At 39.9% G+C, this 130871-nt stretch overlaps 2 protein-coding genes across 7 annotated transcripts; one reads left to right on the plus strand and one right to left on the minus strand.

The window, feature by feature from the left end:
- Positions 1 to 18260: 18260 nt before the first annotated feature.
- Positions 18261 to 111255, minus strand: LRRC8C (leucine rich repeat containing 8 VRAC subunit C). Of its 6 annotated transcripts, none has more exons than XM_055585235.1 (3): positions 111241 to 111255; positions 51999 to 52140; positions 18261 to 20721 (listed from the first exon to the last, which is right to left on the minus strand). In XM_055585235.1, exons 2-3 carry the CDS (start codon positions 52134 to 52136, stop codon positions 18448 to 18450), a joined length of 2412 nt encoding a protein of 803 aa, XP_055441210.1. In that variant the 5' UTR covers positions 52137 to 52140; positions 111241 to 111255; the 3' UTR covers positions 18261 to 18447. The 6 variants fall into 6 exon arrangements, with proteins under 6 accessions (XP_055441210.1, XP_055441205.1, XP_055441207.1 ...); XM_055585230.1 differs by lacking the exon at positions 111241 to 111255 and adding an exon at positions 110563 to 110579; XM_055585232.1 differs by lacking the exon at positions 111241 to 111255 and adding an exon at positions 108766 to 108996.
- Positions 108531 to 117109, plus strand: LOC129656437 (basic proline-rich protein-like). The gene is made up of 5 exons (XM_055587102.1): positions 108531 to 108539; positions 108687 to 108933; positions 108986 to 109408; positions 112007 to 112099; positions 114284 to 117109. The coding sequence occupies exons 1-5, from the start codon at positions 108531 to 108533 to the stop codon at positions 114439 to 114441; spliced, it is 930 nt and encodes a 309-aa protein (XP_055443077.1). The 3' UTR covers positions 114442 to 117109.
- Positions 117110 to 130871: the final 13762 nt, after the last annotated feature.

A 130871-nucleotide genomic window follows, 5' to 3' on the forward strand; every position in this document is an offset into this window, starting at 1 on the left:
AACTCGCCTGACAATGAAGGAGATGCAAGAAATGCGGGATCGATTCCTGGGTCAGGAAGGTCCCCTGGAGGAGGGCATGGCAACCCACTCTAGTATTCTTGCTTGGAGAATCCCCATGGACAGAGGAGCCTGGTGGGCTGTAGTCTATGGGGTTGGCAAAGAGTTGGACACGACTGAGTGCGCGTCTTTGCTGCACTCCTCTTCTCTCTGGGTGTGTATCTCTGCCTCGCTCCTCTCTTAACTAAACAACTACACCTCTATGTGCTCTCCCACTTGTTGTTGTGCTATGTCTCTAATAATAAACTTTGTAGCTGCATTTCCAGTTTCTGCCTCCATGATAAACACATTTTTCACTTGGGGCTGAGATCCAGGGAAACAATAGCTTTTAGCCTCTAGCCCTTGCTGGTCTAGTGGCTAGGATTCCTGGCTCTCATCTAGGCTACCCAGGTTTATTTCCTGGGCAGGGAATTAACATCTTGCCTCATGCCACTGTTGGCTGCTGCCTCACCAGCTGAGATCTGATTAGGGGCTCCCCTGGTTTAGTCAGGGTGAACATGGGTTACGAGATGCTCCCACTGTGGCTGGGTCATGGGGACCTGCCAGAAACCGAGCCTCACCCTGAGGGAGGCAGGACGTGCAAAGAAACTAAGAAATGGAACCAGCAGAGAAGAGGGATAACCTCTGGCTTTTAACGTGTAGTCTTCCCAGTAGGCCCATCAAAGCCCTTGGTTTTGAGAAAAAGGGGATTCTGCAGAGTGCTGTCCATGTGAAATACCAAACCCCATTCTCCCCAAGAGGTGGGACAGGAGTACAGCATTGTAAGGAATGGGGAAATGGAAATTAAGTTCCGTGGGCAGGAAAGCACCACCTTTCCTCTGGGGACAGAAAAAGAGCAGAGGTCAGACAGGGACATTTGGCTGAGTCTAACCACGTCTTCCTCCGCATCTCCTGGTCTGGGCCATCCAGCCCAAGTGACTCAAGCAGGCAGCCTGGGCTCAGCCGGGAGCTGGCTTCAGAGAGGGCGGGCAGGTACAGCTGTACATCCTGTTGTGCCCCGAGACCAATGGCACCTCCAAATGAGCATCCCAAAACTGCAAGGGGTAGAGGCAGAGGGAGAAGTTTTGCCCTGAGAATACTACTCAGAGTTCAGTTTAATTGAGTGGTTTCCGTTATGACTTTCCAGACTCTGAACAGGGAAAGTTTCCTGCAATCAGCTGGTCTATTAAAAAAAAAAAAAAATGGCAGCAAAGCAAAGGAAGAAACTAGGGTGTGAAAGGAGAGGAAGAGGCAGGGACAAAGGAGATTGAGTCTGCTGGGTGGTTTCCCTGAGGTCTCCCAGTGCCAAGGACAAGTTAAAGCAACACATTACTGCTTATGAGTCTCATTATGCTCGGCCAAATTTGCTCTGGGCATTGTCAGTCTGCCCACGCTTGGCTTCTCCTTGCAGTCTTTGGTTTTCCTCAAGACCAGATGGTAGTTTTTTTTCTTTTCACAAGGATTTGAAAACAGAGAGGAAGATCTCAGACAGCCTCTGTAAGATTGTCCAGGCTTGGAATATAACTGAGGGTAGGATTAAATTCCTTCCTGTTTCCCAACACCTGAAGGATAAATCAAAGAGCTCTCTGGTGTTGGTGGCATATCCAGGGCATCCTCAAGCTAATCTATCCATCCTTACTTCCCATCACTTCAAAGGTTCTTGATCCTTCCCTGCTCCTAAGCCCTCCAATGACGTCATGCATCTCTCTGACCTCCATGCTCACTCGGAAATCTCTTTCCCCGCAGTGCTCTCACTTCTGCCTGGGCATCACCTGCTTCTGGACCCAGTTCAGATTCACCTCCTGAAACCCTTCCTATCATCAGGTGAATCTGACTGCATCTTCTCTGTGCTCACATGTAGTGTGAATGGACATCTAGGTGAGATCTCAGTACACACTGTACCTATTGGGAACAATCCAGTCATTTCCTACTGGATTATGAACTGTTTAAACACAGGAATCATATTCATTTATGATCCTTCAGCACCGAAAATAATGTCTGGTCCCTGTGATGTACTCAGAAAATGCTCGTTGTTAGACAAAGTGCCTGTGTTTTCAGAGTAGTGCAGTTGGTTCTGTAGATACAGAGGGCAGATTATTCTACATTATTTTATATAAGGGACTTGAGCAGCCACAGATTTTTGTATCTGCAAGGGGTCCTGGTGCTGTGAAAGGAAAATCAATATGACACCAGTGTTGCTAAGAGAGCTCTCTAAATGAAGCTGTGGAGCCATTGAGGGTGGCTTGTACTCATCTCTCCTAGATAGAATCAGACCTTTTGACTACTACTGTCTTAATGCAAGAAACCAGAACAAATGCCAGAAACTCAAGATGCTTACTCGACACTTACCTTAAAACAACTGGTGTCAGCCATTAAGGACAAATATTTCTTTTCTTATGTCAGAATACAGCTTCATGGCTTTTGCCTTTATAAGCCCCTGACTCTTTCATTTCCTTGTAACACTCTTTTGGCTTTAGCTGAATCTATGTCTCCTGAAATACAATTTTTCAGACCCCCAAATAAACTCTTTTCCTATTTGCAGTTTTCTGGGCTTTTACGGTCCACAGAACCAATCCCCTGAAGATAAAAAGGGGTGACTTGCTGCATTTACATGCCTGCTGCACTGCTCAGCATGTTGCCCAATGGTAATCACTTATCTGTGGTTCTCTGGGATGCTCCAGGTCCTTGAGGGCAAAGGACAATGCCTAGAACATTCTAGATGCAAAATGAGTGTTGACTTTAGGAAAGTGCAGTATTGTAGAGTACTTTTTACATTATCCAGAGCTCAGTCCATAGTCATTGTAACATTAGCAGATTTCTTGAGTACGAGCACTGAGCTAAGCGTGTCTTACACATCACACATTAATCATCACAACAGCCCTTAAGATGTGTACCCCTCCCCCTACCACTCACCCATTTTATGATGAGGAGACTATGACTCAAGGAGCTGAGGGATTTGCCCCAATATACACATCTAGACAGTGGCCGAGATGAGATATAAACTCTGGTTTGAATTCACATGCTATGAGGCAGCCAGCCTTTGTGCTCTAGCCCTTCCTCCCCATATCTCCAGTTACCTTTCAGCATCTGAACTTTCAAGAAAAGCAAACAAGCTTTCCTTCCTCACAGTCCCTGCTAACTGCTCCACCATATAGCTAACCAGTCATTTGGTTGACTGCAATATTACTACATTGTCATTTCATTTCACTTTCTGGCTATCAAACTTTAAGTTGTATCATAGAGACCTTGAAAATAGCTATGATTTGTGGCTGCGGGTGCAAGTAGAATTTCAAATGTGCAAGTAGGATTTCAAGAGTACAGATTGTCTTTATCTTGATTGGAACCAGGTTCAGTGAGAACCTATGAAAAGATATTTACTGGATAAAGAAGACGTGGTATGAATATACAAAGGAATACTTTGTTGTGGTGGTTTTTCAGTCACTAAGTTGTGTCCGACTCTGTGACCCCAGGGACTGCAGCATGCCAGACTTCCCTGTCCTCCACTACCTCTTGGAGTTTGCTCAAATTCATGTCCATTGAGTTGGTGATGCTATCTAATCATTTCATCCTCTGTCGTCCCCTTCTCCTCCTGCCTTCAATCTTTCCCAGCATCCGGGTGTTTTCCAATGAGTCAGCACTTCCCATCAGGTGGCCCAAGTATTGGAGCTTCAGCTTTAGCATCAGTCCTTCCAATGAATATTTAGGGTTGATTTCTTTTAGGATTGACTAGTTTGATCTCCTTGCAGTCCAAGGGACTTTCAAGAGAGTCTTCTCTAGCACTACAATTAGAAAGCATCAATTCCTCAGTGCTTAGCCTTCTTTATGGTCCAAGTTTCACTCATGACTACTGGAAAAACCATAGCTTTGATGATATGGATCTTTGTTGGCAAAATGACGTCTCTGCTTTTTAATATGCTGTCTAGGTTTTTCATAGCTTTTCTTCCAAGGAGCAAGCATCTTTTAATTTCATGACTGCAGTCACCATGTGCAGTGATTTTGGAGCCCAAGAAAAATAAAATCTGTCACTGCTTCCATTTTTTCCCCTTCTATTTGCTATGAAATGATGGGACCAGATGCCATGATCTTGGTTTTTTGAAAGTTGAATTTCAAGCCAGCTTTATCACTCTCCTCTTTCACCCTCATCAAGAGGCTCTTTAGTTCCTCTCACTTTCTGCCATTACAGTGGTATCATCTGCATATCTCAGGTTGTTGATGTTTCTCCCAACAATCTTGAGTCCAGCTTGTGAGTCATCCACCCAGGCATTTCACATGATGTACTCTGCATATAAGTTAAATAAGCAGGGTGACAATATACAGCCTTGTTGTACTCCTTTCACAATTTTGAACCAGTCTGTTGTTCCATGTCCAGTTCTGTTACTTCTTGGCCTGCATACAGGTTTATAAGGAGACAGGTAAGGTTGTCTGGTATTCCCATCTCTTGAAGAATTTTCCACAGTTTGTTGTGATCCACATAGTCAAAGGCTTTAGCGTCGTCAGTAAAACAGAAGTAGATGTTTTTCTGGAATTCCTTTGCTTTCTCTGTGATCCAATGAATGTTGGCAATTTGATCTTTAGTTTCCCTGCCTTTTCTAAACCCAGCTTGTACATCTGGAAGTTCTTGGTTCATATACTGCTGAAGCCTACTCAGCCATAAACAATGAAATATGCCATTTGCAGCAACATGGATAGAACTACAGATTATCTTACTAAGTGAAGTAAATCAGAAAGAGAAAGACAAATATCATATGATATCACTCATATTTAAATCTAAAATAGGACACAAATGAAATTGTGAAACAGAAACAGACTCAAAGACATGGAGAACAGATTCATGGTTGCCAAGTAGGACAGGGAGTTGGAGAGGAATGGATTGGGAGTTTGGGATGAGCAGATGTAAGCAATCATATATAGAATAGATAAGCAAGCTCTACTGTATAGAATAGGGAACTACATTCAATATCCTGTGATAAAACTGTAATAGAAAATAATAGAAAATTATATAAAATAATAGAAAATACAAAAAAGAATGTGTGTATATATATATATATATGAAATATATACACATATGAATCACTTTTCTGTACAGCAGAAATTAACATTATAAATCAACTATATGTCAATAAAATACATTTTAAGAAAAGAAATTTACAACTTAGTAAGGACAGAATTGGTACCAGCATTGTTATGTAATATCTTAGAGCTTCTTGGGAAAGACCAAAATATGGACATCTTTAACATAAACAGACATCAGAGAGTTCACATTCACCTTCCCAAAGTCATACAGCAGGTATACAGAGAGTGACAATTTGAGTTTGCATTGGATAACAGGGCCTGTGTTGGAAATGCAGGTCAGGCCCAGATTGTGTTAGATCATGAAAGGAATTCTAAGACTGTATTAAGAAGACAGTGAGAAGATTTTTGAACAGAGGGGCAATATAATCAGAACTACACTTTGGAAAACTAGCAATGTAGAAGAGAAAGTGAGGATGGAGGGATGAGAGGTTTGTGGGGAGACCATGAAAGAGGCTGTTGCCCTGACCAGTTTTGCTTCGATGAGATTTGCTCTAGATACATTTAAGACATCTCTTCGGTTAACAGGACAAGCAGAAATGCCCAGAAGGCAGGTGGAAGTGAGAGGCAGAAGAGAAGGGGTAACTAGAGGCAGAGATCTGTGAGTGGCTCTAGAACACCTGCAAAGCCCCAGAAGTAAATGAGATCGCTGTGGCTGAGGTAAGAAGGAAGAGGGATGAGGAGAGAGGATTCAACTTGGAGATTTGGGACCTTCAGAGGGAAGGAGAAAGGCAGGAAATTTTGAAGACAGGAGGAATAGTTAAAGAAGTGAAGCTCAAAGCAATGATTCCCAACCCAGGGATTGAAGCCAGGTCTCCTGCATTGCAGGCAGATTCTTTACTGTCTGAGCCACAAGGGAAGCCTACCAATGCAGGAGATGCAAGAGACATGGGTTCAATCTCTGGGTTGGGAAGATCTTCTGGAGGAGGGCGTGGCACCCCACTCCGGTATTCTTGCCTGGAAAATTCCATGGGCAGAGGAGCCTGACGGGCTATAGTCCAGGGGGTCGCAAAGACTTGGACATGACTGAGCACATACATACACAGGGAGAACACAGATCTTAAGGCAGCAACACATAGTTCACCTCAACTGCTGCAGGGCAGGCTGCCCAGCTGCAAATCATTAGCTTAAATTGTCTGCTGGAAAACATCTCTGAGACTTTTCTGGTTCCTTTGTTCATGAGTAATTAATTCCTAGAAAACTTTTTGAGCCCCCAAATGTTCCTCCTGAGCTAGAAGGGTGGGACCTAACAGAGACTGCTGCTGCAAGGAAGAGGTCAGAGGCTTAATAGACCTGTTCTTGCTGCCTGTCCTGCAGTCACTGTGAGGGTTTGTCAGGCAGGGAGCTGGGGTGGGAGGAAGGCTTCTGTGTTTGGAAAGGAACATTAACTGAGAAGCTTGACAGGGAGCACGGTGCTTTCCCCCACAGAGTGACAGGACTTATCCTCTGAAGAGTTTGTGTCACAGACCAGGGGTGTGTGCATGTATAGTGTACACACACATCTCTGAGGAATGGAGGAACTTTTGGCTAACATTGGGAGAAACATGTGATATCAAATAAAATTTCTGAATGGTCCTTGCTTATACTCAGTCAAAAAGCTGATGATCTTTAATAGATTTCAATAAAATGAAATGATGGCTTTCTTCCAGTTATTTCATACTAGAAATTCTGCCAGGCTCTCCCAGCTTTCCCAAAGAAATTAGAAACAAAGAAGTGAAGAAAATGCTAGCTTTCTCAATTCTCTAGTTTTTTACAATAATCACTGGACATACTGACAGGTTGTGGGAAGTTTGTGAATGTGCTTGGCCTCTATGGATCCCGCATTTCTTAGCTACAAGCGCCAGTGAACATCAGCAGTAGAGACGTGCTGCCCAATAGTTGAAGAGGATGGTGTGGGTAGTGTGTCAGATTATATTTTTCTCAGATTTGTCTCAACAGTATCTCCTGTTCCACGTATGTGGATGGACATAGACATTCCTTCCATAGAAAAGTGGGTTTCTGTGTCCCCACTCCTCTGCCCCTGACATGGACAAGATTTACAACTATTTCAACCAAGAGAAAAGACTCTGATGCTGGGAAAGGTTGAGGGCAAAAGGAGAAGTGGGCCACAGAGGATAAGATGGCTGGCATCACTGACTCAATGTACATGAGTTTGAGCAAGCTTGGGTAGCTAGTGAAGGACAGAAGCCCGGCGTGCTGCAGTCCATGGGGTTGCAAAGAGTTGGACATGACTTAGCGACTGAACAACAACCACCACCAATAGAATATAGCAGAAGTGAGGTCATAAAAGGTGATGCTGTATACTTTCTCCTGTTGAAATAGCAACCTTGGAACCCTCAGTTATCATCTAAGATCTCTGACTACCCTGAAGCTTCCCATGCTGTGTGGAGAGGCCCAAGGAGTTTCCAGCCAACAGCCATAATCAAACGCCACACGTGGGAGTAGAGACATCTCCAGATGCTTTTAGCATCCATCTACCGAGTCTTCCCAACCGGAGTCTCAGATACCATGGGGCAGAGATAAGCTGCCTTTGCTGTGCTCTTTCCAAATTCCTTATCCACAGAATCTGGGAGTGTAATAAATAATTGCTTCACCCTATTACATTTTTTGGAGAAGGCAATGGCACCCCACTCCAATACTCTTGCCTGGAAAATCCCATGGTTGGAGGAGCCTGGAAGGCTGCAGTCCATGGGGTTGCTGAGGGTCGGACACAACTGAGCAACTTCACTTTCACTTTTCACTTTCATGCATTGGAGAAGGAAATGGCAACCCACTCCAATGTTCTTGCCTGGAGAATCCCAGGGACGGGGGAGCCTGGTGGGCTGCTGTCTCTGGGGTCGCACAGAGTTGGACACGACTGAAGCGACTTAGTAGCAGCAGTATTATGTTTTTGGTTTTGTTTTTTACAAGGCAATAGTAAGTAGTACAGATATGAAACCAGGAGACCTATCTGGTCTCTGAGTCCTTCTGAGATACATTTTCGGAGAGTTAGAGCTTCTTGGAACACTATTTGAAAACCTTTGGATCAACCAAGGCCTCCAAATCCCATGTTTCTAAGAAACCTAGAATTTAATAGCTTTATCAAGAAAGAATTATCTTGCTTAGTGTCATGAATTGTATCCCGTCTCCCAAAGAAGTCCTAACCCCTACCTGTGAATGTGAATTTATTTGGAAATAAGGTCTCTGCAGATTATCAGGTTAAGATGATGCCATCAGTATGGGCTCAGATCCAATATTACTGTGTACTTAAAACAAGAGACACACAGGGATAATGCCTGTGATAACACCTCCTAATGATGATGGAGGTAGAGATCAGGTGATGCATCCATCAGCTGAGGATTACCAAAGATTGCCTGCAAACCACAGACTTATGAAACAGTTTCTCCCTCATGACCATCAGGAGAAACCAACTCTGATGACACCTTGACCTAGAACTATGAACAATAACTGTTTGTTTAACCCACCCAGTGTGTGGTAGTTTGTTACAACTACATTCAAGAACCAGTTTGAACAGGGACGATGGCCCTTCATAGCTCCAAGGCTCTCCGTTAATGGAATGGTTTTTCAGGATTCATTTCATAGAAGTCAGAATGAGAAGCACTTAGAAAAATACAAAAATAAATTAGGTCTTGGTTTCCGCAATCATTGGAACTACAACTCTGGAAGAAGAGACATGGTAAGTCTTAAAATAATCATAGTACAACTGGTAAGTGTGGTGGATAATGAGGCATGTAGAAAGTCTTGAGAGAAATTCTTAACGTCTTAAAATTCTTTTAAAACATCTCTGGGATCTTAGTATAAGTAGAGCCAAAATTAGATTTGGATGGATAGGACTGAAGATAGAAGGGGCATTTTTATGAATATTTAACAACCTGTGAATCCCTGTCTAATCAATTGCTGTTGTTCAATTGCTCAGTTGTGTCCAACTTTTTGAGACCCCATGGACTGCAGCATGCCAAGCTTCCCTATCCTTCACCAGCTCCCAGTGCTTGCTCAAACTCATATCCATTGAGTCAGCGATGCCATCTAACCATCTTATCCTCTCTCATCCCCTTCTCCTTCTGCCTTCAATATTTCCCAGCATCAGGGTCTTTTCTAATGAATCGGCTATTCACATCAGGTGGCCAAAGTATTGGAGCTTCACCTTCAGCATCAGTCCTTCTAATGAATATTCAGGATTGATTTCCTTTAGGATTGGCTGGTTGGATCTCCTTGCAGTCCAAGGGAATCTCAAGAGTCTTCTCCAACACCACAGTTCAAAAGCATCAATTCTTCAGTGCTCAGCCTTCTCTACGGTCCAACTCTCACACGCATACATGACTAATGGAAAAGCCATAGCTTTGACTAGACAGACCTTTGTCAGCAAAGTAATGTCTCTGCTTTTTAATACACTGTCAAGTTTTGTCATTGCTTTTCTTCCAAGGAACAAACGTCTTTTAATTTCGTGGCTGTAGTCACCATCTGCAGTGATTTTGGAGCCCAAGAAAACAAAGTCTGTCACTGTTTCCATTGTTTCCCCATCTATTTGCCATGAAGTGATGGGACCGCATGTCACCATCTTTGTTTTTTGAATGTGGGGTTTTAAGCCAGCTTTTTCACTCTCCTCTTTCACCATGAAGAAGCTCTTTAGTTCCTCTTCACTTTCTGCCATAAGGGTGGTGTCAGCTGCATATCTGAGGCTATTGATAACTCCTTTATTGTCATGTCTATTTAAAGCATTTAGAGTCCTAGACACATTTTTGTTTAATGTTTGTTTCCTCCTTGTACACATAAGAAAAAAATGTCTATGAGTCTAAATATTTTAAAACAACCTAGAATGCAACTTCTGTCTTACAAGCATTTTCTACAAGGTTTTGCAGTAAACTTTCAGGCATTTTTGATGTGAGTTCTTGATCAGATTTATAGTTAAAGCTTTCAATAGTTTCTGACTTAGGAGAAGTTTTCTGAAAATAATGATCTAGCTAATTTTCCATAATTGAGATTTTATGGTTTTAACATTGTTGATAGAACTGAAGGGCAATGAATCAGCCTGAAGTTTAGAAAGTGCACTGAGCATCCTTCATCAGGAGGCTCCCGGTTAAGTCAATCACACCTCTATCCCCCGTGCCCTCATAACAAACAAAAGCCTTATGTAAATAAACCAGGTATTTAATCCCTCTGACATTTTTCATATTTCCCATTAGATACCAGTTCAGTTTCTCTGAGAGGTTATCTGGGCTTACAAAATATTTATATAGCTAAATGCTTAGAGTGAATAGTTTTGATTGAAGCTGAATCTTTAGTTTCCAATTTTACAAGCACGAACTCATTTAAAATGCTTCCTCACTTCTTGTAATAACCTATAATGGAAAATAATCTGGAAAGGAGTATATATACACGCATATACATATATATATATATATATATATATATATATATATAACCCAATCAATTTTCTGTACACCTGAAGCGACAACATTGTTAATGAAATGTACTTCAATTTGAAAAAACAACCAAAGTGGGGAAAACAATTCCTCACCAAAGTAAGGGGAGTTAGCATCCTATCTTTGTTTCTGGATGCAAAAAACAACTAAACCTCTGAATATGCTGATACTGTCAAGGTTCAGAATGTGACTTCCAAGAAAGTCTATAAGTCACATTACCAGAGGCTAGAACCTGGGAGAATTAAGAAACAACCCTGAATAAATAATAAGTTCTAAATAAAGTCTTTCTTACCATTCTAACAAGTATCAAGATTAATTTTAACACCACTTTAGTGGTCATTAACGTACATGGCCTCAGGTTTTTGTTGAGACTGGCTACATCATAAAGTATTTTTCATGAAGCAATTTAAATCATTAAGAACTATAATTTATACATATAACTCAATAGAATAAATGGAACACACCTACTACTTCATAAATTTGTGGACATTTATTTCTCAAGTTTACAATGGTGTAGCTTCATGTTCTTGTATTGATTTTATTTATTCTTGGACTAAATCAGCCTGACAATTTGAAAGCTGTTCAAATGTTAGAGTATGATTTTAACAAAATTATTCCAGATAGTCTATGTGAAATTACAATGGAATCCCAAGAACTTTGTAATTCAGATAAAAATGTTGTTTATCCCTATACCAAAATCACTGCTGAGGAGTTGATATTTTTCTTAGAAGAATTATGGAAGAGATATAAAATGCAAAACTTATATGTGGCCTTTTTGTGTCACTTTTCCCAAGATCTGTATTACCTGATCAGGTAATTATCATATTATATTAATAAGAATGGAACTAAATACTTTTTAATAGTGATGTCTAGATGTAACCTGAGTTGAAATAAAATTAATTCCACAGGGACCTAATGTGTAGCACAGGGGACTATAGTCAATATCTTTTAATAACCTATAATGGAAAAAATCTGAAAAAGAATATATATTTTTTTATATCCATATATCTGGGGCTTCCCAGGTGGCTCAGTGGTAAAGAATCCACCTGCCAAGCAAGACAGGTAGGTTCAGTCCCTGAGTTGGGAAGATCCCTGGAGAAAGAAAATGGCAACCTACTCCAGTATTCTTGCCTGGGAAATCCCATGGACAGAGGAGCCTGACAGGCCACAGTTCATGGGGTTGGAAAAGAGTCAGACAAGACTTAGCAACTAAATAGCAGCAGCAATATCTTTATATCTGAATCACTTTGCTGTGTAATAACTATAGCAATATTGTGAATCAACTATTCTTCAGTTCAAAAAATTAATTAAAGGACTAAAAAAAAAATAAAGAGAAAGTCCATCTTCTAATTGTTTCCAAACTTTACAACAGAGGAACCCCTGAATCACAATAATCAGAATGGCCAGTTTGGTTAAGATGTTTGGTGATAAAATCTTTGCCTGATGTTTTGTTCTAAAAAATATTTGTTTTATTATTATTATTTATTTGGCTGAGTCAGGTCTCAGTGGTAGCATACAGATTCTTCACTGCATCATGTGGAATCTTTCTCTGTGGTGTACAGACTCTAGCTGTGGCACCTGGGCTCAGTAGTTGCAGTTCATGGGCTTAGTTACTCTGCGGCATGTGGGATTTTAGTTCCCCAACCAGGGATTGAACCCATGTCCCCTGCATTGCAAGGCAGATTCTCATCCACAGGACCACCAGGGAAGTCCCCTAGTGCTGTGATTTTTATGCAAAATATCCAGACTCTGAAAATTTCATCACTGTGATATGCCTGATCACATAAATGTTTACTCACACCTTGATTGTTCACAAATGCTTAAATATGAAACCTAAATTATAACCTGTATTCAAAGGTTTATACATAAAAATAATGCAGCTTATGAAGAGCTTTTCACTTTTTCCTGCTTGGATATTTAGAATGACATTCAAATATACATTCAGAAACACACAGGCCTGGTGTTATGGCTGTTTAAGTACCCTGCTTATTTTAGTGACTTTCATATATCTCTCCATCTAAATCAAAGTGTTTATCCTGTACCTTGCTAACTGAAACAACTGAGTTAATTTTAGTGTTTATCTCAATGTTCTGTATAAATGAAAGGACTGGAAGATGGGGTGATGGGAGGTGGCAGTAGACAGAGCCTTTTTATTTGTGCAACTTGCACTGGAATCACGAGATGTTTCTGATCTGCTGCCCATCTCAGCTCGTCTCCAAAGTTTCTCCAGCACTCTCCCATAATTCCTTCTAAGTTTCTGTACACATATTCGCAAGGCCTCTCTCATCACACTCACAATCTCTCCTCATCTCGACAGTTCTTTCCCAAAGGACTATCAGTTGATTATCAGTGAAATAACTGAGTCATAAATAACTACAGAAAAATTTGTAAAATGATAATTTAGCTTCAAAGTTACCATCCACAATTTTCTTATGCATAAGTGGTTCATAAAGTTATTTTATTAAGCACTTCCCTATGCTTGGAGTGTATGTGTTTAACTAGGGAAGTCTTTCTAGTTGTACAGAACCATTCTGATTTAAGTAGACCCAATTATCACCATAAAAGTATTTACTGAGAGCTGGGCTGGACAGCCATTGTACAGTCTGATCTGGTAAATACACAGAAACTGCACTCCAGATTACACAGCAAGGCACTAATGACCCAAATGAAACTCCAGGGGCACCTTAGGTAAATGCAGTACAGAGAATTAAGGAAGGAAATCATTAGTCACAATTGCAGAAACTAGCCAAATACAAAGTGAAAAAAATGCATGCAGCCTATTTCCTGCAGAGTATGGGGAGCCTTGGTAACAGAATATGCAAAAACACAAGAGAAATGCAAAAGAGAAACATGATTTCTACAAATAAATAAGAAAGGGTCTGATCTCAATTTTAAATTACAAAAACGATTTTATTTAATTTATTTTCTGTTCCTATGTACTACATAGCCAAATAACATTAAGACATTGTATCATGAATTTACACTATGACAGATCAACTTTCAAGCATTTTCTTGACAGTCTTGGAGGTTTTGCCAGCACTGACAAAATCTGAACATATACAGTAAGAGGAAACGAGCAGCAAAAGGAAATCTAAGTGACCACATAAGGCATTGAGTTTCAACCCCACAAAAAATATTCATTAAATAGGCAGAATCATATGCGAGAGTGAACAATGTTCAGCAGAAAGCAAATTTATACCATATCCAAAACCATGTATAGGAACTATTATTTAACAGGACCAAAAAACTGTTTGAAGTTATATACCCCTTTTTGAGGTCTGAGCCCCGAAGAATTGATGCTTTTGAACTGTGGTGTTGGAGAAGACTCTTGAGAGTCCCTTGGACAGCAAGGAGATCCAACCAGTCCATTCTGAAGGAGATCAGCCCTGGGTGTTCTTTGGAGGGAATGATGCTAATGCTGAAACTCCAGTACTTTGGCCACCTCATGCGAAGGGTTGACTCATTGGAAAAGACTCTGATGCTGGGAGGGGTTGGGGGCAGGAGGAAAAGGGTTGACAGAGGATGAGATGGCTGGATGGCATCACCGACTCAATGCACGTGAGTCTGAGTGAACTCCGGGAGTTGGTGATGGACAGGGAGGCCTGGCATACTGCAATTCATGGGGTCACAAAGAGTCAGACACGACTGAGTGACTGAACTGAACTGAACTGAAGAAAAAGAAAAAATTCCTTGGCGTGGGAGGAGAGCTTCTCTCCTCCCCGTCTCCTCAAAATGAATTTAAGCATGTTACTTTTACCAGTGAAAGTCTCTGAGAAGATGGAGTAAGAGTGGATAGCTAGTTTGAAAGACTGGTATGAAATTGTATTAGAAGCATGTCACTGAGGCCTAAATCTGCAAAATCAATGGCAGGTCTGAGACTGTCCAAGTTTTCTTACAATGTGTCTGAATAGACAGGAAAAAAAAAAAAAGAGAAAATCTTAACAGACCCTTGAGGCATTCCCCTCACTAATAACTGTGCTATTTTGCTATGGAACCCTACCTACCCTGAGTTATTGAGATCCTACCAAAAGTGTGAACTGCTTGAATAGCATTATCACATTCAAGATTCATAGGAGAACACAAACTGAATCAATTTAGTTTCTAAACACAAATTTAAGTTGTCTCGAAGCTTATCTTATCTCTTTTCTACTAAATACTGCAGTTTGCATAAAGGTGGATCACTGTTTAAGTATAATAAATATATCACTACTACTGATCAGGTATTTGCTATGAAATCCCACGGACAGAGGAGCCTGGTGGGCTACAATCCATGGGGTGGCAAAGAATCAGACACGGCCGAGTGACTATCACTACATTAGAGAGTAAAACACTACTTAAAAAGATGAACTTTTCTTGGAATTAGGAACATAAACCACAGCAAAACTCTTGGGGGGAATGGTAACAACAGATGTAAATATTTTTTTCTTCCCTTTCTTATAACAGAAATCATAAGAGAGCATGTTGCAGAAATGTGAACTTTGTTCATCCCCAGTAACTCACGGAATACTTCAGGTTGCTAAGCCCCTCTCTGTAAAGATGGTTTCAGAGGCAGAGAAGGAGGCACCTATAAATGAACAGAATACTCACAGCAGGCTTATTTTCCAAGCCTTTCTGAAAAAGCAGTGCCTGCACATGGGATGCTGTGGAAATTGTTAGAACTCATTGCACTAACTACATGGGAAACCTAAGGCAGGGGAAAGGTGGGTGAACAATCAGAAAATTCACCAGTGTAAATAATAGGTTTCACTGAATCAAGAACACATACGTTAAAAACCATTGTACTAAAAACAAAACAGAGTGAGTGAAAACCCAACAAATAACTAGCTTTCTGAGGTGTGGTCTTTTTAGGTGAGTTCCACTAGGATATACTTAGATGCTGTGTTTCAACTGGACCATCCACCAACAACTGATTTATACTTAACCATTAAAACTGACCAAAAAGCATACTCACCAAGGGTGTCCAGTAGCCATAGGACTTGAGTATGTATGATGCTTTTATATTTACATAAGCAGTTTCTCATGAATCTTATAGAAGTTGGAGAAATAGAACTAGTTGTTCCTTTTTAGCAAGAGCACTTGTAAAAATACGAAAAGGATTAGGTAAATACTCCTTTTAACACTGAGTTGATTCATTAAAGAACTTTAGAAAAGTCAGCAGTTCATTTACCTGAGTTTCCCATTTAACGGCTAAAGAGTAAATGCTTTTTACCTAAGAATGTGAACAAAAATATACAATATTTAAAAGGGTCAAGTTGGAAGATTTAGACTCAAGATGAAGTTCAAACATTTTGAATTTTTATAAAATCTAACGAACATCTAGGAATTTTCCTTCCTAGTTAAACCATAAACTCAGAACTATACTGATTTACTGGATGTTATTTAGAACTTAGGTTAGGGTCAACCTGTGAAATCATTAAGGAAGTAAATAAAATTATTTTGACATTTTGAGCAAGTTGTCACAAAGACTAATTACTAGTGACTTACTTCAGTTATGAACCCATGGGAGATTATAAGTTAACACCAGATAAAGATTTCAGCATAAATATGATGTTTAACCTGAATAGATCCCTTTTTAAGGGTGATATATAAAACAAGTATAAATTTTATCCAGAAGAATAATGCACCCAGTGTCTTAACAGTAGTTATCAAAGCTCACCTTTCAACGGGGGTATTCTTGTCATGCTCAGTGATGGACAATCTTCCAGGTTTGTTTGTTTAAAACAGGTAGTGCTATGTCTCTAAATACAACTCATGGTTCATAATCAAGATCCTAAAAACATACTAGAATTGAATATTTTATCAAAGAAGTAAAACCATGTTGCTATTTTAAACATATTGTTTCAATTCCAGGTCAAAATAAACCAGCTATACAAAATCACCATTCTAACACTTAAACATGGAGCAGAAACAGCAAAGCACTTTGGTCTACATGATTAAATTATTCAATAAATGAAAAGCATCTCTTCCCCAAATCCTTTACCCCATGATGAATCATAACGTTTAAAACACAATGGAGGCACATGTATCAGCTGAGTAGTTTGTAGAGCTGTGTCCCGTGTATGACTCAAAGTGTCATTAAGCAAATTTACCAGGATCAAGGAGTAAATTTTAAAACCAGCATTTTGAAACCCAAACCATCTTCCTACTTTTTTTTTTGGTTAAGTCACATAACCGTCTTAGATCAGACTAGGGTTCTGAAAACAGTGAGTGTGAAGTTGGAACATGAAACAAAATTCCCATGATAGATAGCACTGGTCCTGGATTGAGGGCACAAATAGTGTTTCCATTTTCCTGTTCTACACAGTTTAATCATCAGTGAAAACTTTTGCCCAAGACCCATACATTTTGGGCTTCCCTGGGGGCTCAGATGGTAAAGAATCCGCCTGCAATGTGGGAGACCTGGGTTTGATCACAGGTTGGGACGATCCCCTGGGAAAGGGAATGGCTACCCACTCCAGTATTCTGGCCTGGAGAATCCCATGGACTGTATAGTCCATGGGGTCAAAAGACTCAGACATGACTGAGCTACTTTCACTTTCACACTATGTTGGATTTTTTAGTATAGAGATAAAATAAAAGCTCTGCTGACCACCAGGCAAAAATTATTTCTAAGTGATATCCACTCAGCTATTTTTTCACACTTAAAAAAATAAAGGAATAGAATTATTTTAGATGAGATAAACTTTTTTAAGCCAAAGAGAACAGACAGAGTTTCTGTGCTTGCATCACTAGCATTCATAGCAAGGGCAGACTTGAGGGAGATTGATTAATATATATATATGTGTGTGTGTGTATACATTGATTAGTTTGTGTAACAGGCAGAATTTGAATAGAGATCACCACTGCCACACTGCCCAGAGGAACCAGTGCGCCTAACTGGAGTGCACCAGCTCTTTCGCAGGGTGCTTTAGTAGCACTGTCTTTTTTTTTCCATCGGATGTATTCACATATCAAGATATCAAAGATGATTAAATTACTAAAAAGCAGGCTTCTGATTCTGATTTTTAAATTTAATTAGCTATTTTAATTAAAATAAATTAGCTTTTCTAAGGTTGTTCACCAGAACTACATAACAACATTGATATTAAAGGGGAGGAGTTTCTGCATTTCCTTTTTCACTGAAGGAAATATTTTCAACATTTTAAAAATGTTGGTAATAATGTAAATCAGTTAAATTATAAATGACCAATCCAAGCAAGCTGACCATGGAAGATTATCGTCCTTATTCACTTCCAAAATCCTTGCCTAATGATAAATAGCTGTCAGGTATGTGAAAGAATACAATTTAGAGTTCTGCTGGAGGCAAGGGGAAATTTTGAAAATAATAGTTTATGACAATGCACTTATGTGAGCTTATACTCCAGAGAAGAGTTTTCTATACAACGAAATACTTGACCAATGCAGAAGGCAGCTGGTATTAAAATAACTAGCAGAGTTGGTACACACTGGTACACATACAATGAAAATAAAAATAAAGACCCTGTACAGATGTAAACAAGCTAAAAAATGACCTTGGCAAAGTATCTTCATCGATTTAAAAAATACCAAAAGCATGCAACCTAAAATTCCCTTCCTTTCACAAGAATTTACCAAAAAACCAAAACAAACAAGCAAGCAAGCAAGCAAACAAACAAAAAACCAAACAAAAACAGGTGGAACCATCTGTCTCTGTCAGTAGAAAACAATAATAGATACATTAGGTTCCAGGACAAATAAATCTTTAAAATACTAATATTGAAAAAATACAATTAAATTTTTATTAAAAAATACATACTCCTTACTTATTCTTTGTGTACATTTTGTTTTGTGCGAAAAAGAAGAAAAATAATAATAAAGTAGGAAAGGCATTAAGACTACCTAATTATTTATACTGTATTTGGTAGAAGCATGTTTCAGTCAAACTTGAAACAAAAATAAGTTATTCAGTTTTCATTTGCTCCCGGACATCAGAAGGCAGGGTTTCAAACAGAGCATCTTCTACAACTAAACCAGCTCGCTTCAAAGCCCGACAGTCACCCAGTTCAGGAGGGAGGATTTCAAAGTGATTGCCTTTAACATCTAAATAGGAAAGAAATAACAAATTTCCAATTTTGGGGGAAAGTACTGATAGGCTGTTTTTCCCAATCTTCAGAGTTTTGAGTTTCTTACAGAAGTAGAGTTCATCTGGAAGGCTCTCCACTTTGTTACAAGTGATGGAAAAATACTGTAAACTTTGTAGAACTCCAATCTCAGGTGGGATAAATCGAATGTCATTGTAGGACAAGTCCAGGTAACGGATTTTGTTGCATAGGAAGAGGTGGGAAGGCAGCACCTCGATTTTATTGTGACTGAAGGACAGACGCTCCAGGCTGGTGAGTTTCTTGATATGCTCTGGGATGTAGGTGATGCTGTTATGCCACAGTTTCAACACTGTCAGCTTTCTCAAGTGCTGGAAGCTAACGATCTCTTCTATGGATTTCAGATTATTTTCCTTGAGGTCCAATTCCTGGAGGCTGAGCAGGCTGAATACGGCATGAGGGATGCGCTCCAGGTCACAGTGGACCAGCTCCAGCTCTGTCAGGTTGGTCATCTTCTTCAGGTTGTTGAGCATCACCAGCTTGGTGCCATCGTTGTGTATGCACATCTTCTGGAGATGGCTGGAAACATCAACCACTGCCTGTGGGATTTTGGAAACGTTGCTTTTGATCGAGAGAATTTTAAGGCTTTTGAGATCCCGCAGAGACTCAAGGGTAACATTTCTGGAAATATCGTGACTTAGAGAGCCAACCAGGTAGAGCTCCTCCAGGTTCCGGAGGCCATACATCCAGGGGGGCAGCTCCCTCATGTCATCAAACTTGACGCTCAAGACCTTGAGATTCTCCTTTAGGAAAGACAATGCTGCGCTGTGGATTTTGACCGAGCACTGGTGTAGAGAAAGCTCCTGGAGATTGTCCAGCTGCGCGATTGTGGCTGGTATCATGACGTTCTTAATGATTTCAAGTTTTAGGGACTGCAACTCTGTGATTTCAAAAACAGTGTCTGGAAGGCCAGAGAGCATGATGAGAGGCAGTTCCAAGCGGTTATGGGCATTTGTCTGCAGCTTCTGCCTCAGTTTATCTGGAGTCCACTCATTATTTAAGTTCAGCTGCTTTAATTTGTTTTCACTCACTTCAGATAGGAACACCGCGAATCTCTTGGAATACAGAGGGTCATACTGATCTATCATATGAAGCATAAAAGCAAAGTCATTTTTCACGTCTGGAATATCATCAATTCCAGTCTCCTGCCTGACATACTCAAAAGAGTACTCCTTCAGAGAACGGTAGAACAGCCAGTACAACGTATAAAGGCACGTCAATCCGTAGATACTTACAAAGCACAGGTAGCAAAAGGAGAGTTTTGAAAACAAGTGTGCCATGGTATGATTGCAAGAAAAGTTTTTATATCCAGTCATGTCCTGAATGTCAACATTACAGTCCACTGTAAATTGGACTTTGGAAACCAGGGCACTATTATATGCAATGATGATTAGGAATTTTATAACCTTCAGTACAGTCTGACGAACATACATGGCATATAGTATATCACCTTCTTCTACGTGCAGCCGGAACTTCTTCACTTTCTCAAATAAAGCTTTTGCCTGCTCACCCTCCTTCTTATCCAGAGCCCCTGCAGTGGATTTGTCAACCACAAACTTCTCAGGAATTGACTTTAAAGACTGAGAATTGACCAGACTGCCTTCTGGACCAGACTGGGTGGTGTTGGACCTGCTCATGTTGTTCTTCCTGTTGTCCTTCTCTTCTGAGTCCTCCCCAGACACTTCAGATAAGGCTCGTGTGGTCCAGGGAGAGTCAAAACACTTCCCCAGGATTGAGATGAAATGTTCTATTTTGGAGCTGGAGCCAGGGAACTTGAACCAAAAGTTGCTGCAGAGCATGAAGACCAGGGTATGAATGAGGACTAGGTATGGGAAATACTTGGCGTACCAGTGGAGGGCTCGCTCATAGCACATCTGGTTAATAAAGCTGTACTGCTGAAGGTCCAAATCTGTCTTCAGCCCTTTCATTTCCACAGTGACTGGGTTAGAAGGAGATGGTTTGGGTGGAGGCAGTGGGGTGGTACTGGCCACTGGTTGAGAGACATTTGAAACGGAAGAGTGGTTCTGAGAAGGCTGTACTCTTTTCGGAAGGCAGATTATCTTGTCTTGCATGACCTGAAACACAGAAATAATATTTCCAAATTATATTACTCAAAGAGCTTTCATAATGTCATTAGTGAGAAGGAAAGCAGCAATAACATCCAATAAACGTCCATTTCCTTTGCCTGCAGAATACAATGTTCAATTCCAGCACCGAGATTTTTATTCTTAGCCCACAGGTTGGGAAAATGAAATGCTTATCTTTGTTTGCCGCATCTAACTCATGACACAAAATGGAGCAGTTTTGTCAGCACACAGAACAGTGCATGACAAATATTTGAAGAACATTTCACGTATTTTAAAAAAGTTTGCATTTCTTCTTTCACTGAAGCCTTTGGGGAATCAGTCATTGGTCTGGGAAGTACATCCTCTTATCAGATTCAGTCTTGAATTGGATGGCTCCCAACATTATATTAGTTTCTGTACGAGAAATAAAAGGATTAAAAGGAGGAAATATGGGAGAAATTCCTGTCTTTATCATTTCCTCTTTTCTTTCTACCCATATCCTAGTCATGCACAGATGAATATGTCTAGTTTTAATAAAATGGGAATTTACTATGCTTTTTTAAAAGCTATTTATTCAGAGAGAGATGAAAGACTATATAAATGTTTGATAGTAAAATAGTTATGTCTAAACTTGCTGCTTTTCACACAAAATATCACATTAACTCTATTCCCCTACTAATGCTTCAGTTTGTTGAAAATCATATTAAGCCCTACTAAGTCCTGCAGTCTCATAAGATTGCCATTTCAGTAAGAGAGAACACTTTCTTCCCAAAGATGAGATAGGATGAGGCAAACTACACTTTGAATCAACTTGGAGGAATCATCTTCAGGAAGAAGTACACGTAAGTGTACACTGAGTCTATTACAAAGTGGACTGTTATGGCATGAGGAATATGACCACAAGCTGGTGACGTGGGAGATACATGCCCCTAGAGAGAAGTGTTGTACGGGGTTTGACAATGCAGTGGAGTGTCCAGCCCTTAGTTGAGTATCTGATATAGGAGACCGCCAGTATATATTTGCTGAGAAAGTGGATGAGTCTAGAACTGCCACGGATGCTAGTCCTTCCAACTCAGAGTTGCATAGTTCTGGGCAGGATCTCTCCTAGGGATAAAGTTAAGGACCGTGATTACACTGATGACAGCAACAAACTTTCTGTTGTGTTTAATATGCAATTCTATTCCATGTCAGAGATATTACTTCTTTCAATTGTCACCTTAACCTGATGAGGCAGATTACTCTTTCTACCCCAGTTTCACAGATGAGGAGATGAAAGCACAGGAAGGGTAGGTAACTTGCTTAATGTCATCTAGCTCAGGCCACCTGGACCCAGAACCCACATTCTTATTTTATTTTACTGAGTTTCTAGGATTAAATCAAAAAGATCTCAATTTTACTTCATCCTAAGTAACAAATTACCTTTTAAAGTTATACATGTTTTAGGGGAAAAGCTTATCTCTTCCCATATCCTATGTGGATACAATGAAAGAATGAGGTTAGGGGGAAGAGAGGAAGTTTTGTTTATAAAGATATATAAGTGCTCTGTAGACTAGAAGAGGGCTACCATACACCAGGGGCTACCATTTACTATGGAAATCAGAAGAACACAGGGAAGAAAAACAAATGTGACTGCATTCAGAGGGTTCCATGACTACAGTGGTGTGAGAATGTTTGAGAATGTCTTCAAACAAACATTTTAATCACTTACCTGTATCAGAGAAAAAGAGTGTTAAACACGTCCATATTTGTGTGCATACATATGTCTATGGGCTTCTCTGGTGGCTTGGCTGGTAAAGAATCTGCCCGCAGTGAGGGAGACCTGGGTTCGATCCCTGGGTTGGGAACATCCCCTGGAGAAGGGAAAGGCTACCCACTCCAGTATTCTGGCCTGGAGAATTCCATGGACTGTATAGTCCATGGGGTTACAAAGAATTGGACACAACTGAATGGCTTTCACTCACTCACATATGTCTATTTATAATTATAACCATAAAGTATTGCCAATCCATCAGCCAAATATTAGAAAGCTTATTTTTCCTTTAGGTTTAAAATAAACATAAAGTTTTCATTTTCATCTCATATTTCAATAGGGCATCCTTTATATTTCTTGGGGTCAAGCACTCTACCATGGAAACCCCTGGAACAGAAAATAGTAGGAGAAAGCCTAGACAGATGTTAGAGTCTACCCTGCAGAAATATCAAACAGAAAAAGAAATTCAATGGCTGGGGTCATGTTCTAGCTGTTTTCCCAACTGTAGTCTCATTTAATGCTCCAATTATCTGTGAAGCTTCAATTATTTAGAGAAGGAAATGGCAACCCACTCCAGTATTCTTGCCTGGAAAATCCCATGTCTGTACATGTCTGTAGCCTGGCGGGCTACAGTTGATGAAGTTGCAAAGAGTTGGACACAACTGAGCAACTGAACACATCTGTGAAGCAGGCAGAAGGTGGGGGCTAGAGACCAGTATGGACAGAAATGCTTCCCCAGCACCTTCTCCAAGAGTGACACCTTTAAGCTAGGATGTTAATGCCATGCTGTGCTCAGTCATGTCTGATTTTTTGCGACCCCATGGACCACAGCCCACCAGTCTCCTCTGTGTATGGAATTTTCCCGGTAAGTATACTGGAGTGGGTTGCCATTTCTTTCTCCAAGTATGTTAATATGACATTGTTAATGATGTGATGAAAACATAGACGCATTGGTGTAAAGCAAGATCAGCCAGAAGGTAAAAAGGCAGGGAGGTACCTTTTGGAGGTTCTAAGTCCCTGCCAAGCACCCAGATGGTCCCAGTACTGCCTCCTGCCCTGCCCTTCTCCAGACTCGCTCCTCATAGGGGCAGATGATTAACCTCCAGAGCCTGGCTGCTGGAGAGGGTTTCAGGTTATGCCGGGCACCAGGGTGTCCAGCTGAGGGGCAAGTGTGGCCTGAAATCCTGCTTGTGTCTCCCTGGCTCAGTTGTGTGCCCTCCTGGGATACCTCTTTATATTCAGGACAAACGCACTTGATTGGCTAGCATCTGCCATGCTACAGAAGTAGGTCATTTTCTCCGCATTCTACAGAAGAACCCAACTAAGCTTCAGTGAACTTCAACAGCTTGCCAACCTTCATACAGCAATGAAACAGCACCACTTCAGACAGTCTCCTCATTTCTCCAAACTTCTGCTACGATGGCTTTAAGAGAACAGCCCAACGTAGGAAGGTAATATATAGATGAACTCTGGAAGTTCCTCTCAGCTTTCCGATGTCATATTTCTTTCAATCTTTCAAGATGTCATTTTAAAATGTGCTTATTTAAATCCCAGGAAGGTAAAGACAGTGATATCCTTTCCAGAAGCTGTTAACTAGTCAGAAATGAGCAGAGAGTGTAGAAAAAGATGCTAGAATTTAGTCGTTAAGCAAAATAGCTGCTCATACTGCCAAGAGGACACATCACAAGAAGACTCCAGCAGGGATGCAGCTTGGAGTTGAATTCCCAAAGATGTGATGGCAGGTTGTCTATCTGGCACTATGAGAAGGAAGAGGGCAGGCTGCAGAGCCCAAGAGAAAAGACTGTGGGGATTTAAACAGTGCAGTAGCCATAGAAGGGAGAAGGCAATGGCACCCCACTCCAGTACTCTTGCCTGGAAAATCCCATGGACGGAGGAGTCTGGTAGGCTGCAGTCCATGGGGTTGCTAGAGTCGGACATGAGTGAGCGACTTCACTTTCACTTTTCACTTTCATGCATTGGAGAAGGAAATGGCAACCCACGCCAGTGTTCTTGCCTGGAGAATCCCAGGGACGGGGGAGCCTGGTGAGCTGCCATCTATGGGGTCGCACAGAGTCAGACACGACTGAAGCGACTTAGCAGCAGCAGCCATAGAAGAGAGGAAGGAAGTTACTTTCTATGATTACTGTAAACACTCCAACACTGAGAAGAACTGTGAAAAGCATCAATGTTTTCAAAGGTACAGTAAAAGAAAGAGAAAGAAGACAGAAAGGCTTCCTTTAAAAAAGACAAGGGTAAGGGTTGTTTTGTGGGATATTTGTAAAACAGCAGCTTGTAAGAACTTAAAAGATTTTGTTTCAACTTTTCTGCTCTTTTGAGAAGCTTGCCCAATTAAACCTATACCTTACTTCTCCTTACCTAATCCAGAAATTTAAAGATTAGAGTACAAAATAAGCCTTAAAGAATAGCTGCAATTTTTTTTTTCAAAGAATAATGGTAGGGTTCCTGCAGTGCAGGACTAAGGAAGAGTGCTTAGGGTAAGAGCAGGAAGAAAGCCCCACCACCATATCCTGTTCTGCAGAACATCAAGGCTCAGACCATCACCACCAGCTTGTACCATACATGTGTCACACAGATGAGAAATGCAATGCTTTTCTTCTAGGGACAACTCTCAGACTGCCTTTGGAGGAAAAAAGCATCGAGACTAGAGCTACACCTACACAGTGTGTTTATGTAGGGGAAGGGTGAGAAAGAGGGGAAAGAAATGGGGTCAAGGGGTAGAGAAAACATTTAAAAAGCAAGATGAACAGGAGAATCTGATCCACGATATATCAAGGTAAGAAAGTTACTACTCTAAGAACAGATTTGAGAATAATAATAATTATTATTTTTTGGCTGTGCAGCACAGCATCTTAGTTCTCCAGCCAGGACCCAAACCCATTTGCTCTGCAGTGGGAAGCCCTGAGTCTTAACCACTGGACCACCAGGGAAATTCTGAGAATAAGTCTTGAATGAAATCATCTAAGTTAAAGCAAATACCTAAGTTAGTTTCATAATAAGGAAAAGCTGTATATAGAAGGGCATTGAGTCACTGAGGGCAAAAGTGAGCTGAAACCAGCAACAAAGACGGCTAAACCACCCATGCTATAGTGGGATGAATGGGGTTGGAGGGAGGGGGAGGTGAATCAGTAGAGGAGGGGTAGAATCGAAGGAAACAGGACAAGCAGTGTGGTAGGAGGCTGCAGTGTATACTCATTATTTCCATTTGGAGATGTAAATACCTTTCACTCTTCCCTAAACCTTTGGTAAAATCTGCTAAACACACACACACACACACTCCTCTGTGTTATGAATGAACTGTAGAAATCACAGGCAAAAGACTAAATAATTTAATGCTGAATGTTTAAAACTGAACAGACAAGGAGATTTTGCCTGGGATGCTAAAAATCTATAATCTAAATTGTTTCCATGGAAGCAGGAACTGGGACTATGAGAACCTAATTCTTCCAGGAGTCTGTGAGAATACAGAGAGCTCATGGACTGGAATTTGATACAATATCCTCTATATCCTATGGAGCAGCTGACATCCAGGTAACAAAGTATATAAAATGCTCTTCAAGACTTTACAACTAAAGTTCCTAGAGGAATAAAAAATATACATGTAAAATTGTTCCATGACTGTTCTAATACCTGGATAATATTTCTGGAAAAGAAACACAAAGGTTGCAGTGGTTGGAGAAATGGGCTCACTAAGAGCCAAATACATGAATTCCCATTTGCAAATTATTTTCAGATAACACAACAGCTGTTTTCGGAAAAAAACTGTAGGGTCAATGAAATAAACTGCATTTCCTGATTTTGCTTTCTACATGGTGTGTTTTTAAGAGAAACAAAGTAAAAGTCAAACTTCCTTAAAAAATGAAGCAACCTCTCTAAACTATATCCTGGAATGCTGCTCTGAGCTAGAAAAAGAAATCGAATATTTAAAATCATAATTGCCAAATTTATACCAGCAAAGAGATACATTTTTACATGGAATATGTACACACTTGATGGCAACCCACTTCAGTACTCTTGCCTGGAAAATCTCATGGATGGAGGAGCCTGGTAGGCTGCAGTCCATGGGGTCGCTAAGAGTTGGACACGACTGAGCAACTTCACTTTCACTTTTCACTTTCATGCATTGGAGAAGGAAATGGCAACCCACTCCAGTGTTCTTGCCTGGAGAATCCCAGGGATGGAGGAGCCTGGTGGGCTGCCATCTATGGGGTCGCACAGAATCAGACACGACTGAAGCGATTTAGCAGCAGCAGCAGCTGATCACATATTGAAATATCTTGCATGGGCAATGTAAATTAGGACCTTTTAATAGTAACTTTCACAATTTTAAATTATTAATATTCACCCACTTCTTTGATTGTATTTTTGATGATGGTTATTTGATTCTCAGTCCCTTTGCTAGAATCATAAACTCCATCATTACAATGTAAAAAAGTAGTATCTGCTTAACTGAGGCAGTTTCCAGAAAAGCAGCGCAGTGAGAAGCAGCAGGGACCAGTGGTAGCCTACTGAAGCAGTTCAACATGTGCATGAATGAGACACCAAAGGGCTGAGATTCAAACCCAATCAAACAAAGCCACTCAGCTTCAGAGAAACCGCTTGATATAACAAAGACAGGGAAACATACATAAGGGCCAGCTTATCTTTTACAAGCAGGAGACATAAAAGACATTGATGGGGGAGGTGTGGGACGTGTAGAACACAAGTGCTAACTAGTTTTAGTGTGCCTCAGGAAAAGTCACTCCTAGTGAAGGACCTGCTGTACGTCAGCCATCATGTCAGAGATACCAAGAGCAATGCACCCTTCAAGGTCCTGAACAGGAGATAGGTGACTAAATCAGTAATGAGTGTTGTAAGTGCTCAAATTCATGCTTGTCTTTCACAATGAACTTTATAATCAACTTTATAGTCTAGATCCAAAAAAAAAAAAAAAAAAACCAAAAAAAAACAAACCACCTTGGTGGTATTTTTATTGGGATTATATTACATTTATAAACTAAGCACTGACATCTTTATGGTGTTGATTCTTCCTCTCCATGTGTGTGTTTCCACTTGGCTTAATCTAATTTTGTATCTCCCAGGAGTGTTTCATATCTTTCCTCAAATAGATTTTGGGCATTTATTAAGTTATGCCTAAATATTTTATTTTTTGCTATTATAAATCTTCTTTTAAAAGTGCATATTTAGCATAGAGGGGAGTGTACTCCCTTCACCTTTCCCACTCCCCTGACATTCCTTAGGAAGCCTGATAAGTTTGGTGGGTATTCTATATCTGTGTATTGACATAGACATGACGTCTCAGGTGGTGCTAGTGGTAAAGAATCTTCCTCCCAATGCAGGAGATGTTAAGAGACATGGCTTCGAACCCTCAGTCAAGATCTCCTGGAGAAGGAAATGGCAACCCCCTCTTGTATTCTTGCCTGGAGAATCCTATGGACAGAGGAGCCCGGCAAGCTACAGTTCATGGGGTTGCAGAGTCAGACATGAGTGAAGCGACTTTGCACACACGACATATAAACATGTGGGATCTTACTACATGCATTGTTCTTGCCCCTTAAAATTTTCACTTTCATAGTATTTCTTACCGGAGAAGGCAATGGCACCCCACTCCAGTACTCTTGCCTGGAAAATCCCATGGACGGAGGAGCCTGGTAGGCTGCAGTCCACGGGGTCGCTAAGAGTTGGACACGACTGAGCGACTTCCCTTTCACTTTTCACTTTCATTCATTGGAGAAGGAAATGGCAGCCCACTCCAGTGTTCTTGCCTGGAGAATCCCAGGGATGGGGGAGCCTGGTGGGCTGCCGTCTGTGGGGTCGCACAGAGTCGGACACGACTGAAGTGACTTAGCAGCAGCAGCAGCAGTATGTCTTACAGACCCTAACACACCCACATATAGAGATCTACTTCATTCTAAGGCCTATATTACTATATGATATAGATGTGCTATAATTTATTAAAAATATTCCAGTGATGATTGCATTCAGGCAAGTTTTAATTTAAAAACAGTGCCAGTCTCAAAAACTACATACTGCCTGATTTTACATGACATTCTGTAAACCAGGTCAGAGAACAGATCAGTGGTTGCCAGAGGTTCACTGCAAAGGTTCAGGACTCGGGAATTCCTCGGGGTGTTGAGATTCTTTTGTATCCTGTGTGGTGTTACAAGAATTTATGCGTGCTCTAAAATTTAAAAATACACCTTGTTTTGATAAAGAGTGCATTTTGAAAATGGAAGGTCTAAATACTATCTAATATTATCAGAGCTTCATCAGCTTTTTCCTGTTTTTTAATATCCTTCTTTAATCTCTATTTAGAAACTTTGTGTTTTGTTATTTCCTTAGGTGTCTGTTTTATGGACTTTTAAAAAAAACTAATACAATTATATAAAGTTTAAAAATAAAATAAAATTAAAAAAATAAAAAAATAAAAAAGTACTATTTCACCACACACACACACAAAAAAGTCCAAACGAATCACCTCTTTCTTCTTACAAATGAATTTAATCCATTACAATTTTGTGGCTCACCTCACTCATATTTGGATATTTAGTGATATTTGGATTCATGTCCATGTTTTTATTTTTATATATACCACTTCTTCCTCCTTCCTGCTTTCTGTTGCCCTGATAAAATTGTACACATCTCCTATTTCCATTCTGCCTCAGCTGGTTGGGAATGTGTAGACTAAATTTCTGTAGTTAAGGTTACATATAATTTCTTAGAATGTATACACTTAAAAAAAAAAAACACAACTCCAGTACTTTGGCCACCTCATGCGAAGAGTTGTTGACTCATTGGAAAAGACTCTGATGCTGGGAGGGATTGGGGGCAGGAGGAGAAGGGGATGACAGAGGATGAGATGGCTGGATGGCATCACCGACTCGATGGACGACTCGATGGACGTGAGTCTGAGCGAACTCCGGGAGTTGGTGATGGACAGGGAGGCCTGGCGTGCTGCGATTCATGGGATTGCAGAGTCAGATACGACTGAGCGACTGAACTGAACTGAACTGAACTGATACACTTAAAGCTTTTCAGAATCCTTACCTCCTCTTCCAAGCATGTTTTAACTACCCACCGAACTATCCTGTTGTGTTGTTCCCAGAGTCTGTTTTAGCTCTCCTTTGAAAAAAATAATCTATAGTTCATTGTGATTATCTACATATTTATTAAATCATGTGCTCACCCACTGTCTCAGATCCTTTATCTTCCCCCTGAGTTCCTTTGCTATGGGTTGAAGTGTATCCCTTAATAGTTCTTTTAATAAGGGCCTGTAGATAGAAAATTCATATGCCTCATACATCTGAACATGTCTATATTGCTTTCACTCTTGAATAATAATTTGTAAATTATAAAAATCTGCGTTGACAGTAATTTCCTTTCAGCACTTAAATATATTATTCCATTTTATTCTGGCCTCTTTTGCTGATGAGAAGTCTGCTGTCAGCTTGCGTTTGTTCTCTGAGGAGCAATCTCTCTTTCTCTAGGGTAGCTTTGAAGATTTTAATAAAAGATCTTTTACATTTTCACCTTAATTTTAAATGTATGTAGATGAACACTGCTCAATATTTGTAGCCAAGGACTTAAATTTCTTCAATTTTGGAAAACTTCAGGAAAATCTCTTTAAATAATTGCTTCAAAAATTGCTTCACCATTTCTTCCATTTTTCCCTGCAATTCCTATTAGATATATGTTAGAGTCTCTCAGTTCCACGAGTGTGTGTGTGCTTTTTAATTCTCATCTCTCTCTGTGCTGGGCTCTGGGTAACTCAGAAATCTAATTCATTACTTCTTCTTGCAACTGAATACAGTGTTATTATTCTGCCTGTTGATATTTTAAATTTCAGTGGTTTTTTATTTCTGATCTTATGACATATCTACTGACTTTTTTATGTTTTGTCTTTATCTTCTTGACCACTCTAAATCTATTTTTTCTGCTTTTTATTTAATTTTTTTATACTTTAGTAAATATATTTTAACTTCATTATTGTTGCGAAGCTTAGTTTCCTCTAGAGTGGAGTGAATCAATACTCCGACTGTCAATTTTGCTGAGAGACTTTCTTAGCATAGCTGTCTTCACGCGTTCTGGGCGGTAGGCTCATTCTGAGGAGACCGTTTTTCTCTCGTGAGCTCTTCTGTGGTTTCCTGCACCCAGCCTCCCAGTCCACCATTAGGACCTGTCATGATGTTTCGCTGCTCCGCTGTGATGTCAGGATCTCACAATTCCAGGCGGGCTGACTCAGTTCCTGGTTGGGAGGCACCCCAGATGCATGGTTTCCTCTGAAGCACCAGCTCTAGCAGTCAGTTCATCGCCATTCTTTTTAGCTTCCTTTTGGAAATGAGGGCCTTTGGCTACAGTGACCGGACTCCAGTCTCTTATCTTGCTTGGTGCATTTTTAGTTCCTTTACTGGCAGGAGCTGAACTCCTGGCTGCTACTGCCTACATTTGGATGGGAGCCTGGCTATGGCCTCAGCCCCACTCAGTATTCTATTTGTGCTCCACAGAACCATTTATCTTGCTTTTAAGTCCATGTATGTGTTTTTAGTATCTCTTTTTATCATGGCTTTATCATGGCTATGCACATTGAACAGAGAGCGTTTTCAAGAATAACTCTTGCTTTACTATCTTTTCAGAAGAGAGAGGCAGTGTGTTGAAATAAAAAAAAGTCTTATGACTATTATGAGCTTCCCTAATGGCTCAGTGGGTAAAGAATCCACCTGCAATGCAGGAAACAGAGGAGATGGGTTCAATTCCTGGGTCAGGAAGATTCCCCGGGGAAGGAAATGGCAACCCACGCCAGTATTCTTGCCTGGGAAATCCCATAGACAGAGGAGCTGTGTGGGTTACAGTCCAAAGGGTTGCAAAGAGTTGGAAATGACTGATGAGCAAGCTACCATCATGAATAAACAATATTGCTTGGGTAGCGCCACACAAGGTAAACTTACAATGTCAAATGCTTCTCCCACCAAGAAAAGTCTGGATTTCTTTATATACATCTCCCCTTAACAGCATACGAGAGGTCTTATTTTCCTACAATTTTGACAATTAAGTCCAGTACTCTTTTTCTATGAATTATAACTCCTAAATCATTTTTCTGGTGTAGACTTTAAATCATAGCTATGACTGTATTATCACTGAAAGAAGTGAGAAAACTTGCTGCATATGATAAATCAGCAGTCATCATTCCAGTATGCTAATGTGTCACTCAGGTATATTCTTTAGATAGTGGCCTGTTCTTTTAAAAGATGATGCTTTAACTTGGTTATGGCAAGTTGGACATGGACAGGTAGACTGGAGTCACGAAGTGACAGGTGGGCCAACAGGAAGATGATTAACTTTATCCCTTACTTTCCCTCCACTCTCCAGATACAACTGGTTCCAGAGGGTTGGACTCTGAAGACCAACCAAATTTGTCCCCAGTCTGATAGAACAAGTTATCTCTGCTGATCTAAGAATGATCTAGTAAGAAACAGATCCCAAAGATCTATTCCCCGGGGCTTATTCAGAGATAGTAAGGACAGGCTATCCTTTATTAACTAAAACTTACTGAAGATCTACTTTATGCTAACCATCATAGGAAAATCAAGGAGGCATAACCAACATTCCCTGTTGTAAAAGCACTTACATTCTTGTTGGAGAAACATAAACAGCCACATGAAAAGTCAAACAAGGGTGCACACAATGTTGTATATACATCAAGTGAATGATGTGGTAAGTGCAACAAGCTAAGGCTTGCAGTGAGCGGAGAAGGATTCATGGAGTAGGAGCAACTTCATTGGAGCCTCAAAACTGCTGGACCTGGATAGATTTGCGGGGGAGGATAAGGTCAGAACCCTGTGGGATCCAGAGATAGGAGGCAAAGGGCTGCATTTGCAAAGAATAAGGGATAAGGTTAAAAAGATGAAACTTCCCTGGCAGTCCAGTGGTTAGGACTCTGTGCTTCTACTGCAGGGGGCAGGGGTTCAATCCCTGGCTGGGGAACTAGGATCTCACATGCCTGTGTAACATGGCCAAAAATAAATAAATAAATAAATTAAGATTTTTTAAAAAAAGATGAAAAAGACAGACTGTCGCCATCCTTTCTGAGGTAGACCCATTTCTCCTGGGAAAAAATGATGGCGATACAAGGGAAGGGAATTAACTTTCATGTCACTAAGTTATCAGTTAATGTACAAACGGCATTAATTACGTTCTCTCGGAAACACGCTAGAAGACAAAAGCATCTATCCTCAAGAGACATAAGATTTACCCTCATCAGTGACAGGATTAACTCAGAATGCCAGAATTTGTTTCAAGGCTCACTACTGAGAATATATTAAGTACCAAAAATCTTACTGAGAAACAAAAGGGACTGAAAAAGGCATGGGAGATGGTTCTAAAAGGGTGAAGATTTAAATGCTTTAATTCTCAGCAAATGTCTTATTCATAAAGCTTGCTAGTCTCCAAGCCCCATACATGTGTACCTGGGGGCAATCACCATGGGGAACAAAAACAGACATGCATGAGCCACCACACACACTGCATCACTCTCACCAACACAAACAAGTCCTTGTCTCCAGGGGAAATGGAAAAGCAAAACTGCAAGGGTGTGGCATCATTTCCTGCCTGCTATGCACATGGTATCTTCCTTATTTAATGATGATGTTTAAAACTTATGTGATGGTCAGGAAATAACACCCTGTGTATGGAGGAAGTTTAGACCCAGAGTGTAAAGAGAGAGAGAAAGAATAGTATAAAGAAAATTGCCAAATTTTAAGATGTCTATTAATAAACATTAGGACTGAGTAAAAAGTCTGTTTTTAATTGGTTGCTTATTTCCTCAAGAGCAACAGGAAAAGGAGAGAAAAAAAAATCATACCCTGGCACCTCTGAGGCATGAAATCAATGTCCTTGGAAAAAAAATTTTAAGGGATTGGAGGGATGAAGTGATTAACACTTAGATTTTTGAATTAATGAATTGTCTTGGTGGTAAGGTACAGCAATAATACGCATGCTGTAGGATTCATCTGTACATGATTAAAAACCGGACGTCAAGCAGATCTTCTCTAGTGAAGTGTCATCAAAAATTTCTCTGAGGAACATCAAATGCCACTAGTCTGGTGTAAGAATCAAACACTGAAAAGGTTAAAGCATAATTACCTGGGTCATTACTGTGTAGAACAAAAGTATACAGTTAATGGGAGCAGGTTTTAAGTCTGGATTTTCCCTCTATTGTAGCACCTATGGAAACATAGTCTGATTTTCTATTATCAGTTTACCTTCTAGACCAGTAAAGACACAGATAAGCTCCATCCTTATTGACATTGCTTGGTTCAAAGTAAGTGCGCAATAAATATGAGGTGAATAAATCAACACTGTGCCCCCTCCCCAAAGGAAAACAAACTGCAACAGTGGCAAGTACACACATGTATAAAGTCAGATGCCAGTGAACATGGGGAAAACTGGCCTTCTAGCTCTCTTCCTCTGAGATGAAACAGCTCATTTCACACAACCTCCAAACTGCCGTGATGTCAGCCTAGTGATGCCTAAAGCCGGAGCAAAGTGCTGACTCATTGAAGATACACAAAGAGAGTGCCAGATTTGAGAGGCACTACCCATTCATTTAAATCCCAAGTAAAAGGAGAAACCAATACACCTACATTACAATCCTATCTGAGTTCTGATATCTCGCTTTAATAAAAGCAATTCTCCTACCACTATGAATATACATACACTGACTTCTCGAGGTAAGGATTACTATACATACTGTGAATGTTAATTTTTTTTTAACCCTGGTTAGCCTGAGACTTTCTAGTCATCAAGAATGTTTTCATTTCCTACATCTTGAATTTTAGTGTATCTACATTGTTTTCATCCCTTTTCTTTTGAGGAAAGCTTCTTTAGGACACACAAAAAAAGAAAAGAAAAATGAGGAAGTGGATAAAATTAAACACTTTTCTTTTTGCTTCATGGCATTTTCAGATAAGCCAAGTGAGTCAGCCAGTTCAGTTGCTCAGTCGTGTCTGACTCTTTGCGACCCCATGAACCGCTGCACGCCAAGGCCTCCCTGTCCATCATCAACTCCCAGAGTCCACCCAAACCCATGTCCATTGAGTCAGTGATGCCATCCAACTATCTCATCCTCTGTCGTCCACTTCTCCTCCTGCCCTCAATCTTTCCCAGCATCAGGGTCTTTTCCAATGAGTCAGCTCTTTGCATCAGGTGGCCAAAGTATTGGAGTTTCAGCTTCAACATCAGTCCTACCAATGAACACCCAGGACTGATCTCCTTTAGGATGGACTGGTTGGATCTCCTCGCAGTCCAAGGGACTCTCAAGAGTCTTCTCCAACACCACAGTTCAAAAGCATCAATTCTTCAGCGCTCAGCTTTCTTTATAGTCCAAATCTCACATCCATACATGACCACTGTAAAAACCATAGCCTTGACTAGATGGACCTTTGTTGACAGAGTAATGTCTCTGCTTTTTAATGTGCTGTCTAGGTTGGTCATAACTTTCCTTCCAAGGAGTAAGTGTCTTTTAATTTTATGGCTGCAATCACCATCTGCAGTGATTTTGGAGCCCAGAAAAATAAAGTCAGCCACTGTTTCCACTGTTTCTCCCACCTATTTGCCATGAAGTGATGGGACCGGATGCCATGATCTTAGTTTTCTGAATGTTGAGCTTCAAGTTAACCGTTTCACTCTCCTCTTTCACTTTCATCAAGAGTACAAATGTACAAAACTGTACAAAAAAGATCATGACCCAGATAATCACAACGGTGTGATCACTCACCTAGAGTCAGACATCCTGGAATGTGAAGTCAAATGGGCCTTAGGAAGCATCACTACGAACAAAGCCAGTGGAGGTGATGGAATTCCAGTTGAGCTGTTTCAAATCCTGAAAGATGATGCTGTGAAAGTGCTACACTCAATATGCCAGCAAATTTGGAAAACTCAGCAGTGGCTACAGGACTGGAAAAGGGCAGTATTCATTCCAATCCCAAAGAAAGGCAATGTGAAAGAATGCTCAAACTACCTCACAATTGCACTCATCTCACATGCTAGTAAAGTAATACTTAAAATTCTCCAAGTCAGGCTTCAGCAATATGTGAACCATGAACTTCCAGATGTTCAAGCTGGTTTTAGAAAAGGCAGAGGAACCAGAGACCAAATTGCCAACATCCTCTGATCATTGAAAAACCAAGGGAATTCCAGAAAAATATCTGTTTCTGCTTTATTAACTATGCCAAAGCCTTTGACTGTGTGGATCACAATAAACTGTGGAAAATTCTGAAAGAGATGGGAATACCAGACCACCTGACCTGCCTCTTGAGAAACCTGTATGCAGGTCAGGAAGCAACATTTAGAACTGGACATGGAACAACAGACTAGTTCCAAATAGGAAAAGGAGTACGTCAAGGCTGTATATTGTCACCCTGCTTATTTAACTTATATGCAGAGTACATCATGAGAAATGCCGGGCTGGAGGAAGCACAAGCTGGAATCAAGATTCCTGGGAGAAATATCAATAACCTCAGATAAGCCAAGTAGGCTAATGAATTATTTCATCCATCACGATTTAAGTGGAAAGTGTCCACTTTAAGGTCAAAACCATATGAGAAAATTCAGTGCATATACAAAAACTATGGATAAACAATAGGAACATATTGTTAGTGATTCATAACCAAGACAATTTGTTTCTGTTGCTTAGAATTTTGAAATATTTATAATTATGCTCTTGAAATAATGAAGAAAAAGCTCTTTCTGAAGCAACACTCAGGGACTGAAATCTTAGTTCTGTGTTCAACTGACTTATCTCTGGACACCCTGTAGTTCACTGACAAATTTGTGAGCAGGAGTTAAGATAGAAACTGGAAGAGTCCCAGAGAAACATAAATCTTCTGGACTATTCACACCAATGTACAAACAGCACAGAGATACAGAATTCTACCACTGGCACCAACCAAATAAAGAAGTACTAAAAGAATCTTTTAAAAAATGATAATTTATTTCAGAAATTTTCTATAGTAATCAAAGAATAATTTGTTCTACTACTCAGCAAATGAATGATGTCAATTGCCAGGCTGTGGTTCAATCTATGTAAAAGAAAAGATGGTATTATTTACAGGAGAGAACAGCTGTTATCTTGCTATGACATCACTAGGGCTTCCCTTGTGGCTCAGATGGCAAAGATTCTGCTTGCAATGCGGGAGACCCAGGTTCAATCCCTGGGTTGGGAAGATCCCCTGGAGAAGGGAATGGCAACCCACTCCAGTATTTTTGCCTGGAGAATTTCATGGACAGAAGAGCTGGGAGACAACAGTTCATGGGGTCTCAAAGAGCTGGACATGCTTGAGCAACAAACACTTTAACTTACATGATATTACAGAAGGCTTGCAGGTAAGGCAAGAGTCATGCCAATCCTTAGTCATTTAGGTGTGATGGATGGTTGGAGAATTTTTTTTTATGTTTTTTTGAAAGTTAAGCTATCTGGACTCCAGAAATACCATTAATTTGGTTCCACACATTCAAGGCGAATAGATCTTTTACCATATAAGGTGAATTTCAGCTGTGGATTTTTTTTTTCTTTTTTCCTAACTCATCTGATGGTTGATCTTTGGGCAGAACTCAAGACTCTACTTTATTCCTCCTTTTTTTCTTTCTAGGAGAAAGAGGGCTGGTAGAGATGGTAACATTAAAGGAAAAGGCATTGAACCTTGGTGCTTAAGGGGTTAGGGGGTTAAGGCTTTGAGTTTGAGCAGGGGCTCTCTTGGAATTAGTTTGTTTGGAGTCTCTCTTTAGAGCTTCTCATAGGAGTCATCACTCTGAAGTCTCTCTTATTCTGTGAAGTTGATGTGATAGGTGGGTCTGGAGCTGCCCCCCTCTTAGAAGTGGATTATACCCTGGGAGGGCCTGGGGAGGATTGCTCAGATGAGCTCCTCCTCACCCAGTCTCTTCTTTGCCCAGCTTCCCCTTTTCTTGCTCCAGGGAGGCAGAGATTAAAGTACAGGGAAAGAGGATAAAGGAGGCTTCCTGTGCTCTCCCACCTGCTTCCGGTTCAGCCTTCAGTGTTTAGCCAAAGGAAGTCCTTGTGACTTATCTGAGTTCTGGCCCAGCTCACTGGGAGAGTGACAGTGAGGTCTGGGGCCACAACTTAGTTTTCATCAAATGTTCTTTTGCCTGTCTGTCCTTTGCCTATATAGCTCCTGCAGATCCTTTGGAAGAGGGAAGCAGACAGCTGTGAGAGGGAAGATCTGGGCATTTGGACCTTGATCTTAGACATCTTTCAATCTCTTTGCCAGAGACTCAACTAATCACACCTAAGACATCTAGAAATGTCAGATGAAGAGAAGGCTTTTGAAGTCTGGAGTTAGAGACTAAACATAACACATTTCTATTTTACCATTATGTTTCTCCCATCATCTGTGAAATGAAAATGATGCCAACGCTGCTCATTTAATGAAACTGGCTCAGAAAGGACATGTGTTTTACCCAACATCATATGGCAGAGTCCCCATTTTTTTTTGCTTGAAGCTCTGGGGAAAGATTCAACTTTTCTCTTTAATTTTACTTGACCTAGCTGAAATTATAAAAATTAACCCAGATTTAAGATTTCCAGGGAGCATATGAGGTTTCTTACAAGGTAAACTGATGACGCAGTTGATGGTCTGTTTATTAGACAAAAGATTTGTGGCTGATACTACAGAATTTCTAAAAGTTTAAAATTAAGCAGCTGACAAATACAAATGATGCACAAGAGTGATTCAGAAGAGGATCTCTACAACATTGTCTCCTCATGCATTAGGCATTTCGTGAGTCCAGCTCTAACATTTTAAAAGCTTACATTAACATCCCCAAACATAAGCTAACATATTTGAATTTAAGATTACACAGCCTTAGTTTTAGGTATTGGTCCAAAGAATCTCGTCAGCTCTTAAGACTAATGTACCTTGAGTAGGGAGATACCAACTCAAATCTAAAGGAGCTAATTCTAATACTGCCAGTTAGAATAGTTTATGTCTTAGGAAGCCTAAAGATTTTAACTTGCTATTACATAATGAGCAGTGATGTGTACATTTCAAAGCCTCTATTTCTTTATTCTTAGAAATAAAATACTGTTAACATCTAAAAAGTTGAAAGTCTTTGCTTGCTAGACACTTCCACATGACATTTATTAAATTTTATTTTGCCTTACAAATCTTATTCTTTATAACATACCACAACACTTTTTTTTCTTTCAGGAATATAACTTAAACCATCCTACACAGAATATCAAGAAACTTGATTTCCCCAGGTAGACTTAACTATTCTTCCTCTTTGGCAGCTATTGCAATCTATGGTCATTACAATATGAACATGCACGCATGCACGCGCCCCGCCCCCCCCCCCCAACACACACCCCAGCAACTATATTGTGTGTTAGAAGGATGTATTTGAGCGTCTATCTTTGCAACAGTTTAAATATCTTCAGGGCCAAGAGCAAGTTTTGTGTTATCAGAACTTAGCACAGTGCCTATAACACCATATACTGAATAAACTGGTACAATAAATGAATGTGTTACTTTGCTTTCCAACTATTCCTTAAGCTTCTTAAGAGATGGGGCCTTAAATTATTTTTACTCCCAATAATATCTAACAGTGCTGGGAACCTAGTCAACATTCAGTAAATATGTACTGATTTACTTGCAGTTTCATAGCAAAAATGTGATTAAACAGCACACTTCTCCCTATTACTAAATTTGCTCAAATAGAAACCAGATATTAATTTGTCAAGGATGCTGTAAAAGAGATTTCTATATTGGATGAGAACTTGTACTAAATCATCTCTAAATTCTTTTCCAATTCTGAAATTCTATTACTTTTATTTCTTTAAAAGAATTTTAACTAGTGCAGGACCTTCTTAGATCAGAATGACCTTTTTAGATTAGAATAAACCAATATCATGAAAATATCATCATTACTCAGAAACCACTAAATTTTAAATAATCTTTTTTTAATGTCTGAAAGACTAAAGCATACTAAATAGTTAATGACCATAAGCAAGCCTTCAAAAGTTTGTTGGAAATCTGGTTGTTTAAAAAGAAGAAACCATTTTCCCACAACACAACATGGAGGTTTTTAGACTCTCAAGGCAGCTTGTAACATCTATTTCATGGGTACATGGTCAAGTACTAATACCATTACAGAACTCAGTCAACACTCACAATGAGGTTTAGTTTGGGATGCCCTAAAAATATTTATCCACCCAACATCCGTATGAATGGACAGTCATCTGTACAAGAAAAACCTGATTTTCACCATGGCATTCAACTTTATTATAAAACAACCACAAATGGCCAAAACATAACAAATTCTTGGTTCTGTAAAAATATACTTCATTGGCTTCACTGCAGTGGTTCTGTAACTTGCTCTTCCAAGCTGCCTCAATGTCTACAGCTTCTTAAGCCTTTGCCATAAAAGCATGATTTTTTTTTTTTTTACACAATTTTGATTGTAGTTTTCTAACACGTGAAGGCACGTAACATACAACTCAGGAGTTGTTGATCTATTTTTAGCACATTTTTGCAGTACATCCTCAAAGGATTTTTTCTTTCAAGTTTATTGCTCAAGCTTAAGGGCCTGTCTCTTTTCTCCAGCACTGGGTTTATGATAATTGTTCTAGAGAGGATGCTCCTCGCATTCCCATCCAGTTCTGCAGAGAGCTGTGCTTAATGTCTGATACTCCTAAAGAAAGATCACTTGCTACTGGCTGCTTTTTCTACTTTTTTTCAGGGGAGATCTGATTTTTATCACCTCTCATTAATTATACCACACAAAGCTTTCCTCCATCAGTTTATGATCCAGTTTTAAATTAAGAGTTTGTACAATTGTTTTTACTAAGACAGTTAATAAATTCTTAGAGCTGCTGAAGCAAATTGATGCATTCACTCAACACACATTTCTTGTGTGTTAGGTCTAAGACATAAAAGTGGTACAAAGATATACCAGACACAGATCCTGCCTTTGAGCAACTTGAAGTCTTGAATGGGCAATGAGATATGTTAGTATTTTCTTCTACACACTGTGATTAGTTGTCAACAAAGAGGTAATACTAATTGCTTTGGTAGATTATAAGGTCCCAGATTTTACATACTACAGGATTAAATTCTTTGTGTTAACTCTGACAACGCTGAAGCTTAAATCTCAGGTGCCTGACATTTGTGGTAATGCTCCACTTAGGTCAAGACTGATGTCAAGCCTCACACGGTGGATCCTAGCAAGAAAACAGTGGAAGCACCACACTCGCCTGTCCCGTCTCTGTACCTGGCACACTGGCCTCTTGCGTTTCCTTTGCCTGGAATGTTCTTCTTCTGGATACCCCCATGCCTCCCCATATCAGCTCCTTTGGTATTGCTCCAATGTTTATTTTTCAGAGAGGACCTCCTTGACCACCTTACTTAAAGTAGGGCCCCCCTCCCTCTCTCCTTACACTGCTTTTTCACAAAGCACTTAAAATACACCTGACATTGTATTTTAAATGTATCAGTTGATATTTTTTTGGTAGGGCCTTGTCATTTTTATCACTGCCTGAACTCACTGCCTAGAACTTAATCGTATGTAGCGGACAAATGCCCACAGTTCTCGACACGTGGGTTGTCCTTGTAGGCTCCCTTTCACCAGGTCATTCACCCTCTGCATGTGCATCTCCAGTAACGGGAAACTCACAACTGAACATGGTATTTTCAGAAAGAGCTTAACTTTTTGAAAGTTGGGTTTGTACTGAGCCAAAATCTTCCTTCTAAAACTTCTGTTGTTGGTTCTGTTTGGTGTCCTAGGACACATGAAATCAGTTTAGACCATTTACACTTTCCACATGGCAGCCCGTTGAGTACCTGCTATCTTTTCTCATGATCTCATCAATTTTCTCAGCTTTAGGCTATGTGTACCTCCAACTAGGTCCCGTACAAGTTTTTGGTCTCTTTTTTCTACTGGTTACAGTCTCTTAAGTTATGGTGTAAAATACCCAGAAATAAGCACAGTATCTCAGTAATTCAAAGGTGTCAGTCCCTTTTCAAGGCTGTTAAGGTGGCACCATGGGTAAAGAACCTGCCTGCCAATGCAGAAGACATAACAGACACGGGTTCGATCGCTGCATTAGGAAGATCCCCTGGAGAATGAAATGGCAATCCACTCCAGTATTCTTGCCTGGAGAATCCATGGACAGAGCAGTCTGGCAGGCTATGGTCTATGGGGTCACAAAGAGTCGGACACGACTGAAGCGACTTAGCACACAAATGCTCACTGTACATTAGCACATGGCAAAAATATCTCGTGAATTCCTCCTCACTCATCCTGTCATTCCACAGAATGAACTCTGGTGAGTACTTGCTTATCCAGGACCACTACTGTCTTTCCTTCAGGGGACACATGAATGAACCTTACAGGTGAGGCCTGGTCTTACAAGGTTTCTATTCCCAATAATTAGAGGTCGTTCTTTCAGCTAGAGTTTTGCTCTTGAAAAATGGGGATGCTACATCTTAAGAGTTAATGACGTACCCACTTGTGAAATTTACAGTTAGGAAATTTCCTGCTTGTAAATAGAATATTTGCACAGAGATTTAGAAATTTACAATTGGGAAAGGAATGAGAATTAGATAGAGCTTCTGACCCATATTCTATAAAGGAAATCTGAAGAAATTAGTTTATATAGTCAAGGTGTTTTGTCATGTGTGTGGTGGCCAAGGGAACCCTCAGGGGCAAAGGGCTGAAATTTCCATATTCCTCCAAGCACAGTATTTTATCAGTTCCAGCAAAGTCCCTCCCTCCCCACCTCCTCTTCTTTCTCTCTTTTCTTTCCTTCTATCAGCTTACATCATTCTATTCCCCTTCACCACCACAAGTGAGCACTCTTCATATAAATTTGATATATGTTCACCAAGTTTCTCAAAAATAAACTAACTAGAATATTCTTAATATTGCTTTGAATTTACAAACTAATTTTTGAGGACTGAACATCTTTGTAATGTCAAGTTTGTGCCATCCAAAGGCACAATGTCTTTCCATTTATTCAAATTGCCTTATAAGTCATTTATAAGGCATTTAAAAGCTATTAGTGAAGTCTGCAAGGAGATCCAACCAGTCCATTCTGAAGGAGATCAGCCCTGGGATTTCTTCAGAAGGAATGATGCTAAAGCTGAAACTCCAGTACTTTGGCCACCTCATGCGAAGAGTTGACTCACTGGAAAAGACTCTGATGCTGGGAGGGATTGGGGGCAGGAGGAGAAGGGGACAACAGAGGATGAGATGGCTGGATGGCATCACTGACTCAATGGACGTGAGTCTGGGTGAACTCTGGGAGTTGGTGATGGACAGGGAGGCCTGGCGTGCTGCGATCCATGGGGTCGCAAAGAGTCAGACACGACTGAGCGACTGAACTGAACTGAAGTTCTTGTGTATTCTTGATTAGCTTAATTTCCAGATACTTAATAGCTTTCATTGCCACTGTGAGTGGGATCTTATATTTTGTTAAATCTTTCAGTTGATATGTATCTTTCTAGTTGGGAGTGTTTTATTTCATAGTTTATATTAAAGTAAATACAAAACAATAATACTAGATTTTAAAAAAACTATAGGAAGGCTAGATGTTCCAAAACAATAGGAACTGTAAAATAAAAATAACAAAAATGCAGGATTTTACAAAGAAAAACAGTAGCATAGGGACAAAAGAACAGCACACATTATGTATGTTAAATATAAGATTCCAGATATAATGAAGGAAATTACATGCCTTGCAATTAAAATGTAGTGCCAAGTGTTAGCCTAATCCTTAGCACAGAGACCCTGCGTAGGCCGAGAAGACCTAGACACACTCAAGTGTTCTCAGTGAAATGGGAAAGAGGGGTCTTGGGGAGGAACCAAGTGAGGGAAGAGGAGGAGGAGTGAATCTGCTTGCCTGACATATGAGAGGATGGAGGAGGGTCTCCAAATCAAAGGCCCCGATTAGAAATACAAGGTTACCTGTCTCCATCTCATGATAAACCTGCTTAACAGAGATTTTTAAACACAGATTTTGGTGATTTACAACATAGGATCCACAAGAGACTAGGATCGAACCTGGGTCTCCTGCATTGCAGGCAGATTCTTTACCAAATGAGTCACTGCTGCTGCTGCTGCTAAGGCGCTTCAGTCGTGTCCGACTCTGTGCCACCCCATAGACGGCAGCCCACCAGGCTCCCCGTCCCTGGGATTCTCCAGGCAAGAACACTGGAGTGGGCTGCCATTTCCTTCTCCAATGCGTGAGAGTGAAGTCGCTCAGTCGTGTCTGACTCTTGGTGACCCGATGGACTGCAGCCCACCAGGCTCCTCTGTCCATGGGATTTTCCAGGCAAAAGAACTGGAGTGGGTTGCCATTGCCTTCTCCGAACAAGAGACTAAATATAAGTAAATCTCAGTTGCTTCACAGATGAAAAAATTCAATACTCTTGTCAGTGTTTTGCTGAGGGAAAGATGTATTATTAAAAAATCAATAGGCAACAAAGTCACAGCAATCCATAATAGTGAAATAAAAGGAAACGCTCCCCATTCACTGAGGGGCATTGGGCGGCATCAGTTGGTCTAAGAAAAGCATTTAGATTCATGTCCTGTGTTAAACCTAAGAGAAGGAGGTGAAAGGCACTCATATATTATTCTTGTGGTCAGGAATTCACTGCACATTAAGTTGTCAAGGTGATAGATGACAAGAAATAAAGTTCTAGGAAAGAAAAAGTATCAGTTTGAATAAACCATCATACCAAGTAAATCCTAACTAAGGCATATTTTTGTTACCAGATATAACAGGGATTTTGAAACAGTGCTTCTCTCACAGCATCCACCACCATGATGAGATGAGAAAGGTTGCTTTTTAAAATTATTTTCACCATCAAATGATTTTTGCTTTATATTCCCCAAAAAGTGAAGTAGAATGGTGACATGTACACAGAAGCTTTATAAAACATATCTTAGATGAGGTCTTCATTTTAAGCCTCCCCATTGGTACTATCTGCTGTTATATTAGGATTCTGAATTTCACCTTAAACAATAGGCTAATCTAAGTAAGAATTTCTGAGTCTTCATCTGTAAATTCAGATTTGGCAAAGGAGAAATCTACTAGAGATCCTGGGTAGTATGGGACAAAGGGTTAGGGGAGAGAGGCAGAAGCAAGGATTCAGGGCGTGTAATCGAACTATTTTGGGGACTTCCCTGGTGGTCCAGTGGTTAAGATTCCAAGCTCCCAATGCAGGGGGCCTGGGTTCAATCCCAGTTTGCATACAAAAGATCTGCAACAAACTGCAACAAAAGATCTCACACATAGTAACTAAGATCCTACATGCTGCAACTAAGCCCCGGCACAGCCAAATACATTTTTTTTTAAAATGAACTACTCCAAAATCACTAATTTTTACCACCTGTGCTTTCCAGTGAACTGCCTATGAGTATTTTCAGTTGAAGGCCATTTGCCATGGAGTTGATGCTGATGGTTCTAAATCAGAGAAGCAGTTGAGTATGAAGCAAAACTAAAAGTAAGGATTAACTCCAACCAGCAAGCTCCGATGTCCCAAACTCTTCTCAGTGTGACTCTGCCGGACAGTTTGCTCCTGACCATTGGCTTAGTCTATAAGGATTTTTTTTGTAGGTGATTTCAAGTTATTGAAGTCATTCTCTTGGCTTTTTCCCCTCTAATTCAGAAAGCAGGAAATGTCTTTCCTGTGTAGCAGTCACAGAGCAGTCCCCTAGGGTTTCCAGGGGGCTTATCTTCCAGTTCCTGTTGCTGGTTTCTAACTGTTAACTCTATATTTGGTAACAGCTTGACCATGGGCTGTTTTGGATTTGGTCATAATAAGATAACCTGGAGTCATGAGCAGAGATCTAAAGCAATCTTATTTTTCCAGGAAGCAGCGTGTTGACCTTTCAGGATTTCGTCTATTTTATTGAATGTGAGTATTTGAATAGTATTGTTTATAGCACAAGGTTGGGTGTTTATGCTATTGGCCCTAGAGGGTGTGTGACTATACAAAAATAGGATACATACACTCTTCTGGTTTACAATGAGTTTATATTTGTTTGTTATGTGAACTGATACAATCTAAGGAATGCTCTTTATGCGTGCTCTTAGTCCATGGCAGCCTTGAAAAGAGTCACTTGCTCAGAAATGAATAAATATTTGTCAGATGAGTAAGACAAATGTTGATTTTGATCCCTTCACATTGCGAGGCAAGAATCAACACACCCTTGACAAGACAGTATCTTCCTCCTTTCCCCAGTATTTTCAAAGCTGCATAGTGTTAAAGCTATATGCATACCATCTCTTTTGGAATAAAGAGATAATTATATACATTACTATGTGTAAGATAGATAGCTAGTGGGAAGCTGCTATATAACACAGGGAGCCCAGCCTGATGCTCTGAGATGACCTAGAAGGGTGGGATGGGGGTGGGGTGGGAGGGAGGCTCAAAAGGGAGAGGATATATATGTGTGTGTATATATATATATATATATAAAGACTGATTCACATTTTTGCATGGCAGTCATCAACACAACACTGTAAAGCAATTATCCTCCAATTTAAAGAATAATTTTAAAAATAAAGTAAAAGGGTAACTATAATGATTAAAAAAAAGAGATAATGAACTATTGTTCGCTATTGGAAGAGACCATTTATAAAATAGTAAAAAAGCTGCTGGAATCCTATTTTACCACCAATGAGTACTCTTCTAACCCTACTGAGATTTTGCTTTGCTGTGTTTTCAAATCCCAAGAGTTATCTTGTTTTATAAACATGATCAGAATGAATGACTGCACAAAGGGAAAATCAAGGCATAAAAACATATTGTGATTACTGTAAGATCCCCTTAGAAATGGGAAAGGATTTTGAGCTTCAAAGAGAACCTTTCATTTATGAATTTATCAGTCATTAAACAGGATTATCACAGCAGAGCTAAAATAAAGAGCTTAAATTCTACCCCTCGGGAACATTAGTTTCATTTGCAATACGAATACTGGGTGGTTTTACTTTCTTTAGTAATTTATATTGTATTTCTTGTCTCTTTAATGTTCACTACAGGTTAGAAGTTATTATTTGTTAATAGCAGGTGTACAGTGAATAATCTTTTAGAGAACCTAAGCTGTAATTCAGAAAAAACCAATCTTGTTATAACTTTCTATTTTCTCTTTCAGTCATCTTGCACTTATTTTTATACTTAAAATTCTGTTTTACAAGCCAAAATTTGGCCATTACAATTTGCAACTGTAATGATTTCATAATATCCCACCATAGCAGGGTAAACAGAAGTGAAAGTTACATGGTGGAGAACTGACCTGAGATCTGAACCCTGGCTGCATCTCTCTTGGCTTTGGGACATCACCTAACCTTTCAGATGAGAATGCTCATCTGAAAAATGGGACTGATCTACCTCCCAAGGGTCCTTATAGGAGCTAAACAAAATGCATACCCATTCTATCACAGGCTCCTTACCACTGTCACTCAATGGAGTGCTATTAGCATCCTGAATTCTGTGGGAATGCCCCACCCAGAGCAGGATGCCCCTGAAAAGGCTATGAGGACCGATCAATAAGGGCTTCCAAAATGATCACATTAAATCTACTGCTTATACTGATTTTTTCCTTTAATTCCTCTTTTCAAAAAATGTATATTTTGGTTTTATATGCTTATTGAGAATTCGCTCAAATTCACCTCCTCAAGTCCCTAACTTCCAGTAGCTAAGATGATATGTTTAATGCTCTTGAAGTCTACCACCATCAAGGTACTCACACACTGAATGGCATTGCTTCTGTATTCCTATGGTCTGTAGAGTGTTAGCAATCCGAGGGCAGGGGCTGTACTGTATTCTCTTTCAGTGTCTCTAGCACACCACACAACACCTGATATACTGAGGGTGCTTAGGGATGTTTGTTGAACCACGGTCTACCCCATATGAATTCTGAGTTCTGTAGCCTTCACGTTCTGATGCAAGGAAATGGCAACCCACTCCAGTGTTCTTGCCTGGAGAATCCCAGGGACGGGGGAGCCTGGTGGGCTGCTGTCTATGGGGTCACACAGAGTCGGACACAACTGAAGCGACTCAGCAGCAGCAGGGATGTTCGTTGAACCATGGTTTACCTCATATGAATTCTGAGCTCTGTAGGCTTCACATTCTGATGCAATCTTCCTTTGGAGTATTTCAGATGTTTTAGAACCTTGACATCTAATATTGTACTTCTGGTATCCAGTCAAACTGCCATCCATATTCTTAAAGGTGGTAAGGATGAAACAGGCCTGTGTGTGAAGGCTCCAGGTTGGGTCACCCATCTGAGGAGCGGGTACTTGAAGTGCTGGGCAGGGTGCTAAGTGGGAAGCTTCTGTGTAGCAGAGAGACATGATGGGGACTGTGCTCCGGGAAGATGGTTCTGACCAGGGCTCCAGAAGAGATGCTTAAGTTGTGCTTGAACTCCCAGCAGCCATATCCCTAAATGATGTTCATCATGGCATATTCATAGGTACACACTCCCATTTTCATTTATTTTGTTCCAAGTTAGCTACTAGTTCTTATAGATGCTCTGTGGTTTCCCTTTTCTATGACAGAATAAAAGTAAGAAAAACTCCTGTGCTTGTTAATAAGCAAGGCCCTGCAGCAGTTCTGCTGTCAGCAATAAAGATGCAGAGTCTTCCTGCAGACCTACGTTACCTTCCTCCTGCTATTTCCCCAACTTGCCATTCCAAAATCCGCCCTTCTCCTCGAGGACCCCAAGCCATACCCACCTGGTTGCTGCATCTTGCTGCCTCCCTTCCCCCACAATCTCTCAGCAGACGGGTCACTTTCTACTTCATGGAAGCTCTAAGGCATACACTCCCATCTTACTGTGTCTTTCCTCTCCCTGCAAAAAATGTCTCTGTAGCCATCATTCTTGTTCTTGTAGAAGGTGCTCCCTCTACCCAAATCAATGATAATTTCCCGCCTGGATCCTGGATCCAACACCTCTTTCCTCCTGAAGATGATCATTCTTTTCCTACCATCAACTCCTTGGTCTTCTATTTAACTGTTTACTTATCCACTTGGACATTTAACATATTTCAAACTTAACATGCTCAAAAACAAACTTTTTCCAGTGGCTCAGGCCTAAAAACCTTATAGTCATTCTTGATTTCTTTTTCTCTCATTCATCTCATTCAATCCAATCTTCTAGCAACTCTCATTTTTTTTTCATTCAAAATATATCCAGAACCACAGCTTCACTCCTAGTCCAAGCCATCTGATTTGTGTCATGCCTGGATTATTGCACTAGCCTTCTCAGTACTCTCCGTTTCCATCCTTGCCCCCCATACTGTATTCTCAGCACCTAGAGTAGTCTTGTCAAAACCTAACTCAGATAATGACAACCCTCCAAACACAGAGCATCTCACTCAGAGCAAAGACAGAATCTTTACAGTTGCCTCCAGGCCCTCCAAGATTTGGCAGCTGTTGCCTCTCAGGCCTCAATCTTCTATTACTCTACTCCTCACTCTGCTCTAGCCCACTGGCCTCCTGGCTTTTCCCTCAGTGTGTGAGGAACACCCCTGCTTCAGGCCTGTAACATCACCTCAACATTCAAACTTATAGTGTTATAACAGATCTCACTTGGTTCCAGAATCACTTGGAAACAGGACTGGAGTCAGAGCTTGCCAGCCAGGCAGCATCAGGCTCTTTCCCTTTGGGGGTGAATCTTCACAACTATCTGTGTGGTGGTCCACCCTGCTGCCCAAGAGCTAGTCTCTCCCCGGGCTTTTCCTCCCCAATCATCTCAGGTGCAAGGAAGAGAGATCCACAGTATGCAGGTTCTGCATTTACTCTGACTTTGATGCTTTATGTTCCCAAGGAGCCAACAACTCTTATAACTTAGTAGATAGATATTTCATGTGTCAAGGGACATGCTCAGTTACAGGTGTCACCAGAATCACAGAAATCCCATCTATGTCTTCCTACCAGGCATTTTTATCATTCCCTGACCCCAGATGTAGTCGACCCATCAGCAGCCATTGATGCCATAAGCAATGTTGCCTAGTAACACAGTTAACATTCTACTGTATCAGGCACCAGGGAAACTGAGATAGAAAGCTGAGAAAGCCAAATGTCAATTTCTTCTGTAGAAGGGGAAGGGTACTGTGACTGCTTTGTTCACTGTGTCTTTTGCTCCATCTGTTCCCTCTGATAGGATGGCTCCTCCCCGGATATCTGGATAGGCTGCTCTCACACTGACTTCAATTCCTTCTTCACAAGTCACCTCCCTGGTGAGGGCACCCTGTTTGAGAACCTCCTCAAGTGCTAATCTCAGCTGCTGGGATTTCCTACCATTCTTGTATGCTTTATTTTCTTTTCCATTGTTCTTATTACCTTCTAACATGTATGCTGATGCTGCTGTTCAGTCACTCAGTTGTGTCTGACTCTTTGCGACCCCATGAACTGCAGCACCCCAGGCTTCCCTGTCCTTCACCATCTCCTGGAGTTTGCTCAAACTCATGTCCATTAAGTCAGTGATGCCATTCAACCATCTCATCCTATGTCGCTCCTTTCTCCTCTCACTGTCAATCTTTTCCAGCATCAGGGTCTTTTCCAGTGAATCAGCGTATAACTGACTGATTTTGCTTATTTTTTTCCCCATAGAACTTAACTTTTATAAGGCTAGGAGATTTGTCTTTTATTTTTATCTCCTACATTGACAATGCCTGGCCTGTACAACAGTGCCTGTCATACAGTAGGTTCTTCAACAACTATCTGTTTTATTTATGAATGAATTTATGCCCTTTCTTTCAAACTCTAGTTTTTCACTGGCATCATTTTATTGGTGTGGGGAGGAGGGCGAAATATTTTCAGCCCACAAATAAAATGCAGCCTGGTGTTAGGGATTAGGATAGGGAATTGGGGCCAAACTGTTTGGATTTCAACAAGGGTTTCGTCAGTCACCTTGGAAGTTTTCCTAATCTCTTGGTGCCTTAGTTTTGCATCTATAAATGGGGATAATAACAGAACATCCTAGGGTTGGTATGAGGATGAAATGATTTAAAACATGTAAAGTCTTCAGAAGAGTGTCTGACACGTAGGAAGCACTGTGCTTAGACATTTAGTCATGTTTGACTCTTTGTGACCCTATGGGCTGTAGCCCACCAGGCTCCTTTGTCCATGGGATTTCCCAGATGAGAATACTTCAGTGGGTTGCCATTGCCTTCTCCGGGATCTTCCTGACCCAGGGACTAAACCTGCGTCTCCTGCATTGCAGGTGGATTCTTTATCACCGCATCTACCTGGGAAGCCCTAGGAAGCACTAGATGTTAACTATTATTAAAAACAACAACAAAAAGGTCTTTATTTCTACTCTGCACCACTTCTAGCTACTTCCCTCTTTCCTGACTTTTCCTCTCAGATCTACCAATACATGAAAGTTCCATCTACCCACAGCCTTTAACTCCCATTCAGTTTTCCAACCACTTGCACTAAGGTTTCTAAAGGCCTAGTTGCTGTTTTTCTCTCCTCAGCCTGTGAGTTAGTTGAACCACCTGCCTTCACTGACCACACCTGAGCCTCTCCTCTCTCCTGGTTTGCACCTGTCCTTAGGGCTGCCCCTCGTCAGCCTTTTCCAGAGGCGCCTCAGTTTCCATCACTCACTTTCTACTGCCATTCCTGACATTACCTCACGAAGCGCATCCTCCTGGTCTGACTCCATTCCCAGGCGCTGCTTCAACTCTCACGCTGAAGACACCCAGAGGCTGCTGGTCCTACACACTGTCTCTCAGAGGAGTCATGTCCTTTTCTCACATCCATGACTAAGAGCTTTCTTTCCTCTTCCTAGCACTTTCTTTATTGCCAGCTCCCTCTTCCTGACTGGTTCTCAAGTTTTAATATTGCAACCATTTTTCTGGTTCCCCTCCTTTGCACTCAGAGCTCTTCAGAAGCCTCTATCACAAGCTGTTCTGACTGCTTGTTTAGTTTCCCCCTAGAAATGAACTGCTTATGGCCACAAAGGATAGTGCCTGACACATAGATATGCAAAAAAAAAAAATCTAGATTCAACATATGAATGTACAGTATCTATATAGAATAAATTATGATTCAGTTACATTTTAATTCAGAACTAAAGCACTGGGTGTGAAAACATCTCATCAAAATGTCAGTTCTTTCAGAAAATCTTAGGAGTAAAAATAAGAGAGAAAGAAAAAAGCTTGATATTAACAATGTAAAGGGCACTGTGGGTATCTATGCTATATTTTACCATAAAGCCAACTTTGGAAGATAAAGGACTCCCTTTGATATTCATGACATCAAATATTACTTGACTATACTCAACTGCTGTTTGAACTCAGCTAAATCTTACAAATACCCTATTTACCTTATTAGGAAAGTTCAGGAAATTAGGCTTCAGGCTCCCTGCCATGATTATAAACACTACACGCAAACAGAGAAAGAGCAACGAATGTATACATGGTTAAAAATCAAACACTTTTTAAAGAGGTTTCGACGGCTAAATGTCTTGTTCTGCCTCTTTTCTGACCTACCTGCAAAGTGCATCCGAACACACCGATCATCAGCATGGCCACGGACAGGTAATCGGTAAACACATCCCACCATGGCTTCAGCACCCGGAAGGCAGGCTGCTGCTCAGAGAACTGCCGGAACTCTGTCACCGGAATCATGTTTCTGAGAAAAGAGAGGTGACTGGTGAATTCATTTATCTTTACACACAACATACCGCACTGTTCACAGCATTTGAAAATTCTGCTCCAACCTGTCGTATTCAGTGGTCTGAATTAGTCCATGAACTGTCACTGTACTTTAGGGTTTTAACAAGTTATTGAGAAATCCACCCCTTAAGGAAATAAGGAGCCCCACATGGAAAACAGCAAGCACCTTTACTAACTCCTGTCCAATCAGCGGTGCCCTTTAGCTCCAATGGGCCAAAGCTAAAGGCCCAGAGAGACAGCATGACCAAAGCTGCCTGTTATTTCCTGGTCTCTCCCTTTCCCCTAATGTCAGAAAGATATGCCAGAAAGAGCCAGAAGATGCCAGAAAGAGCACAGCCCATCCTTTAAAACTTTTTTCCTATTTGTCTTGTCATCTTGGGGTTTTTTGCTTTGAATTATTTTTAAAGTGTAAACCTCAGCATTCGTTTGTATTAATTATTTACTAAGTCCTGAAAGGCAAACGACTTTGCCACTAATCTTCTTCTGATAAATGGGGTCATCTCATGTGAGGAGGAGGTGTTGGGGAGAACGTTTTTTTTGCCCTATTTTTTTGTTTTGGTCCCAGTGATTTTTGACTTGATTTTTTCCCCCCTGTATTTCCTAAATACTTTATATTTCACTGTGAACCTCAAACTAATCCTCTGAGAAGTCAATTTTCCCTGGAAACATCTGTTGTTTGTTGTTGTTTAGTCGCTAAGTCACGTCTGACTCTTTTGCAGCCCCATGGACTGTAGCCCTGCCAGGCTCTTCTGTCCATGGGATTTCCCAGGTAAGAATGCTGGAGTGGGTTGCCATTTCCTCCTCCAGGGGATCTTCCTGACCCAGGTATTGAGTCTCCTGCATTGCAGATGGATTTTTTTTTTTTTTTTTAAACCACTGAGTCCCCAGGGAAGCCCCAGCCTCTCTGAATGACAGAAGATGAGGCTCTGGGAAAAGAGACACATCCTTTTCTTCACCTGCACTGTTCTATCTTTTGGCTTAATCCCATTGCCTGTATTATGATTTAAGACTTCAAGTTAATCATCCAGCTACTGGGAGAAGAAATATTTTTTCCTTATCTCATGGCAAGGAAAAAGGGTGGCCAGTGAGGGCCAAAAAAAAAGTTTCTCTTTTGCCATCTTTGGATTCAATAATCTCACTCTTTACAGCTGCCCTTGTTATGTAGTCTGATTACAGAGCAGGGAAAGGCTACTTTTGGTGCTTGTTTTCCTAAGCCTTTTTGTTTCCTGGATCTTCTCTTCCGTAATACTGAATTAAAGGCTGTACGATAAAATTCTTCAAGAGATGGGAATACCAGACCACCTGACCTCCCTCTTGAGAAACCTGTATGCAGGTCAGGAAGCAACAGTTAGAACTGGACATGGAACAACAGACTGATTCCAAATAGGAAAAGGAGTACGTCAAGGCTGTAAATTGTCACCCTGCTTATTTAACTTCTATGCAGAGTACATCATGAGAAACACTGGGCTGGAAGAAGCACAAGCTGGAATCAAGATTGCCAGGAGAAATATCAATCACCTCAGATATGCAGATGACACCACCCTTATGGCAGAAAGTGACGAGGAACTAAAGAGCCTCTTGATGAAAGTGAAAGAGGAGAGTGAAAAAGTTGGCTTAAAGCTCAACATTCAGAAAACGAAGATCATGGCATCCAGTCCCATCACTTCATGGGAAATAGATGGGGAAACAGTGGAAACAGTGTCAGACTTTAGTTTTTTGGGCTCCAAAATCACTGCAGATGGTGATTACAGCCATGAAATTAAAAGACGCTTACTCCTTGGAAGGAAAGTTATGACCAACCTAGATAGCATATTGAAAAGCAGAGACATTACTTTGCCAACAAAGGTCCATCTAGTCAAGGCTATGGTTTTTCCAGTGGTCATGTATGGATGTGAGAGTTGGACTGTGAAGAAAGCTAAGCACCGAAGAATTGATGCTTTTGAACTGTGGTGTTGGAGAGACTCTTGAGAGTCCCTTGGACTGCAAGGAGATCCAACCAGTCCATTCTAAAGGAGATCAGCCCTGGGATTTCTTTGGAAGGAATGATGCTAAAACTGAAACTCCAGTACTTTGGCCACCTCATGCGGAGAGTTGACTCATTGGAAAAGACTCTGATGCTGGGAGGGATTGGGGGCAGGAGGAGAAGGGGACGACAGAGGATGAGATGGCTGGATGGCATCACTGACTCGATGGACGTGAGTCTGAGTGAACTCCGGGAGTTGGTGATGGACAGGGAGGCCTGGCGTGCTGCGATTCGTGGGGTTGCAAAGAATCGGAGGTGACTGAGTGACTGAACTGACTGAACTGACTGTTACGTAGTCTGATTACAGAGCAGGGAAAGGCTACATTTGGTGCTTGTTTTCCCAAGCCTTTTTGTTTCCTGGATCTTCTCTTCCCTAATACTGAATTAAAGGCTGTACGATAAACAGCCTAAAGAAAATGAAAGCCTCTTATTTGGGTTCACTAGTGTTTATCTTTGGAAATTATTATTATAATATGTTCCATTCCATCTCACTGCTTTACCTGACTTTTTCTTAAGCAGTAATTTGTCTTAACACAACATGGAAAATCCAACCGCTTGGCATTCCTTTTACCTATGATCTACCTACTTGACATCTGTGCAGCATTTGATAAAATTTCCTCATTTTACTGAAACACAACTTTCTTAACTCCACTTTGTTCACCCACTGGGTTGCAAGCGTCTTGAAGGGAGAACCTATATGTTATCATATGTGTGTTTTCAAAACATATGTTTCAGGCAAGCCACCCAAGCTAAATAACTTCGCCTACTCCTAGTGCTAGTAACATTTCAGACTAGTCCAAATTTTGATTTTCCTGACACTTTAGGACCGTTTTCTTCTCAATGGATCATTATAATCTCATGGCCCCAAATGTTTTCTAGTCACAGCTGTCCAGTGGCAGTCACAGACAGGCACTAAACCTCATCTTAACTTCCACTTTCTGCCTAGAAGCTACTGTTTTGTTCTATTTTGCACCCGCATCACTTACCACAGTGCCTGGAAAACAAGAGGCCCTGAGCAACTGTCTGTTAAATGGATGACTCGATTCAGATGCTTGTTCATAGAGCAGTGCTCACCTAATCAAATTAGGAGTGACCCGAGCCAGCTGTAGCAACAGCACTAACAAGTACGGTGCTTGTGCTACAGTTTACAGCTTTTGATAGATTTGGTTATTGTCTCCTTCGTGATACGTTTCCTGTATACCTTGGAGGGAACTGGGCTTGTTCTCTGACGCAAGGAACAATTTCAGGAATAAAATACACCAATGAAGAGCTGTGGTTCTCAAGATTTTTGATCTTGGGAATCCCTTCATGTCCTAAAATGTAGGAGAAGGACCTCAAAGAGCACGTTTTAGGTGGGTGATACCTATCAATACTTACTACATTAGAAATTAAAATGAAATTTAAAAAATATATATATTAACTCATTTAAAAATAATAAACTCATTCCAAGTTAACATAAATTATGTTATTATAAAGATAACTATATTCTCCAAAACAAAAACAATTAATGAGAATAATGGCATTTTTTCACATTTTTGCAAATCTCTTTACCAGTGGACTTAATAGAAAATAGCTGGATTCTCATATCTGCTTCTTCATTCAGTCTGCTCTGATACGTTGCTTTGATTGAAATTTATGAATCGAATATATGCAGTTAAAGAAGGGAAGACTATCTTAAAAGGCTTTTCGTATAATTGTGGATAACTATAATTTGATAATATAGCAAATTAACTTGGTAAGTTGCAGTATAGAGCCTGAAAACTGTATTAATGAACTTTTCAAACTCCTTGCTGTTAAAACTCACTCATCAGTCTTGAACTTTGAATGGACCTTTTATCCATATATGATTTGGTAATGACATTAGTCATTTGGAAAATATGGAAAATACTGAATCACTTAGTCATGCAGATTTTCCAAATGCTGACAAATTATACTTAGAAATCACATTCATTGAAATCACTAATGCTTTCATCAGAAAAGTTTTTAAGTAACTGGAGCCTGTCAAGCTCATGGTGGTGTATAAATTTTCCAAAATTCTAATCATCACTTGAAAGTTTGAATTTTGTTTGTGGCAGCAAATATTATGTTCTTCTCTTTGAAATGTCAAGCTCGCTTTATTCATTTTGAGAAATTATCTTCCACATGCTCAAGTCTGAATATCAGTTGTTTTATTCAATTAAAAATTGTACATTATGATAAAGTGGCTAATTCAACTTTCAATTCAAATAAAGATTTCCCTTGAGATACGTACCTACTGTACTTGGAATTCAGCAGACGTGGTTTATGTATTCTTCCCTTTCATCACTTCATGTATTATTACAATATGTAGTCAAGGGTCAAGAGCTATTAAAATAATAATTTTTATGGATTCAACCAGGACATTAAATAAAACTGGCATTTTTTTAAGTTGTAAATGTGTGCCAATGAGGAATACAGTAGAATTTGCTGCCTCCACCTTGATTCACACTAAGATGACTTACCCACCAGTGATTTTGTACCATCAGTGAAAAATGCAAGAAATATCTTGGCATTAAAAACTAGTTTTGATCTTGTCAGTTCAGTTCAATTCAGTCACTCAGTCGTGTCCGACTCTTTGTGAACCCAGTGACTGCAGCACGCCAGGCTTCCCTGTCCATCACCAACTCCTGGAGCTTGCTCAAATTCATGTCCATCAAGTCAGTGATGCCATCCAACCATCTCATCTTCTGTTGCCCACTTCTGCTCCTGTGTTCAATCTTTCCCAGCATCAGGATCTTTTCAAATGAGTCAGTTCTTTGCATCAGGTGGCCAAAGTATTGGGTTTCAGCTTCAGCATCAGTCCTTCCAAAGAATATTCAGGACTGATTTCCTTTAGGATTGACTGGTTTGATCTTTGATCTTGTGGACCCTCTAAAAATGTGTAGGTGACTGGTGTTCCACAACCCACACTTTGAGAACCACTGAGGTAGAGGTTCACCGTTCCTTCATCTGTGGCTGGCCTTGAAAAAGCAAAGGACTAGGGCACTCATAACGGCGAGGCTCTGTCAGTCTTCGGTGGTTCATTGGCATCATTCTCTTAATGTGGAAGATAAAGACAAACTAAGCAATCTAGGAAACTTAAGTATTGTCTACTGCTTCCTAATACTGGTACAGCCTAGTTAAGAGGGATTGTGAGAGGAAACAGTCAAGGTGAAACAGACTTTTAGAGTTATAACTCTACTCTTAATGTACTTAACCTCTTTAGGGTAAGTGTGTGTAAGTGCATGTGGCATGCACATGCCATTCCTTATATGTATGTACACACATACTACATATAAATGTATGTGGACACATGTATAATACGCACATATAGACTTTATTGTTTTAACATAACACAAGGCTTAAAGCCAATATCCAGTACAGATTTAATCCTTGGAATTATTTTTGATGCAAATAAAAAAAAAAGAGCGGAGGGAAGAGAGGAAATATTAGGAATTGACTTAAAACCTCTTGACTTAAAACTAAAGAGAGGGTGAAGGAATCTTGCACTTGCTTAACTGAAAAAAAAATTTTGTGTTCTTTCACCAATTTCAGTGCTTTCCCCCATTTTTTATTTCAATATTTTAAAAACTTTTTACAGTGTTGTGTTGGTTTCTGCCATACAACAGCGCAAATCAGCCATAATTGTATATACGTTGCCCTCTCTCCCTAACCTTCCTCCCCTCTTTGTGCATTACAGTGACAACACAATTTCTCTCTCATTATCATTGTACTTTCCAAATGATTTGTGACATTTTGAGAGTTATCATATCAAGTTGAAGAAGCCACTTCTGAAGAAACTGCTAAGTTTACATAGTTTTTTCCCCTAAAGATCAATCAGGATAATTCTATTTATATTTTTTTCCTATTTTAGAAATATAAATGATTATATTAATATTGCTTCCAACTCTAATTTCTAACTTACTATGTAAGATTTTTGCTTATCTGGTAATGCCTTTAGAAACATGGCATTTCAAATTAAATCAAAAGATTCTTATATCTAATCAAAAATATATAAACTTTTACATTGTTATATATTTGCCTCTATATCCTTTTGCAGAAATCCATTTGCACTACTTTTATTAAAAATACTTCTTACTAAAACTAGCCAGTCCAGGTTTGATGCATGAGACAGGGTCTTCAGGGCTGGTGCACTGGGATGACCCTGAGGGATGGGATGGGGAGGGAGGGGGGAAGGGGTTTAAGGATGGGGAACACATGTACACCCATGGCTGATTCATGTCAATGTATGGCAAAAAACACTACAATATTGCAAAGTAATTAGCCTCCAATTAAAATAAGTAAATTAAAAGATACTTATTACTAAAACTCATTTTAAAGGCTTCATTATTCATAAAATGTTACCTCTCAAAAATATACAGATCTATAATCCTTTTTGTAAAGAATATTGGTAAAGTTAGTTGCAAACCCAGAGTTTCTTTCTTTCATTTATTTGGTTCTCCCTGAAACAATGTCTTCTTCTCCATCTCAGGAGAGTTTTAATATCTTCTTCTCAATAATTAATTATACAGAACAAATTCTACTCTATCTATTACCCAGGACTTTAAGAATATCAAATATATTCTACTCTGATTCAAATCTGATCGCTAACACTGTTTTCCAATGGCTATTAGGTGGGTATATACTACCAGTGCTTTGTCCCACATTTTTCTGGCTGTTGGAAGATAGCATTAGACATTAGACAGTACAGTACTGCTCAAGAAAACAAGAGACAATTCCAAGTGATCCTAGTAATCACATCAAAAGCACAGTGAGTGGCCCCTTACAAAAATGAGTTTTAAAAATTCAATAATTCCTGAGCACAACAAATGTGACTTCTACAGGAAAGAAACCCACATATATAATTCATCTGTGTGGCTAACTAAAGCTAATGGTCAGTTCTCAGCCCTCACCTTACCTGCTCTATCTGAGGCATCTGGTATAAAATGACATTCTCTTCTTGGCTTTCAGGATGCTATAGCCTTTAGGTTTTCCTCCTGTTTTCCATGCTGTTCCTTCTTTAACTCCTTGACCTCTGGCCTTGATGTGCCCAGTGTTTAGTCTTTGGTCCACTTCTCTTCCCTACCTCATTTACTCCCTTGTGAGCACATGAAGTCATCATGCTTTAAATGGTGGACCCAGCTGCCAACTTGATATCACCATCTGGACACCCAGTAGACACATTAAACTCAGGATGTCTGGAACCAACTCCAGTTCCATTTCCTTATCCCTACCTCTCCTATCCCTGGCAAAGCCCTGTTCCTCTTGCAACTTTCCTCCCTTGATGGCAACTATGTCTATCCAGTTGCTTAGACCAAAATTTTTGGAGTTATCCTGAGTCTTCTTCATCTCTTACATCCCACATCCCATCTGTCAAAAATTATACATTCCTTTATGTATTGTCTGTCTCCCCTAAAAGAATCTAAGTTTCATGATGACAGGAATTTTCTTTTCAATTTTACTTTGTATATTGATGTGTCCCAGCACCTAGAAAGTAATGCTTGACATATGGTAGGCACTCAATATTTGCTGAATAAATTACTGAGTAACTAGTAATTCTGATAAAGATAGGAGGGGTGATTGCCTTTTGGTTTGGAAATAATGATTATAAAAGCAAAGCGGGTGTCTAAGTACTGTCACGGGAGGAAGATCCCAAGGTGCAGGGCCTTGACATTGGCACAGCCAAGGCCAGTGCAGAGAAGTGCAAGACAGAAAGAGCATAGGAATACCATGATTTATTTATGGGTTCTTTTCAGCAGTACCAATCAAAATAAAGTCATCAGAATATGCTCAAAACATCAATTATAAAACAAATTACTTTTCCTTTAGCAATGCAAAGAGGAAATAAAAAAGAGGACACAAAGCCAGATTTCCTAATTATATAAAAGTGATTTATTTCTCTCTTAGGGGAGCATGACTCTGGATTGTATTTTACTCTGCAATTGCAGTATACATGACAATTTTTTTTTAAAGAAAAATCCACTGAAGGAGACCACGATTATATGGTTCTACAGAAATCTATTTAATTTAAAGAAACTCAGAGGTGGGTTATAACTGTTCAGAGAATCTGAAAGGCTCTTTCAGAAGTCATCCACTCCATAACTCCCATTTTATGAGTAAAAACTTGAGCCAAGAGAGATTAGGTGACTTGCCCAAGAAACACAGCTAGTGGTGTCTTGACTTCTAATCAAACCTTACCTCTTACTCTACAGCTCTTAGTCAATAATACATCACGCTGATCTGAATGCAAAGAATCTAAAATATATACTAAGAAACAAATGGCTTAAATAGACTTTCTTGTTTCATGTCTCTCTTTGAAAACATAAAATGAAAAATAAACTATTATTAATATATTTAAAGGATTCTTAAGCTCTAGTGCTCTTACAGTCCCATAAATGAGAACTTTAGACTCAGAAGGCAAGTTGATCTGACAACGCAATGGATACTTTGGTACTATCATCTCCTTGAATATTTCCATGATGTCATGTGTTAAATTAATGGCCCAATCACATTATTTGGGAAGCGTTTAAAATGAGCTTAACCTGGTTTTCTAAGAGTGGTAAGAAACAAAAATTACTCCTTGGGGACTTCCCTGAGGGTCCAGTGGCTAACACTCCAAGCTCCCAACGCAGGGACCCGGGTTCTATCCGTGGGCGGATCCCAAATGCTGCAACTAACAGTTCTCACACAGCAGCTGAGAGATCGCAACTATTAATGCTGCAACTATTAATAAAAGATCCCCCATACTGCAACAAAGACCCAGTGCAGCCAAAGAAACAAAATTATTTTAAACATTTTAGTTGCCAATTTTAGTTCTTTGTAAATTAAGATATAACGTTTTTCTCATTATATCCTTCCCATATTTAAGAAAAACCCTTTAATCACTGCTTCAGACCATATATCACAAGGCTATTGCTTTACACACCAGTATCCACAGTTATCTTTAGCATAGTCATAAGTTAATTTACTAAAATTTTGTTATGTACTATTATCAGTAGCTTATTTTTCTCTCACAAGCATATTTCATTTACTTGTGTACTTGCTATAAATAATTATAGCATTATAAGAAATCTATATTAAAATGTACACTAAAAATAAAGTAAAGCTTAAATAAAGTTTAAGATATGTCAAGCACTGTGTTAGGTGCTGGGGGAATAAAACAGACAAAGTGCCTGCCTCACCCCTGTGTACGCTTCTAGGAGAACGTGCATTAAACAGATTCCCGTGACAGCATGAATTGTAATTGATCTTTGATTACTGTTTCCAGTGCCAATGGTGCATTTAAAGAGGTTGCTGTTTTTATTTCACTGAGGACAGGATTTATATCTTGTTGATCTTTGTATCTTCTAGAAAATAGCGCAATGTCTTAGAACAGACCCTCAACACATTTTTGTTAAATTCAAAGAGGCCTAAACATGCAAACATAGTCATAAACAGACACACACACCCAAATGAGCATTTTGTAGTAAAGACAATTCTTCTACTGTTATCCTCTCTTATAGCTTGATACTGCAATAAGACTGTGACTATTACCACATAGCTTCACAATCATTGAATAATGATTATTCAAAGTACATCCACTACTGAAGAAACTGTTTGAGAAGAGAATGAGAGTCAGGAATAATTTATAATTTCAAAGTTAAGGGTCATTGACAATTTAATGTACGATGTCTGTCGCTAGTTACAAAGAGGATATATCGATCGATGATGACTTCTTGAGCACCAGCCAGTATCCAATGGCCATGTTTTGTGATTCCTTTATCAGAACATTAGTCTATTAAGAAACAAGTGACAGGAACAGATCCAAACATAAAAGCCTTATTTACAATATAACAGTTTAGAATACAGCATTTATAAATCTTGGTGAGATTTTTACTTCTTTGGAATTTTTGTCAAAGAACTTCAGTTACATCTAAATGACACTAGTAATTATTTAATGCTTATTTTATACATTTGAAGTAAACTCAGAAATTTTTTCCAAAAATGAGGCTAAAGAGTGATCTAATAGTTTCTTAAAACCTGACCATAAAAGATTATCATCAAATGTTATTCATTCTCTCCCTCATCTCTGTTCTAAATATACCTAAAGTCTCTCTGAGAATTAAGGCTTCAGCTCTCTGCACCTCACTGCTCTTCTCAGTCACCTCTTCATTCCACAATGTTTTCGCCTTCCTTAAACCAGAAATAGTCTTCCAGGATGTTAGTGTATACTTAACCCCCACCCCTATTCCATAGGATTCTAAACCCCTGAAAAGACTGTGTTTTCCCTTAAATGGTTGATATTATTCAAATGTAATTTAGACAAGATTTCAGTTCTCATCAGTCTCCACATCCAAAAACCAAGTCTAGATTTCAACTGAGTATATATCTGTAGTGATTGTTTTGAAGATGACGTCTCTCTTCCTTCAAAGGGCAAAAAGAGACTGAGGTTTATCTCCAGTTCACTTTTCCCCCTTGAATAAAGAAAGCACAACAGTTCTAAGCAGCTGAAACACCATGAATATATAGCGCAGGCCAGAAAATTCAAACAAAACAAGTGCCGGAAGCCATCTACCTGGAAGGCGACTTTCTGAGGAAGGGATGGGGAGGAGAGGTGGAGAGGACAGAAACATTCCTGTTCTCCAGAACATTAAAACTAAAGTTTTTTGCTTATTTTTCACAAAATAGAGTAGACTGAAAAGGCAGGGGTCACCTTTTATTTCATATTGCTTGCTCTGGGGCCTAAAAGGCTCAATAGTTTGTTGAGTTAAATTCCTAATGATTCTACAGGGGTTGGTGGCAGGGGGCTGGGGTAGGGGGGAGTGGGGGAGTTGCCTTTTCTGTTTCAGTAGAAAGTCTGGTGTGTTTTACAAACACTTTTCACACACATAGATGGTCTGGAACTTATAAAAACAGAGCACCAATCAAGAGTGACAGGGAAGTTAAAGTAACTTGTTATCAAAACTTTGCCACTAAGCTCTTTTTTTGTTGTTTAATAGGGTAAAATTTTAAATTTCCAGCCATGTTAAATACAGTAGGAATCAAAGCAACACTCCTTAGTGAACAAAGAGATTGATGGTTAAAGTGAGAGACTGAAAGACGAGAGGATTTATAGTATCATCGTTTTTACCATCTTTTTTATTAAACTCATCTTTATAAGAATCTACCATTCACAATTTCCCTTTTTAAGATCAGGGAACATGGTAGGGTTGTTAATAGCAGAAAAATATTAAATGCTGCGTAAATCTCTTTTCAAGAAAGTTGTTCTCAAGAAGTCAACTCTTGGTTTGTCTTTTCTGTTGGCTGTGCTCAGTAAGATTCATGATGGAACAAATAGGTTCAGATCCTCCAGTCTCTGGGGAGGTGGGTGGGAACTACAGGAGAAAATGACCAGAATCTTACTGTCAGACTATTAAAACTACCTGGAAGTTGGAATATTTGTTTTTACCCATACAGCCAATAAACATTTAATGCAAAGTTTTGTGCTTAAAAGAAAAATATCTGTTGGGTTTGGCTCTAAAGTTAACATATTGATTTAATGGCTCCTCTTTTCCAAGTTAGACATTATATGAGTTCCCCCTTCCAACTCTTTTCTCACAGCAAAGCTAAATAAAATCTAAGATGATGATATTCAACTTTCCTCGAGTCTCACTTCTGGAAGCTGACAAAGGGCATAAGAAGTTTCTGTATATGAAGCTTCTAGGAGAATATGGTCAAAGTCTACTTGTAGACTCTCTCAGTCAGACCGAGACTGTGCCAAAAATCTAAATGAAAAAAAAAATACAGAAAATATAAACCAATTCATTAAAATACACCTGTTTCTGAAGATAATATATTCTTTACCAAAAACAAAATAGAAAACATAATAAAAAATTGAAATCATTCCAAGCATCTTTTCTGACCACAATGCAGTAAGATTAGATCTCAATTACAGGAGAAAAACTATTAAAAATTCCAACATATGGAGGTTGAACAACACGCTGCTGAATAACCATCAAATCACAGAAGAAATCAAAAAATAAATCAAAATATGCATAGAAACAAATGAAAATGAAAACACAACAACCCAAAACCTGTGGGACACTGTAAAAGCAGTGCTAAGGGGAAAGTTCATAACAATACAGGCATGCCTCAAGAACCAAGAAAAAAGTCAAATAAATAACCTAACTCTACACCTAAAGCAACTAGAAAAGGAAGAAATGAAGAACCCCAGGGTTAGTAGAAGGAAATAAATCTTAAAAATTAGGGCAGAAATAAATGCAAAAGAAACAAAAGAGACCATAGCAAAAATCAACAAAGCCAAAAGCTGGTTCTTTGAAAGGATAAATAAAATCGACAAACCATTAGCCAGACTCATCAATAAACAAAGGGAGAAAAATCAAATCAATAAAATTAGAAATGAAAATGGAGAGATCACAACAGACAACACAGAAATACAAAGGATCATAAGAGACGTCTATCAGCAACATATGCCAATGAAATGGACAACGTGGAAGAAATGGACAAATTCTTAGAAAAGTACAACTTTCCAAAACTGAACCAGGAAGAAATAGAAAATCTTAACAGACCCATCACAAGCACAGAAATTGAAACTGTAATCAGAAATCTTCCAGCAAATAAAAGCCCAGGTCCAGACTGCTTCACAGCTGAATTCTACCAAAAATTTAGAGAAGAGCTAACATCTATCCTACTCAAACTCTTCCAGAAAATTGCAGAGGAAGGTAAACTTCCAAACTCATTCCATGAGGCCACCATCACCCTACTACCAAAACCTGACAAAGATGCCACAAAAAAAGAAAACTACAGGCCAATATCACTGATGAACACAGATGCAAAAATCCTTAACAAAATGATAGCAATCAGAATCCAACAACACATTAAAAAGATCATACACCATGACCAAATGGGCTTTACCCCAGGGATGCAAGGATTCTTCAATATCCGCAAATCAATCAATGTAATACACCATATTAACAAATTAAAAAATAAAAGCCATATGATTATCTCAATAGATACAGAGAAAGCCTTTGACAAAATTCAACATCCATTTATGATAAAAACTCTCCAGAAAGCAGGAATAGAAGGAACATACCTCAACATAATAAAAGCTATATATGAAAAACCCACAGCAAACCTTATCCTCAATGGTGAAAAATTGAAAGCATTTCCCCTAAAGTCAGGAACAAGACAAGGGTGCCCACTTTCACCACTACTATTCAACATAGTTTTGGAAGTTTTGGCCACAGCAATCAGAGCAGAAAAAGAAATAAAAGGAATCCAAATTGGAAAAGAGGAAGTAAAACTCTCACTGTTCACAGATGACATGATCCTCTACATAGAAAATCCTAAAGACTCCACCAGAAAATTACTAGAGCTAATCAATGAATATAGTAAAGTTGTAGGATATAAAATCAATACACAGAAATCCCTTGCATTCCTATACACTAATAATGAGAAAATAGAAAGAGAAATTAAGGAAACAATTCCATTTACCATTGCAACGAAAAGAATAAAATACTTAGGAATATATATACCTAAAGAAACTAAAGACCTATATATAGAAAACTATAAAACACTGGTGAAAGAAATCAAAGAGGACACTAATTGATGGAGAAATATACCATGTTCATGGATCAGAAGAATCAATATAGTGAAAATGAGTATACTACCCAAAGCAATCTATAGATTCAATGCAATCCCTATCAAGCTACCAATGGTACTTTTCACAGAGCTAGAACAAATAATTTCACAATTTGTATGGAAATATAAAAAACCTCGAATAGCCAAAGCAATCTTGAGAAAGAAGAATGGAACTGGAGGAATCAACCTGCCTGACTTCAGGCTCTACTACAAAGCCACAGTCATCAAGACAGTATGGTACTGGCACAAAGACAGAAATATAGATCAATGGAACAAAATAGAAAGCCCAGAGATAAATCCACGCACCTATGGATACCTTATCTTTGACAAAGGAGGCAAGAATATACAATGGAGAAAAGACAATCTCTTTAACAAGTAGTGCTGGGAAAACTGGTCAACCACTTGTAAATGAATGAAACTAGAACACTTTCTAACACCATACACAAAAATAAACTCAAAATGGATTAAAGATCTAAACGTAAGACCAGAAACTGTAAAACTCCTAGAGGAGAGCATAGGCAAAACACTCTCCGACATACATCACAGCAGGATCCTCTATGACCCACCTCCCAGAATATTGGAAATAAAAGCAAAAATAAACAAATGGGACCTAATTAAACTTAAAAGCTTCTGCACAGCAAAGGAAACTCTAAGCAAGGTGAAAAGACAGCCTTCAGAATGGGAGAAAATAATAGCAAATGAAGCAACTGACAAATAACTAATCTCAAAAATATATAAGCAACTCCTGCAGCTCAGTTCCAGAAAAATAAACGACCCAATCAAAAAATGGGCCAAAGAAAACTAAACAGACATTTCTCCAAAGAAGACATACAGAAGGCTAACAAACACATGAAAAGATGCTCAACATCACTCATTATCAGAGAAATGCAAATCAAAACCACAATGAGGTACCATTTCACGCCAGTCAGAATGGCTGCCACCCAAAAGTCTACAAGCAATAAATGCTGTAGAGGGTGTGGAGAAAAGGGAACCCTCTTACACTATTGGTGGGAATGCAAACTAGTACAGCCACTATGGAGAACAGTGTGGAGATTCCTTAAAAAACTGGAAATAGAACTGCCTTATGACCCAGCCATCCCACTGCTGGGCATACACACTGAGGAAACCAGAATTGAAAGAGACACGTATACCCCAACATTCATTGCAGCACTGTTTATAATAGCCAGGACATGGAAGCAACCTAGATGTCCATCAGTAGATGAATGGATAAGAAAGCTGTGGTACATATACACAATGGAATATTACTCAGCCATTAAAAAGAATACATTTGAATCAGTTCTAATGAGGTGGATGAAACTAGAGCCTATTATACAGAGTGAAGTAAGCCAGAAAGAAAAACACCAATACAGTATACTAATGCATATATATGGAATTTAGAAAGATGGTAACGATAACCCTGTATGAGAGACAGCAAAAGAGACACAGATGTATAGAACAGTCTTTTGGACTCTGTGGGAGAGGGAGAGGGTGGGATGATTTGGGAGAATGGCATTGAAACATGTATAATATCATATATGAAACAAATCGCCAGTCCAAGTTCAATGCATGATACTGGATGCTTGGGGCTGGTGCACTGAGATGACCCAGGGGGATGGTATGGGGAGGGAGTGGGAGAGGGGTTTAGGATGGGGAACACGTGTATACCCATGGTGGATTCATGTTGATGTGTGGCAAAACCATTACAATATTGTAAAGTAATTAGCCTCCAATTAAAATAAATAAATTTATATTAAAAAAATAAAATAATAAAAATCTGCTGTACAACATCAAAAAAATAAAATAAAACTGGGGGAAAAAAACCCTTCTATTTCCCCCCTCCAAAAAAGCAAAGAGTGAAACTAGGTGCTATACATTATTTGATTGCAAAGGCTGAGTGTTGTGTGGGGCTCTTGAGAAGTCATCACAAAGGAGATACCAGCAACTACAGCAGGTCCTTGTGGTGCTAACTCTATAATGGGGATGTTTTGTTAATTTCTCCTCACTTTTCAGACTCCTGTGCCTCCTGCAGAGTGGGTTTCTAGTACTGCTTACTAAGGGAAGCCATCCTTGGTCTCCCTGACTAGGTCAAATCCAGCTCTGCAGGCTCTTACAGCACTCTAGATCTCTCCTGTGGCCCCCGTCACAGGCACCATTTCCCATTCGTTTATTTGGTTTCCAAATGAATGTTGGTCTCCATTGTTTTCCCAACACCTAACAGTCTTGGCACATAACAGGTGCTCAATATATGTTCATCAAACAAATGAATAATTCATTAAAAACAAAGTTCCAAAAACAGTTCCCAGTGTGAAATCTCAGATTTATTCATTTGAATACTTTGTCAGCAAAAGGAAAAGAGAGAGAAAAATTTAGAGCCCATCAGCTAACTAGGAATGAGACCCAAAACAGTGCCCATCTTTATAGACAAACTGTCTAGTATTTTAAAATCGTTTACTCACAGTCATTATTATTACTAAGAAAGATGGCTTGGGGCCAGATGAGGTCTTCCTGAGAAAACTATCTCAAAGATACTGAGTTCTGTCAAATGTACTTTTAAATGGTTCAGAGACTTAGAAAACAAGATACTAAAGCCCAGTAATGCATCAACTTGTATATTGACAATTAGTTATCTAAAGCATCTAGTTATTTAAAGCGGTTTTGTTCAAACAACCTCATCAATAGGGTGAAAAGGTAGATTGAGGATGCTTGAAAGGGACAAAATTGATTCAAGAGTTGTTAAATTGGGAAGTTTTCACTGTTAATTACAAATACTGAAAAGCTATGTAGAAAAGACAATCATTTATTTAAAAATAGATTTAGAAGGAAACAGTGAGGAAGAAACAAGTAAAAAGTTATTTTTAAAAGTCAAACATTTCCACTTTGTTGTACAGCAGAAACACAATATTGTAAAGCAATCATACTCCAATAATAAACGTTTTTTAAAAAGTAAGCCAAAAAAAAAAAAAGAACATCAAACATTTCAAATGAGAGAGTTCTGGAAGTTCTGAAGTAAAATGGGATTTAGGAATGAGTGAATGATATTTTGGGTAGCTCAGGGCCAATGGAAAAGACAAATTTAGGAACAACTGTGGGTATTTGTTTGTTTTTACTTGTTCTGTAATGTTTAATCCTATTTTCAGATGACCCATGTTAAAAACTTAACAGACCAATGTTCTAGGGCCTTAAAAAATGGTTATACAGACATAAATCAAAATTGTTTCCAGAAAAACAAAATAAATGTCTATTCAATAAAGGAACAGAAATTAGTGAGAAGATAAATTGGTTTGTTTCTACTCAGTGTTTTTAGATATGAAAGATATATTTTTGTGGGAAAGAAGTGGGATTTAGGGGAATGAGGTGTCAAAAGCCACAGGATTTTGATTCATCTTTCATCTTTCCTTTCTGGAGGCTGAGAGAGGGATATATTATCATTAGAGATAGCTACTCCAGAGGCACAGAGTTTTTCAAAGATAGATGCAATGCCTTTGAAAAGCTTTATTACATCCCTTGCACCTACCACACACAGTGCCTGGCAGCTATTCACTCTTTCTACAGGTACCAGAGTAGCTTTTATTTGTAGGGTATTGAGCTCACTAATGTGGATATACCAGTGATTAAGACAGACACAACCTTTGTCTGATGGACCATGTATGATGGTGGAAAGACATTCAGTGAAAAAAAAAAAAAAAAAGAAAACATGACATACCATCATTTAATCACAACTGTGACAGGTACAATGAAGTGGAAGTTTCAGATCCCCTGGTAGTGAATATATGGAGGTACCTGAGATACTGGGGGTTTAGGAAGTGATGCCTGCATGAAAATAGGAAGTAGAGGTAGGAATAGTTACTCTGGTAAAGTTGGAAGGGCAGGGCCAGGAGAACATTCGGGCAGAATGAAAGGTCTACAATGTGATCTCTTTTGTTCCCCCTTGAAACGTTTACTTTGCCCTCCATCACTCATTAGAAAGGTTCTGTTTATTCAAATAAGGTTGAACTTGATATTTTCTATCTCTGGAGACAATGAGGGTAGGTTCAGATTCTGTGAGACAGAGAGAGTCCCCAAGTTACATGTTCCTAGACTGAAAAGGGCAAAAAGTCACGAGGACTCCCCAGGAGTCTTTTTCTAAGGTGGCAGATATGAGGACCAGAGGCTGCTCTTCTCACCTGCATCCATCCAAATGTGCACCAGCCTGCAGAGCAGCATCTCACTCAGCATCTCTCTAGAACTCCTCCTGTGGAGCCGACTTCTGAGTCACACAGGAAATTCAGTCTTTAGTCAGAGGAGAGTCTCCTTTAGTCTGTTTTATTTTTTTCTCCTTTCCTCCCTTGGGTAGAACCTTCTTCCTTCCACTTCTTTCTTCCTATTCCCTCCTTTTTCCTCCCTCCCATTCTCTCTCTTCCAACATTTGTTATCCAAACACACTCTGTGTCAAATACTGGGGATAAAAGAGAAATAAGAAGTGATAGTTGAGTATGTGCTCTCAAGGAGACTCAAAATGTTATCCCTTCGTTTTGCTCCTGAGCTCTTTGTATGGATTTAAACCCAAAGGGTTTCTGTGAGCCCGACCTGCATTAGGAAGGAAACATACCAACTAACCATTTAACCTCTGCAGGTAGTTTGCCAAGAGACCTGCCAGCGAAGGACAAAGATATAAAAACAGGCATGAAATTGTCCTGGGATGAAGTACAAATAAAAGTGGAAAAAATAGGTACCTTAATTTTGACAATCTGAACTGGAATAGATTGAGAGAGATTTTTGCCATATAAATTTTTCCAACTTGCTATTCAAAATCCAAGAACCAAATACATTTGGGTAAAAGAGACTATTTATTGAATATTTCTATCCATTATTTATTTTTGTAATAGAGATATAATTGACATATAACACTGTCTTACTTTTAGCTGTATAACATAATGATTTGGTATACTGATATTATATATTGTGAAATAATTACCAGAGCAAGTTTAGTTAATATCCATCACCACACAATTACAAATTTTTTTTTCTTGTGATGAGAACTTTTAAGATCCACTCTCTTCACAGTTTTCAAATATACAATACAGTCTTGTTAACTACAGTCACCATGTTGTCTGTTATGTCCCCAGAATTCATTTATCTTATAACTGGGTACTTTTCAAACCACTTTCACCCATTTCAGCCACCACCCTTTACCCTCTGCCTCTGGTAACCACCAGCCTGTTCTCTGTATCTGTGATTTCATAGATCAGCTTTTTTTTTTTTTTAAAGATTCTACATTTAGGCAAGATCACACAGTGTTTCTTTTCCTCTGGCTCACTTTTTTTCACTTAGCACAATGCTCTCAAGGTCCATTCATACTGTTGAAAATGGCAGGATTTCTTTTTTATGATTGTATTTCATTGTATATATTTATAGCTACTACATTTACTTTATTCATTCATCCATCAAAGGACACTTATGTTGTTTCTCTTTTGGTTGTTGCAAATAATGCTGCAATGAACACGGGGGTGCAGATATCTTTTCCAGCCAGTGTTTCCATTTTCTTCAGATAAAGACCCAGAGGTGGATCATATGGCAATTTTTAATTTTTTGAGGAACCTCCATACTGTTTTGTATAGTAGTCTTGCCAGGGAAATCCCATGGACAGAGGAGCCTGGCAGGCCATAATCCATAGCGTCACAAAGAATCAGACACTACTGAAGCAATTTAGCATGCAAGAACACACCAATTTACGTTCCTACCAACAGTGCACAAGGATTTCCCTTTTTCCATATTCTAACCACTACTTGTTATTTCTCATCCTTTTGACAATAGGCATTCTTTTTTAAAATATAACTTATTTGTTTTTGGCTGTGCTGGGTCTTCGTTGCCGCACGGGCTTTTCTTCAGCTGAAGCGGATGGGAGGTACTCTCCAGTTGCAGTAAACAGGCTTCTCATTGTGGTGGCTTCTCTTGTTATGGAGCATGGGCTCTAGGGCATGAAGGCTTCAGTGGCTGTGGGATGTGAGCTCAGTAGTGGCGGCTTCCGGGCTCTAGAGTACAGGCTCAATAGCTGTGGCACACAGGTTTAGTTGCTCTGCAGCATGTGGGATCTTCCCAGATCAGGGACTGAACCCATGTCTCCTGCATTGGCAGGCAACTTCTTTACCACTTAGCCATGAGGGAAGTTTGATAATTGGCATTCTAATTGGAGTGAAGTGAGATTTCATTGTGGTTTTGATTTGCATTTCCCTGCTGATAAGTGATGTTGAGAACATTTTTCATGTGCTTGTTGGCAATTTGTATGTCGTCTTTGGAAAAATATCTATTCAGATCCTCTGTCTGTTTTTTAAAATTGGATTGAGTTTTTCTATTGAGTTGTATGAGTTCTTTATATTTTTTGGATATTAATCACTTATATATGATTTGCAAACAATTTCTCCCATACTATATGTTGCCTCTTCATTTCTTGATGGCTTCCTTTGCTCTACAAAAGCTTTTTAGTTTGATGTAATCCCACTTGTTTATTTCTGCTTTGGTTGCCTTTGCTTTGGGTGTCAAAAGCTCACTGCTAAAACTGATGTCAATGATCTTATCCCCTGTATTTTCTCCTAGGAGTTTTATGCTTTCAGGTCTTTCTTATATTCAGGTCTTTAACTCATTTTGAATTGATTTTCGTGTAAGGTATACCATAGTGTTCCAGTGGTTGTCCAGTTTTGCATGTGGTTGTCCAGTTTTCCCAACACCACTGATTAAAGAGACAATCCTTTCCCCATTGTATATTCATCTTTTTTCTTAAACTGCTATTTTTTTCTGGTGAGAAAGTTCAGAGGCTTTTTCTAATCCCCACTGGGATTTGTAATCCCCCCACTACTTAATCACTACACCACAGTACGTCTGCTATTATGATTATAGAGAAGCAGAAAATGTGTGTGTAAAGAAAGTAGCTGCAGGAATTAAACCAAAAAAAATAGTAAGAACATGAATGAGTCAGCATGAGGGTATAAAAACTTTAAAAGGTATCAACTTCAAAGAGAAAATGAAATTATTTGGGTTGCCCTAGTAACACCAAGATAAAATGTGGAAGTGAAAATACAGGATTTAACATTAGGAAAACCTTCTTTGGCACTGAGATCTCTCACATCATGGAATGAGCTTTACCATGGCAACAGGCGAAAAACATGTAAACAGATTAAAGAAAGAAAATATCCAAGGGAGTGGAAGCACAGTAATAAAGACTAAGCTGATCTAATAAATAATCTGTACCTTTCTTTTAACTCACAGAATCAAATAGGGGAAAGCAAAGGGTCTGCAGGGATCAAATGAGACTTTTCTCAGTGACATGTGATCTTAAATGATTTTAAAAGTTCAGTTTAATGCATTACTTTCACCCACTTATTTTCTCCCCAAATGGTACAGAATCTCTCACCCAGTCTAGAGCTCTGGTTTTATTATAGGAAAAGGCAAAAGAAAGAAAAACAGAAAGAATAGGTTACATTTTCCATGCCAAATCTCCACTTTTAGGGAAAAGTTATGTCCCTGATGATTAAAGCAAGAAGAGACATTCATATTAATGCAATTCTTGAGGATGAAAGGATTACTCTAGTGTTCATGGCATAGCACTGAGGTCAAAGTACCTGGGTCTGAATCCTGGCTCTGCCACTGGGGAGTTGGGTGACCATGAACAAGTTACTCAATCCTTCTGCTTCCTTAACATAGGGAAAAGGATGGTATCTTCCTTCACAGAGTTTCTGGGAAGTGTATAAAAGGTAATTCTAGCAAACGCTAATTGTTATTCTAGGTAGGAAATTAGCACTCAGATATGACAACTGCTAATATTACCAATAGAGCTAACAATCCAATTTGGTAAATGTGATAGGGAATTTACTATGAAGAATAAGAATTGCTTGGCATTTATGGCCTTCAGCTCTAACTTGAGGTATCACACTAAAACAAATCTTTATAAAACAAAAAAACAAACTGAGAGCTCACTTTTTTTAAAGGGGAGAGGAAAGGTGTAACAACGAACATTTAATATTATTATGCCTACTACACAGCAGGTATTAATCAAGTTTTATCTGTTGAGCTTCCACATTAAACCCATGAGGTAAGGTATTATCTTAGCTCTTCAGAAGAATAAATGTGCAAGAGCGATGAAATGATTTCTCCAAGGTTACAAAGCGTGTGAGGGCAAAGCAAAACTTCCCACTCTGCTCTGTCAGATTCCAATGTTCAGACTCATTCTACTTCACGAAAGAAATTTTTTAAGTCTCTAACAACCTCCTTAATGGGAAATTCAGCCTTGTCATCCATTGACAAAAACTCCTATTTGGGGAGTTAGCTATTATCTGAGGACTAAATCCAGGGCAGTCAGATTTGTGACTAGCATCCAGTTGTCTAAGATCTGGCACTGAGAGAGACATCTGGTCTGAGCAAAGATCTTTTTAAATTTTATAAAGGACTCAGTTTCTCTTAAGGGAGTAACTAGTATGGCACTGACACTTCTGTTGTAAATAGCTAGCAAAACCAAATTTTATCAGAACCACAGAAGGACTTCTATGTGATACTTTTGGTTACACCTATTTTTCATTTAATGGTAAACCCTTGGGTGGAGAACCTGCTGCTCTGCCCAGTTGCTTCAGTCATGTCTGATACTTTGCAACTCCATGGACTGTAGCCCGCCAGGCTCCTCTGTATGAGGGATTCTTCAGGCAAGAATACTGAAGTAGGTTGCCAATGCCCTTATCCAGGGGATCTTCTTGACCCAGGGATCAAACCCACGTCTTCTGCATTGGCAGGCAGATTCTTTACCACTGAGCCACAGGGGAAGCCCTGGGTGGAGAATGAAATTCGCCCAATTTCACACCGTTCCAGTCTCGTTTAGGGATTCTACATGTGACTTTCAGGAACTCAGTGCAGCAAAACAGCAAAAACCTTCTGTACTAAGAATCTGAATACTGGGAAACACATTCCAAATTAAAAGAGAAGGACAGTGAATACTTACTTCCTTTTCATTGTTCTTATTCAAGTTAATTTGGTTGAGACACTGTTAACCGTCTCTTGCCCCTAGAAAAGCACCAGAACCTCCTTTTCTTGATGCTTCAGCAAAGTGTTTTGCTTTACTGCAGATATGCCCACAAAGAATATTTGTTTTTTTTTTAAACATGGTTCAAGTGTTCATTGTCTTTTTTAAAATTATGATTCTGAATTTCTTGCTTCCCCATTCAGGTCACATGGGGGACAGAAAATGCTTCAGGTGCCATTTATGTAAAAAAATTCCCATGGGTACTTAAAGTCCTATCCCAACATGTGGAGTTACAGCCTGAGTTCTGCCAACTAATTCTTAATGCTAAGACATATCCAAGCAGGTGGACCACTCTGAGATTGTAGCTCTTTTAGGAGAATCTGACTTACGATGGGATTTTATGTCAACCTGAGTTCTAGGGCACATGATCCCTTAGCTTCATTTTCTTCATATCATCAAATACCACCTGCAGATACTTCTATTACTGTTCTGCTTTCTATTAATATTTAACCTCAATTTTTTCATCCCAATTCCCCAAGTTTCCTTCTTTTCTAGTTTTCCCCAATATAAGTAACTCATGATGTATATGATGAATCAGATGTGGGGTGTGAGACAGAAGAAGATAACACCAAGATTTTTAACTTGAGAAACAGAACGGACAGAGATGACAGTTTCTGAAGGAAACAACAGAAAGAGATGGTTTGGGGGAGGGCATGAGTAATTTAATTAGAGACATACTATATATGAGACAGGGCTTCCCTGGTGGCTCAGACAGTGAAGAATCTGCCTGCAATGCAGGAGATCTGGGTTTGATTCCTGGGTTGGGAAGATCCTGTGGAGGAAAGAATGGCAACCCACTCCAGTATTCTTGAGAAATTCTAGAGAATTTCATGGACAGAGGACCCTGGCGGGCTACAGTCCATGGGGTTGCAAAAAGTCAGACAAGACTTAGTGATAAACAACAACAAATATGCTACCGGAGAAGAGTAGAGAAATAACTCCAGAAAGAATGAAGGGATAGAGCCAAAGCAAAAACAATGCCCAGTTATGGATGTGACTGGTGATGGAAGTAACATCCGATGCTGCAAAGAGCAATATTGCATAGAAATCTGGAATGTTAGATCCACGAATCAAGGTAAATCAGAAGTGGTCAAACAGGAGATGGCAAGAGTGAACAATGACATTTTAGGAATCAATGAACTAAAATGGACCAGAATGGGCAAATTTAATTCAGATGACCATTATATCTACTACTGTGGGCAAGCATCTCTTAAGAGAAATGGAGTAGTCCTCATAGTCAACAGAAGAGTTTGAAATGCACTACTTGGGTGCAGTCTCAAAAATGACAGAACGATCTCTGTTCATTTCCAAGGCAAAGCATTTAATATCACAGTAACCCAAGTCTATGCCCCAACCACTAATGCTGAAGAAGCTGAAGTTGAATGGTTCTGTGATGACCTACAAGACCTTCCAGAACTAACACCAAAAAAGATGTCCTTTTCATCATAGGGGACTGGAATGCAAAAGTAGGAAGTCAAGAAATACCTGGAGTAACAGGCAAGTTTGGCCTTGGAGTACAAAAGGAAGCAGAGCAAAGGCTAACAGAGTTTTGCCAAGAGAATGCACTGGTCATAGCAAACACCCTCTTCCAACAAACAAAAGATGACTCTACACATGGACATCACCAGATAGTCAATAGTGAAGTCAGATTGATTATATTCTTTGCAGCTGAAGATGGAGAAGCTCTATACAGTCAGCAAAAACAAGATCAGGAGCTGACTGTGGCTCAGATCATGAACTCCTTACTGGCAAATTCAGACTTAAATTGAAGACAGTAGGGAAAACCACTAGGCCGTTCAGGTATGACTTAAATCAAATCTCTTATGATGATACAGTGGAAGAGACAAATAGATTGAAGGGATTAGATCTGATAAAGTGACTGAAGAACTATGGACTGAGGCTCATGGCATTGTGGTGATCAAGACCACCCCCAAGAAAAAGAAATGCAAAAAGGCAAAATGGTTGTCTGACGAGGACTTACAAATAGCTGAGAAAAGAAAATAAGCTAAAGGCAAAGGAGAAATGGAAAGATATACCCATCTGAATGCAGACTTTCAGAGAATAGCAAGGAGAGATAAGAAAGCCTTCTTAAGTGATCAATACAAAGAAACAGAGGAAAACAATAGAATGGGAAAGACTAGAGATCTCAAGAAAATTAGAGATACCAAGGGAATATTTCATGCAAAGATGGGCACAATAAAGGACAGAAACGGTTTGTACCTAACCGAAGCAGAAGATAAGAGGTGGCAAGAATACACAGAAGAACTATACAAGAAAGATCTTCATGACCCAGATAACCACAATGGTGTGATCACTCATCTAGAGCCAGACATCTTGGAATGTGAAGTCAAGTGGGCCTTAGGAAGCATCAGTATAAACAAAGCTAGTGGAGGTGATGGAATTCCAGCTGAGCAATTTCAAATCCTAAATGATGATGCTGTGAAAGTGCTGCCCTCAAAATGCCAGCAAATTTGGAAAACTCAGCATGGTCACAGGACTAGAAAAAGTCAATTTTCATTCCAATCCCAAAGAATGTTCAAACTACAGCACAATTGTACTCATCTCACATGCTAGCAAAGTAATGCTCAGAATTCTCCAAGTGAGGTTTCAACAGTACGTGAACTAGAACTTACAGATGTTCAAGCTGGATTTAGAAAAGTCAGAGGAACCAGAGATCAAATTGCTAACATCCATTGGATCATAGAAAAAGCAAACATCTACCTCTGCTTTATTGACTATGCCATAGCCTTTGACTGTGTGGATCACAACAAACTGGAAAATTCTGAAAGAGATGGGAATACCAGAACACCTGACCTGCCTCCTAAGAAATCTGTATGTAGGTCAAGAAGCAACAGTTAGAACCGGACATGGAACAACAGGCTGGTTCCAAATTGGGAAAGGAGTATGTCAAGGCTGTATAGTGTCACCCTGTTTATTTAACTTATATGCAGAGTACATCATGTGAAATGCTGGGTTGGATAAAGAACAAGCTGGAATCAAGATTGCCAGGAGAAATATCAATAACCTCAGATATGCAGATGACACCATCCTTATGGCAGAAAGCGAAGAAGAACTAAAGATCCTCTTGATGAAAGTGAAAGAGGACAGTGAAAAAGCTGGCTTAAAACTCAACATTCAAAAAACTAAGATCATGGCATCCGGTCCCATAACTTCATGGCAAATGGATGGGGTAACAATGGAAACAGTGTCAGACTATTTTCTTGTGCTCCAAAATCAGATGGTGACTGCAGCCATGAAATTAAAAGATGTTCGCTCCTTGGAAGTAAAGCTATGACAAACCTAGACAGCATATTAAAGAGCAGAGACATTACTTTGCCAACAAAGGTCTGACTAGTCAAAGCTATGGTTTTTCCAGTAGTCATGTATGGATGTGAGAGTTGGACCATAAAGAAAGCTGAGCGCTGAAGAACTAATGCTTTTGAACTGTGGTGTTGGAGAAGACTCTTGAGAGTCCCTTGGACTGCAAAGAGATCAAACCAGTCAATCCTAAAAGAAATCTGTCCTGAATATTCATTGGAAAGGCTGATGCTGAAGCCGAAGCTCCACTACGTGGGACACCTGATGGGAAGAACTGATTCACTGGAAAAGATCCTGATGCTGGGAGGGATTGGGGGCAGGAGGAGAAGGGGACGACAGAGGATAAGATGGTTGGATGGCATCACCGACTCAATGGACATGAGTTTGAGCAAGCTCTAGGAGTTGGTGATGGGCAGGGAAGCCTGGTGTGCTACTGTGCATGGGGTTGCAAAGAGTCAGACACGATTGAGTAAACGAACTGAACTGAACTGAACTGATTAAGACATTAAGGGGAGGGACGCCAGAAAGTCTGATATACTAGGCTAGATTTAGGAAAGATCTGGCCAGGAATATAAATTAGGGGCTCATCAGGGTACAGGAAGGGATTAAAGCCATGGGACAGGATGAAGTCACTAGGAAGTACAAGATAACTACCTAAGGACTTCCTGTAGCAAAGAGCGTTTTCCTACCAGATGTGAGACTGAATCACTCTCTTCCTTTAGGTTACTGTGAAAATGTCATATCATCATTATTATGATAATGTAACACTGTCTCTGGTGACCTTCTTTAAAATATTAATACTAACTTGCCACCATCAGCGGCACACTATCCCAGCAGTCCATTTTCTCATTCTCCTAAGTGACTTTTATCAACAGTATTATCTTTATCAGATGTACTACATACGGGCTTATCTATTCGTGTTTTGTCTTTCTCCTGCATTATAAGGTACATTTCCTAAGAAACAGGGACTTCATTTTGTTCACTTGTACCTCCCAGTGTGCAGTACAGTGCCTGGCACATAAAAAGGACTCAATGGTTGCTGTCATAAATGAATGAATAATGAATATGAGTATACACATGTTTTGGAATTCTCTCAGTTGTTAAAAATGAACAGGTATACCTGTTTTATTGTACTTCACGAATACAGTGATTTTTACAAATTGAAAGTCTGTGGCCTCCCAGCATTGTCAGATGATAGTTAACATTTTTTAGCAATACAATATTTTTAAATTAAGGTATGTACATTGTTTTTTAGACATAATACTATTGCGCACTTTATAGACTACCGTATGGTATAAGCATAAATTTTATATGTACTGGGATACCAAAAAATTGGTGTAACTCATTTTTATCATGATATTTGCTTTATTGTGGTAGTCTGGAATCAAACCCACAACATCCCCATGGTATGCCAGTATAACAGAAATATTTACACGAATACCAGAATTTAGAGTTAGGCTTACTTAGTTTTGAAGAAGAGAATCACCGGATTTTTTTTTTTTTTTTTGCAACACTCTACATTTTTCTCATGATTCCTACACTCTACTTTGGGGCAGAGAAGCAAGGAAGGCATAAAAGGCCCCCTGGGAGATTTACATGGAGGTTGAAAAGGAAAATTTTCTCTGCTTTGTTCAGGAAGTTGGAAGAGGGAAGACAGGGGAGGAGTGGGAAAAGAGGTGTTTTCGACCTGATTTATTTTGAACCTTGGGCTCTTATGTAATAATGGTAGCGGTATCACGTTCTTCACTCCCATTGCCTGTCTAAATCACCTTCCAGGGACCTACCACTGAATAAGGTCAAGACTGAAAGAAGGGAAGGACAGGTACTTACTAAACAATAGCAGGCAAGAGTGATCATTGATAGTTTAGGTTAGAATTCTCAATGGCAAATGCCTAGCAATGCACAAGAGCAGGAAAATGGGAAAGTCAGGACTATGGGAAGTCATGGCGCATCTACCATCATTCTGTAAAAAAAAATCAGGGCACTGAATTGGTGGTAACAAGAGCCTGCAAGTCAATCTTTTGTTATAACTAGCATTACTTGGTCCCTAACTGGAGTTTGAGTTCCATCTTTCAAGAGAAATGTGAAAATATATTAGACACTTAAGAGAAACAAACTCTACCTTCAAAAATACATCCAGATTTCGATATTTCCGACTCAGCTCTGTTGCTATTACCCTGGTCCAAGCCATCATCTCTCAGCTAGATTACTGCAATATCCTCACAACTGGTCCCCCTGTTTCTATCACTGACTCACATAGATTTGTCTCAACTGAGCAGCCAAAATGGTCCTACTGGGTCTCTCCTGTGCTCAAAACCCTCTAATAATTCCATCTCACTCAGAAAAAGTAAAAATGTTCACAACAGTCTTTATAGGCCCTATGTAATCTGCCTTCTCCCCACGCTCAGCACCAGCGTCATAGCCTCCTTCGCTCTGGCTTGCTCTAGATACACGCATTTCCTGCAGTTTCTTCAACATCCTAGGTTCACTCCTGCCTCAGAGCCCTCGTATTTGCAATATCCTACCCTCTGCCTGGAATTCTCCTCTTCCTGATACCTGCAGGGTTCAATCCCTTGCCTTATTCAGGCCCTGCTGAAACTCATGCAGATGCCAACCACTTTTCACCATTTCTGTCACTATCACTCCAGTATGAGCCTTCACCAGCTCTCGCATGGATAATACTGCAAAGCTGATTTAATATATTGCGAGCCCACCCCAGACCCAGCAGTCCCTTTCTTCCTGTGCTGCCTTATTTTTCTCCATAACATTTAGTACCTTTGAACATACCACACATTTTACTTACTTACGTATTTCTCTTGTCTCCTCCCCCTTGACCATAAGTCCTATGAAAGCAGAAATTTTTGTCAAATTTGGACACCACTTTGTCCCTAATGTCCAGGAGAGTATCTGGCCCATATTTGTCATTCAACAGATACTTTTTGATTGAAGGAATAAACCAGTAGAAACAGAACTTACACAAACATGTTATTAATATCAAAATCAAGATAGCAAAGGAATATGTAAATCTAACAGATGATGTAAGAACCTAGAAGTTTATGGATTGACTATGGCCAAATACAAAGTACTTCAATTTTGATGTAAAAGCAGGTCTCAAACTGCTGCATAATAGATTTAGGGTAAACAGGGAGAGCCCGCTGTTAAATGATTCAATAGAAGGTTCTAGAACAAAACCTGTGGGTTGGTCATGCCATGGAGACATGAAAAATGGGTGAGACTCACACTCAAAACCCGGAGGCGGAGTGCTAGCTGAGAAAGCCCCCAGCTGCTCTGCTCAGAGCCTAAGATGGGTATTTCCCCAGGAGCCAAAAATCACGTATTGAAACAGCAGAGAATGCCATGTGTTCCCAAAAGGAAGTCACACAGACTGATGTTAAATCAGGAATGACCCATCGGAAAACCTGCTGACAACATCTGGGCTGAACCAGGATCCTGAAATAGAAAATCTTGGAGGAAATGAAACCCAGGATACATAGAATAGAGGCTCCCAATGTGTGGAATCAGCTGGAAAGCTTTAAAAATACTAATGTTCCAGGTCCAGTTAGATCAGAAAATCACTCCAGGCAAGAAGTTGCTTCTTAAATGTGCCCAGGTGATGCCAACATGCAATTGAGTTTGAGATCTAGTTCCCTAGAAACCTACTTCCTCTTTTTCTGATAAAAAGTAAACCTATTAACCAGGAAAAGTCTTAAGGAAAAACGAGAGCTTCAGCTTGGCCTACCAAAGCAGAATTTGCTTACTTTAAAATGATTTCAGTACTCTATGGACTCACATTTTCATTTCGTGTCTATAGTTAATAGGTAACTTACCTCTCCTGGATTAGCACATCAGGACTGACAGGCTCCCCCAGGTGGCCCACCCTCCTGCAGAAAGAGCATGTGGCTAGGATAACATTTGATAGGATCATGACCGTAAACTGCAGTGTTCAATTCTGGAAGCCTGTGGCTGCATGTTTTCATACGTAGGCCAAGATCAACTCTCTCCCTACCTGGTCTGTTCACTCCTTCACTCCCCTTGGTTATTTATATATGCATCTATTTCCTCACCCATACTGTTAAGTTCTATAAGGGCAGATACTACCTTACTCATTTTGGCACTCCCAGCCTCTGACCTCGTCCTCTGAGCATAATGACAAGGAGCTCCACAGGCATGGTAATGATTTAACCCTCCAGAAGATTTTCTGAATGAGGATGATGCTTTGAACGTTAGAACTGTAGTTCTGATGGGGTCCATTTTAACTTTATAGGTTTTTTATTTGAGAATAACAGTGAGTGTGAATCTTAACAGCAAAGATCCCTTTATAAATAAAAAAATTGCATCTCCATCACAGTATGAGCTAAGGTTTAGGCATGTACATGCATCATATCATTTAATCTCAAAACAACCTAGGTTCTGGGTACCCTTACAGAAGAAATGGAGACTTTACTAGGTCAAATGTCCCCAGGGTTACACAGCAGTAAGTAGAGGAGCCTGAATACAACCCAGGTGATCTGTTTTTAGAGCCAATTATTCTAAGTAAGTCACTAAACCTAACATTTCATGGATAACAGAATTGAAAATTGAATTTCTTCTTGATTTAATTTAGGAATTAGCAGGCAAGGGTGTTTTCCCTTACTCTACAGAAGAGTTTCTGAAAAACTAGAAACGTGACTACTTAAAATATCCTCTTCAAAGCAATTTATAGATTTAATGCAATCCCTATCAAGCTACCAATGGCATTTTTCAGAGAACCAGAACAAATAATTTCACAATTTGTATGGAAATATAAAAAACCTCGATTAGCCAAAGCAATCATGAGAAAGAATAATGGAACTGGAGGAATCAACCTGCCTGACTTCAGGCTCTACTACAAAGCCACAGTCATCAAGACAGTATGGTACTGGCACAAAGACAGAAATATAGATCAATGGAACAAAATAGAAAGCCCAGAGATAAATCCATAGACCTGTGGACACCTTATGTTTGACAAAGGAGGCAAGAATATACAATGGATTAAAGACAATCTCTTTAACAAGTGGTGCTGGGAAAACAGGTCAACCACTTGTAAAAGAATGAAACTAGAACACTTTCTAACACCATACACAAAAATAAACTCAAAATGGATTAAAGATCTAAACGTAAGACCAGAAACTATAAAACTCCTAGAAGATACATTGGCAAAACACTCTCCGATATAAATTGCAACAGGATCCTCTATGACCCATATCCCAGAGTAATGGAAATAAAAGCAAAAATAAAGAAACGGGACCTAATTAAACTTAAAAGCTTTTGCACAACAAAGGAAACTCTAAGCAAGGTGAAAAGACAGCCTTCAGAATGGGAGAGAATAATAGCAAATGAAGCAACTGACAAAGAATTAATCTCAAAAATATACAAGCAGCTCCTGCAGCTTAATTCCAGAAAAATAAACGACCCAATCAAAAAATAGACCAAAGAACTAAACAGACATTTCTCCAAAGAAGACATACAGATGGCTAACAAACACATGAAAAGATGCTCAACATCACTCATTATCAGAGAAATGCAAATCAAAACCACTATGAGGTATGATCTCTCACCAGTCAGAATGGCTGCTATCTTAAAGTCTACAAACAATAAATGTTGGAGAGGTTGTGAAGAAAAGGGAACCCTCTTACACTGCTGGTGGGAATGCAAACTAGTACAGCCACTATGGAAAACAGTGTGGAGATTCCTTAAAAACCTGGAAACAGAACTGCCATACGACCCAGCAATCCCACTGCTGGGCATACACACTGAGGAAACCAGAATTGAAAGAGACAGTGTACCCCAATGTTCATTGCAGCACTGTTTACAATAGCTAGGACATGGAAGCAACCTAGATGTCCATCAGGAGATGAATGGATAAGAAAGCTGTGGTACATATACATAATGGAATATAAAGAAAATGCACTGGTCATAACAAACACCCTCTTCCAACAACACAAGAGAAGACTCTATACATGGACATCACCAAATGGTCAACACCGAAATCAGATTGATTATATTCTTTGCAGCCAAAGATGGAGAAGCTCTATACAGTCAGCAAAAACAAGACCAGAGCTGGCTGTGGCTCAGACCATGAACTCCTTATTGCCAAATTCAGACTGAAATTGAAGAAAGTAGGGAAAACCACTAGACCATTCAGGTATGACCTAAATCAAATCCCTTATGATTATACAGTGGAAGTGAGAAATAGATTTAAGGGCCTAGATCTGATAGATAGAGTGCCTGATGAATTATGGAATGAGGTTCGTGACATTGTACAGGAGACCAGGATCAAGACCATCCCCATGGAAAAGAAATGCAAAAAAGCAAAATGGCTGTCTGGGGAGGCCTTACAAATAGCTGTGAAAAGAAGAGAAGTGAAAAGCAAAGGAGAAAAGGAAAGATATAAACATCTGAATGCAGAGTTCCAAAGAATAGCAAGAAGAGATAAGAAAGCCTTCTTCAGCGATCAATGCAAAGAAATAGAGGAAAACAACAGAATGGGAAAGACTAGGGATCTCTTCAAGAAAATCAGAGATACCAAAGGAACATTTCATTCAAAGATGAGCTCGATAAAGGACAGAAATGGTATGGACCTAACAGAAGCAGAAGATATTAAGAAGAGATGGCAAGAATACACAGAAGAACTGTACAAAAAAGATCTTCACGACCCAGATAATCACGATGGTGTGATCACTGACCTAGAGCCAGACATCCTGGAATGTGAAGTCAAGTGGGCCTTAGAAAGCATCACTACGAACAAAGCTAGTAGAGGTGATGGAATTCCAGTGGAGCTATTTCAAATCCTGAAAGATGATGCTGTGAAAGTGCTGCACTCAGTATGCCAGCAAATTTGGAAAACTCAGCAGTGGCCACAGGACTGGAAAAGGTCAGTTTTCATTCCAATCCCAAAGAAAGGAAATGCCAAAGAATGCTTAAACTACCACACAACTGCACTCATCTCACACGCTAGTAAAGTAATGCTCAAAATTCTCCAAGCCAGGCTTCAGCAATATGTGAACTGTGAACTTCCTGATGTTCAAGCTGGTTTTAGAAAAGGCAGAGGAACCAGAGATCAAATTGCCAACATTCATATGAGATCATCGAAAGAGCAAGAGAGTTCCAGAAAAACATCTATTTCTGCTTTCTTAACTATACCAAGGCCTTTGACTGTATAGATCACAATAAACTGTGGAAAATTCTGAAAGAGATGGGAATACCAGAACACCTGATCTGACTCTTGAGAAATTTGTATGCAGGTCAGGAAGCAACAGTTAGAACTGGACATGGAACAACAGACTGGTTCCAAATAGGAAAAGGAGTACGTCAAGGCTGTATATTGTCACCCTGCTTATTTAACTTATATGCAGAGTACATCATGAGAAACGCTAGACTGGAAGAAACACAAGCTGGAATCAAGATTGCCAGGAGAAATATCAATAACCTCAAATATGCAGATGACACCACCCTTATGGCAGAAAGTGGAGAGGAACTAAAAAGCCTCTTGATGAAAGTGCAAGTGGAGAGTGAAAAAGTTGGCTTAAAGCTCAACATTCAGAAAACAAAGATCATGGCATCCGGTCCCATCACTTCATGGGAAATAGATGGAGAAATAGTGGAAACAGTATCAGACTTTATTTTTTTGGGCTCCAAAATCACTGCAGATGGTGACTGCAGCCATGAAATTAAAAGACGCTTACTCCTTGGAAGGAAAGTTATGACCAACCTAGATAGCATATTCAAAAGCAGAGACATTACTTTGCCAACAAAGGTTCGTCTAGTCAAGGCTATGGTTTTTCCTGTTTGTCATGTATGGATGTGAGAGTTGGACCGTGAAGAGGGCTGAGCGCCGAACAATTGATGCTTTGGTGTTGAACTGTGGTGTTGGAGAAGACTCTTGAGAGTCCCTTGGACTGCAAGGAGATCCAACTAGTCCATTCTGAAGGAGATCAGCCCTGGGATTTCTTTGGAGGGAATGATGCTAAAGCTGAAACTCCAGTACTTTGGCCACCTCATGCAAAGAGTTGACTCATTGGAAAAGACTCTGATGCTGGGAGGGATTGGGGGCAGGAGTAGAAGGGGACGACAGAGGATGAGATGGCTGGATGGCATCACTGACTCGATGGACGTGAGTCTGAGTGAACTCCAGGAGTTGGTGATGGACAGGGAGGCCTGGCGTGCTGCGATTCATGGGGTCACAGAGTCGGACACGACTTAGCAACTGATCTGATCTTATCTGATTCTCACTGAGTCATATCTGACTCTTTGCGACCCCATGGACTGTATAGCCTACTAGGCTCCTCCATCCATGGGATTTTCCAGGCAAGAATACTGGAGTAGGTTGCCATTTCCTTCTCCAGGGGATCTTCCCCACCTAGGGATTGAAACCGGGTCTCCCGCATTGTAGGCAGACACTTTACTGTCTGAGCCACCAGGGAAGTCCAATTAAAAAGAATGCATTTGAATCAGTTGTAATGAGGTGGATGAAACGGGAGTGAAGTAAGTCAGAAAGAAAAACATCAATACCGTATATTAACACATAAATATGGAATTTAGAAAGATGGTAATGATGACCCTATATGCAAGACAGCAAAAGAGACACAGATGTAAAGAACAGACTTTTTGACTCTGTGGGAGAAGGTAAGGGTGGGATGATTTGAGAGAATAGCACCGAAACGTGTATTACCATGTGAAACAGATCGCCAGTCCAGGTTTGAAGGATGAGACAGGGCACTCAGAATCAGTGCACTGGGATAACCCTGAAGGATGGGATGGGGACGGAGGTGGGATGGGGGTTCAGGATGGGGAACACATATACACCCATGGCTGATTCATGTCAATGTATGGCAAAAACCACCTCAATATTGTAAAGTAATTAGCCTCCAATTAAAATAAATAATTTTTTAAAAGTCCTATTAACTTACATTATAAAATCAGCAATGCTTTCTTTTAAATTCATATTATTCAGAATAACATATTAAGAGATGTTTTCTTTTAATTTTCTGTTTGCTTTTCCATTGGTGTTGGCTCCTAACTTTTTGGCTTTTGGCTTTAAATCTCTTAGCTCTTTAGTCTCTTGGTCAAGCACCTAATAACTTTAAACTTTAAAGATTTTTAAGAGTAGAATCTATCTCATTCTAAATGAGTACAGCTATTCCATTTTCCTGTTGTATTTCCATATTTTTTAATTTAAAAATTGATAGGTTATTACTTGATAATGAAAGATAATACACAGGTTCAATTTTTATATCAAATGCTGTGTTTTTTTTTAAGATAATGAGGATTTCTTTAATTTTCATTGGTGATTCTAATATAAAAATACTGATGATGCTTAGGAATAATTTTTCTTAAAAGGAGGATATAACTGTCTGTTTTCAAATACAGTATGTCTGTTACTTTCCATAATTTCACTAAATAAATGATTTAGTTGGTATATGAGACATTGAAAGATAAGGAATGACTCTTTTAAAACGTCAGAGAGGTTAAACATTTTCTGACTCTTTCCCAGATTAGTCTAAATGACAGATATACTTTAAAACAGGCTTCCAGGTTTCCAAGCAAACACACCCAAGTACATTAATTAACATATTAACAGCCTTAGACTGTTTTCAAATGCTATACTTACACTGCTTATGATGTCACACAAATAATTTTGATTCAGGTTGAATGTGTCAACAGGAAAACATAAAAATTCTAAGCAAACTAATTTTGAGACTCAAGTGATTGCACTGCCAGAAATGCTAGTTAAACCAAACATTGGTGCAGCCAAAGAACATCAAGGAACACCACTGTTTTCAACATTTGTGGTTTCCTCGTATAAGGGACCTATTCTGCTCAGATTTGGATGTGGCACAAGGGAGCTTTTTAAAAGCAAGGTATATTTCAATTTTTAAAAAAATCTCAATACAGCTGAGTGAATGTAAAGATGCTCTCAGATACTCACATTCTTCAGTCTCTACAAATATGTCTGCTTGTTGCCACCTTTTTGCCTCACCTAAAACATTCTTCTTTTTGCATATCAAATATTCTAATGTGATATGGTCCCTTAGGCATGGTTCCAGTTTGGGTCTAAAATTTTTTTCCCTTCTAGTGAAGAATGTTGTTGTTTTGATTGCTAAGTTGTGTCCGACTTTTGTGACCCCATGGATTCTTGCCCACCAGGCTTCTCTGCCCATGGGATTTCCCAGGTAAGAATAGTGGAGCAGGTTGCCATTTGTTTTTCCAGGGGATCTCCCCAACCCAGGGCTCCGATGTGCATCTCCTGCATTGGCAGGCAGATTCTTTACTGCTGAGTCACCAGGGAAGCCCCTAGTGAAGAAGAGGTCTCCTAAAAATTTTGCAGGAACAGATTGTCATCATACTAAGTATCTTTCCTCTAAACCACTCTGACCACTGCTGACTGAGCTTACCAGGCAGACCATTCAAAAAGGTGGGGTATGTTCCTTCTTGTGGCACTGACAAGTTATTAATAGTATTTTAACGTAAAACTTTAGGGCAATTTATACAAATTCTCTTCTCTATGAAATGATTTTATTTTCGCACATTAAGGCTGATTATAAAATCCTTAGTCCAAAGCAATATATGCCAACAGTAAAACTAATAAAAGTATTAATATTATTCTTTTATGGGTATATACTACCTCACTGAACATCTGTATTCTGAGAACTCTAAATTTAGTCATAAGCAGCCACATTAAAAAGTAAAAATGGAAGCAAGTTATCTCCATTCACCATTTTCAAAATAATGCAATGGCTACAACACAAATTTTCAAGCCAGAAAGACCTAGGTTTGAAATCTAACTCTGTGGCAGTCTGTTTAAATCATGCACACTTTGAAAAGTTCTTGGCAGTAATATAAGTTATCAACCTCATTATTTAATTAAAATATTAGTTAGCCTTCTCTCCTAGGAAGCTTCTGGATTCTAAAATTCCATTTACTGTATGTTTTTCTATATCTACCATTAATGGAATATGCCTAAAAGTACTCCCAAATTGCAGTGTCCTCTTTGAAACATTTGAAATTCTTAGTGAAAGCTGTTGTCAAGCTAGAGTTCAATATCCAACCAAACTAACTTCCAAATCTGAAAGTAGAATAAATAATAAGTTTCAGATACTGAAAAATTCAGAAAACTCAGCTTTATGCATTCTTTCTTTTAAAGGTACTGAGGGATGTAAAGGCAATAAAAAGTTTCTCCCTTGAATTCTGGACATATATCCAGCTAGTAACTTGACATTTACAATTGGATGCTGAATAGGCATTTCAAAATAAGTAAGTCCAAAACAGAATTCATTTCAACTCTAAATCTGCTGTCCCCACAATCTTCTACATTACGGTTCCCCTGGTTTAAAACCTTGAAGCTAATTTTTACTTCTTCATCTTGCACCCAGGTGTATTCTGTCAGCAAAGCCTAATGGTTCAACTTTTAAACTATATCCAGAATCTGACCATTTCTCGTTAATTACACTGCCAGTTATAGTCCCAACCACCAGTATGTCTCATGTGGTTTTTTGCAGCAGTCTCCATGTTTCCATCCTTTTCTCTTACTGTCTAGTTTGTACCATTTTATTTTTCCTCAACATGTGCCTTTTTAGAAAGTCAGTGAGGTCAAAACTATTCCTGTACGAATACTACATGTGATTTGCCTTTTTAACTCGCATTCTCTGGTGAGTGTATCGAGTTTTCTTGAGGCTATATGATGTCAGTGAACATAATGAATGTCAGGCATTAAAGACACGTGTAACAATATAAGACAATGACATTGTCTTTCTTTGGGGGAAAATACAGTTATTTTCATAAAAATACATTATGTGTGTTAACATGTTTTCTTGTTATTTTAAAATAAGTTAATAAATACTTTACAGTTTTAAATTTCTCTTTGTCATCCCATGGACTGTAGCCCGCCAGGCTTCTCTGTCCATGGACTTTTCCAGGCAAGAATACTGGAATGGTTAGCCATTCACTTCTCCAGGGGATCTTCCCAACCCAGGGATCAAACTTGGGTCTCCTGCATTGCAGGCAGATTCTTTACTGTCTGAACTACCAGGGGAGCCCAATATAGTAAATATTTAGAGGTATAACCCATGTAAAGCTCTTTGGGAGTCTTCAACAATTTTTTAAGATTACAAAAGCACTGAAGCCACTGGCTAATGGCTTCTCTATACTGCAACCAGAGTGTTCCTTCTAAAACTCAAGTCATATGGGACTACCCTGTGGTCCAATGGTTAAGAATCCTCTTCCAATGCAGGGTATGTGGGTTTGATCTCTGGTCAGGGAACTAAGATCCCATGTGCCACAGAACAACAAAGTCTGTGTGCCTCAACTACTGAGCACTTGCATTCTAGAACCTGCACACCACAACCAGAGAGAAGCCCACGAATTGCAACAAAGATCCCTCAAGCTGCAAGGAAGACCTGACACAGTCAAATAAATAAATACATACAATAAGTAAATAAAATAAAACTCAAGTCATAGTTTGACCCTCAGTTGCTCAGAACCCTCTAATGGCCCCTCACTGCACTCACAGGAGAGGAGGACACATACTCCATGAGCCTCCAGTCTCCTCTCCTAATAGCTACTACTTTCCCCAGTGCCTTCCATCCACACTGGCTTCCTTGCTGTTGGCCCATCAGGCCAAGGATATGCCTTTGTGTTTGCTGTTCCCTTTTCTTGGCTCTCTCTCTCCTCAGATATGGATGGCTCCCTCCCTTCCTCCAGGTCTCTGCCTTATGAGCCATATTTTTATTGTTTCTCTTTCCAGATATTTAAATACTTGTGAATATTTCCCTGTTCTTCTATGGTAGTACTACCCCTTATCTTTGCCACACAGATATTTGTGTACCCTACCACATCTGTTACAGAGTATGTTATGAAGGATAGTGGCTGTTTTTTAATTTCCTCAAAGGAGAGCAGATCAGGTGGTGGTTTGCACCCAGTATGGTCTGCAAAACACAAGGCTGATCTCAAGGGATTATCTGTCTAAACCTTTAGGCAAGAGCATATTCAACGCAGGGCAGAGAACCCCAACTCTTCAATTTTTAAACAAAGACACAGCCTTTATGAAAATTTGTGGCAAGTCTGATGACTTGGTGTCAGCAAATTCTTTTTAAATTCTTATGCTGAAAGTTAAGCTTCTATCTCTTTTCAAAAGAGATATACAATCACTCTTTTTTTTTTTAATTTTATTTTTTAAACTTTACATAATTGTATTAGTTTTGCCACGTGTATACAATCACTCTTTAGATTCAACTGAAGACCCCTTTATACCACTGGAAGTAATTATTCAATTTCTCCTTGTATTCCTCATCTTAGCTGAAATATCCCAGGTCCTTTCATTTTTTCCACATAGATTTTGCTTTTCCAATCTTCTAATCCTCTTTGTGATGGTCTTTTGACTCTTTTCCAAGTTTTTCATCTTCCTATTTGTGTAGTCCTAAATTGTAATATTAATAATGTGGTATCAAAAGAATCCTAGAGTCTACTTTTATTGTAACCCATTGTTATGTTTTTAATATATACTAATACATTGCCTTATAAATGAAAAAGTGTGTCAAATCTGTTTGTGTAATGTAACTTCCAACCTCCTCCCAGAAAGAAATTAATGCTCCTGATACAATGCTTAATTAAATTATTCTAATAAACTTTAACAACATTAAGATATTCTGGGAGATTAGTTACCAACCCAAGCAGTTGATAAATTGTCAACCACGAGTTTAGTAGCCTTTAACCAAATACTACTTTCTTTTGATGTTGAATCTAACACTTCTCTAACTATTCTCTTTTCCTATAAAATGTCCCTAGGAAGAGCAAATCTTTGAATTAGCCTACTAGAGAGCTTTAAAAACAAAACAAAACAAACACCAGGGAATCTATTGTAATTCTTCAATACATGCTAACAAAAAAATTATCTTTTTTTTATATATATATGCAGGCATCAGTAAACTTACTCTATAGAGGGAAAGGGAAAGTGAAAGTCCCATGGCTCAGCCCTGTCTGACTCTTTGCCACCCCCATGGACTGTAGCCTACCAGGCTCCTCTGTCCATGGAATTCTCCAGGTCAGAATACTGGAGTGGGTAGCCGTTCCCTTCTCCAGGAGATCTTCCCAACCCAGGGACTGAACCCAGGTCTCCCACATTGCAGGCAGATTCTTTACCATCTGAGCCACCAGGGAAGCTTTACAGATAGAGAGATAGTAAATATTTAGGCCTTATAGATCACATCTGGTCTATGTTATATATTCTTTAAAATTTCTTTAAACAACTCTCCAAAAATGTAAAAACCAATCTCAGCAAGCAGGCCATACAAAAACAGGTTGTAGACCCAAGCTACACAGCCCATAGTTTGCTGATTTTTGTTGTCATGGTTCTTGGAGGTCCCATGGAGATTTACTCATCGCAAAATAGCAGCCACTGGATCAAGGAACTTCATGGCATGTATACTACTGAGATCCCTTGCTTCTCTTCCTGAGCCTGGAGTATTTTTTTGCTGATCTACAGCAATTTTATCTCTTGAATGTCAAAGTCTGGTGACCACCTGAAAGGGCTCTTGTTCCACTGGGTTTACAATGATTTACTATCTGAATTGAGAGCTTGGAGAGCAGTCTGGACCATAAGAATTGGCTAAACTTGGGGTTGGAGTTAAAGAACTCCTCCCCAAGATGAGATCAGAGAGGTATTTTGATATTTGAGTGACATAAAGGACTCCCAAGAGGGGGAGTCAAGTGTAGAATCCAAAGTTTCCATGCCATATTTTAAATCTGAGAATTTCAATGACCAGTGTTTTGAATTTGACACATTCCACAGCCAAATCTCTGTTATAATACTAAGAAAAACAAAAGCCCTTCAAAAGGAAGCTTAGGATGAACAACAACGCATTTTTAGGGAAAAAAAAGTATCTAAAACTTGGAAGTGAGGCAAAAAGAGGGCAGATATCCTTTTATTATTATACTGCAGAACTGTTTAACTGGCCTACCCAAGAATAATTTAGGGAAATATATTTTGTTTGACTTGCTAATTACTACTGATTACATCCCAGACTTGTAGATTTTTGTTCGGTAGAAAAGAAAACCCAAAACATATGTTTTTTTATTGCCCTGAAGGACGTTACCTAGTTTTGTATCTAACCTAGTAATGTTATTCTAACATTTCTTTTTCAAACAGTTCCTGGAATGCTCTTTAAACTAAATGTTTTGCCATCTTACCAGCTCTCTCAATAAGGAGTTGAATAAATCTTTGACAGGTTCATTCTATATTCATCGAGTCATGTTTAACTTTTAAAAAATTATCCCTTGACAACGTTCACAGAAGTCTTATCTTGTGTTTTCTTACAGTGGATTTTTTTGTGTATATGTTTGCACTTGTATTCACATTTGTCTAACAGTTAAAAAACTGTATGCGGGAATTGGTTCAGAGGTTGTTTTGTATATTTGTCTGTTTCTATAGTTATTTACAGTGCTTTGTTTTTGTTTTTTGTTTGTTTGTTTGTTTATTTTGTGGTCAGTGAATTCTTTGGCCACTTACTACAACTATACTTTTTCTCTTGCTTTGAATATCTCTAAGAATGAAGGTTAAGTGGTCACAGTTTGTCTTTTTTTCCCCTAGAAAAACACCTCCTTAAATAGATTCATGTTGAAATAAAGGGAGAAGGGGAGATCTGCTTGGGTGATTTCATAAGGCTGTGTAGTAAAGAGTAAAGGGAAATTTCTGTCAAGAATTGGTCTGACAGTGGATTAAAAGAATAGTTCAAATATATAAAAAAGATAGAATCTACAATTTAAAAAGACAGCCCCTCTCTCACCCTCCTGGGCAAAAGAGTAGTGCCTGAAAGGACGTTAGCCAAGGAAAGGTGTTTTACTTGTAAAAGTGCCTTTCCCTCTTTCCAGAGGGAAATTAACAGGACTGTAAAGACTAAAATGAATTCACATATCCCAAGCAGGAGGTAATAAACATATATACCTAGAATAAGGAAACACAAAAAATATTCACCACTGTCTTACAACAAAAAGAAGAAAAATGCACAAAAGGGAAGTTTGGAGGTAATGGGTAGAATTGTCAGTAAGGATGAGGAACTAAAACCTATGCAAATAGCTTTCTGGTCACCCTTCAACAGCTCTTTCTATATTTCTCAATCAGAATGTTTAATTCAAAGAGATTTAGCAAAGCTTTATAGTACTCTGCACTGAATTACATAAAATTCAAAGTTCAATTGATATTCCTGATAACTATTTTCTTAAATTTCACTAAAAGACAGTTAAAAGTCTTAGCCCCGATTTTATTCTAGATTGGGAGATCATGAAAAAATTATACCCCATTTATACCATAGTGTTAAACACAGAGACACCAGATAACCCAGCAATTCCACCTCTACACTGATCTACCTAACAGAAATCAAAACATATGTCCACACAAACGCTTATATGAGTGTTCACAGGAGCCTTACTCTTCACAGCCTCAAAGTGGAAGCAACCTGAATGAATGCCCATTAATTGAAGAATGGAAAGAGAAGATATGGTATACTCCTATAATGGAATATTATTTGGTAATTAAAAGGAATGCTGTACTGATACACGCTACAACTCAGATGAATCTTAAATATATGCTAAGTGAAAGAAGCCAGTCACAAAAGATTACATATAACATGATATCATTTACTGAAATTTCTACAACAAGCAAATCTATAGAGACTGAGGACAGACAGCTGCCTAGAGCTTCGGAGAAGAAATGGAGGTATGTTGGGGAGTGATAGTTTATGGTACAGATTTTTTTGGGGAGGTGATGAAAATGTTCTAAAACAGACTATGGTAATGGTTGTACAATTCTGTAATTATTCTAAAAACCACTGAATTATATACTTAAAAAAATAAGTGTTATAGAAGGTGGGTAATATCTCAATAAAGCTGTTAAAATGTATTTTAGTTCCTGCATGACTAACCTGTTCTCTGATAGGATGCCTGTTTAATTGGAAGTTACTAACGTCTTTGTATTTGTCTCATGAAAGTGAAACTGAAATTGTTAGTCACTCAGTCATGTCTAACTCTTTGCGACCCCATGGACTGTAGTCCACAAAACTCCTCTGCCCATGGAATTCTCTAGCAAGAATACTGGAGTAGGTTGCCATTCCTTTCTCCAGGAGATCTATCTTCCCAACCTAGGGATCGAATCTGGGTTTCTCACATTGCAGGCAGATTCTTTACCGTCTGAGCCACCAGGGAAGTCATGGTCAGAGCATTTCTGTTGTTGTTGCTGAGAATTATGTTTTATTTGGCATATAAAACTGAGAACACAGCATCTCAGATAGTTCTGAGCTCAGACAGCTCCCCAGATCATTATTTACACTAAAAATTTATGTCTTTGTATATATGTTCAACAACATTGAATTATAACTAGTGCCAGTTTATTTAATGGTTGTTGCACTCCTACAGTAATGTGAAACCATGAAATGTCATATTTCTCTGATACATTCTAATACGAACTGTGATTACATCATTTTTAAGTGGAAGTATAAACTGTAATTAAAGACAATTAATATGAAGACTTAGGACTAATAATTAATGAACAACCTTTGGCAAATAATATCATATGATAGTTTTAACCTATGTATAATATCTATACATAAATATAATTTGTTTTTTATAACATTTAAATAATATGATTATAACATGCTTTATAAAATTTCTTTTATCTTAAGAACTGAGGTGTAACACTTTAAATACTGTCGTTCACCATTGTTTAGCTTATGTGATTTACATGATAAATAATACATGGAAATAAAATTAACTGTTTTTAATTAGCTTAATAGAATAGGTAACTGATAACTAAGAAAAAACTTTTCCCAATATGAAGATGTGAAATTATTTACTTACCATATATTCTACCTAATTGACAAAAGATATTTTTTCCCTCCCTCAAACCAAATGTGTTCTTTCAGAAGGGGCAATTAGCTTTCCTGCTTTGGGGCTGCTTTTTGAAATTTCAAAATCATAAATAACTAAAAGCAAACAAGCAGAACAATAAGAGATTCCTGGACTCTAAAGAAATTAAAATTCTGAGATTTCTTAAACACTTTCTTAGTTGTAGTTATAAGCCAGCGACCCATACGGCCTTCTCTTATTACTGGGCATCTGTATTCTTATCTGACAACATTTAAAAATGTTGGTTTAAGATTGTTTCTAATTTGGAGCAATAAAAAAGGAGCAATTTTTTTGTAATATTCAAAACACGTTTGAGACACATTAGACAGCCTCTAGGTAACACCAAAGGTGTGCTCCTTCTCCTATAATCCAGGATATGGTACTCACAAGTAAAAGAGATGCTGGAAATAATTAGTTTTAATTGATTTGCTCCTTAAATTCCTTAATTAGGACAACAGTAGGCTGTTCTGTTTATTGCAGTCACATTATGGGGAGAGCTGTTAAGTAAAAAAGTTAAAATATTATTAATGTGATTATGTTATTAGATAACCTTTCAGGATAAGTAAAATCGTCTTCAAGTTCAGGTACAAGGGCTGACTGAAACAGTCACTGACAACAGATTTATTTCAAAGATTTTGCTTCTAAATTTTAAATACCCACACGTTAATTAGAGATGAGTGTGGCATTTATCTTTAGCTGTTGCTTTGTAGATTCCTTGGGATATGGAATCCTAATTTCACACACAAAGTCTGTAAGTAGACATACTTTTACTTCTTCCTTTCCAATCTTTATGTCTTCAATTTTTTTCATCCTTATTGTACTGGCTAGTCTCCTACAAAATACGGTATAATGCTAAAGGAGGAGAAGACTTGTCTTTGGAAACCAGCTAAACAGCTAATCAGTTAACTGTCAACTGTTAGGCAAGAATCCAATGACCTTGAACCCACATTTTTTATCTAGCCTAACAATAATATCTAACCATCCACTATGCTTATAAAATGTCCCTAGTCGGGATGAATTTTTAAACTACTTCTGACCTACCAGAAGTCTTTTACATGTAAGACTAAAATAAAACTGTAACACAGACTCAAAAATGATTTGTCCACAAGTGTTTTCTAACAGTTTCTTCAGTCTACTAGTTATCCATCACCATCTCCATAGGATTAACTTTACTTTTGCTCTAATGGCATGTAGTTAGTCTTTTTCCATCTTGCATTTCATTCATTTATTCATTCAACAAATATTTACTGATCCTTTGTGAACATATTAGGTACTATTCTAAATATTGGTGATATAGAAATGAACACAACAAAACAAACAAAAGTCTAGTATATTTTATGTTTGGTTTATTTATTTTTCTTCAAGGTACAATCCTATACTTTCCTTAAGTGAATTTCAGTGCTCAGTTTTGACTATTTCCTTCATTTTTATTTTATTTTGCCAAGCTCATTTCCAGCTCTTGCTTCAATACTACATTATGCACCATGGGGCCACATACAGAAATATAAGATACATGTTATACCATCAGCTCCTTAGATAAAATGCTTAAACACTCAACAAAGATCCAAGCCCTAGACACACCCCTAGTGCTAGCTCCTCAACTTTCACCATTTTCTGGTTACAGGGATCTACATAGCTGTGTGTTAACTAGAAAGGTATTTTTGTGTGCTATATATAGTATTTCCTAACTTTGCTGATGGGAAATTATCCTGGACCTTGCTAATTTCAGGGCACATAATAGAAATTAGTTTGAAGGTGTTTTCCTAATGAAGCTATTCTCATAATTATTTTTAAAAATCAAGGTGTTATTAGCTAAATGACCGCCAAAGTATTTTTCCAGAAGCTGGATTTATAGGTTATACCATTCCTATTTAAAAAAAGATATTTGAATCTGTTTCTAATTTTAATACATTCCTAAGGTATTCGAGAAAGAGTAATTAGTAATTTGTATTGATTACTGGACCCATGAGTTTTCATCTATTTAGCTTATGCAGTGACTTTTATTTAGGATTTGTTTTGATGTTCTGACTTCACGTTTTATATAATACTCCAAATTTCCAGTGACATATAGAAATATTTCTGTGTACATATGTCACAACCCTATTAAGAAGAATAACTTCTAATTACACTCTTAAATTTCATTTCTAGAGTTTAAAATAACAGAAAGGGATATACTGTAAGATGGCAGGTTAGAAACTTTAGTGCAAAATGTATCATAAGTGTTTATTCCACAACTGTTTCTTGAGCAGCTCCGTTCCAGTCGCTGTGCAGGTGCTGTGGATACAGAAGTGAACAAGACCAATATAGCCAAATGGCCTCTGCCCTCACGGGACTTTCAGTGCAGCTCTATAAATCAAACAAAGAGAAAAGATGTGGAAAACAAAGATATTTCTGAAGCCTTGAGGGGAAAGGAGAGGGGGAAAGAACAATACGGTTAAAATAAAAGCTGAAAGAAGATGAGTTGTGGTGGAGGAAGGAGCACGCAAAGGCTGTGTGTGTGTGCGCTCAGTGGTGTCCAACTCTTTGCAACCCCATGGACTACAGCCCACCAGCATCCTCTGTCCACAGAATTCTCCAGGCAAGAACACTGGAGTGGGTTGCTATTTCCTTCTCCAGGGGATCTTCCTGACCCAGGGATCAAACCCTCAGCTCTTGTGTCTCCTGCACTGGCATGTGGATTCTTTACCACTAGCGCCACCTGGGAAGCCCACAGCCTCCAAATGCCAAAAGATGCCAATATATAAAGAAGCCAAGCTCCTCTAACCCTAAAGGCTCTGAGATTCCATGTCAGAAGCCCAGGCTTATGCTCCCTATGGAACCAGAGGATGGAAACAAACACGAAAAAGCTAAGAGTGACTTCAGAAGTCCCACCCCCACCACCAAATATCTACTTGTTGTGAGTTAAAATTTCTTTGATAGGGAACACAGTGTTTCATAATAATAAACAATTGCCATAAAATGCAAATGCTCTAATAAAGACAAACTATACTCATTAAAACTGAACAATCACAAGAATGAATGGTTAGTATCAGAGCCTTCCCAGCATAACAGAAGTAAGTAAATAAAAGATGTTGCACATTTAAAATTTGGGGAGGGTTTCCCATCTCTCAAACAAAAGAATGCAGGTAGAGGCTGGTCTGGAAGATAACTTAATGAATGTAATAATGCTGCCAAGATGAAACTGGTACAACTGAAAGATATACTTTTACAAATACATTTCAGCTTAAGAGCGAATGAAATATGATTTCTTATAAAGGAAAAATGTGTATGTATACACTGTTCTTCATGTCTTTTAGTTCCACATGGCTCATTTGTAATTTTCAAACATAATCTAGAATCATGTTCCTCCATTTGTTCTCAATAGGGGGGGCAATCTTGTCCCTGTCAAACACTTGGACTGCTGTGTGCTATGCTTAGTTGCTCAGTTGTGTACAACTCTTTGTGACCCCATGGAGTGTAGCCTGCCAGGCTTCTGTGTCTGTGGGGATTCTCTAGGCAAGAATACTGGAGTGGGTTACTGGGTCTGCAGGGCAGAGGAAAAGAATCTTCAGGGTGTAGCCTGCCAACAGGCCACAGCACCTAAGTGGGTAGACAGGGTATCTGTGGCATTACAATTAGATACATTACAATGTATCTAAAAATATGTATCCCTGGAAGGAAGGTGGGCATGAACTAAAGGTTGAGAAATGCTTCCCTAAGAGCTTCATTACTCTCTCTTGCGCTTCTAGGCTTTGGGCAGTGTTTGAGTTCAGCCAAAATAACTTTCCTCCTTGCTCTTCCTTCCCACCCATCTCCAGTAAGGACAGAGCGTTCATTCTTTTGAGTTCTTTAAAGAATCTATAGTTCTCTTGAATGCCTTTGACCTCAAATACCCAGTCATCTGGAACACTTTCAGTTGTTTCCCTAAGCTTTACAACAGTTTTCTTAAAACCGGTTCTTGAATTCTGCCTTTTTCTCTTTTCTTAACTGTATTCGTTTTCTGAATATTACCGTGTCTCTATTGACTGCCATTCACAGACTATAGAATCATATTCTAAAAGGACAATCAATCCAACACCAGAAAAGGATTTTAAATTCACTCCCTGAACTTGTGACAGTGCGTTACACTTTTAAGTAGGTAGCCCAGGCTATTTTTTTTGTTTCACGTCTGATATTGGAAAAGAGTTCAGGTATTCTTTACCTTTTAATATGTTTATGAGATTTTCACTATATATGCTGAACTATCTACTTTACATAAAGTTCTGAGATTACCCTCTTGCCCTTCTGTGACTGTGCTGAGAGCGAATTGGAGTACGTTATTGTTCTAGGTATTCGAGGCCACACTAGTTTCCACTCTTGCCCATCTTGACCCCACAGTCTCTTTTCTATTTCTACAGTCCAGGAATGACCCATATCTAACAGGCCTATTGTTAGTAATAAATAATAGTATTTGTTATTATTGTCATAGGGTGTTATAGTGTGTGATATATATATACACAATGGCACCCCACTCCAGTACTCTTGCCTGGAAAATTCCATGGATGGAGGAGCCTGGAAGGCTGCAGTCCATGGGGGTCACTGAGGGTCGGACATGACTGAGCGACTTAACTTTTACTTTTCACTTCCATGCATTGGAGAAGGAAATGGCAACCCACTCCAGTGTTGTTGCCTGGAGAATCCCAGGGGCAGGGGAGCCTGGTGGGCTGCGGTCTATGGGGTTGCACAGAGCCGGACACGACTGAAGTGACTTAGCAGCAGCATATATATAAATATATATATATATATGTATGTGTATATATACATATATATACACATACGCACACAGACATATATAGAGAGAGAATATAACATAGTATAGTAATATTATAGTGTTTCATTTCTTTTACCTGTTCCTTTAAAATTTTTTCACCTCTGATATTTGTGGTGAGACTATCTGGGTCTTTTCCCCATGCTAATTCACTCATTATTCTCTCATAATTCTAACAGAAGCCTAAGATATTAAGAAGAGGTGGCAAGAATACACAGAAAAACTGTACCAAAAAGATTTTCATGACCCAGATAATCACGATTGTGTGCTCACTCACCTAGAGCTAGACATCCTGGAATGTGAAGTCAAGTGGGCCTTAGGAAGCATCACTACCAACAAAGCTAGTGGAGGTGATGGAATTCCAGTTGAGCTATTTCAAATCCTAAAAGATGATGCTGTGAAAGTGTTGCACTCAATATGCCAGCACATTTGGAAAACTCAGCAATGGCCACAGGACTGGAAAAGGTCAGTTTTCATTCCAATCCCAAAGAAAGGCAATGCCAAAGAATGCTCAAACTACCGCACAGTTGCACTCATCCCACATGCTAGTAACTGCTACTGCTGCTAAGTCGCTACAGTCGTGTCTGACTCTGTGTGACCCCCTAGATGGCAGCCCACCAGGCTCCCCTGTCCCTGGGATTCTCCAGGCAACAACACTGGAGTGGGTTGCCATTTCCTTCTCCAATGCATGAAAGTGAAAAGTGAAAGTGAAGTCGCTCAGTCATGTCCGACTCAGCAACCCCACGGACTGCAGCTTACCAGGCTCCTTCATCCATGGGATTTTCCAGGCAAGAGTACTGGAGTGGGGTGCCACTGCCTTCTCCACATGCTAGTAAAGTAATGCTCAAAATTCTCCAAGCCAGGCTTCAGCAATACATGAACCGTGAACTTCCAGATGTTCAAGCTGGTTTTAGAAAAGGCAGAGGAACCTGATATCAAATTGCCAACATTCACTGGATCATGGAAAAAGCAAGAGAGTTCCAGAAAAACATCTATTTCTGCTTTACTGACTATGCCAAAGCCTTTGACTGTGTGGATCACAATAAACTGTGGAAAATTCTGATAGAGATGGGAATACCAGACCACCTGACCTGCCTCTTGAGAAACCTGTATGCAGGTCAGGAAGCAACAGTTAGAACTGGACATGGAACAACAGACTGGTTCCAAACAGGAAAAGGAGTACGTCAAGGCTGTATATTGTCACCCTGCTTATTTAACTTAGATGCAGAGTACATCATGAGAAACGCTGGGCTGGAAGAAACACAAGCTGGAATCAAGACTGCCAGGAGAAATATCAATAACCTCAGATATGCAGATGACACCACCCTTATGGCAGAAAGTGAAGAGGAACTAAAAAGCCTCTTGATGAAAGTGAAAGAGGAGAGTGAAAAAGTTGGCTTAAAACTCAACATTCAGAAAACTAAGATCATGGCATCCAGTTTCATCACTTCATGGCAAATAGGTGGGGGAAACAGTGGAAACAGTGGCTGACTTTATTTTTCTGGGCTCCAAAATCACTGCAGATGGTGACTGCAGCCTTGAAATTAAAAGACACTTACTCCTTGGAAGGAAAGTTATGAACAACCTAGACAACATATTAAAAAGCAGAGACATCACTTTGTCAACAAATGTCCATCTAGTCAAGTCTATGGTTTTCCCAGTAGTCATGTATGGATGTTGAGAGCTGAACTATAAAGAAAGCTGAGCGCTGAAAAATTGATGCTTTTGAACTGTGGTGTTGGAGAAGACTCTTGAGAGTCCCTTGGACTGCAAGGAGATCCAACCAGTCCATCCTACAGGAGATCAGTCCTGGGTGTTCATTGGAAGGACTGATGTTGAAGCTGAAACTCCAATACTTTGGCCACCTGATGAGACGAGGTGACTCTTTTGCAAAGACCCTGATGCTGGGAAAGATTGAGGGCAGGAGGAGAAGGGGACGACAGAGGATGAGATAGTTGGATGGCATCACTGACTCAATGGACATGAGTTTGGGTAAATTCAGGGAGTAGGTGATGGACAGGGAGGCCTGGTGTGCTGTGGTTCATGGGGTTGCAAAGAGTTGGACACAACTGAGCAAATGGTCTGTTCTCTCATGAAAGTCAATTTGATTGTATCCTCCATACTGTGCCATGATTAGTCCTATTTTCAACCAAATGGTTTGAAATCCTCCTTGCTTATTATCTTAACCTTCTCTCTAAGGCAGGTACAGGTATACCTGTTTTTTGAAAGTTCCCTTTACATCACTTCACTTTTATGAAAGACCTATAGTGGTGCCTGTTTTGACTAACTGAAAGAAATCCAAAAAGGATTTTTGCATTTATGGAAAAGAGAGGTAAAAAGCAAAAATAGTGTTCAGCATTGGTTTTGCAGTAAGCAGAAATACAGAGGCAGGGAACACCCAGGGCAGCAGCGACAGTGGCACCGACAAGCTCCTCCCCCAGGAACCACACTCAGCATCTCCACGTCAAGCCCGATAACTTGAACAGTATCTGTGAGCATCTGTGCTTTATCTCCATGTATTCTGTGCATCGGTTAGTAAGATGTGTCCTAAGATAACTGTTCCTTCCCTTTATGCTATTTCAGCTTACATAAATTTTCAGAGGAACTCTGCTTGCAGATAATGGGGGAAACCTGCATTTCTTTCCCATAGGTAAATTATAATCCTAATTAAAGAAATCCATCGGGGTCATTACCCCATCTAAAACGCCAAACTACTCAAATACTGTTGATGTACTCAATATATTTACAACCTAATGAGGTTACTACACCACAACAGAAGCAATTGATCAATAAAACATAGCTATCTTACCTGGTACCTAATGGCCAAGACTTTGAAGAACTGTGGCCTTCCAGTAAATGTAATGCCAGTTAAAGGAGTGAAGGAGGCTGGGATGAACAAATCTCAGAATAAAGCGGAGGGTGCCACTACTCATGTAACAGAGACAAATAACTTGGGTGTGTTTCCTAATTATTGTGAGGATCTCTCTCTGAATATCTGACTCATCTTTCATTCAGGAAATTGAAACCATGAGTGCCGAAGAATTGATGCTTTTGAACTGTGGTGTTGGAGAAGACTCTTGAGAGTCCCTTGGACTGCAAGGAGATCCAACCAGTCCATTCTGAAGGAGATCAGCCCTGGGATTTCTTTGGAAGGAATGATGCTAAAGCTGTAACTCCAATACTTTGGCCACCTTATGCGAAGAGCTGACTCATTGGAAAAGACTCTGATGCTGGGAGGGACTGGGGGCAGGAGGAGAAGGGGATGACAGAGGATGAGATGGCTGGATGGCATCACTGACTCGATGGACAAGAGTTTGGGTAAACTTGGGGAGTTGGTGATGGAAAGGGAGGCCTGATGGAAAGGCAGGCCTGGTGTGCTGCAATTCATGGGTTGCAAAGAGTCAGACACGACTGAGCGGCTGAACTGAACTGATGTTTTATTTGAAGCAAAGCATATAAAGAAATAGAAAAATGTCCTTGTTTTAAAGAGTTTACAGTTTTTTTGTAGGATGTTACCTAGACAAATAACCTTAAAAAATGTAAAAATCATTAGGGGGGATATGTTATCTGAATTATAAATGAACTGACAAATGATTAAAAATGGAAAGTCTATGGCTTACATAGGAGTTGGACCTTGAAGTAGATGCAGAACATTAGCTGGTAGAGACTCGGTGAAGGGGGAGGTATGTGGTGGGGAGATACTAGGATTGCCATGGTGCTCTGAGTGATAAGCAAGGCTGAGATATCAGGAGAGGCAGAAAACAGGATAGTGCATTTGCCAAGATATACAAATTCCATCCCATTGAAAGATGGCTATTAATATTCTAAAAAATGTGCAGAGTAGGGCAAAGGAAAAACTACATAAGGTAAGTGTATATAAGTTAAGACTACAAAAACAAGGATGTGACTCAAAAGTTAAAGATGCTAAAAAGCAGATAAGGCCTTCATATAAAAGAGTGAATCAGTGACAGTGCTGACTAAATGCTATATGCATGTAAAATATACAAATGTAAAATTAAGCAGAAATTTCAACCAGTGGTAGACCACAGTAATTCTTACCATTTATTAAGCACCTACTAGGTGACAGGACCACATTCTGTCCCATTGTGCTGTCGCTTCCGTCGTGTCTGACTCTGTGATCCTATGGACTGTAGCCCACCAGACTCTTCAGTCCATGGGATTCTCCAGGTAAGAATACAAGAGTGGGTGGCCATGCCCTCCTCCAGGGGATCTTCCTGACCCAGGGATCAAACTCACTTCTCTTATGTCTCCTGCATTGGCAGGCAGATTCTTTACCACTGGTGCCATCTGGGAAGCCCTTTGTCCCATTACTTCATGGCAAATAGAAGGGGAAAAAGTAGAAGCAATGACAGATTTTATTTTCTTGGGCTCCAAAATTACTGCGAATGGTGACTGCAGCCATGAAATTAAAGGACGCTTGCTCCTTGGAAGGAAAGCTATGACAAATGTAGACAGTGTATTAACAAGTTAAGACATCACTTTGCCAACAAAGGTCCATATACTCAAAGCTATGGTTTTTCCATTAGTAATGTACGGATGTGAGAGTTAAACCATAAAGAAGGCTGAGTGTCAAAGAATTGATTATTTCAAACTATGGTGCTGGAGAAGACTCTTGAGTCTCTTGGACAGCAAAGAGATCAAACCAGTCAATTCTAAAGGAAACCAACCCTGAATATTCATTGGAAAGACTGCTGCTTAAGCTGAAGATCCAATACTTCGGACACCTGCTGCAAAGAGCTGACTCATTGGAAAAGACCCTGATGCTGGGAGGGACTGAGGGCAGGAGAAGGGGGTGGCAGAGGATGAGATGGTTGGATGGCATTACTGACTCAATGGACATGAGTTTCCACAAACTCCAGGAGATAGTGAAGGACAGGGAAGCCTGGTGTACTGCGTCCATGGGATGGCAAAGAGTCGGACACAACATAGTGACTGAACACACAACACACAGGTTTCAGAAGCTGTCCTTTGTAAGCACTGTTACACTGAATGCACACAATGATCCAGCTAGGTAGGCTTTACTTATAAGCCCATTACACACCAAGAAACCGTGGCTCAGAGAAGCTAAATAATGTGAATTAGTTGGCACTTGTTCTATGCAGTAGAGCCAGAATCTGTACCAGCTTTTCCTATCTTGAGGCCATGCCCTTTACCCCATACCAGTCTACAATGATTTATATTTTAAGAGACATTAAGTGAATTAATGATACCTGCATTAGGATACCTGTCACCTCGTTGGTTACAATATGCTTTCATGAGTGTTCTGGGCCTAGACACATAGCCAGCACTCCAGGGACTGAGTATAAAGTATTTGGGAGTGTGTTGCAACTCATGAGGGCATCATTATCATGTGAATGAGAATAGCTGATGAGCCAGACTGAAATGTTCATTAGGTTAAGCTCTAAATCAGTCATTTAATAGATAGCAGTGGCAAGAAGAGGGGTTTGGGAAACAGATGGCCCTGATTCCAAATGTGAATTCTGCTATATACCAGAAAACCCTGAACAGGTGACCTGACTTCCTTAATCCCCCATTTCCTCATACAGTCCTTATAGTAAGTTAACAATAAATTTATTTAGGAAAAAAAAGAGAGGCAGCTTTGAATAACAAAAAAGTAAATCATTAAGACTAGAGGATTTGGATATATGTATTTGTGTAACAGATTCACTTTGCTGTACACCTGAAACTAAAACAATACTGTAAATCAATTATACCCCAATATAAATTAAAAAAAAAGAAAAGATAACTAGAGGCTTGGCTTCATTCAGGCATTAACTCAGCTGTACGGTCTTGGATAAGTCACACACTCTGAGCCTCTCTCTTCTGTGATGTGTGAATGGCCATCTGCCTTAAGGTTTTGTTGTCAGATTTTGAGATCATGCATGTCAGGCATCTAGTTCAGCCTTTGTTACAGTAATGCTTCATACTAGATTATTAACACCACACTTGGCAAAATAAATGTGTATTTCCACTCTATTTCTTTTTTAAACTTGGGTTTTACTATGAAGTTATGGGTGACTACAACTTAAGTGCAGACTATTAAGAATCATTAACAAATTGGTAAAAATTAGATACTTTTTACACTAAAAGCATTCCCTTCTCAAAACACATTCCCTTAAGTGCCTAGTCCATCTGAGAAATAAGAGATCAGTACCATTAACAAAGGTTTTGATCATTTTATTACTAAGAAAGTTGCTAAACATGCTTGCTATCTCTGATACTGCTGGTGGGTGAGTGGGCCTTATCTGTGGTCAAATCTGTTATGTGAACCATGAAAAGCATCCATCCTTGCAAAGCTGCTCCCCACCTCTCCCTCAAAAGCAAACAACCTGACCTAAAGAGAGTATTTGATCACTCCAAAGTAAAGCCAGTCTGGGTCAGGTCCATGGTCTTCCCTATCTAAGCAAATCACAAGAAGGCAAATATCACAGCTTGGAGCTGTAGACACTTAATCTGTTACCCATGTCCACAGGTTTATGAATCTGAGCAAATTTTGTAAAGTATGGCTTACCTTTGGGGTTTACACAAATCATTTAAAAATAGAATGTAAAGAAAAATAAAAACTATAAAGCTGACGGCTGAGGTGATGGTACCCTACTGTGCCAAGAGAGTTAAGACCAGTTGCCTTCATCTCTCATCTGGACGGCATTTTAATAACTTGTCCATGAAGAAGCCTCCAGTATGCCTTGGGAAACCACTATATACCTGTCCGGAAATGTGACCGTTGGTTAAGGCTACATTTTTTACACGATTGAGAGTTTGTAAGAAATGTGTGACTAAAATAAGCCTTGCCATTTCCTTTACCTGTTCCTCCCCCATAAATCTGCATGAAATAGTCATTCAAATCTCCCTCTGCCCAACGTTGCTGGCACTCACACAGTTTGATGGGTGCTTATTTTTTACTTTAACGTAGATAGGGACTTGAAAGTGTTTCCTAACCGGTTTGCTGGGAGTTTAAAATGCTTAAAAAGAATTCGAAAGTGAAGTTTGGCCTTAACTCTTTGAAATATCTGTCTGGGATGTGGGCTAGGTGTCCGTGGCACCCAAAGCTACGTAAAGAGCAAGGTTTTGAAGGGACTAAAATCCGATGTATACCGTGGGTGGGGGAGGGAAGAACTGGCAGAGGGAGAGAAGAAAGGAATTAGCTTCTACAGAGCACATCCTAAGGTTCCTGAGTCGCTAACTCCATCCCTAGCTGTGTCGTCGCTGAGAACCAGCTGGAAAGGGAAAGACCAGCGAGCCTGGGTTTGTGTCGAAAGCATTGGTCTTGGTTTCAATCGCCGGCCTAGACACCTGGTTTCTGGGGCCCGCGAGATCCAGCGAAATCCTCTCTCCCCTCGGGTCCTGCTGGGGAGCAGGCATCGCGCTCTCGTTCCCTTCGGAGACCTAATTCCTCTCTCTCCCCAAAGTGCTAACTTCAGGGGCTCGGGGGTGGTGAGGAAGAGCAGACCAGTAGGTAAAGACCCTGAGGTTTCAGGGAGGTTTAAGGTTGAAAAGAACGACGATCTCCCCCTGCGTGGCCCCGTTTTCTCCTGGTCCCCCAGCCCCATCCCCCCAAGTCCGCAGAACCTGCCGCGCTGCGCTTGGCGCCAGGCTGGGGTCTCTCACCCGACGCTGGGTTGGCGCGGAATGGGTGGGGTAAGGATTGGCGGGTCCCCGAGCTCCGGCAGCGGATGGCTCCAGGGACCACACGCCGGGCAGGAGCCCACAGTCCGCCCGCCCGAAAGCCGGGGGAAGGCAGAGAAGCGAACGAGGCGGGGCGAGTCGTGGCTCCAGCACACCTAGAGGACCGAGCCGGCGGTCCTCGGCGGGCCGTCCCTCTCCATCGCATCCCATCCCATCCCTCGGCGGTCCCCGCCCTTACCTCTGGGCGCGAGGGTGCCGGCTGCGAACGGTGCTGGGGAGCGGCGAGCCGTCTCCCGGCTGGGCTCAGCGGCGGCCAGCGGCAGCGGGGTCGCCCGCCGGGCGGCTGCTCATGGCTCGTCGAGCCCCGAAGCACTGCGGCCGCGGCCACGGCGGCGCCTTCCTCCTAGTCCTCTTCGCGGGCTCCGAGCCGGGACGCAGCTAACGCCCCAGCCCCGCAGCCCTCCTCCCCTCCGCCTCCCCGGCCGCGGACGGAGCCGCCTCCAGCGCCGCCCCGCGAGCAGCCGGGCCAGCGGCAGCCAGCGCCGCCCAGCGCCCGGCCCCGGGGTCGCCGCGCCGCCCGCCGGTCGGCTCCGCGGTGCCAGCCCGCTGTGACGCAGGCCGCCGGGCCCGGGAACTTCCTCCCCGCGGAGACCACCCCGCGCCCGGGCCGGCCGCCGAGGACAGCCGCCGGCCGCCGAGGACTTCCTTCAGGGCGCCCAAGGAGATCTCCCGCCGCTTGCCGGTGGAGCCACTCCGGCCTCTGGAATGCCCACCTGGCGGCCAGTGCCTGAGGAATGGACCGGGGCCACTACCTTCCCCATCCCTAACCCGAGGCTTCCCTGCGCTGGGCGGCCGCGCCACAGTCGCAGCTCCACCCCGGGGTAAGTTGGAGGGGAGCCGCTATCACTAAAAACAGCCCTTCTGGGCACTCCTCGGAAGGACTTGGAAGGATGGAGATAATCTTTCCTCATTATCCTGCTCCCCTCACAGATGAGCAGAAGGGTGGGAGGGGGTGGTGGGACACACACAGAGAGACAGAGAACAAAGGCAAAAACCAGCTTTCCTAGACCAAAAAGCCCAGGAGCCGTTCCCTTGACACCTGAGCTTGCTGTCCGCTAGCAACCTCCTTGTTCCCGCATCCTGACAACCTGGCGCCGGGTTCTGGGGGACTGAAATCGAACGCTCCGCCTGCAATTTCGTACTGTGCATGGAGTTGATCTTTCTTGTCAAAACCACCTGTTGTTTAAAGAGTATTGGGGGGGGGTTCTTTTTCCCCCAACCCCCGTCTTAAATCGACCTAAACCACGCTTTTCTTATCCATCTTTCCCTACCCAATTTCAGAATGAAAAGCGAACTCTGCCTTATTGAAAGCTGAGTCACCTGTATAGAAAATCTCCCCAGTGGAAAAATGTACAGACAACATTACTAAGTATTATAAGATCTTCTGGAATGCCTTACCAATATGAGTTTTTCTAAGAGCACCAACAATTAAACTATTGCTTTGTCTTGGCATTCAGGAAAAGAGGGGTATATGCCAACAGAGCAATTCATAGACAGCTAATCTTTTTTTTTTTGCTAGTTGGTTTGTTCTTACACCCCAAAACTTAAGAAAGCAGGCCTCTCTCCTTTTACCCTATTTTAATCTCCAAGTCAAAATTAAAATTTGTCAAAAAGTTGATTTCTTCGTCTTAACTGATTTTTCCATGCTCCTCTGGCAAATTCCTACACTTTTTCCAATTCCAGTACTGTTGTTGGGTGTCTTTCACAGAAGAAAACCTTCAACCCTCTTAGTCTTTAGGAAATGACCCTAACACTAGCCTTAATTAACCCAGAGAACAACACTTAATTCTAAAGTAGGGCCTTCCTCCTAGATAGCAGGTGGGAAAATTCCTGGAAGTTTCCTAGAGAAAAGACAAAGACTGACTAGCAATTTGCTAAAAAAATAAAATAAAATAAAATAAAAATTTGAGTATTTTGCAGGCCACCAGGTACTAGCTGAGTTAACTAGTTAACTCGGTTAAGTTAAATACCTTACCTGGATTTAAACAGCGACATGAGCACTAAGGGCACAAATATCCTGCGGAGGGCTTTGCTCTCCAGAGGCTTTCTGCCTGCACCTCTGTCCTCCTTGTGCCACTAGTACCCTGAACTCAAGCTTAGTCCTCCCTGAAATGGTGCCTCACTGCCCAGTGTCAAGGAATCACAATGCTGGACTTTGGACTGAGGTGAACCCGGAAGAAATCCCTGCTTTTCCTGTGTTAAGTGTAAGGAAATTACTGTTACTTCCCCCCACCCCATCAACAATGTAAGTATAGTACTATAGGGTGCTGTGAGAATTAAATAACACACTTAAATCACCAAGAACAGGGCCAAACACTTTATAAGTACTTAGTAAATGGTAGCTGTGGTATTTACTACAATTCATTGCTCAGACAGTAAAGAAGTCACCTGCAATGCAGGAGACATGGGCTCAATCCCTGGGTTGGGAAGTTTCCCTAGAGGAGGACATGGCAACCCACTCCAGTATTTTCGCCTGGAGAATCCCCATGGACAGAGGAGCCTGGTGGGCTACAATCCATGGGGTCACAAAGAGTGAGCGACTTGCACTATTGCTCAGAGAACAAAACGACCAGAAACAGCAATGAAGCTTGCAGATGGATTTGAGTCCCTGCAAGTTAAGTCCCTCCCTGTTCTACCCCATTAATTGCAATACCTTTGTCTGCTCTGTGCCTGCTTTCTAGTAGGATCAGCTGGACAGTTCTGTGTGTAGTCAGGTGATTCCCATGCACCCTGAGGTCTGAGAGGCGCTAGTCTGAAACTCATTATATTGTACTGCTTAGGTCTCCTTTTCTTATTTTACAGAACGTAAGCCTTAAGTCTATACAACACACACACTTATCAAGCCCTCTGTAAAACACTAGGTCAATTAGCAATCAGCCAGCTTCTGTGATTGCTGAACCCTGAGGGTCTCAAAGAAGGATTAAGCTTATTCCCTGATTTCCAGGTGTTCACAGAGCATGGGAGAGGGAATCTGGCATGCATTTGACTCAGTATAAACCATTTTGAACTAAATGTGGTTGAAGTTCAGAGAAAAGAGCAGGCCCTGTGGGCCAGGGCTACCATTTTATCTTTCATTAAATATTCAATTCTTTAGGCCAAAGTTTGGCATTCCAGATGTGCTTCCAGGATGAGTTCTGTATAGTTACAAGTTAACCATATACTGGTTGACAATTGGGAACAGAAGTAGATCTTTCTGGGCAACTCATGACCATAGTACAAAATTTGGAATGATGTAGTGTGTGCATGCTAAGTTGCTTCAATTGTGTTTGACTCTTTGTGACCCCATAGACTGTAGCCCAGGTTCCTCTGTCCATGGGATTCTCCAGATGAGAATACTGTAGTGGGTTACTATTTCCTACTCCAGGGTATCTTTCCAACCCTGGGATCAAACTCATGTCTCATGTCTCCTGCATTGGCAGGTGGAGTCTTTACCTCTAGTGCCACCTGGGAAGCCTGGAATGATGTAGATCTGGGCTCAAATCCTGAATCTGCCATTCACCAGCTATGTGATCGTGAGTTTCTTAATTTTTGAACCTCATTTCCCATATCTTTATTGGAAGAATAATACCTTCTTTTTAAGGTTCCAGTGAAGCTTAGAAAGAATATATGCAATTGCCGTGGTAGATTGTATGGAAATGGTGATTTTATTACATTATCTTGTTATTAGCTACAATAAAAAGCAGCCTGAGCGATCTCATTCCTTGAAAGCATGTTTCAAAAGTCACCTTCTCTGTAGAGCTCTGCAGGCTCCGGGCAAGCATAATTCTCTCTTCCTTGTGCTCCCATATAACTTATTTTTGAATCTCTGTTTCAGCATCACATGTCGCCATTTACGTTTTGCTTCTCTACTGTTTCTTTATTCACTTCTACATCAATAATAGCAGAGAGGCTGGCAATAAATTTTGAAAGAACAAGTTTAAAAATATTTCCATTTCCTGTACTTGTTCTGACTTTCAGTATAATTTGTATTAAACTGCAGTCTCTAAAACCTCAACCCTTTAGTTTATACCAAAATTATGTGTTATGTACATGTATTTGCTTAAACCTTGATTTTTCAATGCTGGGCTTATTCTTTAAGATCAACCTGCTATGCTTGTGTGTTTTGTATGGGATGTCAGTTGATCCTTCCCAGTAATAGTGAAAGTAAAATCTAAATTCTAAACCCAAACCACCAGCAGAACTTGACCCAGCATTCTCTGCCCACCCTTGCACATCTGCTCAGCAGACCTCTTCTGAGCTTTGTGGGAAGGATACTGAACTAACAGGAAACTTGGTTGTTTTTAAGTTTCAGCTGTTAACATTGTTGCAACCATTAGCACTTTCTGAGTTAATAGCTGGAAGACAAAACCCACCTTTAGCTACAGTTTTTAAATTCTTGACTGTATGCCAATAAAAATGCTCGGACAAGAGAAACCTTCCCTAGAAAATGTCCTGTGAGCAGGAAGTTGCCCAAGAGGTAATGTGGTCAAATGTGGTCTTGATCCTAAAATGGCAGTAGAATTGTGCCAGAGGCGAGGGTAGTGTTGCTAAGAACTTAAAATAGGATTCTAGAAAAGTTTGGGTCAAATTCTTCTAAAATCATAATTTATACATCTCCCTCAAAACACATGCATGTGTTTGTATATGCAAACACAATAGGTCCCACTAACTTGTGAGATATTCTTTGGAAATAATGGTGAATAAACACTTACAAAGTACATGCTAATGTGCTAAGTACTAGCTTTATATTAATATTTTTGTGTATTGTATCATTTAGTTACTGTCCCCAGCTAGTAGGCAGTGTTATTTTCTCTTATTGATAGAGAGGCAGATTGCAATCAAGTAACTAGCCAAAGGCCACATATTAACTAGCCAAAGGCCATATGACCAATGAGTGGAAGAGTTAGGATCTGGATCCAGGTGAGTCTAATTTCAGAGTTCTCGGGCTTAACCACTATTCAATCACATGGTAAAGGAATATGTATTTTTAAATTGACTCCATCAAGTATCTTCAGTAAGGTTTATGATGTACTTTTCCAGTACTTTTTGAAATTGCATTAATTTGTGCTTTTCCCAGTAGCATACTCATATCCCAAATGTGCCTTCCTGGGATGATTTTACAGCTTGCTTTTTAATTGAGAAGCATTTTATGATTGAAAGCAAACTTAATGAAAGAGCATGAAGTGTCTGTGGTTCTGAGCTTAGGCAATATGAAATATACCAGGCAGCCTCATTCTTGGAATTTTTATTTTTATATAGACCAATGATAAATAGCTTTCACATGATGACATGTAGTATACGTTGTAAGTAAAGATAAGTTTGATAGTCTCAGGAGTGACTTTTTTTGTATCCAAATGTAACTGCTATAACTGCACTACTAAATAATATTTGCTTGCTACTACTTTTTAGTCATATACATACAGCCACTGATCTAAGAACTTTACCTGTATTAACTCATTAATTAAATCTACAAATGACTGGCTCTAGCCGTGAAATAAATTATTCTAAAGATAATGAAACACTGTTAAGTAGGTGAGAACTTTCTTCTTTATTAAACAGACTACATTAGGCTTTACCTCCTAAGGAAGGTAACTCATTATTTTTCCCTGGACTAAACATTTTTAGCTTTTTCTTTTCACCATATCATATTATGCATGTAGAATGTACCCTAGAACATCTCAGATCACACTTTAACATCAACTTGCTTCAAATTTCAGTGACATCAGCCCTGACAAAGCACCTGATTTCAGGCCTGAAGAATTGCTTCTTTCCTCTGAGTAAGATGCTGCTCTTCTCTGTCTCTCTGAGGCATGAATATCCATGGCTCAAGACACCTTATCGGGGTAGTGAAATTGCAGATGCTCTTGTTACATAAACATGACTCTCTCTTTGGAAAAGTATCATGGACGGTGCTTTGTTCACTCAGAAAATGCTACAGCCATGCCTGGATGTTGCCTTCTTAAAGCTGCCACTTATACTGACACAAGGTACATTTTCTTGAAACTTTTTGGAGTTCACTTATTAATTTCCTAAATTTACTGACATTGTTTACCTCTCTGGAGAAAGAAACAAGAAAGCCTGGTTTGCCTTCTCAGTAACAGTGGTAAGATCTTTGGTGATCACGTTTATTGCTAGTAATATTTATCCTCCCTAGATTTCAGGAAGTAATGGATATAGTCACCAACATATAATCAAAGATGCAGGAAGGCATCCTTTGCTGTTATCTATGGGAAATATGTCTAGAGCGGGGCGGACCAGTCAGGCAATTTCTTCCCAAAGCACCTGTGTCTTCTGCCATCCATTGCCAGTGAGATAAAGCCTTTCCTGTACTGAGGCATTTCCAAGTAGCATTTTGTAGAATTACCCTTTGAGTACCCTGAGAAATAGGGGTCCTTGGGGCCACTGGGAGAACACTCTTTTGGGGAGCCATTGGGGAACACTCTATTCCTCTTGGGGATTCACAGTGAATACTGACATGCTAAGGGCTCTGAGAAGTCCTGCTCTAAAAATACTTGTTGCTTTGCTGAACTTCAGTTCAGTTCAGTTGCTCAGTCGTATCTGACTCTTTGTGACCTCATGAACCGCGGCACTCCAGGCCTCCCTGTCCATCACCAACTCCCGGAGTCCACCCAAACCCATGTCCATTGAGTCGGTGGTGCCATCCAACCATCTCATCCCCTTCTCCTCTTGCCCTCAATCTTTCCCAGCATCAGGGTCTTTTCTAATGAGTCAGCTCTTCGCATCAGGTGGCCAAAGTACTGGAGTTTCAGCTTTAGCATTAGTCCTACCAATGAACACCCAGGACTGATCTCCTTTAGGATGGACTGGTTGGATCTCCTTGCAGTCCAAGGGACTCTCAAGAGTCTTCTCCAACACCACAGTTCAAAAGCATCAATTCTTCTGGACTCAGCTTTCTTTACAGTCCAACTCTCACATCCATACATGACTACTGTAAAAACCATAGCCTTGACTAGATGGACTTTGTTGACAAAGTAATGTCTCTGCTTTTTAATATGCTGTGTAGGTTGGTCGTAACTCCTTCCAAGGAGTAAGCGTCTTTTAATTTCATGGCTGCAATCACTGTCTGCAGTGATTTTTCTCTAATTTCATTTACCATGGAATGATTTCCTTTGTCATATCTATCAACATTCCAAAAAGAATAAAATCTCTCAGAATAGAATGTTTGAATTGTTATTCTAGAGTTAAAGACTTCAGAACCTTTATAAGATTTCCCCTCCTTGGAAAGAGAAGGGAATTATAGGCCCTATTAACTATTAATTTAATGAATGCCTATGAAGATAAGCCCTCTTGGTAGACACAATCTGTAGGCATTTTCCTTACAAATATCCGTAATAGAGTACCTGTCATCTTTAATAGGATAAGGAGCCCCCATTCTCACTGGTAATAGTGTGGCCTTGTTCCTTTACACTGAGGAATATTCCCTTGCTTTTACATGTTTGTGTTAGCCTTTAGGTTCTTTCTATGGCCTTCCCTGGTGGCTCAGACAGTTAAGAATTTGCCTGCAATGCAGGAGACCCAGGTTCCACCCCTGGGTTGGGAAGACCCCCTGGAGGAGGAAATGACAATCCAGTATTCTTACTTGCAGAATCCAATGGATAGAGGAGCCTGGCAGGCTGCAGTCCATAGGATTGCAAAAGAGTTAGACACAACTGAGCAAGTAACACTTTCCGTGCATTCGAAGGGAATAGCATAGAATAATTTACCAGTGACCAACAGGAGACAACTGTCCAAGCATCTATAATATTTCTGCACATCTTGTGAGCAAGACACCGACTGCCCTTTCTTCCAGACTAGATTTTCAAAGACATTTGTATAGTGAACAGCTTTGACAGTAGTGATAATGCCTCCCTCTGGAGCAAAGGGCAAGCACAGTGACTGCTCAGTATAATAATGTTATAATGTCTCTCTCCAGAGCAAAGGACAGGCAGACACACTCATTATAAAGGGTTCACATTACCTAAGATCATGGCTCCTCTTCTACAACACAACCTGCTGTTAGTATGTTGAAACTCAGGGAACAGACACACAGAAAATGCTGATATTCTGGCTACAGCTATTGCTGTAAGAAATGAACTTTTCCCCATCTCTGATCCAGGAGTTTAATGTCTTTTACCAGCATCCAAGAAACTGGGGCAGGCTGACTTTTTTTAGCTTGCAAATAATAACGTCTCCAGCCTTTTACAGTCCTTGACAGTAAATGGCTTTTTCCTCCCTATGAGTTGAACATGGGTGGAATAATTCATGACCTTAGGTGGTCTCCCTCCCTGTTGTTGTGAACATACTCTCCTATGAATGCTTCTCTAGGCCTGTTATAACATTTAGAGCTGTCCATCCCTGTTTCTGAGGAACATTCAATAGAGGGCTGATAGAAATGATGTGCTCTGATTATAGGCTATCAAAGAAAGGCACCATGAATTTCCTTCCAGCATGTTAACATTTCATTAAAATGACTATAAAATATCTTATGTTCTATCTTGTTATTTTAAATGAATTTAAAAATTAATCCTCAGTGCAAAGAAATTTACCATATTACAGTAAAGAATAGATGTGTGTGTGTACTTCTGAGTTAACTTCACTAATTTCTTCCAAAAGTAGTGTAAATAAAGGAAAACACTGGAGTTTGGATAGATAAATTGCTTCACGTGGCCAAAGGGAGGATCATTTTACGATAACATGAAAACAACAGTGATCACATTTAAGAAACTGAAAACATCCATATTTCTTGAATGTCAATGATATTCTTCAGCTTGTAAGATACTCCTGACAACAACAGTCTACTTACATCTAATTTGATGTCATTTCTTCATGTTGATTTCATTGACTAAACCAGAACTCAAACTTTATGTGTTCTATAATAATGCTTTTGATCAGTTGCTTTGAAACGAACGTTTTCTGATCAAAAGGGTTTCAGGGACTTTAGAATATAACAATAATTGATTTGTGAGCAACCTAGTCTGGAATTTTTAAGAGGTTGTCTGATAATTTGCTACAGTGATTTGAATGCTACAAATAGGGTAAGATCAATAAATTAACATTTGTTGAGTGCTCCCAGCCAGGCAGGGCTTAAAGCATTTTACATTTACTGTTTCATTTAATCCACGTAACAACAGTATGAGGTAGGTGCTATCACTGTCCCCATTTCACAGACAGGGAACTTGAAGGTACAGGTAAGTAATGTGTCTTGCTGTGTCTGACTCTTTGTAGCCCCATGGACTGTATCCCACCAGCATCCTCTGCGCATGGAATTCTCCAGGCAAGAATACTGGAGTGGGTTGCCATTTCATTCTCCAGGGAATCTTCCTGACCGAGGGCTTGAACTCATGTCTCTTGGCGTCTCCTGCATTAGCAGGTGAATTCTTTATCTCTAGTGTCACCTGGGAAAGTGGCAGAACCAGAAATGGAGTCAAGGTACCTGACCCCAAAGCCTGAACTCTTACTGCAGTCTTGTATCCTTTTCTGCCTTATAACATCAGGATTTTTTCAACTTCTAGAAAATGTGATTTTTTTTTTCTGGACTGCTTAAGGGAAATAAACATCAATTTCTTGCTTCTTTGTAGTTTTATCACTAGATTATCTTCCCAGATATAATGTTTTATTCTTCATCTCTCCATAATGAATATATTTCAGGACCATTTAAGGATGAATTATGTCCATCATCAGCCCACAGTGACTGAGAAGGGAGATATTGTGTGGCTCATTTTGAGTAAGGAGATACTCCAGTTAGGCCATTTTGAAATGTTCCATTTCAATGCATGTCAAACTCCTGACAAGATGCATTTGAAAAATATTTTAATAATCTAAACCAAATATACAATAGATATTGCATGTTTGTCTTACAGTCTGTATCTAGTGAAGGAGGTAAAAGTAACAATATTTTTTAAAGTTACCAGTTCTTTACTTGGGCAAGCTTTAATTTTTCATTATCAAGAGTGGTATTACCAGCCCACAAGTCACCCATAGTTGCCACAGTCCCCAGATGGGCACATTATGACTGTGTCTAGGCTAACAATCACATCACATCACAATGCTTTTCTTCAAATCAGACTGGAAACTTATCCAAGCTTATCTTCCCAAAGAGCATGGAGGTGGGCAATAGTAGAGGACTTCTGAGTGCTTTAAGGAGAAAGGAATTTTAAAAATCTTGGCTGGCTACTACTTAGAATGATGAGATCATTTAATGCACAGCATTTATAGATTTCTGGCTAGTCTCTAAAATTCCAAAACTATTTCTGAAAATTAGTGATAGGAAAGTTTCCTATAAAACTGCACTGTTAGATCTGCTCAGTATCTGATTAATGAAGACAAATGGTACAGCACAGATTTCAGTTGTAAGAACAAGATGCACTTCTGTATCCCTTGCCACCATTTTCACAAGAAAATGCAGGAGTCGTCATGGGCTTTGCTGAATGACTTTTGTGGAGATTGGTCAGTATTTTTCTTTTTCTGTCAAGGACTGGAAGAAGCTTCTTCTCAAATCTGGAGTGAATCTAGAGGTTTAAGAGAAGTGAGTTGATGGTTCACAAACCTCCTTGGGAACTTCCCAGGTGTGATCTGAAACTGAAGCCCATACCCAGAAGTCAGGGAGAGAAGGAACAAAGAAGCAGACCACTCCAGATTGGCAGGTGGCAGGCCTCATAAGGGGATTTTCTATAAGGCTTCTATTGGACAGATGCAGGACAAGGAGATTTCTGCATCTGCCCACCAGAATCTTAAAAGTCTCTATGGAGTCCTTAACTAGGTTCGGTTGTGTGCAATCTAGTCTCATCACCAGATTATTATCTCAAGGCTTCATCCTTGGGAGCAGCGTTTTTGTTTTTTTTTTTCCTTTGGCTGTACTTAGTGGTATGTGGAATCTTCGTTCCCCCAACCAGGGATCAAGCCCACACTTCTGCAGTGGAAGCATGGGGTCTTAACTACTGGACCTCCAGGGAAGTCCTCTTGGGCCAGCTTCTGGGAGTGGGGGAAGCAAACAGAACACATATTCCAGGGACAGGAGAGGAGGTAGGGTACCTCCAACTGCTTGGGTCCAGTTTGCAGGTCAAGCCAGTTGTCATGTCTTTTCGATGACCTCCCCCAACATAAGTAGGGTTCCATCTTCTGATTTCTGCAAGGCCTCAAATAGCTGGGCAGAAATGGTGTAATTCCTTAATGAAAAGGATTTGGATTTATCTGCATTTTAGCCTGCATTGCATGTTTTTCTAATATGATAACTGAATGCCCAGGGACCCAATTTTTGTCCAAATCACCTTTATAAGTGTTGCAGTCGTTTTCCCTGAGGGGCACTCTCACCCCAGTGGCACATGCCTTCATTGGCTTTGTGACTACTACTACCTTGACTTTGTGCAGGTCTTCACACTACCTTCTGCTTTCTCTCATTTTTTTTTTTTCATCTCTCTACTCTCTTCCAAATTCCATCAGTCTGTAAATGTCCTATTCAAATTCTCTCTCCATAAAGTTTTTTTTAAAAACACTTTCTTTTTTATAAATGCTTATAGTAATGAATCTTTTGCTGTGTGAAAATGGAAAAGTTGCTTAACTTCTGAGCTTCAGTTTCTCTGTAGATTAATGGGGATAAATTATAGTATTAATATCTACTTTACAGTGTGGCTGTGATGATTAGCACAATGCTTGACACATTGTAAACATGCAGTAAATGTTAATTTTTAATAATATTCAACAGCTAATTACATCTTCTTTTTTTGACACTTTAGATTTTTTTCTGTTTCCCACCTAGTTGAGGTTCAAAAACTACTTGTTCACTTAATTATTTTAATATAATGTCAAAGAAGTCTTTTCTCCAGATTTTTTTAAGCATACTGACAAACATGAAGAGTTGCCAGTTGCCAGTTTTCTTAAAAGTCAACGTCTAATAGCTTATATATAATTTAAAAATTTTAAAGTAAACATTAGGACTGCAAGGAGATCAAACTAGTCAATCTTAAAGGAGATCAACCCTGAATATTCACTGGAAGGACTAATGCTAAAGCTCCAACACTTTGCCAACCTGAAGTGAAGAGCCAACTCACTGGAAAAGACCCTCATGATGGGAAAGACTGAGGGCAAAAGGAGAAGGAGGAGGCAGAGGATGAGATGGTTAGATAGCATCACCAACTCAATGGACATGAATTTGAGCAAAATCAGGGAGATAGTAAAGGACACGGGAGCCTGGTGTGCTGCAGTCCATATGGTCTCAAAGAGTTGGACATGACTTGGCAACTGAAAAATAACAACAAAATGAATGCGTATTGCCTGAGCAAACTGTGTATAATTTTTATTATTTCATTTCTATTTCTATACATTAAAATAATCATCATTTCTCTTTGCCCCTAAATTTAAATCTGTTAAATTACTTTATTTGAAAAATTCTTATCTAAAATATCTGTCATATTCCAGAACTTCTACGGATATGAGTAATTCACTATTTTAATAATTAGTGTGAGGAAAACATACAGAATTCTGAAATATTACTTTTATTGTTTATTGAAATCTGTGTGCAGGAAGAAATAGCTAGTTTTTAATGTAACAATATTACAGGTTCTCTTTTATACATAATTTATTTAGGGATGCATCATGAATCTTTGATCTAAAGGAGGGAAAGGATCTTGAACTTAGAAGTGAAGAAATTTCAAAAGGCTGTTTGAAAGATGAAAACTGACAATCTTCATTTTAAAACAGAAATAAGTCTTTCATTTGAAGACAAGGGGAGTCCCTATTTTTTGTTCAGAAGAATGAATGGGAATATGGCATTAATGATGAGGACAGGGTTCCTGAAATTTATTCAAGAGGTAAAGCATTAAGATCTCTAATGTTAGTTGAATTTTTCAATGTTTAGAATACAAAGTTCTGTTAATCACAGAGGAGCCACTTTGTCAATATTACTTGGATATCTTTAGAAGGTAGTTTAACTCTTCAAGTAGTTCTAATTTCTCAGTCCATTGTGTAGTCTCTTGTAATGGAAAAAACACTTTAAATGGTCAGTTGAAAGCTTCCTTCAAAATCTCTCTCAATGTCTCCCTTTGCATTTGCACTTCTGCTCCCCTAGTTTAGCTCTCACCACCTTGTGGCTACACAGCAGCCACTGCCTCTTTCTCAGTCTTCCCCATTTTAGCTTCAGCCAGACCACCCTCCACATAGTTGCCCAATTTATTGTCCAAATACTACTCTCAGCGCGTATTGTTAATGGCTGGCCATAGTCGTTTCTCAATACATGATGACTTCAACTTATTTCAAATATCTCTCCACCGCCCCAAGGAGAAAGCTTAAACTCAAAACCCTGATGGTTTGTAAATACTAAGAGACTGTGATATAATGAAGAATATATCTGATGTTTGTCCTTTCCTGGGACAGAGGTCCTAAAACCTTTGGAATCTCCTGAATGATGAAGTGTCTTTGTTAAGTTAAAGAATTGACTCACCTGGGCCTCTTGATAGTTTCAGGATGAGGGATGGACATCAGCAGGAACAACCATGTGATTAGAGTGTTGGACCCTTAGGCAAGCCTGACCTCTGGGATTGAGGTAGTTGGAGACTGAGTTCAATCGTGAGGCCAATGAATTAATCAATTGTGCCTATGTAATGAAACCCCAGTGAAAACCGTGGACACTGGGGCTCAGTGGAGCTTCCTGGTTAATGAACTCATAGATGTGCCTGGAGAGTAACATGCCCTGACTCCATGGGGGGAGGGCACTGAAGCTCTGGCCTCTCTCCTCTCTCTCATTTCATGCATCTCATTTGGCTGCTCTTGGTTGTAGCCAATAAAGTTGTAACTCTAGTACTTGAGCTCTGTGAGTCATTCTAGAGAATTTTTCAAGTCATTATATTGTTTATTGTGCTCATGCTCAGTCATGTCTGACTCTTTGCAACCCCGTGGACTGTAGCCCACCAGGCTTCTCTGTCCAAGGGATTTTTAGGGCAAGAATACTGGAGTGGGTTGCCATTTCCTCCTCCAGGGATCAAAGTCACATCTCTTGTGTCTCCTGCATTGCAGTTGGATTCTTGACCCACTGAGCCATTGGGAAAGTCATGGAACCCCCACATTTGTAGCTAGTTGGGGAGAAGAGTGGGTGGTCTGGGGACCTCCCAAGACTCATGTCTAGCATCTGAAGTGAAGACAGTCATGTGGAGGACTTCGCCTTTAACCTGTGGAGCCTGTGTCAACTCTGGGTAGTCAGTATTAGAACTGGGTTAGGGGTAGAAACAGATCTGGCAGCATTGAGAAGCTATTACGGGAAATCTGCAGAAATAGATCAAGTCACCAGAGCATGATGTGTATAGCAGAGCTGTGATGGAAAGATTGATTTGCTGAAAGCCTCCCCAGGACCACAAAATGATAACACTGCATGTGTCCTCTAATCTTGATTATGTGGAACCTGTAAGGATGGCCTCATGATAAGGAATCACACCTGTGAGTCATTTAAAGACAAGAGGAGTTAATATTTTGACTAGCCTAGGGGATGGCACTTGGAATGCATTGTGATCTGTGGTCTTAATTCCACAAGGACCTACCAGTGGTTTGTTTTGGCAGAAGATGACACACTGTCCTTTTCCACTTAGTGTCTCTGAGAAACATTCCACCTAGGCAAGACAGCCAAACCTGGCTGATGTGTTGCCAGTGGGACAATATGTACAAGGATTGGGAATCCTGTGTACTATCTGCATCGCCAGTAGTAATTCTGAGAACTGAACTGCTAGTGCTGGTAATAATGGTTATGGGAGTAGTAAGGGGATTGCCTATTTATTGCTCACCAAGCTATCTGTTCCAGTTTTGGCAATAAGACATAGCAACAGAGGGAAAGAAGAGAGAAGCCACAGGCACTGAGCACCTATTGCCTACCAGGCTCAGTATGAGTGTTTTTACTTAAGTTAGTTTATTTCATTCTGATAACCTCACTGAGGAAGAGGTATTGTCATCACCACTTTAGAGACACTCAATCTATGACTCTGAGTTCCTTGAGGTCTCCCAGATAGTAAGATAGTAAGTCTCCCAAATTTAAACTCTACTCTCAACTTTACTGCCGAGTTTCCAGCTTTGGGCCTCACCCTGGCATGCCTGAATTACATTAAGGGTTAGGAAAGCAGAAAAAAAGTTATTTTTTTTTTTCACCCTTAGCTTGTCTGGTGGTTGAGGGAGAGTGGTGGTGTGGTTTGATCAATCCTGAACTTCAGCTACGGCTTTCCAGGTGGGCTCAGTGGTAAAGAACCCACCTGCCAATACTTCCTGATCTGTGGGTTGAGAAGATCCTTTGGAGAAAGACATGGCAACCCACTGCAGTTTTCTTGCATGGAAAATCCCATGGATAGAGGAACCTGGCAGGCTAAAGTCCTTGGGGTCACAAAGAGTTGGATATGATTTATCAACTAAACAGCAACTTAGGCTAAGGTAAGCACCTGAGCCAGTTTTCCCAAAGAAGATAAAAGATGGCCACTGGCAAGACAACGCTGAAATCTTTTTGCAGCCTTTTCTCTGAACATTCTCTCTTTTAGGCAAATTGGTGCTAATTCTGGGGCAGGCAGGAGCAAGCAATCATCACCACCTTCTAGAGACATCCTTGGTATAGCTGCCCAGGGCCCCCTTGCTGTTTTGAGGCCACTCCTCCCACTTCCCCAAATTACCACTGCCTACTTGTGAGTAGCCAGTAGTGAGTCTGCAAACAAGAGTCCTGGAGGGGGCATCCCCTGGTCCACCAGAAGACCTGCTAGCAGGCTCAACACTCGCCAAAACCATGCTGGAAGGATGAGGCCAGAGGCTCGGCCCTGTTCAGTGTCTATTTATCATTAGTAAGAGGCCCTTCCTGTGTGGTGGGCCTGGGATCCAGCACTGAAGGGCCTGGAGTAGAGTGTCTGGTCCCCTGGAGGCAGGAGGCTCATAGGAGTTAGATAAGACACACTGGGCTTCGTGGTGTCACTTGGCTGCCAGCAGGGTGGGCCACCTAGGACTACACCCCCACACCACCCACTGCCTGTCCAAAATGTTGAACAAACTGGAGGGAAACTTAGGCAGGAGGCAGAGTGCAGCCACTCCGAGACAGCACCTCGAGCTGAACAGTCTCCCTCCCTCCCAGTTTCCTAAGGTTTTGGAGCAGTTGATTTCCCATGGAAACAAGCAGAAATTTGTTTTAATCATCGGGCATTTTTAGTTTCCTAATTTGTATGGGAACCTGGAGATACTGACATATGGTACATTCATCGTCCCGGAAAGCTACAGCTGAAAGAAAAATAGTTAAAGCCAGTCTTAAAACTGGAACGCTTCTTCATATGCCTTCAAATGACTTTCCTTAATCAGAGTCTGTCAACAGCGCTGCCAAAAGACTTGGTTCTGCTTCAGCTCAGCCCTTCTAGCAGGATTTGCATTTGAACCCTGGTGAGTGCCTCCCCCACAGTATAGCCCAGCCAGCCAGCTCTTAAGGTTGGATGGGGAGTCCCCCCTCTCAACTGCTAAACCAGATTTTTAAAAATATAATTTTATGTATTTAATTTTTGGCTGTGTAGGGTCTTTGTTGCTTCTGGGTTTTTCTCTAGTTGCGGCCAGCAGGGGCAACTCTCTTGTGGTGCGTGGGCTTTTCATGGTGGTGGCTTGTCTTGTTGGCAGAGCGTGGGCTCTCGGGCACATGGGCTTCACTAGCTGTGACTCATGGGCTTCGTTGCTCCACGGCATGTGGGATCTTCCTGGATCAGGGATTGAACCTGTGTCTCCTGCATTGGCAGGCAGATTCTTTGCCACTGAGTCACCAGGGAAGCCCCGAACAAGGTTGAGAGAGTGCCATGAGCTCTGACTGAGTTCTAATCCTGAACCTTGCACACACTAGTCCTGTGATCTTGGGCTAAAACTGAGCTTATCTCTGCTTCATTATCCTCCTCTGAGGATTTCATTCAATCATTTAACAAATATTTATGGTACATCTACTTTATGGCAGGCATTGTTCTAAGAACTGGGAAGATAACAGTGAATAAAATAAGGTCTCCACCTTTGTGGAATTTAGATTCTCTTGAAAGGATATAAACACTAAAGCAAATGAGTAGAAGGTAAAATATGCTGGTGATAAAGGTTATGGAGCAAAATAAAGCAGGGGAAGGGAGTAATTGGGATGGGCAATTACAAATTTAAAATATGTGGGTCATGGAAGAGCTCACTGAAAAGGAGGCAGCTGAGGAAAGGCTTGAGGGAGGTGTGAGAATGAGCCACATGGATATCTGGTATCTGAGGAAGAGCATTTGGGTGGAGGCCTTGAAACGGGAGATTACCTACTGCTGTTGAGGAATAGCAAGAAGTCCGGTCCCTGCCCCTCCACCTCCCCAAGCCCCCAGTGCTTTGTTAGAGCAGCTCAAATAGACTACAGTTCTGGTGGGAGGATAAAGCAGTTCTGGTGGCAAAAGGAAGGGATTTTCCTCTCTTGCTTTGTATTTTTGTGAGCCTGGCATGTGACTGCAGAAACATGGTGTCAGGCTCAGATATTGCTTGTTCTTTTGCTTTATATAGCAAGCAGTTATGCAGTTGCTATTCCCGTACATGTTGAAAATAGGATCTCAAACTGTCTTTATGACTTAACCACTTGGAACAGCAAACTGCCCTGTAAGTCTCCTGCTTCACCTGTTCTCAGCTCCCACAGGTAGAAACACAGCCCAATCAGAACCACCAAGGAAGATCCAAACACAAAGCTTCCACTTGTGTGGGTGGTCATCCTAATAGGTACACATTAAAATATTATCTTTCTCTGATTTTATGTTAAAAATTTCTATGATGGGGGAGTTCCCTAGTTGTTCAGTGGTTAGGACACTGAACTTCCACTGCAGGGGGCATGGGTTCCAGTCCTGGTTGGGGAACTAAGATCCTGCAAGCCATATGGCAGGACCAAAAAAAAAAAAAAAAATCTGTAATGAAAAAGCATAAAATGCTGGGGGAGGAGGAGTGGCACAAAAACTTTATGGCAGGAGACCTAGGAAGATCTAGGAAATGGCATACATAGGAAATAAAAACAAGGAAAACTATCTTGAAAAACAAATGACTCTTAAGTCACAGAATAAATGGGACCTTAACATATTTCAGTTTATAAAAATGACTTCCTGTACTTTTGCTGACTTGCACTTATTTCTAACTTACAAAATTCCTCCCTGACTCCAAATGTTGGTATTTAATGAGAATGAATACTTTTAAGAAATTCTGTTCTAAGCACTTAAATATATTAATTAATTTAATCCTTATAATAGTCCAATACCCCTTGTCAAAACCTACAACAGGTTTGACCTATGAAAACATAAAAATACCAGAATAAAATGCTGGTTACCAGAGGACTATTGGTAGGGGTATAAGACTGATAGTGTTTAAGGGTACCAACTTGTAATGAGTAATTATAAGTAATTAAGATCTAATGTTCAGTATAATATAGATGATAATACTATAAGTATGTAATGTGATAAATATCACCTTAAATTTACACAATGTTACCTGTCAAATTTATCCAATAAAAAAGAAACATTGAAAAACCTTTAGTAGGTTTGAATCTCAGCTCTGTCACTTGCTAATTAGGAAACTGTGAGACTCAACTCTCTACTATGTAAAATATGAGTAATAATGACTCAGCTCACAAGAATGTTGTGAAAATTAACTTGATGTAGTGTGTGAAATATGCACATAACAGTGCTTGACACAGTGAGCTCTCCATTAACATTACTCCTATTACTGGTGACAAATGGTTTCTTTGTACACCTTGAGGTGAGAGGTTATAGATGTTCTACAGCAAAGAGGCCACAGAATTAAAATCTCTTCTTATAGCCTTTAATAGGCTATTATTAGACAGTAGTTTTCAGCTTAAAAAACCACAATTCCCCCTATCCATATATTAGAAAGTTTTGGAGTGTATGCTAACCTTCAGGGCATTGGAGACTCTTTCTAGAATATCCAAATAAAGAACGTATTCCCATATCACTGACATTTTTTAAGTAATTTAAAAGTAGTTATTATATGCACATGATGCAAAATTAAAAGAAAATACAAAAAGATATGCAGAGAAAAGGGTCTACAGTGTTACCTTTTTTGTGTATATATCCACCAGAGACATTGTGAATATCCAAGCCTACACACTCTCTCTTTCAAATATTCAATCAGCATATATATTTAATAAAGTCTATTGTTTTTACTAAGATATGGTATTGATTAATATTTCCCTGAGAATACTTTCTTACAGACTTACAATAGCTGCTGACTCTGTTGGTGATCATCTCACCAAAAGCCCTGGAGAGGTGTCAATAATCAGGTAAAAGAAGCAAACAGGGATAATCCAAGAGATCCAGGAAGGAGGGTGAAGCTGGTGAGTGACCCTGGCTGATGGATGTGGCTCTCAAAATTTTAAAAGTACTATCTTATTGACTTTTCCCAACCAGGTAGTCTCTCCCATTTTGCATATGAGAAAATGGAGGTGTGCAAAGGTTAAGTGAGTTGACCAAGGTAACACAGAAAGTCGGGGAAGCAGGCTTCAAACTTAAGTTTGTCTGGTTTTAAAGTCCTAAGCCCAAGGACTTCCACCCTATGGGCAGGACAGATGGATAAGTTTCCCAGGAAAGTAGGAGGAGCTGGATTGCCAGTTGTTTTAAATGTGGTGGGGGTGGGGATGGGGAGGAGGTGAAATATGAAAAACCCAACAATTATAACAGAAAAACAACACACGATAGGCCGAGGCCATGGTCAACAACCCTTTTCTGCCTCAGATCTCTTCAGACATATGACTATTAAATGCTCATGGAGGTCAGCACTGACTCACACTGAGTGGAAATCAATTATCATCACTTGAGCACATAATCAAGACTTTTGTAAATGAAAACTTCTGAAAAAAAATTAGATGGTGGTGGTGTTGTCTTAGTCTGTTTGGACTGCTGTCACAAAATAGCACAGATTGGGTAGCTTAAACAACAGCCATGTCTTTCTCACAGTTTCAGAGGCTGGAAGTCTTAGGTCAACATTCAGTTCTTGGTGAGGGCCTCTTCCTGGCTTGTAAACAGATGAATTAAGATGGGGAGGGGAGGATACAAAATCAATACACAGAAATCACTTGCATTCCTATATACCAACAATGAAAAATCACAAAGAGAAATTAAGGAATCAATCCCATTCACTATTGCAACAAAAAAGAATAAAATATCTAGGAATAAATCTACCTAAGGAGACAAAAGAATTGTATAGAGAAAATTATAAGAATCTGATCAAAGGAATCAAAGATGACATAAACAGATGGAGAGATATTCCATGCTTCTGGGTAGGAAGAATCAATATTGTGAAAACGATTATCCTACCAAATGTAATCTACAGATTCAGTGTGATCCCTATCAAATTACCAATGATACTTTTTACAGAACTAGACCAAAAAATTTCACAATTCATATGCAAACACAAAAAGACCTTGAATAGCCAAAGAAAGAAGAATGGAGCTGGTCCTTCATTCTTCAGGAAGGACATTCTCCTGAAGGACATCCTTCAGGAAGTCAACCTTCCTGACTTCAGATTATACTACAAAGCTACAGTCATCAAGACAGTATGGTACTGGCACAAAAACAGAAATATAGACCAATGGAACAAGATAGAAAGCCCAGAAACCTTATTTTTTACAAAAGAGGCAAGAATATACAATGGAGCAAAGACAGCCTCTTCAATAAATGGTGCTGGGAAAACTGGACAGCTACATCAGTCTTTTGGACTCTGTGGGAGAGGGAGAGGGTGGGATGATTTGGGAGAATGGCATTGAAACATGTATAATATCATATATGAAACGAGTCACCAGTCCAGGTTCGATGCACGATACTGGATGCTTGCGGCTCGTGCAATGGGACGACCCAGAGGGATGGTATGGGGAGGGAGGAGGGAGGAGGGTTCAGGATGGGGAACACATGTATACCTGTGGCAGATTCATTTCGATATATGGCAAAACCAATACAATATTGTAAAGTTAAAAAATAAAATAAAATTAAAAAAAGAAAGAATGAAATTAGAACACTTCCTAACACCATACACAAAGGTAAGCTCAATATTTTCAAGACCTAAATGTAAGACCAGAAACTATAAAATTCTTAGAGAAAAACATAGGCAGAATTCTTGATGACTCAAAGCAAGATCCTCTATGACCCACCACCTAGAGTAATAGAAATAAAAACAAAAGTAAACAAGTGGGACCTGATTAAACTTAAAAGCTTTTGCACAGCAAAGGAAACTATAAACAAGATGAAAAGACAGCCCCAAATGAAACAACTGACAAAAGATTAATTTCCAAAATATACAAGCAGCTCATACAACTCAATACCAGAAAAATAACCCTATCAAAAAGTGGGAAAAAGACCTCAACAGACATTTCTTCAAAGAAGACATACAGATGGCTAACAAGCACATGAAAAGATGCTCAACATTGCTCACTCTTCAGTTCAGTTCAGTCGCTCAGTTGTGTCCAACTCTTTGCGACCCCATGAATCGCAGCACTACAGGCCTCCCTGCCCATCACCAACTCCCGGAGTTCATTCAGACTCATATCCATCAAGTCAGTGATGCCATCCAGCCATCTCATCCTCTGGCGTCCCCTTCTCCTCCTGACCCCAATCCCTCCCAGCATCAGAGTCTTTTCCAATGAGTCAACTCTTCGCATGAGGTGGCCAAAGTACTGGAGTTTCAGCTTTAGCATCATTCCTTCCAAAGAAATCCCAGGGCTGATCTCCTTCAGAATGGACTGGTTGGCTTTCCTTGCAGTCCAAGGGACTCTCAAGAGTCTTCTCCAACACCACAGTTCAAAAGCATCAATTCTTTGGTGCTCAGCCTTCTTCACAGTCCAACTCTCATATCCATACATGACCACTGGAAAAACCATAGCCTTGACTAGACGGACCTTAGTCGGCAAAGTAATGTCTTGCTTTTGAATATGCTATCTAGGTTGATCATAACTTTTCTTCCAAGGAGTAAGCGTCTTTTAATTTCATGGCTTCAATCACCATCTGCAGTGATTTTGGAGCCCCCAAAAATAAAGTCTGACACTGTTTCCACTGTTTCCCCATCTATTTCCCATGAAGTGATGGCACCAGATGCCATGATCTTAGTTTTCTGAATGTTGAGCTTTAAGCCAACTTTTTCACTCTCCACTTTCACTTTCATCAAGAGGCTTTTGAGTTCCTTTTCACTTTCTGCCATAAGGGTGGTGTCATCTGCATATCTGAGGTTATTGATATTTCTCCCGGCAATCTTGATTCCAGATTGTGCTTCTTCTAGCCCAGCGTTTCTCATGATGTACCCTGCATAGAAGTTAAATAAGCAGGGTGA

Source organism: Bubalus kerabau, chromosome 6 (assembly GCF_029407905.1).
Source record: "Bubalus kerabau isolate K-KA32 ecotype Philippines breed swamp buffalo chromosome 6, PCC_UOA_SB_1v2, whole genome shotgun sequence".
Lineage (NCBI taxonomy): Eukaryota > Metazoa > Chordata > Mammalia > Artiodactyla > Bovidae > Bubalus > Bubalus kerabau.

Bases quoted from the DNA above. Each gene is read 5' to 3' on its own strand.
- LRRC8C (XM_055585235.1), bottom strand. From the start codon at position 52,136: ATGATTCCGGTGACAGAGTTCCGGCAGTTCTCTGAGCAGCAGCCTGCC. The intron at 20,722-51,998 runs GTAGGTCAGAAA...TCTGTGTTTCAG, and splicing joins TGTTCGGATGCACTTTGCAG to GTCATGCAAGACAAGATAAT.
- LOC129656437 (XM_055587102.1), top strand. The intron at 109,409-112,006 runs GTAAGTTGGAGG...CTGCATTGGCAG, and splicing joins AGTCGCAGCTCCACCCCGGG to GTGGAGTCTTTACCTCTAGT. The intron at 112,100-114,283 runs GTGAGTTTCTTA...TTCAAATTTCAG, and splicing joins CATTCACCAGCTATGTGATC to TGACATCAGCCCTGACAAAG.